Source organism: Perca fluviatilis, chromosome 5, assembly GCF_010015445.1.
Source record: "Perca fluviatilis chromosome 5, GENO_Pfluv_1.0, whole genome shotgun sequence".
Lineage (NCBI taxonomy): Eukaryota > Metazoa > Chordata > Actinopteri > Perciformes > Percidae > Perca > Perca fluviatilis.
The window spans coordinates 29,972,667-30,102,666 of NC_053116.1; the positions used below are offsets into that span (position 1 = coordinate 29,972,667).

General features: G+C 41.3%; 1 protein-coding gene and 1 long non-coding RNA gene across 7 annotated transcripts; one reads left to right on the top strand and one right to left on the bottom strand.

Annotated features, from left to right (window-relative positions):
- Positions 1-19,460: 19,460 nt before the first annotated feature.
- Positions 19,461-21,743, top strand: LOC120558370. The gene is made up of 3 exons (XR_005639097.1): positions 19,461-19,495; positions 19,882-20,018; positions 21,225-21,743. It is a non-coding gene; the product is annotated as an uncharacterized LOC120558370 (long non-coding RNA).
- Positions 21,744-35,575: 13,832 nt separating this feature from the next.
- On the bottom strand, positions 35,576-93,275 carry tafa5l (TAFA chemokine like family member 5, like). 6 transcript variants are annotated; one of them, XR_005639345.1, is made up of 6 exons: positions 92,038-93,275; positions 77,006-77,155; positions 56,595-56,722; positions 54,395-54,469; positions 38,958-39,000; positions 35,576-37,408 (listed from the first exon to the last, which is right to left on the bottom strand). XR_005639345.1 is itself a non-coding variant. In XM_039801583.1 (5 exons), the coding sequence occupies exons 1-4, from the start codon at positions 92,132-92,134 to the stop codon at positions 38,977-38,979; spliced, it is 399 nt and encodes a 132-aa protein (XP_039657517.1). In that variant the 5' UTR covers positions 92,135-93,274; the 3' UTR covers positions 35,576-37,408; positions 38,958-38,976. The 6 variants fall into 6 exon arrangements, 2 of the variants coding, with proteins under 2 accessions (XP_039657517.1, XP_039657516.1); XR_005639344.1 differs by having other exon boundaries at positions 38,954-39,000; XR_005639347.1 differs by having other exon boundaries at positions 54,395-54,466; positions 92,038-93,274.
- Between the last annotated feature and the right edge of the window lie 36,725 nt (positions 93,276-130,000).

A 130,000-nucleotide genomic window follows, 5' to 3' on the forward strand; every position in this document is an offset into this window, starting at 1 on the left:
TGTGTTCGAGAGCATATGTCACAGTGTGTTAGCGTCCAGGCTAAACGTGTTACTTACGCCTGTCATGGCCGCCCTGGCTGCCCATCAGACCAGCCATGACTGAGGTGACAGTGATGCGTCTTGTCGGTCCGGTTCATCGGCCCAGAAGACCTGTCACTTGTCAACACACACAAAAACACACACACACACACACACACACACACACACACACACACACACACACACACACACACACACACACACACACACACACACACACACACACACACACACGTTATTATGTAGATTGACAGCTCATGTTTTCACCGGCTCTATTTTTCTGCCCATTGCCTCCTTCTAGCTGCACTTGTTCATATTAATGATATGCCAGCAGATATAAACACAATCTCCTGCCCTTAAAATTACCAGTCAAAGCTAATGCTGAAGTCTGATGTAAAAGTAAAAGTATGTGCTGATTCCTGCAAAAAAAAAAAAGGCAGGATACTATCACCTATGAGAAATTGCAACCCTTTGTCGACTGTTAAAGGCAGGATTGGTAATGTTGAAAAGCTAGCAATGTAGTATATAGGGCCGCGCACTGATACACTTAAGGTTAAGCACCCGTGCGCAGGGATACGGGGCCTTAGAACAGTCAGGGTGAATACGATGTCAGACGTGGCTACGCTTGTTGGTCGTATGGTTTGTGTTCCATGTGGTTATAAATGTAAAATAAACTTCTACTGAGGAACCTACATCTGCCCACTATCATGGATATTACTACGAAACACTACATGGTGTCAGAAGTCGGTCCGATTCGTCATCTTGCCTGAAGAAATAAACACCGGAGTTTCCTGTGCTGCTGGAGCTGCAGCTAACAGGTACGGAACGGGTGGATTAGCTAGCTGCAAAGGACATGCTAACTGACCGAAGATGGAACAGTTTAAGCTACCGTCACCACTGGTGTTAACAGGCAATTTGGGAGAAAATTGGAGACGATGGGAACAGCGCTTCCAAATATACATGACCGCGAGTGGTGCAGAGGAAAAGGATGAGAAGGTCCGCGTAGCCATTTTGCTGCACGCAATAGGGGAAGAAGCACTGGAGGTGTACAACACACTTAAAGTTGATCTGGATGATGACGATAACCTCTCGGTGAGTGGAATCTTGGATGCCTTCAAGGCATACTGTTTGCCGAAGAAAAATACAGTGTTTGAGAGACATCAATTTTGGGCGCATCCTATGGCAGAAAACATCTCAATTGAGAAGTACGTAACAGAACTGAGGCAGAAAAGTAAGGACTGTGAGTTTGGCGCCTCAGAAAATGATATGATTAGAGACAAGATTGTGTTTAGTTTGAACGACCAACGCTTGAAAGAGAGGCTCTTGAGAGAGCCTAATCTCACATTGGAGAGAGCGATAGACACGTGTCGTGCCGCAGAAACGGCAAAGGCTCAGATACAGGCAATGGCCGCAGCTCCACAGGAGAAAGCTGTGCATGTACTCCACAAGCGCAAACCAAAGGACATGCAACCACACAATAAAATGAAGCAACAGCCAACACAATGGACACAAAGCAAAGCACAAAGCAACACATGTCAAAAATGTGGGAAGTCACACCAGCCACGCCACTGCCCAGCATATGGGGGACCTGCAACAAATGTGGTAAGCAGAACCATTGTGCAAGGATGTGTGTGACAGGACAAATACAGCCGAGAAAGTCTGTACATGAAATAGATACAGAAATTGATACCCTGTTTATTGGAACAGTGGATACAGACCAACTAGATGCTAAAACAGACAAGTCCTGGTATGCAAGTATAACTGTTGGAAACAAGCCTGTCCGATTCAAGATGGACACCGGAGCAGACGCCAATGTCCTGCCACTGCAGGTGTTCAAATCCTTGGTGAGGAGGGCCAGACGTGAGAGGAGATCAAAGCTCAGCCTGAAATCCACTAAGACAGTGCTGACGGCATACGGTGGGGCGAGGCTGAAGCCAGAAGGCACCCTCACACTCACATGTTCCACCGCAAGGGACCAAGCTGATCTTACATTCTATGTATCAAGGCACTCCCCTGTACCCATCTTAGGCGGGGAGGCATGTGAACAGCTGGGTCTGGTCAAAAGGGTGGATGTGGACACGTTGAAGGTGAAACGCCTAGCGACGAAGGACGACTTGCTAACCCTGCACCCAACAGTCTTTGAAGGTCTTGGTGAGTTTGATGGTGAATATCACATCCGCACGGATCCTAACATCACACCAGTGATACATGGGTGCAGAAAAATACCACTAGCAATAATGGACAAACTTAAAGACACACTTGACCGCCTATTGCAGGCTGATGTGATTACTCGAGTGACTGAACCCACATCATGGGTGAATAGCCTGGTGGTCAATGAAAAAAAAGACAAGAATAAACTACGGGTCTGTTTGGATCCCAGTGATTTGAATAAGGCAATCCTGAGACAGCATTACTCCATTCCCACAACAGAGGAGGTACTGAGCAAGCTTGCTGGGAAGAAAATATTCTCTGTGCTTGATGAGAAAGATGGCTACTGGCAGGTGAAGCTGGATAAAGCATCATCGCTGCTTTGCACTTTCAACACCCCATGGGGAAGATACAGATTCAAACGCCTACCTTTTGGAATCAAATCTGCAAGCGAAGTCTTCCAGCAACGCAACTGTGAAACCTTCGGAGACATTGAAGGAGTTCATATCATTGCTGATGATATAATTATTGCGGCTTCTACAGAGACGGAACACGACGAGATACTACAGAAAGTGTTGGCCAGGGCAAAAGAAGCAAACGTGAAATTCAATAAAGACAAAATACAGTTTAAAGTGGACAAAGTTAAATACATGGGACATGTTGTCACTGCAGAAGGCGTGAAGGCAGACGAAGCGAAAATCAAGGCCATCACAGAGATGCCGCCGCCTACTGATAAAGCAGGACTACAACGTATGCTGGGTATGATAAAACACCTCGCACAATACATTCCAGGTGAGGCCACCCTCACAGCACCTCTGAGACAGCTGCTGCGTAAAGACATGATGTGGCAGTGGCAACACGACCATGATGAAGCCATCAAGAAGCTCAAATTGGCACTTACAAATGCACCAGTGCTCAAGTTCTTTGACCCAAAGAAACAGCTGGTCATACAGGCTGATGCATCTAAGGACGGTCTAGGAGCATGTCTGCTACAGGAGGGACACCCAATAGCCTATGCATCAAGAGCGCTGACTGAGCCTGAGAGGAATTATGCGCAAATAGAGAAGGAGCTACTGGCCATTGTGTTTGCTGTCAGGAAGTTTCATCAATATGCTTACGGCGTGAAAGTTGAGGTTCATTCAGACCATAAACCTCTGGAGAACATCCTAAGAAAGCCCTTGGGCACAGCTCCGTCCAGATTGCAGAGAATGTTACTCCAGCTACAGAGATATGACCTAAAAGTCTCCTACAAGCCAGGTAAAGAGCTGCTGATTGCAGACACACTGTCCCGAGCTGTCATACAAGAACAAGACGCAATGGAGGAAGGGGCCTGGCTGAAGAGAAGGTGATCTACACTTTGGAGCCCACGGAGGCTCTCAAGCGCGGCTCTACAAAAGCTCAAGGGCGAACACAGAAAGATGAAACCCTGCAGCTCCTACAAAACAGGCACAGACATGGCTGGCCACATCACAAGAAACAGGTGGACAGTCGGTGTGGCACCATATTGGCCTATCAGACACACTGTGTCAATGAGAGACGGCATATTGTTTGCTGGGGACAGAATAATCATTCCAAGTGTCTGTAGACAAGAAATGCTACATAAGCTACATGTGGCGCATCAAGGAATACAAAGAACAAAGGCACTGGCCAGAAAACACTTTTACTGGCCAGGAATGACAAAAGACATTGAACAAATGATTGAAGCCTGCAGCACATGTCAACAGTTCCAGTCGAGAAACCAGAGAGAGCCGATGATCTCACATGACATACCTGAGCCCCGCGGGCTCAAGTTGGGAGCAGACATCTTTGAAATTCATGGTCAGTCATATCTCTTGATAGTGGACTATTTCTCAAAGTACCCAGAGGTACTGAACATTAGGGACAAGTCATCACATACAGTCATCAGGAGGATGAAATCAGTGTTTTGCAGACTAGGAGTTCCAAAAGAGATTGTGTGTGACCACGTTCCATTTTCAAGTTATGAAATGCATGACTTTGCATCATCATGGGGCATAGAACTCACTCACTCTAGCCCACGCTATCCTCAGTCTAATGGCTTAGCAGAGAGAATGGTGAAAACTGTGAAGCAGGTGATTAAGAAGGCACAACAAACAGGAACAGATCCTCTCCTTGCACTTCTCACCCTGAGGAACACACCAGTCACAGGTATGGAATATTCTCCTGCTCAGCTGCTTATGGGCAGGGTACTGAGGAGCACTCTACCAAGCTCCAGTTCCATTCTCCAGCCCGCAGTACCCCAGAATGCACACTCTGCTCTCCAAGACCTACAGAAAAGACAGCAGCGGTACTACAACAGAGGTACGAAGCGGCTTCCTAACCTGTTTCCCGGCGACACTGTGCACATGGAGACTGCACAGGGTTGGCGTCCAGCTGTGGTGACTGAGGAGAGAAGCGAACATCGTTCCTACAATATTGTATCCTCATCTGGCCAGCACTACAGACGCAAAGCCATCTGAGAAAACGCCAGTCTGCACTCAGGCGACCTCTGATGCAGACTTGGTGGATGTGGACCTGCCAGGCTCAACGGGTACGAGTGAAGCAGAGATTGCAGACTCTCAGTCTTTATCCACACAGGCTCCAACTCACACCAGGAGCGGGCGAGTCATTAGACCACCTGAGAGGTTTAAAGACTTTCAGATGGGTCGACACTGACAGTTCGAGCAGGTGATGTCGAGCTTTGCTATCACATCTCGTCAGGCTTCAAAACAAAATGAATAAATAAATAAATGACAGTAAAAAAAAATAAAAAAATAAACAAAGATGTGAAATGTTAGGTTATCCGTTCCAATATTATGATGACTGTTTGGTAACATATCTTCGCGAGAAGTGAAATATGTGAAGTTTGAAATATTGTTCTCTTAATATATGCTATCTTGTGCTGAAAAGTTGCCTATTCCACATGCCTTTTACTTAAGATAAATGTTGTTCAGTCAGTGTCTTGGGTGTGTTGACAAATTAGAAGAACATTACCAAACAAATGTCTGCTAGTACATCACATGATATTCAGTACGGATTAGGTGGGCAATTCAAGTGTTGAAGGTTGATCATCATGTTAAGAAAAGGGGATGTAGTATATAGGGGCCGCACTGATACACTTAAGGTTAAGCACCCGTGCGCAGGGATACGGGGCCTTAGAACAGTCAGGGTGAATACGATGTCAGACGTGGCTACGCTTGTTGGTCGTATGGTTTGTGTTCCATGTGGTTATAAATGTAAAATAAACTTCTACTGAGGAACCTACATCTGCCCACTATCATGGATATTACTACGAAACACTACAAGCAAGATTTGAAAGTAGCATTCTCCGTCTAACCCCTCCCCCTGCCCTCGGGGCTGCGACCCACACACAGACGGGCACGAGCACCGCAGCAAGCAGAGAAAGGGCCGAAATTTTACTTCATGTCTCATTCACCTGTAAGCAAACCTAATATTATTAATTAATTAATAATATAATTATTATTATTAAAATATAAACACCTAATATTACCAAAACCAAATGTTTAAAACAAACATAACTACTGTTAGCATTGCGGCGATAAATCACATTGAGCTCAGGCTCATACACCTGAGGGGTAGAGTACGTGCAGCGGAGAAGGAGGCCTTTCATTGGTTCTTTCCAAGCAGACCGGGCGTTTTTACAGGATTACAGATGAAGGATCTTTTTCACTCCTTTTTCATCACTCCTTTTTCAGAGCCCATAAGTTATTTATTGCTGTCGGGGTGTAAAGGCTATTTCAAAAAATATATAAAAAAGTGTGTATTGGAAATAGTTACCAACCCTGTATTTATAATCCAATAGAAAAACTGACTAAGTGCATTGAACAAATTAACGACTGGATGTGCCAGAACTTTCTTGTTAAATTAAATGAAGAAAAAACTGAGGTGGTTGTTTTTGGAGCAAAAGAGGAACGATTAAAAGTCAGCGCTCAGCTTCATAAGACAATGTTAAAAACAACAGACAAAGCCAGAAATCTGGGTGTAGTCATGTGAAGAGCGGCGTGACAGTTACTGAGGCGTCGTATCGCTCTCTCGTCGAGAGCCAACTCCCTTTATGCCTTCCCCTCAGTAACCCCCACGTCTGCTATGCCCTCTTCTGCCGTACGGCAACACCAGTTACCGTCAGCGGAGCGGATGTTTTGGTCTATTTAAAAGGAGTTACTTAGATACTTCCCTGATTGCTAGTTTTTTAGAGAGACACACATGCCCTTACTAAAAGGGCCCTCGTCCGGAACAGGGAACCCAAAGGCGAAGCAAGAGTTCGGCTTACTTTTTTACCCTAGACGTCCCCAACTCACGGGCTCTTGTGCCCCTGTGTATGAAAAGCACTGCCCGAGGTGATCTTTACAACCACTGATTTTTCTTAAGTACTCACGGTCTCGGCCGCTCCTCCCAGGGTCACCGGAGGTCCCTTCCTTCTTAATGACGCCCACTGGCCTTCCTCAGTCACCAATCTGGCCGTGGGGGTAAGGAGCCTTTTCTAAAGAACCCCAAAGAAACATGAGACTCGTGAAGTTTTGGTCTCCTAGCTCAGCACGAGCTCAGGTAGTTTTATTTATATAAAGAAAAGAAAAGGCAAAATTAAGGCAAAGCGCTAATACACTAGGCTCAGAACTGAGTCGGTTCAATGAGTATCCCTCTGGCTGTTTGAGGTACTAAGTCCTAAGTCCTGATGCCCAAAATCACGAGGTAACCTAGGCTATCTTAAATGCTTTGCTCAGAACCGGGTCGGTTCAATGAGTGTTCCTCTGAATACTGAGGTACTAAATCCTTGCGCATAGAGCACAAAGTAACTAATCTCTGTTTTCTGCTTGCAAAGCTTCTCTTTTTTATGCACAAGTTGGTTCACTCCCCTAGACACAGCAAGGTTTGTTCACCATAACTTTATGTCCTTGTAAGGTAATACGGCAGATGCTTACAGGAAACTCACATGTGTTACACAGGATATGCAGTTAGAAATCTAACGTTCATGGTTGGCCTACTTATGAATTTCTTCTTTTGTTATCGCTCTACACAAACTGTCAGTATCTTTCCACTAGCTAATAAAACAGTCAAATATGGACTTCTCCTTTTGTCGGTATTTTTCAAAGCACGATATCTGTCCTGTTATAAATGCAATACAGATTAATAGATTTTAAGCAGTAATATAGTTTTAGCTATTTTTTTGGGGGGGAGTTTCAACTGAACCTTCGTTCAACACATGGACTCAGATCTGAATTTCAACAGCCACATTAAGACAATTACAAAGTCAGCCTATTATCACCTTAAGAATATCTCAAGGGTTAAAGGACTTATGTTTCAGCAGGATTTGTAAAAACTTGTCCATGCTTTTATCTTCAGTAGACTTGACTACTGTAATGGTGTCTTTACAGGTCTCCCTAAAAAATCAATCAGAAAGCTGCAGCTGATTCAGAACGCTGCTGCTCAAGTCCTCACTAAGACCAAGAGAGTGGATCACATCACTCCAGTACTGAAGTCTTTACACTGGCTTCCAGTGTCTCAAAGAATTAATTTCAAAATACTTTTGCTGGTTTATAAATCTCTAAATGGTTTAGGGCCAAAATACATTTCTGATCTGCTGCTACACTATGACCCACCCAGACCTCTCAGGTTGTCCGGGACAGGTCTGCTTGTTGTCCCCAGAGTCAGAACTAAACAGGGAGAAGCAGCATTCACATTTTATGCTCCACATATCTGGAACAAACTTCCAGAAAACTGCAGGTCCGCCGCAACTCTCAGTTCTTTTCAATCAAGGCTGAAGACTTTTCTTTTTGATGTTGCCTTTCTTTAAATAATTGTTCATTTCTTAATTTCTTATACTGCACTGTAACTGATCGCATGTGTGGGTATAATAAGAAACAACCTTTTACGAATAGAAAAGGGATTTTGCGAAGGTTTTTCCAAGAAAGAAACTAAGACTTATAGTGACGACTATATTTTAGAATAAAAGTACTTTTCCACGCCAAGATGGGTGGATTGTTCATTTCTTAATTTCTTTTACTGCATACATTTATTTTCGTATTCTATCTGTTTTTCATTTTGCGACTAAATTTTTGTCATCATTATTCCAGATTGCATTGTGTGGATTTAAAAAGAAACAACCTTTTAGGGACCGTTTGAATTTATAGAATGGACCACCGGAGGAAAATAGGGGAGGGTTATGTCTTTTTATTCTTTGTTGATGGGAGGGTCATCCAATTTGTTTTAGTCTAGGGGGAGGGTCACCCAACTTTTGTATTCATGAAAACAGCAAAATTTCAAAGTGGCTTGTTTGGTGCATATTTATCCATGTAGCTCCATGTAACTCTCTCAGTCTCGGCCCCTATCGCTAGCAGATGGGTCCCTCCTTGTTTAGTCACCCAGACAATTTGAGCTGTAGCCGTGGGATTTCCCAAACTGAATAAATCCCGCTCGCACATATAAACTATAAAATATAAAACAAAACTGCTCTGCTAGCTCCATCATATTGTAACTAACACATCTGCTGAAAAAATAATTTTATTCATTAGCATGATTGCCATACTGTTTAGTTCAAAAATATCCAAAACACCGTACGAAAACATAGCAGACCAGACGCAAGCTTTTATTTTGAAAAGTCGAAGCTCGCGGACAGCACCAAGCAGGGAGGGCATGAGACGGGAGGTCTCCAGGCTGCTGACATACCCGACTCAAATATCCTTTCGGTCCCGGTGATTAGCGGTAGCGGTAGCAGGCAAGCTCCCAAATTGATGCTCGTCTGAGAAATGGAGTTTTGGATGATGTTCAGCTTCGGCAGCTTTACCCTTGCTAAAATATATAATGACTGAGGAAGCCTAGTGATGAGTCCATAGCAACCAGTGTTGAATTTGTTATTACCCAATGTGCTTTGTTGAATGGTCTCAATGTTTTATTGTTTTATTTCATGTGAATACTAGTTACTAGATGAGTAACTTAGTATTTGAAGTAATGCAGTAATGTAGGAAGTGTGCATTTAGTTTCCATGCATATTGTGTTTCCACAACGTTAGTGAGTAAATTTACTGAAATGGCCACCACACCATAAGAGGGGTGTGATGCATAAGATGAGAAAGCAGAGGTTAAGTTACATATGTCATGGCTGTAAAAAAACAATGGGCATCTGTACATCTTTGCCTAAGTTCTACCAGTACAGAAGGCATCAACAAATTGTTGGGGAGGTTCATCCCTTTTTTCCACATCATTTTGGAGGGTCATCCAAAATTTATTTCTGGTGAATGGAGGGTCAGGTCTATTTTAACTAAAGATCCCAAAACTGAAAACTGAAATAAGACCACTAATTACATAAGTGTGAATTTCAACCGAAAGCGTTTTTGCGATGGTTTTTCCAAGAAAGAAAGTAAGACTTATAGTGACGACTGTATTTTAAAATAAAAGTACTTTTTCCACGCCAAGATGGGTGGCAGAGTAAATCACACGTCCCAGAGGGACCAATAGTGGATATGATAACAATGGGCCGGAATGTCTTGACTGTCTGGGATAAGTCCTTTGGAAGGCCAAGTTTGGAACTGGTTAAGTCCTCTGGGAGGCCCGAGTTGGACTTGGTTAACTTGTTCTTATACTGCACTGTAAATTTTATTCTCGTCTTTTATCTGTTTTTAATTTATTTATTTTTTTAAAGATTATTTTTTGGCCATTATTGACAGGACAGCTGAAGACATGAAAGGGGAGAGAGAGGGGGAATGACATGCAGCAAAGGGCTGCAGGTCAGAGTCGAACCCAGGCCCACTGCATCGAGGAGTAACCTATATATATATATATATATATATATATATATATATATATGTATATATATATATATAGATGGGTGCCTGCTCTACCAACTAAGCTATCCGGGCGCCCTGTTTTCAATTTCTTTTTTAATCGTTTTTAACTGCTCTTTAATGTTTTTATTTTTGTATTGTTTTTAACTGCTCTTTAATGTTTTATGTAAAGCACTTTGAATTACCCTGTTGCTAAAATGTGCTATACAAATAAAGCTGCCTTGCCTTACCTTGCCTAAAGGGTTTTAATTGTTAAGTTCACCAACAAGCCAATCGCCTATAACCTTTGCTTGCATTGCTTCCTTGTATTCCTTTACTGTACAAATTGTATCCCCCATTTTACAATATTCTTATTTTAATCCTTTTCAGCTTCACTATGACTATCTGAAACAACCTTGTGTCCACATGGGAATGTTGAGGTTTCATCTCATCTTATCACTCCCTTTCTTCTCTATCTAAACCCTCCTCTCTTCTGTCCTTATGGATGGCCCTGGCCCGTCCAGACCTCTGACCTTAACCCTGCGGCACATCATCCCAGCTACACTCATTCTTTCTGTTTAACAGCTCCCTCTTCTTTCTCCTCCTCTTCCATCCTCTCTCTCCTGTCCAGTGGCCCTTATCTAAGTGTGTATTTGTGTCTCTCTCTGAGGCCCAGTGTGTTAGTGCCAGATGACCTGAAGCCACCCATGACCAGTGGTCCACGGCTAAAACGATAAGGCAGGAGACTCCTCGACTTGCCGTTCCTCCTTTACTTTCCTCTCATCACCTTTGATTTTGTTGTTTTTCTCTTCCTTTCCTGTCCTTTGCTTGCTTAGGTCTATTGGATATTTCAAGCCAAAAGTGGTGCACTGTGACTCACAAGGACTTTCACAGGCCTCTATGCCTGATCTAAAAACATCGATCCTCAATAAAAAAAAACTCTTAAACATTGATCTACTTTTGGAAAGATGACTTAACAGCTTGGTATTTCCCTGGTAATAGCCATGTGAGTCAATGGGAAATCTATTTATTTAGTCACCAAATTGAAATCATGCAACTTAACAGAACGGTTTGCAAAGGATTTTGGTAGAAATGGCCCATGTCTCCATTGACTTTGACTGCAGCTATGCAGCCCTGTGTTGGCTTCCAGAAACCCCAGAGAGTTTTGATTAACCACATCTGGTCCCGCTCTTTATTGGGATTCATCACTGCAAACTCTTTGATAATTAGAAAGACTGTCCTTCATGTCAAATCGAAAACATGACTGATGGCCATTTGTAATCTTATGAGTGCATGTGTGTGTGTTGGTAGTATGCAATAGAAATATCTGATTAATGATGCTCATCTTGGCCTCCCTTGGCTGTCCAAATGTAAACAGAGGTCTCAACTGTTTGCTTGCAGTGTAATTAGTCAGCGGTGACAGGTCTTTTCTCTCTCTCTTTCTCTCTCTCTCTGTCTCCCTGCTCGTCTTGTCAACAGGACAGATACGCACCATGCTGTCAACAAGCCTGATAGCCAGCACTGGTAGAAAGGTTAAGATTTACATAAAATACAGCAATCTGCTTATACACACACATCAGACAGATTTCCCCATTATTATGTTTTTTCTTATTCTTTTCTTTCTGTGTCTCTACCTCTATTACTTCTCTCTTTTAATGCAGACTGTCGCTATAAATGACTCACATACAGAGGCAACAACGCATGCATGATTGAGTGTGCACACACACATACACACAAACACTCATAAACATTCCTCTTTGTTGAGCAGAACGACGGTCATCTGTCACAGTGAAGGTAACGTCGTTCTTGTACATGCTATCCCACATAAAACCGTATACAATATACTGTATATGCACCCTATTGTTTTAGTGTGCAAACACTGCCGTCATTAAGTTATCCTCGTCAACAGAAAGAAAGAAAGCGCTCCTTGAAGGACAGCGATGGATTGAACAATTCAGAAGTTCATTTTCTAAAGCCTGAGAATCTAAGGTGCTATATTTCCTGGAAAAGTAGAAGAACAATGTACAGAGAGGATGCATGTAATATGGACTACAAATTGTTAGTATCCACAGAATGTTTACTGTAATGGATAAAAGCAGTAAATGCATCAAAAATAACTAAATAAAAAAACATTTGTTAAAAATAGTGAGAGGGATTCATAAATGTGAATGCACCCTGGTTCTGGTAGAAGAGTGAAAGGTCCATGCGTGCACACATCTTGTTCATTTTCACATAAGGGCAAACTTGCCCTTGACATTTTGCGATATGCTGAGTATCCCCTTTAATAGGTGCACCTCATCATTTAGAGTAACGCCCTGCTCCAGACAGTGCGTCACATATGAATAAAGCATTAGTGTGAAGCATGCAGGAGGGGTGAGAGGTTCAATAACTGTTTCTCTGAATTAGAATGAGCAGCGTGCATGTAACTTTTAACATATGCTTCAATTTGTACTGCTAGGTCCTCTGTATCCTTTAATTAGGGGCTTCAGGCAATCCAGCCCGGTCTTCCAGATGCATCAGAAAAGGTACATTAAGTCAACATTCGTTATTTGCATTTCATTTGACTCCTTTATTGGTATTATGGCAAATCATTCTCTTAGACCTTGGGGATGTTGTGGGAATGACGTGGAATGCTAACATGTCAGTTATAAATAATAATAATAATAATAATAATAATAATAATACTACTACTACTACTACTACTACTAATAATAATATAATAATAATAATAATAATAATAATAATAAATAGTGTTCAAGGAAAAATACAGGTTGACCTGACACCTCTATGGTGTGATTGCTGGTGTTGGACACTTCAGTCCAATCTCTGAAATAATTCGGTCTCAGAGAGGATTTGGCAATAGCAGTAACAATAACACAAAGGCTGTATGGAAAATGTTATTTTGTCATGTGGTGACAAATTGTGTCACCAACAATCACTAATAATGTTTAGACTGCCAGTCATGTCCACTTTGGAAGCAGTGTTCAAAAACGTTATCAGGTGTCAGCAGTGGGGGAAGAACTTTTAACTGAACCAAGAGAGCCCCTTCACAATACCACAATGTAAAAAATACTCTTAGTAAAAGTCTTGCATTCAAAGTTTTACTTAAAGCTGCACTAATCAATGTTTTTTATTTTATTTTTATTTTAGAATTTGATCAAATGCCTTTGTGTAATGATCTTGTAGAGACAAATCAATCTCATTTTCTGTGGTGGAAAATAACTAACTAGTACTTTACTTAAGTACAATTTTGAGGGTACCTCAACATTTTACTTAAGTACTCCACTTCTCCTCCACTATATTTAAAAGGAAAATATTGTACTTTTTACTCCACTACAATTATTTGACAGATATAATTACTATATGTGGCTCTGCACACCCACACCGGTGTTTTTTTTATTACCCTGATTGATTAGCCCTCTAGTCAGGTGTAAATTGGGTGGAGCAGGGAATTTCACCAACTGTGAATACACCTGTGTGAGTGGACAACTGGTGTGCCGTGCGTCTAAGATTATATGATACCTCAATAAAATATGATGCATCACTATTAAATTAAAGAATAAATTACCAGACGGTATAATAAGTAGGTTAGTTAGCATTAGCGCCATCTCGAACATCTACATTAAAATGCTGCTTACAAATAAATGCATCAGTAGTAACATATTCATATTATATAATAATATAACACTTCCACTCTGCATAATGAGTACTTTTACTTTTGATACTTTAATTAACCATTTAAATATTATTCTGATAATACTTACAATTACTACTAGGCCTAATATTCTTCTTGCATCACAGAAGGAAAAAAATTCTGACTTATTCTGACAAAGTATCATCATCATATCATTATTAATGACTTACTCCTTTATATTTTTAAGGCAAATATTGTATGTTTACTTCGCAGATTAAGATTTTATATTTAAAGTCTATGATGATCTTATATAATACAATGCATTAATGCAGTCATGCATCTGTAATAACGTTATGCCATTAAGTGGCATAACCTGGTAGTACTCAACTTGAGTAGAAGTACATAAAAACTTAAAATATAGTATGTGAGTAAATGTACTAAGTTACATTCCACCACTGCATACATTTTCCTGTACACCTTGCAACTTAAACTAATCACAGGCGAGGTCTGACTTTCATGCCATCTTTGAGGCCTTTATCCTGAAACCCTCACAGCCCCTTCCCCTGCCCACCGCCTCTTTAGAAAATACCCAGACATCCGGCTGGCACTGAGAAAAAAAAAAAAAAAAAAAAAAAAAAAAAAAAAAAAAAAAAAAGAGAGAAAAGAAAGAGAGAGAAAGAAAGAGAGAGAGAGAGAGAGAGAGAGAGAGAGAGAGAGAGAGAGAGAGAGAGAGAGAGAGAGAGAGAGCTGGCATTAGTCAACATTCTCACTGAGATTTCTCCCCACTGATGTGCCACCCACTGCTCTGAATGCCAAACAGTTCCTTTATTATCTCTGCATTTACATGATTTTTGGGAGCAGCTTAAGTTTTATTCCTCTACTCTCGCTCTCATCCACCTCCCTTTTCTCCTCCCTTTCCTTCCCCCCTCTTTCTGCCATCCTCCTTCTGTTTTATCAAAGTGCTGTATCATTACGCTTGGGATAATCCTGATCCCCTCGCCCCTCCCTCCTCCTTCAATTCTTGAGCTTCACCCTTCAAATTCTTCTGTTTTACAGGGTGTTTAGAGTGGGGGGGGGAGGAGGTGGAGGCGGGGGGAGGTTGGGATGTCTTTTTTTTGTGCTACTGCAAAATGATGATGAAACCATATGGAGACTAGCTGTGGTGGGGTTTTGCAGGGAGGGAAATAGGGAGATGGGGGAACAGGAGGGGAAGCTACACAGCGGCGTAAATGACTTCTTAGCAGTGCAGCGAGATGTGAAGGACAGACTGACGTGAGACGGTGTGGTGAGCAAACTAATGAGCTACACATTTCACGCCGAGAAAGAAAAAGAAAAAAGAGAGAGGGAGGGGGGGGACGAAGAGAGGGAGCAGTGATGGAGCAGGAGGCAGAAGAAGAAGGGAGAGGAGAACAGGAGGAATGATGGAGGGAAATGAGAGATGGTGAAGCCTTACATTTGTAAAGTTGGGGAAAGGAAGAGGAAGACAGGAGTGAGAGAGACAGACAAGTAGGAAAAGAGGGGGCAGAAAGAGTGACATGAAAAATGACCTTTCCTTGCCAGCTTTTCTCATTCATCCTTGCCACGACAATGAACAATAAAGTTAGCTTCGATGAGATACTGCATGAGTACACAATCTCACAGGCTGCTCATACCTCTCATCTTTTTTTAATAGGAACTTTCAAAGATTTCTATTCATTTGACTGCAAAGGAAATATGTATTTGATGCATATAGGTTCAGATGGGATGTACAGTATTAGTGTGGAGGTGATATATGGCTCCCAGACAGAAGAATGAAACATCAGAAATCTGCCAGTCAGTGTAGTCCACATCTGATACCATAAAGTTGGTTTGATTATTTTGATTATTTGATTATTCATATTCGTGGAATTAATCAATACACCACTTGTTGCCTATGGAAAGCCCTGAGCCTACTGCCACAGAGGTGTTTCCTCGCTGACAAGATAATGCTGTCACTGAACATACATTTTTTTGTATGAGGATGTCCAACACAGAATTCACATTGGTTAGACTGCAGTTTCTATAATGAACAAGCTACTTTTCAACTATATTGTTTTTTAAAATCAGATTATTCATGAGAAAACAGCAATTACAAGATGAATGTGCTGTACCAGCATTCTAATCATTAATACCATCACATATTTTTTAATAAACACCAATCCGCACACTCCATCACCTGCAACTTCACAGTTTTTAGAGCGGCAGAAGTAGCAGCATGCTGCAGTACATTTTGTTATTTTTAGGCCTCACACCCAGGACGGAACTTCCAGCTCTCATCCCTCCTCCTTGGCTTCCTGCAGCGTGAGCCTTTCTGTACCTGGTGTGATGGCTGTTGGAGGACGCCTGTGGTTCTCGGTTACTGAATGCAGGCTGCCATCCAGCTCGTCTTGAGTCACTTCCAGTGTTTGTTCTGGTCCAACCCGCCCACCACTCCACAGTCGCTCAATGCATCAAAATTTAAAGCACAAGATAAAACATGGTTAAAATACGGGGCTTTGCCTGAGAGAGTTAAGCCTTTGCTTGGTGTGAGCTAACAGTAGCCCATATCTTTGTCCTGAAAAATATGGGGCTATTGTATTTCTTAGACCCAAACATGTCTGTATCCCATGTAACCATCTAACAACAAGTTAGAGGGGTGCACCACTACAATTTAGAATGAATATCTTAACAGGTATCAATGGATTTACCACACAGACATTCATGATCCATGAATCAAGGTTATCCCATGACTTTTCCTATCTTCCACCATGAGGTGACATTTGTGGTTTTAATTGTCTCAACAACTATTGGATGGATCGCTGTGAAATTGGGACACACATGGGTGTCCTCTACAGAAGGAATTGTAATAACTTTAATGCCACATCTGTAGCATTGTTGTGTGATAAAACCACACATTTTAGAGTTTATTGTGACCAGGCCAAGGCACACCTGTGTGATAATCATGTAATCATCTAATCAGCATCTTGATTTGCTGCACCTGTCCATGGATGGATCTTGGCAAAGAAGTGCTCACCAACACGGATTTGAACAAATTTGTGACCAACATTTGAGAGAAATAAGCCTTTTGTGGGCATAGAAAAAGTCTTAAATCTTTGAAAAATGGGAGCGAAAACAAAAGTGTTGCATGTATACCTTTGTTCAGTGGCAATGGTAAACATGATCTGCTAAACGTCACCATGTTAGCATTGTCAATGTGAGCATATTAGTATGCTGATGTTTTCATTTTGCTCAAAGCACAGCTGTCGCAGGGTTATGGTTAGGATTAGGAGCTATGGATGTGGATTCTAAGTCTTGTTGTAGTTTTGGCCATCATTGCTATCTGTTAAACTCCCCATTGTACTCACCAAGTTATTTGAACTGAACTGTAAAACTATTTAAACAGAAGTTGTTATAAATTCAAATCTTCCTTTAAAGTTAAACATTGCATTCAAATGTAAAACCAGAAGCATTAATAATACATTGGGAAAGGTGACAGAACACCCAGGGGAGTCCTGGAGGTTGTCCAGTACATTTTTTGGATTCAGCAGTTGGGGACTTGTTAAAATTTTCTGTGGTTTGAATAAAATCTGACTCACATTTATCATCAGTGGAGCAGCTCTTGATTTTTAATTGTGATGACATCACAGGTTGATGCCCAGGTTCTCTGATTTGTGGAGCTTGTTCATGTTTCCGATTAAAATGCCTCATATAATAATGAGTTTGACTTCTTAAATCCATACCTTTCTTTTTTAATTGTCAATGTAATAAAGAAATGTAATTTAGACATATTTGATTTTCCAGGTTTCTGCAGAAGCTGTGTTACCATAGGTGTTTATGCAGTGTAATTGGTTCATCCTAACCAGAGGTTAAAAAGGGCTAACGTGTGAATAATCAGCCTTTCCTCTCTATTTATCTCTCTCTCCCCCCTCTGCGCCATGCTGATATATTATGCTATTTAAGTCTCCCTCTTTTCCTCTTTTAGTTGAGATAAGAGTTCATTTCCCCTGCCTCTTCTGCTTCTCTCATTATTGCAAAAGTCCTTTTCATGCCAAGGAACCTGGCAATGAAGCAAATTGCTTGTCCTACTAATACTTTATTAGAGGCTACTGGTGGCACGTACTCCTTCAAACTCAGTCGGACTCACTCATTCTCTCAATCAATCACACGCACTGCCCTCAGCTCGCCCTATCTCGTGACCACTTGTGCTAAAAACAGACCATATGTACACACACACACACACACACACACACACACACACACACACACACACACACACACACACACACACACACACACACACACACACACACACACACACACACACACACACACACACACACACACACACACACACTTAAATGCTTTTATTTGAATCTGAAAGGCATCGCTAGAAAACATACAAGATCCAAATACTCTGGGAAGAGTCATTGACAAGGTGACAGGTCTACATGGCTCACATACTTTTACAGGTCTTTCCATTTATAATACTCAACACATTAAGGATAAACAAAGCATCTCCGTCTCCATATGTAAATGATTTGATCCACTGCATGGTGATTGGTATAAAGCAACACCATAAAACACTGCATTGCATATTAACTGTTACTATCTGTATCACCTCATCACTCAGGCTAGTTCAGGTATCTCCTTCCCCGAGCAGCTCCCTGAGGTTTCGGAGGCACAGTCGCTGCTGAATTCTGGCAGCTGCATTCAGGGGGCCGTGACCTTCGCGTCTTGTTAAGTTCGAGAGAGATGGGTCACTTTGCGAGCTGTGTTTACAAGCCACACACTGCAGAAATCCACTCAGTAAGCATTTAAAACAAGTAATACATGCCAGTTTATAAGATTATTCAGACTGTGTTAAATGCAGAGACAAGGGTGTGAAGGAGACCACAATTAAACAGAATATGTTGGTAGTATTGACAAAATGTGACTTTCAAGGACATTTTTGAATAGGTGGATGCACATTCAGTTTATCTGACCACAGGTTAGACATTAACTCAATTCCAGACACAATAATATAAGACAGATTTGTTTTAGCATTTGCTGAAAAATGTAAAGACATCAATGTTAGGAATAAAACACCTTACCTGAACAAAGTGTTAGTACAGAGTAATCTATGGGATTACGCTTTGAAATTCAGGAGAAGGAATAGGCATTTGGCGAGAAAGCTCAGTGAAGTGGCTGTGAACTGCTCTTTATTCATTTTTTCAGGTAACTTTCCAACACTGATAGACAAACAGTACGCACAGACTTGAATCTTAAATCACACACGAAAAACTAAACTTTATTTTTAATTCGTCAGATAGACTGAGTACAATGTAGAATTTAATTACTGCATTTAACCCATCCTAAGTAGTAGGAGCAGTGGATCGCTATACATACAACATCCGAGGAGCATGTGGCTGGAGAGGCCAGAGGAGGTTGGCCATTCTACCTCCGAGCCACAAGCCCACACACACCTTATATAACCGTATGTAGACACAAACACAAAGCAATAGGAAGCTTGTCTGAGTCTGGAGGAATATAAACCTGCCATGGGGGGGTGGGGGGGGGGGCCGGGCGGGGGGGGAAAAGAAGGGGGGGGCGGGCGCCCTTGGGGCCAAGACGCCGGCCGCGGGGGGGGGCTGCTGCTGTGGCCTCCAACACGCAGCATTGATTTGCTGGAGAACATTGTCTGTCTCTTACTTACCCTTTCTTCATCCGTCTGTCCTCTATTCCTCTTGCTTCATTTCCTTTCTCTGTCTTTCATCCAGTGCCCCTCCTCCTTTTCTCCTTTCACTCTGCTAATCACTCCTTCTTTTTCATCTCCCTTGCTATCGTTCTTTCTTTCTTCCTTATCAACATATTTTACTACGAGGGATCTGAGCCAAGCCTTTAAGACAGATGGATGATGATGAATGGTGAGACAAACCAGATCTCTCTCTGTCTTTCTTTTTCTCTCTTTCTTCCTTTCTTACACATACTGTTGACATTGTTTTCTTTGATACACTTTTGAAGATAATGAGAATACACCTTTGGGAGGTAGATGATGTGCTTTCAAATGATTTTGGCCAAAAGCTGATTTCTTGGCCATCGAACATCAATAGAACAAAGCCAGTTGGATGCAAACCATTTTGAGACTGAAAAGAAAGAGAAAAAAACATTCTACTCAGAAGTCGGTTATGAACCCTCTTGTGGAGAATCAATGAGAGACTGTTGCCAACTTGTTAGAGCTTCCACCCCTCAAGTCTTCTTAACTTCCCTATGATAATGATGTGATCCTGCTTGTATCTCAATTGGATTCAAGGGATGAGGAGGATAAAGATCTGTGAGCAGAGTGACATGTAGCTTTTGCTTTGAAGAAACACAGATGACGCCTTTTGGGAAATTCCCCCAGGACCCAAGATGGACTCCCTTTGGTCTCAATTATACCAGCCTTTGCTTGTAAGTACATCGTTCTCTCTCTACAGTCTCTATCTCTCTCTGCATGACTTCAGCACTTCTCTTGTAGCACCGCAGGACAGTTCTGTCCTTCACCTTTTGATCCATGCCAGATCAAACACCAGCTGCTCTTTGATGATAGCAGATATGGTGGTCGTGCTAAGGACCCCAGGGCATCAGATCCCCTTCGGTTTATCTCTGGAAAACCCTAACAACCTGTAGCAGCAGGCCTGCAGTTATACTGTTGACAACTCCCAGCAGGAGGCAACATAAGTAATGGCAGTCTTGTTGTGGTGATGCAAGATTTGAGTGTAGATTTTGCCAGCTGCTATGCTTCCAGGGGTGTTTGAGGAGCTGCTCTGCTGGGGAACACTGGGATGTAGGTGGTGGAGTCAAGCAGTTTATGATTCATAATAAGTGACAGAGGTTTGGGCTAACCCACGAAAGCTCCTACAGTGAAGATCAGGTTAATGCAGCACTTCCGAAACGTCCTGTCTTTAATTCTGGGAAACAATAGCTTAGTAGCTAGCACAACCAGCAGGTTAAGATACAGTAAGAGGTCTTGAGTTAATCGTCTCAACAACTATTGGATGGAAACTGTCAACCCCATAGGTAGTTTGTACAAGCAGCTTATTGCAACCAATATTTACATATATTGTTAGGCAGCAACCTTTAGTGGCTGCAGTAATTAGGACATGAGCAAAGGAGAAAGTCAGGTGACGTAGTATAAAGAGTAAAAACATCTGCATAGGGAGGTGGTTGGGTTGGATGGATGTTCTGTCCCATGTGAAACCAAACATTGCCATTGATTGTTAACATTGACTTATTTTAATTTACGTATGTAAGTTAACTTGTAAGTTAAGTTACGTAAGTAACTACATTAGGCTACATCATGTACGTAACTATTGTGGTCTCTTACACACTCTTTAACTAACTCTTTAACTATTCTCTGCTAAGAGAATCTTAGCAGGATGTATGTACACAGTGTACGTTATCCATAGCCGAACAATATTAAATCTTGTAACTAGAAGTGATATTTTTATGCCTATATCACCTTTAAACTAACAATTAATCCTCCAAATTATGATATATTAAAGCAATGGACAAATTGAGGAAAATATTAAAATGAGCAGTGAGGCTTTCTAACACAACATATTGGGAAATGTATGACTATTATCACCATCTATTCAGACCTTTTCATCATCGCAGGTGCTTACCTTCTGAAGTCCTGACTAATACAGCTCTGGACGGTGATATGAAATGATTACGACTGATATGGACACTTATGGTGCCCACATTTATACACAGAAGAGACACAGCTACCTGAAGGTCAAGTGGAAGAGGGGGAGGGGGCTGTCAATTTCAAAGGACCTTTTGTCAAGTCCTTATTGAAATTCATCAATGGGCCGCCCTAAGCCTTTTCAGAAATAAAATTGTCATGCTAATTCATTTTGATTGCCACATTGGAATGGCTAAACAAAATGAATGGTGGGGGCCAGATGCGTCCGCCGAAGCGTAACTCTGGATATTTCATAGTGAATTACCCTTGATCGACTTGCCCCATGGATCTTGGTGCAAATTCTGATCAAATGCCCACATGTGTGGAATTCCAATCACTGCTTTGCTAACTCATTGATTTGCATGCCAAAGAGGTACACACTAAAACCCCAATGAAAAGCAGCACTGCTGACTGGGACTTTGTTTTGTAAATCGAAGAACAGAGATTATTTAAATTTCATCCCAAGCATGCACTTGAAAAATGAAAAAGAAAAGAAAAGCAAAAAAAAATATTCAGCCATTTGTGAACCAAACGATGACTATTCACCGTTATCATTTGCAGTGACTTGCAAACACTTGCAGAGAGTACTATGTTTCATTAAGGTTTTATTAGGGCGGATGTTTGTGCTCAAACATAAAATGTCACTTATCAACACACCAAAGTTCCTTAGTTGCTATTCTTGTTGATCAAAATGAACTGAAAAAGTTGAATCAAAGTGTATTCAGAAAAGCATGTCTGTCTTTTAAAAAGCCTCAAGCTATGTGTTTCAATATATGACCAAGATGAGAATGATAAGTATATACAGTATGATGAATTTCCATGATAAATGTAAATAATGCCTTTATTCTGAAAACAAGTTAAAGTATGAGGCTGGAATTATTATTTATATTTTCTATTGTCAACAAATCCCATGAAATGACAAAAAAAACATGTTAGTCTGTCTCTCAATAGTTTCTAATCTCCCTATGCTGTCTGCGAAGACATGAATCTTAAAAAGTAAATAGTGGATTTGTTGAGGACTATTTTCAGCCGCAAGTTACACAATACATATGGTGCTCCAGTGAGTGTATGCTGATATGAATCAAAATAATGGTAAAGAAGGAACATATCATCTAGCACAACAGTGTGGATCATTGATGTGATGTGTTGTCGATTAATGGAGCTCTGTGGCACAGAGAAATAAACTATATCGCGCTTTGGCAACACAAATAACACTTGTTACTGTAATATGATTATTACATTGTTGGCTTTAGTCTTTTCATGGGACTTGTTGACAAAATGAAAAATATAGAATATGGCCAGCCTTATCCTCTAAGGTTGTTTTACTCCTCGCTTCTTCAATGAATAACAAAATTACACAATCAACGTGCTGCAGCTCCAGTGCTGTTTATTTCCTCATAATACTGTAATACCTTGTGTGTTTCATTTCATGAAGAGTAGCCTATTCTGTGTTTCTGCGGACATTTAATGAGGCTTTGCACTTGACTTTGAGCCTGTTACGTCTCTCTCTGTTGTTGCCCTAATAAAATGTACATTTGTCCTTTTCCTTACACAAGTACTCTGCGTCCTCTGTGACATCTGGATGTTCTCTTCGTGTTGTAACTGTAAGTCCAAAGGCAATAAGCGTTCAAATAAACAGTCCTCAGCAGTAGGCCTGTTAATCGTCTGCATGCAGGGCTGGGAATCAGTGAGACAGATGTGGCAGGAAGCAATCATGTGATGAATTGACCCCAGTGTTAAATAGTGCCACTAAACCTTTTAAAATTCGATAAACAAGTCAGTAGGGCTGCGCAGAGATCCATACCCTCATCACAATGAATTTCCTGCTGCGTAAATGGGTCAATGGCAAAGTGTGACTTTGTGTTTTCAGAACGGTCCAAGCGGCATTTAAAGACAATTCACCATTAGCTTCACTAACACCAATTCTTTTTCGAGTAAGAAATTAATAAATTAGCAATGTAGATTATTGAAAACTATATCCTAACCAGTGGCGTAAGGTATTTACGACAGGCCCTACTGCGTGAAGAGATGTATGAGATTTTGCGCATAAACTAACTACTGTGTATATCATATCGTCTCAACACATGATCAAATACAGACTTGGCGTTAGACAACATCAAAATACATATTACCCAGCAATCATCATTGCATATTTGTATATGACAAAAATACCATAGAAAATAAGAAATGATTCATTTAATTCAATAGTTTTTTTTTTGTTTATTTATAGTTTTCATAGTTTATGTGGAATAAGCATATGATTTTGTTATAGATTGCTGCTATTTTACAAAACCATGACGAGATGGTTTGTCTTTTCAGCAAATTATTAAACTATTTATTTAACATTATTTTTTTTAGCACAGGGCGTATTTTCAAGGTGGCAATCTGAATCACTGGCAAGGGCCCACTCTCCGCCCAACACATTGTTGCAGGTCCCACTCTCTCTACAGGCCCTTGACTACACTACACTGTCTATATTTATGCCCCTGTCCTAATACCCTATTGCTGTTATGCTAGTCATTATTCTTTAATATTCCTCTATCTTGTTGGGATGAGGGACTAAATAAAAGACACAGCAACTGATACAGTTTCAGAGCAAAATGCATCAAAAACACGACTGGTCCTGTAGATTATAGACCACAGACCATACTGTATGGAGGAACAGTGAGGAATAACAAGCCCTTTGTGTTGCATGAGAGACATGATTCTTGTGGATGAGGGGGGATGATACTTTCCAATGAGCCATCTGGACATGGGCCCCTAGGGGACACAGAGCAAAACATGCTTGCTATGTCTGCCTCGCTCCCTAGATCTATCTATCTATCTATCTATCTATCTATCTATCTATCTATCTATCTATCTATCTATCTATCTATCTATCTATCTATCTATTTATCTGACTTTGTTTTTCTCTTACTTTTACACTAAGTCAACATGGCAGACTGGAAACTGTTGCCTATTAACACATTCAGCAGCATTTTTTGAGTCGTGTTTCTGTCAACATGGGAATGCAAGTCCAATATTCACTCTCTGTTAGTTCTGTTTTTGGTCTCTGTCAACCCCTGAGGGAAATATCTATTTACTGTAGCTTCTAAATGCTCCACTATGTTTACCAGCTAGTTGCTAACTGATACCTAAAATTGACTTTCAACTGGAAAAATCTCCGGTGTAATCTACGATCACAGTGTTGTGTCCAGATAAAATGGGCTGATGAGCATTTTAATAAAAGTTGTACATGGGTTGCATTCTGCAGGATCTGATTATGAGGCAAAACTCTCATTCATACAGTCAGGGTGGAATTTACAATGTGGTGGCATATAGTTCTTGTTATTCTGTTATCATACATCAGACAGGCTGATCAGTTATGTGATTCACAGGACATAAATGTGACCGTAGTTTTGGACTCAGTGCCCTATCCATGACTTTACAAAACATTTCTCCATCACACTCTCTTTGTCTCCCCCTCTCACCCTTTCTCAGTCACCCTTTGGTGTGTCTGTCTCTCTCTGTGTCGTTCAGTTGCAGGGAGTGGAGGCCCTCAGGGTATTGATTGGGCTCAGCTTAATGCTGTCAGACTGATGGGAGACATGTGATTCACAGACGAGATCACACACTCAGCCTCCAACCAACCAACCACGCACGCACACACACTCACACAAACACGCACGCATGCACAAACGCACAAACGCACACACACACACACACACACACACACACACACACACACACACACACACACACACACACACACACACACACACACACACACACACACACACACACACACACACACACACTTACATTATGTGGGCAGCAAGCATATACACATAAATGAACACATATTGGGTCATGCACTAATGTACAAAAGCAAATGCATGTACACACAATTAAACGGGTACCACACACATGCACGAGTGGGCACACTCCCACAAAAACACACAGCCTTGGGAGTCCCTCATGACACCCTCAATCTGTCACAGCTAAAACCCAGAGGACCTTGTCTTTGAGTCAGGAGGGCTGAGGCAGTACACTGAGCTCAGCAGAGTTTGAACTAATCCAGACTGGCAATAACAGACTGCCTGCAATGACAGACATTTTTTTCCACTTTTACATATTTCACAGTTGAGGATATCTCATTTCTTTGGTTGGAGGCATGGAAAAGGGAGTTTGTCCTGATGGGCAAATATGGATTGTGCTTAATCACCCGTCATGGGACTGAGGCACAAGTCTGAATGGATAGACAGCTTCAGGTTGTTCAGTTATATTTACTGACAATAATTACATGAACAATGACGATTTTTATTATTACTGTAGCTGCATTATATCTGGTTCACAGAAAACATTTTTTTTTATCACAGCAGGTCAACACTGTGAACTATACTGTATAGTTATTATGTAAATGGTAAAAAAAGGGTAAATTATGGGCTTTATTGACTGATATAAGGTTCACAAGGTTAAAGAACAGCAGGATGAAGGCCAATCAAAGTATATTCAGAAAAGCATGTCTGTCTTTTAAAAAGCCTCAAGATATATGTTTCAATATATGACCAAGATGAGAATGATAGGTATATACAGTGTAGTGTATTTGGTAACGATGCTGTAATGCTATGTGGAGAGGAATCCGCCGACACTGTTTCTTGATTATTCAATTTCAATTCAATTTTATTTATAGTATCAAATCATAACAGAGTTATCTCAAGACACTTTACAGATAGAGTAGGTCTAGACCACACTCTATAATTTACAAAGCCCCAACAATTCCAGTAATTCCCTCAAGAGCAAACATTAGCAGTGGCTATTGCGACAGTGGCAAGGAAAAACTCCCTTTTAGGAAGAAACCTCGGCAGACCCAGACTCTTGGTAGGCGGTGTCTGACGGGGCCGGTTGGGGGTGTGATGGCGATAATAGTCACATTAAAGATAATGGAACAGTCACTTTGAAGGTAGTCGTTGTAGTTCATGTCACAGCAGGACGTTGCGGGATGAAACGTGGCACTGCAGAGCATGGGTGGATGCGGCGGACGCAGCAGAACGCGGCCGGGCGTTGCAGGGAATCGCAGAGCGTAGCCCTGCGAAGAAGAAACATAAGGACTCCGGGGAGTAAACTCCCCAGAGCTAGGTTAGTAACAAGCAGTTCTGGGACAGGATGCATACAAAAGGAAACAAATGAAAACATTGATGAGAGGCTGTACTGGCCTGCCTCCCTCTACTCTCACTATATTATTGATTATATGATCAATAAATCTGATGACTACGAAGAGAAGCAGGTGGGCTGGGTTAGGCGGACGCTGCAACTCCTCACTCCCTAACTATAAGCTTTATCAAAGAGGAGAGTTTTCAGTTTACTCTTAAATGAGGTGATGGTGTCTGCCCCCCTAACCCAGACTGGGAGCTGGTTCCACAGGAAAGGAGCCTGGTAGCTGAAGGTTCTTGCTCCCAGTCTACTTTTAGAGACTCTAGGAACCACAAGTAACTCTGCATTCTGGGAGCGCAGTGCTCTAGTGGGACAATAAGGTACTAAGAGCTGTTCTAGATAGGATGGTGCTTGACCATTTAGGGCTTTGTAGGTCAGGAGAAGGACTTTAAAGTCAATCCTGAATTTTACAGGAAGCCAATGCAGAGTAGCTAAAACAGGAGAAATATGATCTCTTTTCTTAGTTCTCGTCAGAACACGTGCTGCAGCATTCTGGATCAACTGGAGAGTCTTAAGGGACTTATTTGAGCAACCTGACAGTAGGGAATTACAATAGTCCAGCCTGGAAGTAACGAATGCATGGACTAGTTTTTCAGCATCGTTTTGAGACAGGATATTCCTAATTTTGGCAATGTTACGAAGATGAAAAAAGGCTGTTCTCGATGTTTGTTTTAGATGGACGTTAAAGGATATATACTGATCAAAAATAACTCCTAGATTTCTGACAGTAGTGCTGGAGGCCAGGACAACACCATCCAGAGTAGCTATATTGTTAGATAATGAAGTTTGGAGGTGTTTAGGGCCCAGCACAATAACTTCAGTTTTGTTACAGTTTAACATCAGAAAATTATAGGTCATCCAGGATTTTATATCTTTAATACATGCTTGAAGTTTAGCTAACTGACTGGTTTCGTCTGGTTTGATTGATAAGTATAATTGGGTGTCGTCCGCATAGCAGTGATAGTTAATTGAGTGTTTCCTAATGATATTACCAAGAGGAAGCATATATAAGGAGAATAAAATTGGTCCAAGCACTGAGCCTTGTGGAACGCCATGTTTAACTTTCGCGTACTTAGAGGATTTATCATTAACATTAACAAATTGAGATCGATCAGAGAAATAAGACTTAAACCAGCTTAGTGCAATTCCTTTAATTCCGACTAAGTGTTCTAATCTCTGTAACAGGATTGTATGATCAATAGTGTCAAAAGCAGCACTAAGATCTAATAAAACAAGTATGGAGACAAGTCCTTTGTCTGCAGCAGTTAGAACGTCGTTAGTAATTTTCACCAGTGCCGTCTCTGTGCTATGATTCTTTCTAAATCCTGATTGAAAGTCTTCAAATAAACTGTTGCTATGGAGAAAATCACATAACTGATTAGCAACTACTTTCTCAAGGATCTTGGAGAGAAAGGGAAGGTTAGATATAGGTCTATAGTTTGCTAAGACCTCAGGATCGAGGGTGGGTTTTTTCAGAAGAGGTTTTATCACAGCTACTTTAAATGACTGCGGTACATAACCTGTTAATAGAGACATATTGATCATATCTAGTAGAGAGGTGTTAACCACGGGTAATGCTTCTTTGAGTAGCCTCGTTGGGATGGGGTCTAAGAGACAGGTAGATGGCTTAGCTGAAGATACCTTTACCATTAGTTGTTGAAGGTCTATAGGATAAAAGCAGTCTAAGTATATGTCAGGTCTAGTTGTTCTTTCTAGCAGTCCTGCGTTGAAAGGTGAACCATTAGAAGTTGAGGGCAAAAGGTGATGAATTTTATCTCTAATTGTTATAATTTTATCATTAAAGAAGCTCATGAAGTCATCACTACTCAGAGCTAGAGGAATAGATGGCTCAGTAGAGCTGTGACTATCTGTCAGCCTGGCTACAGTGCTGAAAAGAAACCTTGGGTTGTTCTTGTTTTCTTCTATTAATGATGAGTAATAGTCTGATCTGGCATGTCTGAGGGCCGTCCTATAGGTTTTCAGACTGTCTTGCCAGTCCAAACGAGACTCTTCCATTTTGGTGGAGCGCCATTTACTTTCAAGTTTTCGCGAGTTTTGCTTTAATTTACGAGTTTGGGAGTTATACCAAGGTGCTAGTTTCCTTTGCTTCATCTTCTTCTTTTTGAGTGGAGCAACAGAGTCTAAAGTAGTCCGTAGGCAGGCCGTAACACCATCTACACAATTGTCGATTTGAGAGGGACTAAAGTTTACATAAAGGTCCTCTGTTGTATTAAAACAAGGTAATGACTTTAGTGCTGTTGGAATGTCTTCCTTAAATTTAGCTATAGCACTGTCAGATAGGCATCTAGTATAGAAGCTTTTATCTAATTTCTTATAATCGGGTATTAAGAATTCGAAAGTAATTAAGAAGTGGTCTGATAATAAAGGATTTTGCGGGAATACTAATACATCTTCAATTTTGATACCATATGCCAGCACGAGGTCGAGGTCGAGCTCGATTATAAAGGTTTATTTACATCGAAGAATTCAGCATCAATTTACAAGCTCTGAAGAGCCCGGAGAGCGACCAGTTTCCCAATTCTCCAATAGTCACTCTGAGGTTCTTTGTTAACACATGGTATATCTATTCTTCATAACTTAGGGTGGGATCAATAATTAACCAATGGCTAAAAGCCAACTGGCCTTCTTTTCAACATCTTGAGGGGCCCCATTGATAACACTTTCCAGATGTTTCCAGAGAGGTGTCCTCTGAAAGTAGAGTAAAGTTCATCTGGATCATCATGCATATAGATAGTTCAGATGTAACTTAAATACAAGTTATATAGAATCTCCCTATGCTGTCTGCGAAGACATAAATCTTAAAAAGTAAATAGTGGATTTTTTGAGGACTATTTTCAGCCACAAGTTACACAATACATATGGTGCTCCAGTGAGTGTATGCTGATATGAGTCAAAATAATGGTAAAGAAGGAACATATCATCTAGCACAACAGTGTGGCTCATTGATGTGATGTGTTGTCGATTAATGGAGCTCTATGGCACAGAGAAATAAACTATATCGCGCTTTGGCAACACAAATAACACTTGTTACTGTAATATGATTATTACATTGTTGGCTTTAGTCTTTTCATGGGACTTGTTGACAAAATGAAAAATATAGAATATGGCCAGCCTTATCCTCTAAGGTTGTTTTACTCTTTGCTTCTTCAATGAATAACAAAATTACACAATCAACGTGCTGCAGCTCCAGTGCTGTTTATTTCCTCATAATACTGTAATACCTTGTGTGTTTCATTTCATGAAGAGTAGTCTATTCTGTGTTTCTGCGGACATTTAATGAGGCTTTGCACTTGACTTTGAGCCTGTTACGTCTCTCTCTGTTGTTGCCCTAATAAAATGTACATTTGTCCTTTTCCTTACACAAGTACTCTGCGTCCTCTGTGACATCTGGATGTTCTCTTCGTGTTGTAACTGTAAGTCCAAAGGCAATAAGCGTTCAAATAAACAGTCCTCAGCAGTAGGCCTGTTAATCGTCTGCATGCAGGGCTGGGAATCAGTGAGACAGATGTAGCAGGAAACAATCACGTTCCTAATCCAGTGGCGTGAGGTATTTACGACAGGCCCTAGTGCGCGAAGAGATGCATGAGATTTTGCACCTAAACTACTGTGTATATCATATTGTCTCCGGCGTGTGTTTCCCGGCGTTTTTGTTTCCCCCGTCCTTTCCCCGTTGTTTTTCTCCTAAACCCAACCTCCGCGATTCCGTTATTGTCGCGCTTCACCCGCGGCCGTTTCCCCCCCGCTTGCTGGAGTCGCTTTATAGAGTCGTTTTTTTCTTTCCTCCCGCGTGTCACAGAACCGTTCACCCACCCACGACCCTTTCCTAAACCCAACCGTCCGACCAAGCGCGTCAAAAGGGTCCGGCAATAGTGGCGACCAAGCATGTTTACATGAGACGCTAAAGGAGACTTTTAACGTCAATAAGAACGAGAAAGGCTCCTGACCGAACGTCCTTATTTTACGAGTTGGGTGTGAGAATGCAAATACAGACTTGGTGTTAGACAACATCAAAATACATATTACCCAGCAATCATCATTGCATATTTGTATATGACAAAAATACCATAGAAAATAAGAAATGATTCATTTAATTCAATAGTTTTTTTAGTTTATTTATAGTTTTCATAGTTTTTGTGGAATAAGCATATGATTTTGTTATAGCTTGCTACTGACTATTTTACAAAACCATGACGAGATGGGTTTGCCTTTTCGAGGGCATCTATAGCAAATGGCACTAATATTTAACATTATTTATTTATTTTTAGCACAGGGCGTATTTTCAAGGTGGCAATCTGAATCACTGGCAAGGGCCCATTCTCCACCCAACACATTGTTGCAGGTCCCACTCTCTCTACAGGCCCTTGACTACACTACACTGTCTATATTTATGCCCCTGTCCTAATACCATATTGCTGTTATGCTAGTCATTATTCTTTAACATAACAATTGTCAATGCTCTGCTTAGCAAAAATCCATATACTGTACATCGTAACTAATCCAGTGGGATGTCTTCTTCCTTTTGTGTTGAAAATCTTAAACGAAATGAAAAACTGCAGAGAAGTTTACATTTTAGTTTAATTAACATTATGCTCACAACCTACCCAGTAAAGCTACAGCCATGCTATTAGCTTTGTGAGGCTGTATTTAAAAACAGCTGGGCTTTGACTTTAATGCTAACATCAACATGCTAACATGCTTATAATGACTATGCTAACATGCTGATTTCTTTACCATGTTCACTATCTTAGTTTACCATTTTAACATGCTAACATAAGCTAATTAGCACTGAGCACAAAGTACAGCTGAGGCTGATAAAAAAGTCATTAGTTTTGCAGGTATTTGGTCATAAATCAAAGTTAAAAAAGGCAACATCATGGTGGCACTAGAAAAAAAGTATCTATCCAGTAGTTGTTGAGATATTTCAATCTGGACCAAAGTGGTGGAGCAATCGACTGAGAGACATTGCCACCCATAGAGCATTGCTAAAAACAACAAATTGGAACGATACTGTGACATATTTTGCATAATTCTGATACAGTATACAGTATAATGCTAGCCATAGTATCACTGAAATATTACTTCTTCTGAGTAATTAGTACTATTATCTAGCATGCACAATCTGACAGTACAACATGGATCTTCAGAAAATATGTGAATGACTCTTTTCCAATACCTTCAATATTTCACCTCACTGTGTCCTATTAGTGTTAGAAAATGATGACTCCATTGGTTAAATTTGGCTCCGGCCCCTCTCTCCTTGACTCACTAAATGAGCCGAGTGAAGGATGTTGTGCTCTTCTGCATAAACGCTCGCAGCAAAATAGAGTTTATTAAGACCCATAAAAAACAACATTAAAATTCACAACCAAGGGAGCGTCACCTGACCCCTGGAGAATGATAAATTAGCTTGTGTTGCTCTAGCAAAACGACCATTTTATACCTTCATCTTCCCCCCTGGAACTGACTCCCCTTCAGTGTGGTAGCACCACAAAGGGCCTGGACTGAGAGGCTTTGGCAGTGAGGAAATTTCAGATACTGCTGATATCATTCTGCCTGCTTCCATTCTCATAGGAAATCCCTAATGACATTTAATTCAGCGGCATGTCGGCTCTTCACATTCATTGGTATCAAGTTGGTATGGAGTTGTGCCACACTGCACATACCTTTACCTAAGCTGGTCTGAATTTGACATTGAAGTAATAATAGAGAGCAAGGGCCAAGAAAATAAAAGTCAGAAATCTCTCCCGAAATCTCTGTGGTCGATAAAAGCTGCTGCTTAGGGCTCAGTCCATTGATACCTTTGATTGTATTCTACTTTTCACTTACCATGGATTAAGTGTTTTCTGCAGCCAGTGCTGCTCTGCTTATCTGGTACAAGTGGTAATTGTTGAGTGCAGCCACCTCCTCATTGTTAGTTTGAGGGATGGTAAAACAGATTTCATGTGACAGCGGCACTTCCATTTCCCACTAGGCAAACATGCAGTTGTCTGGGCAGCATTTGAGAAGAGATGAAAGAAAATGTAAAAACTCATCAGTGACACTCATTTCACTTAATACTAAGTTCTAGTATTCTCCAGCTCAGGTCATGTTCTCCTTACATGTATGACGCTGTTGCCCTGTAAGTGTCTACCTTTAATGACGATTCGCTTGCTAACCAAAGTCCCTTGCGAGTCATCACGGGCAACTCATTAGCACTATGCTAAGCTAATGGATCAGTAAATGGATTTTTATGTGGGCATAAATGCTAATTCGCTACACTGCAGCGCTGTTCGACAACGCTGTGTTTAGCAAGCCAGTCTGAGCCTCTGGGGTGTGTTTGTATCTTATTAGGCTCGGCCAGGGATCTATTGTGGATGTGGAGGACTTAGTGGCAAAACAAAAATACAATGACGAAGGCCTACAGTGCTTAAACGCTTGTTCGTCCTGCACCTGATGGTTTTATTGAAGAGGGATAAGATATCCCACAAGTGCAGACTCACAAATTACTTTTTTTTTAAAACAGAAAATCAGCCTGCAAGACTGGAACTGATTGAGTGTCAGGTGTTATTATGTTGCATGATGGTTGTTGCTATCTGGGATTGACACTGACATCAACTGAAGCTACTTAATAAAACTTGAGAAGGTGTGTAGCTCAGAAATAAAGCTCTCATACAGACGTGGTGACTTTTTGCCCCTCTTCTGCTCACACACTATCATTTACTGTATGTTTATTCATCCACAACTCACATCCACACAATCTTTTATTGTTTAATTATTGGACACATTCCCAATTGCAAATGTTAATTGGTGATCATTATCATATTTTTTCCCATTAGTACTCTGGGCATAATCTGTGTAAGGAGTCCTTCTTTTGAAAAACCAAATTTACATGAAGCCCATTTACAATGTCTGAGCTATATACACTAACACATTATAACTTGTATCATAAGACTTTCTACAAGCCTTTATAACCTATAATGCTTTCTACAAAGGTAATAAGGCATTACAAGACTGATCATAATTAGGTATTAGGTATCACAACTGCTCATGCTAAATCACCTAATTTGCATTAGAGATAATAAGGTCTGACGAACATGATGGTTCTTCCAGCAAAGTGTAGTTATAGCTCGCCATAATAGCTTCATGACAGCTCAGCTTTTTCAGCTCATACCACCTTCGTACCATTTGTTGATCCTGACAGCAGCCACCACTTAAAACTCTGAGACAGCAAGACAGACATTCAAAATGGAAGAGAGCAGCAGCAGGGCCTTGTTGAAAGAACATCTCTAACTGAGTGGGAGCTGAGTGGGAATACTGGCTTGGCAGCAAACACAGAAACCACACGTCTGAGTTTCTAAAGCCAACTGGAGCACATAATATTCTTGATGATGCTGCATGTTGGTGTATAACATTTTCACCTTTGTTACAGCAAATATTTGCCTACCTGTTTGTAGTATGTCCTACAGACATTGTGGCAAGCAGAAGAACACTCTCCGTCGATAATGGTTATAGAAAGCATGGCAACACTTTATTTTTTGGGTCCATTATTTCCTAGTCTCGCCTTGCCAGACCTTCCTCCACAGCGCTGCGGAGGAGGGTCTGGCTAGTCCACACAGCATTCCGGGATGGGAGAAAAACGTGCTGTGGTTTATTGGCATTTCCTTAAACCAATCACAATCGTCTTGGGTGGCGCTAAGCACCAGGCACAGCCACGGTGCCACTGCAAAATAGCCTCAGGAAGGAACTTGTTTTCGTGAAATGTGTGTACGTTCAAAAGTTGTTATAGTCGTGCACAAAAAACTCTGAAAAACAGATTGGACAGATAGTCTAGCTAGCTGTCTTGATTTACCCTGCAGAGATCTGAGGAGCAGTTAACCGTAGTCCTCATAAATCGACCGGAGTTTAAAATTCCAACACAAAGAAAGCGTAAGGTAACGGACATTCGGCAAAAAAGAGTGAAATCCGGTGGAATTTCCAGCGGCAACAGAGCAATCCCGGAAGTGGAACTTCGTTGATATAGACTAATTATTTTCTAATGATTTCTTTAAGGTCTGACATAGCACCGTCATAACCTTTCTAAATGACTTATAGATGGAAGGCTCAGTGGTTACTACACACTGGCTTCTACTTGTTGGAGTAGTAAAATAACATTAACTCCACTTTATTCCATAGATATCCAAGATTGTGGCGATACAAGTTTTCGACTAAAACATATTTTCAGTCAGAATACATATTTACTGTATTCCTGGAAAGCGCGGCCAATGAAGAAGTGATGCATGATGATCATGATGCATCATTCAGAAAAAGAACGCACTCCACACTGTGCGTTGTATTTCCATACCTGCACTTTATGTTATTCTTTAATCTTGCACACCTTATTGTAGATTATCCCTCACATGAAGGTATGGGGCAACTCTTGCAATGTAATATCCTGCTGTTATAATGCATTATGCAGTAGTTTACATTATAATGCATCATACACATGGGCATCATAGAAAGTGTTACCCAGTTTCATTTGAGTCTACCACAAGAAAACTTTGTTCTTTTATAGTTGTTCCAGTTTTTCTTAGATACCCTTGCTGTGTCCCTGTTAGAAAAATAATTGGCTTGTAGTATTGCAGTTTTCAAATAAAGCCTCTTTCAAAACAAGGACAGTGTGACATAAAAGTATAAAATATTAATATATACACATTTGAGGACCACAAAAGGCATTTACAGTCCTTACAATTTGAGGACATTCCCTCAGCTTGGGGCTCTAGATAGTCCCTCCACCACCGTGCATCAAAGTTTGGGAGTCAGCGGCTCAGTGCTAGAAGTTGCAGAAACGCTCACCCACTGTCAGATGTTGACAATTTTAGACCAGTAGAGGTCCAGATATTTGTTGTTTATGTTCCTATAAGATTTTACTAAAATACAGATCTATGTACTCTGCCACTGCCCTGAAGCAGAAGTTCCTGCATTGGCAGTGGCTCAAATCAAAGGGGCAATGTATTTACGGTAAGTGCAAACAAAAAAGTGATAAATAAAGGTAGCATGGAATCAGACACAGACTACTGTTGACCTGGAAAACACTCACACACACACCAAATACACACTCCGCAGCTCGGGGGAGCGGACACTCTCTTTATATACTCAAATGCATACATTAAGATGGAGATGTACAGATTTTTTTAGTACAAAGAAATGAAAAAAACAGGGTGTAGACATATTAACAGGAACACCTGTACAATATTATGCAATCTATTGTAATTGCCCTACAACAAACACTACCTCTGTGAAGGTTATTTTTTTAGACTTAAGGATGTTCATTCATCTTGCAGACCATAGCTTATTAGGTTGTGGTATTTGGATAGTGTTTTATCCTATTCTGTGTTTTTGAAATATCTGGTATTATAGTAACTGGTATTCATGTTATTGTGTCCACCTCTTGTACTTCTTTCAGAAGAATGCCTCTTGTGCTCCTCCTTTTCTTTACTTCCTCTTGGAATGAGACCCACAGAACATAAAATACATTAATTGAATATATATACACAATTTCAAATATATCAAGCATCTGAAATCAGCAAATAGCATGTCCAGCTGACCAAAACATTTCATATCAAAATATAGTCAATTTAGACAAGGATTCTGAATACATTTAATTACGCATGAATTGATTTTAATTACAGAATTTAACTTATGTGACATACTGCAGATCTGTCCCCAGTTTTAATAATATTTCCCCCAATATAAATATATCTATGTACTAAATAAAAGACATGAAAGAAAAGAAAAGGCAAAGCCAGGATTCATCCGTGAAGATTTAAATGAGATCCAACATCTGTAAAACCACAAATGCTTCTCTTGCCAGATGGTAAGCTCTGGTCTGGGTGTGTCCCAAAAATATACAAGAGTATGAATAATGCATTGAATATGACTTATTTCACAGTGTATATCTGGATGTGCACGCTCACTCACACACAGGCACACAAGCATGTATACACATATTCACACATGGACAGATGCAAGCACGCACACACATGCATGCACGCACGCACCTACAAAGTGTAGACCATTAAAATGAGCCAGGGGTCCACATATGCTTAATGCTCCCAGTGATGTGTACAAGATGCGTGAGGTTCATTGACAAAATCTACTCTTCTAGTCTACTGTATGTTGGCACCACATAAAAAAACATAAGTTATAAGCTAAGTCGTCCAAAATGTCCACATTTGACCATCATGACCTTCAGTCATTGAGTAAAGACAGTCAACTCATCTCTGTCGTCTCTTCTGTGGCATTCCAATAGAGTTTCATGCTTTTTCACAATGTTCCGTCCTTTGTGTGTGTGTATGCAGAGATTTTGACCCGGCCAAATGAGATAAAGAATCCAATGGACAATACAGCCTTTCTCAACCTCTGTAAAGTCATGACTCTTTAGCAGCGAGTTGTCATTAAAGAAACTTGTCTGCAATATAACCCTGGACAGCTTCATAGTGGGGATAGTAAACAAGACGAAGGGGCCGACTTCTGAAAAACCTTCTGACAAGTCTAAATCTTCAAGGAGCCGTCCCCTGCAGACCTGGTGTTGGATTACAAGGACAAAAAAAAGGTAATGTACTTCAATGAATATTCCACCGCCCTGTTGATAAATGTTCCCCACAGGGATTTTGTTCTATGATGTGTCCACAAATTTGGCTGCAGTGAAGATTTAATGCCGATGGTGTACCATGCTCTTCACATGAGACTTCTCAGAGTTCTCAGAAGTGTCTGTCGAGAGTCTTTCACTGTGGTGATTAGAAAAGCTTTGGATTATTTTAATTTTTTTTTTTACTGAAGGTCAAACCTGGTGTAAAGTTTGGGAGTCTCGTTGGTATATGGATACAATATTGTGGTGTAGTGACTGGCCTCAGTTCCTTTTGTAGCATGGATGTCAATGAATCTGGAATAGAGAAAAAAGGAAAGGAAAAGATGTAAAATCACAAGACAGGTGTTTCATAAACCTTTTTCAGACATGCACCTTCTTACGTACATATCTAACCTTTAACATTAAAGTCACAATGGTAATCTTACCAGGTCAAATGTAGTTATAATTTCCATAACATTTGACCTAAGACAACTCCGAATTGAATACCACCACATTGACATAAAGCCTACTGCAACACAAACTAAGGTTAAATATGCACAGAGATTACTGTAAATGTATGTTCGGCCTTCATTTGAGAAAGCTAATACATTTATTATATCACTTACGTATCATTTCTTTTACATAAAGAAAATAAAATCCCCTAGAATAAAGGCTTTTTATTTGTTGTACATTTGTGGCCTTCACCTCCTGTGAAATTCTGTAACCAATGACTTAATTTAGCCAATCACTTGATCAAGAAACCCATTTAAATGATAATAGAACTTTGCAATGAATATGTTATATGGATAAATCCATAAATGTTAATACATAAATGATTCACAGTGACAATGGACAAATGTGACACCCTGGACTGCCCATATAAATCATTCAGACACTTAAATATGAGTTGGCAAATCCACACAGAATTGCACAAATTCCCAGGGCTAGCAAATAAATATTTATGACGCCCTCAATTCCCCCTTTCTCCCTGTCCTTGGTAATTGTGCGTGATTCATTTTGTTTTCTCGGTGGAAGAGGGAAAATCAATCTTAGAATATTGGCCAGGGGACATAAAGCATGCAGATTCCAAATGCTTGTGGTTTTGCAGACTGTAAAAGCTTCACAGATACTCAGTCAATGTTCTTGGGAGGGGAATTTAGTTTAATCTTTAGACTTCCTTGTTTTTCAGGGAAAAGAAATGTTTGTGGAAGTAAAGTTAACCTGCCAGCAGAGTTAGGCTAGCCTGCTCCTTAGTTGGGTTTACCTGCCCAACTTTCAATATTAACTTTGGCAGCCAGCTACATTTAAGGAATCTGGTACCATGGCATTTAGAAAGGGATATTCTTTGTCAAGAACATCCTCCCATTCATATCAGTTTTCTACCTTTGTCCTAAAAGAAAGCCTGGACACTTAGCCTCTCCCTTTGATGTAACCACAGTAAGGCTTTTTAGTTTCCATCCTTAAGCATTTCGAAACTTCCAAAACCCCTTTTGATTTCCCTTTTTTTGCATCATCAAAGTGACTGCATCCTGAGAAATGGGGGATCTCATTGTGTCTTCTCCAGGTCCTGGATCATGTTTATTTAAGCTCAGTGGTGAGAGCAGTACTGAAAAATAAATGGTGAATACACACCCTGTATTACTGAGTTGGTTCAGGTCTAAACTTCACACCCTTTTAACAAAATGTAAATTTGCCTTTTTTTAAAAAAAATTTCCTTAAAAATAATTTTTTTTTGTTTTTATTTTCAAGATGCAACAATGAAAATGTCTTTAGTTGCTTTAACTGTATGTTGAAGTAAACTGAAGCATGGTTATACACTTAGTATGCAAATTAAAATAAAATATATTATGAAAGACTTACATACTTGCTGTTTTCTATGCAACCTATGATGGCTCCTTGGGCAAAGGCTGGAAAAGAAAAGTAGAAGGTCAGTATTGGAGGAACAGAGGGCCAGCCTTCACTAATGTTTTACTTTCCCTCTTACTCTCTTACTTTCCCTCAGCATATTGGAGGCATAGCAGCATATGTCCATTTAAAAGCACAGATGGCATGTCTTCCAATTATATCTAAGGCGAGGCGATGGAAGCTGAAGGTTATTTTGTTCTCTCCCAGTTTTTATGACCTCTGAGGACGCCGCTTCTCTCCTCGACCACAAAATACGAGCAAGTAATGGCCACCTCATCATCTGTGTTAACGATTAAGAGACCTTTCCTTTCTTCCATCAATGGCATCACACAGATACAAAGTGTTATCACATTACCTGTAGGGCAGGGTGATAAACAGTGTTTCACTTTGTTTCTCTGTGAACAACAACTTCTTGCCTCCTACATTCATCTTAAGAGAACACATGAAAACATTGTTTTTCCCTTGACCGAAGGAAGAAAACAGCTCCCTTGCCTTCTTAATATTGGTGAATGAGCCCCTTTTGTGTAGATAATGACTTGGCTAATCATAATCAGGAAGCTAATGGTCTGTTTAGCCAATCAGAGGAACCAAGGCGAAACGGCTGTCTGGGTAGCGCATTGGCATTCCCAGCAGCCACTGCTCTCCTCTCTGCTGTGCAAGGCTTTCTGCAGCAGCGAGGTGGACTTGGTATTCTGCTGCCCGCCCAGCCTGTCGTCCTGCGATCTGTCGCTCTGTCTGCCTGACCGGCCGACCAGCCCTGCTGCTGTCGAAGAAAATCAGTCCTCTGAAGAGGCGCTGATCATCACACCTCTCCAGCAGCATGTCATCTAAATGCTAAGTACTTCCACTGCATCTTTAAATCAAAACAAGAAAAGAAATGAGCATGGGGGGCGAGCGGTTGGATGGAATAAAAGCTTATAAGGACACAATAGAATCTGCCGAGCAAACCCTTAGCTTTTTGATAACATTAAGTTTCGAGGGAGAGGAAATGTGAGAGAGGAGAAGAGAAACTGGGCGAGAAGGAATGTGCACGAGGAACCCAGAGATCTTGTTATCCCTTTAAATGTCCAAGGAAGAAAGAGAAAGAATAGATATTGATACACCCAAAAGTTTCCTTCAAAGAAAATAGTATGTTGTTTGATTTCTCTCCACAAACCATCATGAATGTGCCTGAACTGCTTTTCTTCTCTCCCTCGACTCCCTGTCTCAGTCGGACTCCTTGCTATCGATTGGAGAGATTCTTGAAGTCGGTGCTGAGGTGGCAGAAGCGGCCGGCACTATTAACTGCGCCTACTAATTAAAAGGGTAACAAGGTGAGTTTGGCCCCACGGGACGAACTGTGCAGGAGAGGGAGCCGGCTGTTTGCCTGCCATGCACACCAGTAAATAGTGCTCACCGCCTATGGTGTTTATAAGACAGGAATCCAAGGACATTGAACACATATTCATCTCCCGCTGGCACGAGGGATCAGGGAGATTCACAGATAAGGAGAGAGAATGTAGCGGGAGCGCACTAATCAGCGCTTTGCTAATTGCTTATGCTGTGGTGAAATTGAAACATTTGGACCTTGTCTCTGAGCTTGGGGTGCCCCTTGTTTCATCGCCACTTGTGAACATTGAGCACTGTGCATAAATGATAAAGTTTCAAAGTTCAAATAAGGTGCACAGCCTGGATCTTTGAGAGAGTGCCAGCAGAGATTGGCAAAAATATTAAGAGATTCAATTAACTTCCTTCCTTATCAGCAACACAGCATATTTTAGGATCAAAGTATTTTTTAAGATACAGTATGCCTCGCATTACACAAATAAAATCCTCAGCCAAGGTAGCATTACAACTTCCAGAAATGTTTGTAGCCGGAAGGGAAAGCCAATGCAGGTAGAGCAGACAGCATGTTTGCTCAGTGCTCATGGGAAAACAAAGCAGAGACTGCATATTCAGTGGCACTTCAAGGCGCAAAATTCTCACTAGCAGCCCACCCAGCCATTATGGAGACAGGCGCTGTGCCTTCACTGCAGTAACAAAAAAATATTTTCCAGAGTCTCTCCTAATAAGTGGACTCCTGTACAGGGCTTAGTTGGTTTCATCAACTGGAGACTCATAGTGGTCCCAGTTATTACCAGACACTAGAACTGCTGTTGTTATTAGGCTAACAAGCACAGCTATAGCCTACTGAAGACCCTGAGTGCATGCTTCATGTCCAGAGTATGAACCTGATGCACAAAAGCATCAGAGCATCAGATTCAGAGTTATCTCAGAGGAACAAAACCAACATGACAGTAGTTTCAAAGCATTGGGTTGTATTTGATGCTTTATTTCTACAGGGGAACAACTACAGAAAAACCAACATTGATTGTCCAAAATTCAAATCCTTTACTGAAATAAAATTATAATAGCATATTGTTAAATAGTATAAAATAATGTAAAAATAGTCCATTACAAGAAATAAAATACTGCCTGAAAAATTATACCTTGCAGAGTTTTTGAAAGTTGAAGCATTGAAGCTGCATTCATTTTTTTTTTTTACACTTGGGGGCAGCTGTAAACACTGACATATTATAAGCTATTAAAGTTCTCATGGTATTGCTTATTCACACATAAAACAGTAGTGACACAGAACAACATTAGCATTCATTTGGTGTCATGTGTCTGGCAACCTGGTGATTGTTAAAGGAGAACTCCGGGCAATTTTTACGTTAATCTTGATCGCTATATGTATATGAGTACTGCCGATAGCAAAAAAACGAGCCAAATCGGTGCTAGCAACACGGAGCTGCTGCAGCTAATGCCGAGAGCTCCCACTCAGCTAAAACGGCAGTTATGGGGGCATAAGATAAAGAGTGTCTTTGTGCCTCTTAACAGACACAAAATGCAATTAAAATGTCTGTGCAACATGACCATGGCCCTTACATGACAACAAGATGCGTTCAGCAACTTAGCCATTGTTTAAATTCACCTACCCTCTTAGCTGCTAGCTGCCGTCTGGGATGAGTGAGTGTGCTCAGCCAGGCTCCGGTAATAATCATCACGCAGCAGTTCCATTTATATTTGTAGCATATACAGTATATCCATTTTGTGTGCTGTCGTTGGTGAATATGAGTCTCTGCAGTGGCGAATTGCGTGGTAGTTTCCTTAGCCAGGCTAGCAGCCCCGACCGGGCATCCTTCTACTTCCTCCCCGCCTCCCTCGCCTGCCGCTGCCGACAACAATCCACAGGCGCCCGCTGGTCTGGTGGATGTCCTCCAGAGGACAGTTCATGCTTTCACGGCGAAATTTTGAAGTTTATTCCCCCCTCATAAATAGGTAATTGAGCACTGAAGTGATCCTATAAGTGACTATGTAACTACATGGAAACAGAACAAATGATGCCTGTTTCTTGTAATACTATTACGAATAGCGTTACTGAAGATTAGCTCTAGCTCCATAGTTACGTTACTCCCATCTTCTTCCCTTGTGAACACCTCCGTTCTTCACTCTTCACACACTACGCTCCGTTGTTTACCTTTTCCTGCTACAACTGAATTCCCACGGGGCTTCAGCGCAAGGCTACAGCCTTCTGTAATGCTAGTTACTTTACAAGAAACAGGCATCATTTGGTCTGTTTCCATGTAGTTACATAGTCTCTGATATGATCATAACCACTACAGTGCTCAATTACCTATTTTTGAGGGGGAATAAACTTCAAAATTTCGCCGTGCAAGACATGACGCTCTGGAGGACATCCACCAGACCAGCGGGCGCCTTGGATTGTTGTCGGCAGCGGCAGGCGAGGGAGGCGGAGAATAAGTAAGTGCCCGGTCGGGACTGCTAGCCTGGCTAAGGAAACTACCACACAATTCGCCACTGCAGAGACTCATATTCACCAACGACAGCACACAAAATGGATATATATGCTACAAATACACATGGAACTGCTGCGTGATGATTATTACCGGAGCCTGGCTGAACACACTCACTCATCCCAGACGGCAGCTAGCAGCTAAGAGGGTAGGTGAATTTAAACAATGGCTAAGTTGCTAAACGCATCTTGTTGTCATGTAAGGGCCCTGTTCATGTTGCACAGACATTTTAATTGCATTTTGTGTCTGTTAAGAGGCACAAAGACACTCTTTATCTTATGCCCCCATAACTGCCGTTTTAGCTGAGTGGGAGCTCTCGGCATTAGCTGCAGCAGCTCCATGTTGCTAGCACCGATTCGGCTCGTTTTTTTTGCTATCGACAGTACTCATATACATATAGCGATCAAGATTAACGTAAAAATTGCCCGGAGTTCTCCTTTAAGTCCAATATTAACTCTCTTCTTAGCTCTGTTTTGGTCTCCACCAAGTAGCGTTGCGTAATTAGTCTACGTTAAAGTTAAAGGAGGGGGGTTCAACTACGAAAATGTGTAGGGGGCGCTAGCGAGCCACTTTTGCACACCTATTTACGAAACCCTTAAAATAAAAAAAATTTCACGAGTCCTGATGCATGTGCAAATTTTGGTGACTTTTTGAAGCAGTGCGCATAATCATAATTCCTTCAGTTTCAATACAGCCTTCGCTGACTGCCAGTAGTCAGTGCTCAGGCCTTAATGTTTACTGAGCATTTTTGGATGCCGACATTGTTTTACACTCATTTCTGTACAATATGAAAATGAATACACAGGCTCTTGAAACTGGCTTGAGGTGTGTAATCATTACATTGAACATCAAGTCTACATTTTTCTTGTAAATGTTACATTACTGCTGCATGATAATGTAGTTTAGGTACAGATTCATTTGAAAAGCATGCATGTAAAGTGTATGTGATTTGTGGTAAACTGGCTAAAACTTACAAAACCACTGGTATTGGCATTAAAGTAAAAGTATGATCAGCAAAATGTACCTAAGTATCCAAAGTAAAAATACTGCAGGATGGCACTTTTCACAGAATATTATATAATTACATATATTATTTTATTGTTACTCCTGATGAATTAAGATGTGAACTGATTTTAATATTGTAGCTGGTCAAAGTGAAGGTTATTTCAAATATGTATACACTGATGAGGGGTTTAATCTAACAATGCATCATATTTTATAAATTGATGTTTCGTTTGTATTTTTAACCTGCAAAGTAACAGGTAATTATAGCTGTCAAATAATTATTGTGGGGTTAAGAGAGCATAATGTCATATAAAATGTGATGTAGTGTGATTATACAGTAGCATAAAAATCAACAAAAATCTAGCAAAAATCTAACAATTATATTTTGCTTTATATCTCTGTAAACGGGTTATGTTTTTAGGTTGACAACAGCAACATAAATGGAACAAAAATGAAAGACTGTGGCTGGCTGCATCATAGGCAGCAGCACTAAACAATGATAAGTTAAGTATGCTTGAATATGTCCAGTCCATTGACAGGCTTTCTACATAACACAGGGTACAAAAACCCTGTGTTGAAATGTGGCCTATGGCTCTGACAATTTCACACCAGGCGAAGCTCGGGACACAAGCATTGTGCATGGTAAAACTCGCATGGCAGTTCAAAACCTGGCAATAACAGAGCTTCAAATAGTGGAGCAAGGTAAAGTGTGCTGAAGTGAAGGCAGAAGGGACCACATTCATTGGGTCCCAGACAAAAAGGAAAAGGGGGCAACACACGCCAAGTGAACGCAAGCTGAAAAAATAAACTTAAAGATGATGGCAGTACAAGAGGAAATAAAAAAACGTGTTGCCTGTTTATGCTCTGTGAAACATTAGATACTGTAAATGTAATCATGACACTTCCTGGAGTATGTACGTTCCATAACACAACATCTATGATAACACAAATGAAAGAGGGGAATGGAAAGGTGGGTTTTCTCTGTTTTCTGAACATCTCTATCAATCCAACCTATTTCAATATATTTTCTGCATCGGTCCACCAGCTATCTCCTCAAGACTGATGATCATGCCACAGAATCCGACAAACAGATGAGCTGAAACCAAAGGAGTGCATTTTTATTTTCCGCTTGATAAATAGAAGATCTGTAAATGAAACCAAAATAAAGTAGAGTATATTTGCTTATCGAGCGTAACCTCTGTGTACTCCGGGCACATATGTTGTTTCAACGTCAGTCATTTTATGAATGTACATCCAAAGGCAAAGCGGCCAGGCTACAATATGTTATCCCCGAGGATCCAGAGAGAGGCTGTCTGAGACAATATGACAGGAGTGCCATCAGTTCACAAAACAGTATTATTAGTGAAAGCCTGGAGGTGAGCCAGTAAAACATAAGAGCTAGACTTGTGCTCTTTTGTCTGATGTATGTATCAAAGAAAGAGTGGTGGTGTATTTAAGATTAAGAATGGATGAAAAATAGTAGTCTTAGTTAATTGCAGATGTGCATGTCTTTCAGCAGATAGTGCTGCAAAAAAACTAAACTCTGCTTCTTTCAACCCAACACTCCTCAAATAGATCTATTAGTTGTGCACGATTGTTAGAATTTACTTGCTGGAGAACAGAATTTAATAATTTCAACTACAAATGGAACTGAAAGCCAGCAGAGCATTGAAGGACATGGTGCACAGCATGCATATCTAATATTTGAAAATGCTCTGGCCTCATTTTTCAATGCAATTTGAAGATGCAAACATTTCTCTAATGACCTCCAGTTGTGATTTCCTCACTAATATTTCCCCACTGCGTTAGAAAGAAGACCATTAATAACACATCCTTTAAATCAGGGCACATTTTTACTGTATTTATCCTTCAGAGCCTTCGGCACAAGGAGTTAACTATTCAAGAAACAACCTATTTACTTCTCTCATTATGCATTTTATTTAGTCTTAATGAATGCTGCTGGCGCCAGGGCTACAGCACCTAAAGAAAGGAATTTCACTAACATAGACCACCTTTATCTAAAGATGGCATCCCACTGAGAATACAGATATGTTTGCGAGAGGTTTAGAAGGCAGCTCTGTGACAAATACAAGAGCTGTAAAAGAACAAAGGCCAGCAATTTACATAACCTGACAAAATACACTCAAATCATATAAAAGATAAGAGCAAAGTCACACCAGGCTAATGCAACTGCAAATTAGGCTGAAAACCAAAAGGGCACTGAAGGACCTCTTGAAAAACATTGTCATTATACATTATTCATCAGTGGTATGAGCTGTTTAGATAAAGGTAGATTTGGTTGAATCAAAAGTCTGTAAAAATGAAATCACATTCACAGATAAAAGATTGGATGTGACCTGCAGTAACCACTGCAGGGGGGACTTACCATCTCTCAAAGGGACTTACCATCTCCTATGGAAAATACTGTTCATAAACTGCTCCAAACAGCTCTACTGTAGTCCAGCCTTTACTTCCATGACAAACTCTCGTCAGTTTGTAACACACGTTATAATGCTCGCCTATCTGATATCGTGGCATGCCCACATTCTCTGCAACTGACAAGCTAGCACTGCTTACCTAGTTATGTGCATGTGCGACTCCCAACAAAGACTGAACAGAAATGAGATGCCTCACTCTGTAGCTAAAACAGAGAGCTCAACACACAGGGTGAAAAGAGGAGCTGCAACAATGTGCAGTACATAAAAAATATAGTGTTTTTTTGAAAATAAAACCACATAAACCTATTCTGGTACAACCTCCAAATACAGTTATGAACCAGAAAATGAGCATAATATGAGCACTTTAAACTGCTATGCAAAATGCTATTCTGTGGCACAAATGTGAAGCATATATGAATCACTACATGCAGATTAGTGGTTTAAATATAACATACAGATATTTTTTTTCAGAAACAGAACAGCTCTTAAGATAATTAATCAGTAGAGAAAACTCTATTTCTGGTTGACTAATGTTGTATTTGGTAAACTGGTTGTGTTGCATCAGCAGTAAGCAATATGTATGAGGACTGCGTGAGTGTCTGCATCTGTTTCATTTTAGTAACATATTGAAAAAGCAGGAATTCAAGTATGTAGCCTCAGTAAAAAGACCAAAAGATTTTTTTTTTTTTTTTAGATATAGCATTTCTTCTGAAATTGGCTTAACTATAGACCAAAACCATCAATGGGTATGTCTGTCTCTTAATACTTTCTCTCAAGCCTCTCAAACCTCAAGCCCATTGGTTCCTACTGAAGATGTAAATCTTTAAAAACAGCCAACAAATATAAAGTTTAATTTAAAAAAAGGCTTTCCTAAAGCAGCTGGGCTCTGTAGTTTTTTTGCAAACATTACTCAAACAGAAAAAAAAAAAAATATATATATATATATATGTGTATATGTATATATATACATATACATATATATATGTATATATATATATACATATTATTAAAGCTGCACTTTCATATGGCTCTTTGTAGTTTTGCTTATTTAAAGCTAATGTACTTGCACTTACTTGTTGTCTGGAGTTTGCACCTTCAAGGTTGAAAGCACTTCATTGGAAATTGCTTTGGATAAAAGTGTCAGCTAAATGACATGTAATGTAATGTAATGTAAAAACAGGAGTAAATAGTGCATGTGGGGACTATTTTCAGTGGCAGATTAATAGACATTTAGTCATCTAGTGAGAATTGATGGCTGCAGGATGGATTACGTGGGATTGACTGAAAATAAACTACAGTATGTGTGTATCTATGGTAATGAAGGGACATGTCACCCAGTGCAACTGTTTTAATGTGCAACTGTTTATGGACAACAATGGAGTCAAAATGAGGACTATACTTATTTTTTTGTTGTTGTTTAAATTCATTGATGGTAGTCTTTTCATGGGATTTTTCCAGTAGGGTTGAGATAATTCCACCTGCTTCTCATACAGTTTGAACTATCTCAGTGGTATAAGGACATTTTCATCAAGGATATTGTAGAAAAAAAGTTGAATCGCAGTTGGAGGAAAAGTGAGATGACATCACCACATTGTTAGAGTTAGATTGATGACACGTTCAGGCATTTTCACCAGCAACTCACTTTTCTGCAAATCTTATTGCTTTCTGTTTATTCTTACTTGGACACCACATCCTTTTCCATCCTTTACACTAAAGGTACTAAGCCGACCAGAAATCTGTCATCTGTGCTCTCTAACCTCCCCAACTAATCAACAATTCATTTCAGGAAGCTGCACACAAACAGTTGTGTTGCTGGCAGAGCTGCGGGTATGTTGCGTTGCCTTTGAGAAGCGAGCTCATTAGAAGTCTCTCTCTGGTCAGATGGGTTGCCAGCACAGCAGTGACCATGGTGAACCATGACTTGGCTGCCTGGTTGTTTGTCGTTGACATGGAAGCTTTTATAGCTGAGGTGCGAGCAAGTGTTATATAACGACACTGTGGAACTGCATCATCTGTCTGTGTAATTTTATCACCTCTTTCATAAGAGGTGATCATTTCATAACTCTTTCATAACTGGACAGGAACATTTGTATTGATGTGGGGTCATAAATGCAATTTTTCTTGGTTTTCCCACCACATTTGTAATATTTTCTATTCAAGCAGATGCTTCCCTATTTCTCTATGTTGGGAACCGAGCAGTATGGTTAAACACTATCTTTTAAACAAAGATCTCAGAGCATGTGACCTCTGAGACAAAGGAAACCTCATGTCCCACATGTGGCCTGAGCGCCCTTTTCAAACAAAGAGAATGTGGCCTCCGTGCAACTGTAAAAGCCTAAAAGTCACACCTCCATGAGAAAAGATGGCCAGAGGTCTAAAAACTACAAATGTTGTAGTTCACACCTACACGTCACCTCCAAGAACTCTGATTCCCTATTGGCCGGGGTCTCTAAAATCAGCAGGGGTCCGTGCCCAGGTGATTGGGGATATAAATACTCTGGTCACCCACTTCTCATTGTAATCCACTGCACGTGAAAGCTGCAAAAGGGTGCTCTCCTCTGTGCTTTTCAATTGCAACCATCATCGTTGCTGAATGAAGGCATGCAGTCAAACGTTTGTACTCTAATTAATAACTTCATTTTCCGGACGAGTGGACTATTTTTGGTGTTATGGGAACACCCTGGATCCTGTGGAAACACGCATCAGTGTTTCATCTCTGCAGAAGAGAAAACGTTAAGAAATCGGACAACAGGGACAGCGCTTTTGTTGTTGAGTCGACTGAACTGATTCTTCGCTGCCTTTGGAGAAAAACGTTTCCGTGAATCACTGACAAGTGAGACGGATCCGTTTTGTTTACCGTGGAGCATCTATGGGACCAAACAAATGGGAACACACACAGTAAGGAGGCTAAAGTTTCTGGGCAGAGAAATATAGGTGTGTGTTATTAATGTCAGTAACCAGTATTGCTGCAGCTTGTTACGACATTGAATGTGATTAATTAATAAGTGCTACTGTTGCACGTCTTACTATTAATATGATTGTGACCACCAAGTCCAATTTATTGCAGTGAAAGTACTGGATCACGGTACTTGTTGATATATGTTGTGTTTGATACTGTAGCTTATTGAAACTGTAATGCTACACTGCTATCTCCCGCCGCGAAGAAGTTGGTTACTGTACAAGCGCGCTAATAAGCCTTCCGTTCGTCACTCAAACCACGGCACCGCAACATAACGAGACCGTTACCTCGTGGACCTGTGTAGACAGAAGGATCGGTTATTATTGCCACGCGAAGTCAGCTGTTGGCCCACAAGAGGCTGTATAATAATCATTCCCCTCGTTAGATAACTTCTCAGACCCCTGCCATGTCGTCAAGTTAGGTTAAAGTCCTGAGTGAACGAGAGGATTGGTTATTATCACTTCCTCGAAAATCTCTAAAGTGTGCTTTGCTTTCCTCTTTACACACTAACCTAAGACACACGCATACACATACACAGATCAGCTGACGGCCACCCCATAGTCACGTGGTATTGCGAGCAAGTTTCACAACCCGCCATCTTGGGGTTAAATAGCCCATTTGTGTATTTTCCTCGAGTAGCCATTTTGTGCCTTGTGCTAATCCTGCTAAAAACTACAAAGGGGCCCCACACCTCACAGTGTTTCATCTGCCATCTTGATTTCACGTGGCTTAGCTATCCACGTGATCTCGTCACCTCCCCCTCTTTCTAACACACACACACACACACACACACACACACACACACACACACACACACACACACACACACACACACACACACACACACACACACACACACACACACACACACACCACATTTTGTTTGATTGTTTTTGCCTTTGTTGTGGTTGTAACAAGTAAATAGGTTTTTTGATTGAATAACTATTGATTAACAATTAATAATTTGGAAGTTAAATAAATTATATTATACTTTAAAGAGCACTTGTGATTATTTGTGTATATGTGGTAGTAAGAGCTGGTTGAACAGGTCAGTGCTCGAATTTCACCCTTCCTGTTCACTTTATAAATATGAGATAAATTAATCAAATTATTTAAGATCTGTATTTTCAAAGAGAACACCACCTATGAGACAGTTTTCACAGTTCAGTTATTGGTCCCTGATTCCAGGGTGGTGCCCCTTTTTTTGTCAATTTGATGAAGTTATTAATACACATATTCACATATTCTTTGTTAATATTGATAAAACATCTTTGATAAATTGCCAATAATTGAATCTGTACCTTCCTAATCCCCAACATCTATTTCTCATTAAGGTACACATATTAATTCATTTTTCCTTTACAAATCAAGATTTTCTGTCATATGGCATCCTTTCAAAAGGACTGCAGAGCTTCTAATTTTTTCTTTTTTTTTAAGAATATTTTTTGGGGCATTTTAGGCCTTTATTTTTATAGGACAACTTAGACTTTAAAAGGGAAAGAGAGGGGGAATGACATGCAGCAAAGGGCCGCAAGTCGGAGTCCAACCCGCAGCCGCTGCATCGAGGAGTGAACCTCTATATATGGGCAGGTGCTCTACCAGGTGAGCTACCCAGGCGCCCAAAAGGACTGCAGAGCTAACTGGTTATGATGTCTTCATGTTTACAGCAGCACTGGCAGGACTACACACACTCCACTACCTTTTTTTACTCTGACGCTGGAAAAAAAGAGTACATAGCTGGTGGAGGACCACCAGAGCAGAAAAAAAGAGAAAATGCTAAAGAACATGATGCAAGCCTTTCTGTCCCACTGGGTCGTGCTGTGTGTGTATGTCTGTGTGTGTGCTGTCTATTTTGCAACTCTCCTCGTTTGGCAAAAACGCCCAACAGCAACTGTTCTGGGTCTCTACAGGCCACACACTAGCTGAGCAGTGGCATTTGTTGTGTGGGTGTTAACCCAGCTACTGTCGTATATTGTCTGAGGGATGAAGTACACATCAAACCGCAGTCTGAATATGATCAAATAAGGGTTTTAAGTACTTAATAGTCATAATTTAAGCTCGCTCTAGACTGTGAAGGAACATTTGAAGCCCACAACATAATATTTGTGGGAATAGTCTCTTCTTACCCTGCTCTGAAGAAGCATTTCTATGCGCAGTTTTAATTTCAGCCCATCACTTGATTAGCAAAGGCTGATAATAGAGCTCAGTAGTGCGCTCAACAGAGCTCTCACCAAGCAGGGAGCAAGTGATGCAATCTCACAACCCTCTTGTTTGCCGGAAAGGAGAAAAAACATTTTACTGTCCTGAATTCAGTCTGTCTTGTCAATTTTCCACCTGATAGCCATTTCCACCCTTCATACATTCACACACTAACACACACAAAATACACAACTGTGCTCTTGTATAACTTAACAATTGAACCCCCCACCCCCTTTCCCCTGTCAAGTGTATGAAACCAACCACATAACACCCCACCCCGCCCCTTCCGAATTGCGCCTTTCACCTCAGAGAATATCGTATGTAGACCTTTCAGCGGCTCACTAGTGAAGACAAATTGCCAGCTTGTTTGGGGGGGCCTCCAGAGAGTGATTCATATTAATGGCTAGCTGGCAGTGGAGAGCAGGCTGCATATGCAAACACCATTAGCAGGTTAGGCTGGAGTTTGTGACCTGGCTGTGCCACCGTGAGCTGCACACACATGAGGACGGGCTGCGGAGAGGAGGCTGCGTTTAGAAAGAGTTGCAGGTGCAGGGGAATGTGTCTATGGTATGTGTGTGTGTGTGTGTGTGTGTGTGTGTGTGTGTGTGTGTGTGTGTGTGTGTGTGTGTGTGTGTGTGTGTGTGTGTGTGTGTGTGTGTGTTATTTAATAACAATTTAACACAATTAACCTAAATTTAAACAATGGACTTTATATTTGAATTATTATCAGAACCTTTCACAGATTTGAAGTTTTCAAGGATTTAATAAATAATTTGACAGCCAAGAGTGCTTTGAAGGTAGTGACTGGTGAGACACCATTTTTGTAAAGGTTTCAGTTTTACCCTCTGCCATACATTGTATTTGGATTAAGTTTTATGACAGGGAGTTCTTGACCACAATGAGTGGAAAAATTAATGAAAAATGAAGGTCTAATCCATTGACACATTCATTCATGATTTTTTTCTTTGTACTAGCAGCCTTTGAAAGTTATACAAAGTGCTAATGTCCAGTGGGTGGAGCAGTGGGCGATTAAAGGTTAAATGTCATAAATAACGACAAACTGCATCTGCAATTAGCAGCTGATCAAGACCCATCGAGCAACAAGTGTTGGACGAACTTAACTAGCTATTCTTACAGTAAGTTGGCCAAGAATGGGCACTCGAGGAAACGCCATGGGGTTGTTTAAATCTGAGGGTTTTATCCCACTGAACGCATGACTGTCATGGAAAATCATGGAAATTTGAATGCATGATTTCTGGTGCAAAGTTTTTGGTTTTGGCCTGAGGGCAGCTCATAGCGTGTCCAAAATGCAAAGAGTTCCTCCTCTGAGGAGAATAAATGCGCTCAGTAAATCTCATGGCAGAACACTGCCTTTAAGATTTTAATATTTCTTGTCTACATTTTAGACTGATAGCGGCACAAGAGGAAAGGTCAGAATTCATCCTAAAAGGACAATGAATATTCACAGCAAATTTCATGGACACTCAGTCTGTTTTCATTATGATGTATGGACAGTGTTAAAGTGTAAGTCAAAGAGACCTTTTAGCCTCACAGTGGTGATAGAGAAAAGATTAGTTGGTCACTAAAATTAGGAGTCATCCTCTGGGGGCTGTTGGTGTCACAAACAAAGTTACATGGTAATCTCAGCAGGTCATTTCAGCAGCACTCAATATAGGAACAGCGTACCCTTGTTGACCGACTCCAAACTACAGTAGCAGTAAAGAAACTGATGCAAAAACATGATACAACAAAAGCAGGCTACATCTGAAAAATAACTGATGACAGCAGAGATGGTTCCCTCGAGGAAAATACATATGTATGTTTTTAGTTACACAAAACAGCTGCTCGATTATGGAATGCTGTTGTGAAATGCACAAGCAAATATTTTTATCGCCTTTCCTATCTTAAATAACCTTTTATAAATATTTTCAAATTTGATCAAACTAGTCAGCTGCTGTTGGCTTGCTGTGTACTCCGTCAGTTTCCCAACAAACTTTTGATCATAAATCATTTCAATGATTTAAACATATGAACCTCATAGATCTGAATTCGCTTGTGAAAAAGAAGAGAATTTTTTCAATGTGTCAAATTCATTTAATCAACATTTCATATCCTCTGCTGCTTATCTCATGGTTAGGTTGTAGCTACAGGTTGTGAGCAATAATTAGGCTGCCGCTCAAAACTGAAGTGTTTCTCTTAGTCCACAAAATACAGATCTTAATTGAATAATTTTTAACTTTAGTTACCTTAAAATTGTTGAAAGCTTAACTAGATTTGATAGGTGAGTTCAATACTGGATTCAGATGTTATAAAAATGCTATAGAATCCCAACCCTATCTTTAACCGATATAAGCAGTATATTATGTGTTTTAGCAGATGCATGATCTGCCTCCATCAGGTACATTTGTCACTTTATTTCAGTGGCTAACTTCACCTATGTCAAGCCTACGCACCACAGCATGAATAATGAGTGCAGCCATTACCAGCTTTCAGAAACCCACATTGTCACACTGAGTGCTCCTATGTAATGTGATTATGAACATGTGAAGACAGATGCTCTCACAATTAAAACTCCCTCTCTACACTCAGATACTTGCACACAGATGTGGACGGATCTCCTTCCCTCTCTCTCTCTCTCTCTCTCTCTCCTCTCCCTCGCCCCATCTACTCTCCATGCTCCAGCCTGATCAATCCTCTTTATAGATTTCTCATTTTCATTTATCTTCCAGAATGTGCTATCCTCCCACTTCAGGTCTTACAACAAATACCTCTGGATACCTCCTCTCTTCTGCTGCCAAATCCTTCCTATCCTTGCCCCCTCAAACAAAAAACAGAAGCATCCCTTGTGATTAACTTCTACAATAAAACTCTCCTCAGCAACAGCTAATAAAGAATATGCAGTGGAACACATAATCTGCATTTTTTTTTGTAAATGTATGTACAAAAGCAAAACACTAACCTAAGTGTGCTGTCAGGGTAGATTAGAGCACGATGGGAATGCGTGCATGAAATCTGCCGCAGCTGCCCAGGGCTGCTGGACGGAGGAGGCGGAGGAGCAGCGAGAGGGGAGAGAGAGAGATAAAGAGACAACAAGTGAGGGAGATAAAAGAAAGAGAGAGTGAGTGAAAATCAAGAGATCCAGTCACAGGTTGACCTTTGAGCTTGTGTACCTGACGATGAGGATAGCAGTCTCTCCTGCTCTGTCCGTCCTATCATCTCATGCTGACATCAACATGCTGTACTGTGCTATTTCACTCGCTCTGTCTCGGTAAGTTACATCCCTCAACAGAGAAAATTTAAACCTTAAATTGAAAAAAAAAAAGCTGGACTCGTGCAGTGCCAACCACTGAACACAAACACAGTATACAGATGCTTGTGCAGCCAGAGTTAGAGTCTAACTATAATTGTGCTTAATGGACATTTCAGCACAGACTAGCTAATTGGTGAAGCAAGACAGTCACCTGGTGGGAAAACTAGCCTGTGTTTTATAGAGAGAACCCCTCCATTTCCATTGAGCATAAAGTTGCATGGTGTGAAATTGAGACCTGTATCCATGGCGACTCAGCCGTTGACCAGGCAAGCAGTAGCGCTCGGAGAGTGGCTTTCTGTCTGTAGGCGCCTTTACAGTTTGTTTGTTTTTCCACTCATGGCTTCCAAACATTCATAATGAATATTTATAATTCTTCCTTTATAATGACACCAACATCTAAAAGCTCAAACCCTCACTGATAAGACATGCTGGCTTTGTGTTCCCTGTGTATTGTGAATCAAATACAGTAAAAGTTAATCACAGAGCAGAGCCTCAATCAGCACTGCAGCATTGGAAGCTCTGAGTCATTGGATGCATGTTGCACTGTGAGAGGAGCCTACAGACGACCAGATGACACCATATTGAAGGCTTTAAAAATGTAACATGTTTTGTATTCATTTAAATCTCTCACAAAGTCAGGGAGAGGTCATGGACCGTTGTCAGCTATTATTATTTTTCTCAGCATGACACCGAAACCTCAAACCTCTGATCTCTTGTTAGAGTAAATTAATCTAATCAGCTGCTCCTGTTTCACATCTGAATCCACATTTTGTCAGTATCAGTTTCACAGTAGATGTTCAAGGTAAAACCTCTGATATTTGGCCTGGGTTTGACAGGTTTGTTTGATTGTTAGGTGAATCAAAATGGAATCAAAGTGGGCAGAAAGCTGCTGCTGAACTGCTCTCTATTGTACGGTCTATTAGTTGAAATTTTCAAGCATGTTGCACTTGGGGCTCAAAAGATGTCACAGCAGATGATTTCATTTCAGCCCTTTACGGGTTGCTAGTCTTCTTGGGGTCCATAATCAGACACGTGGAATGTAAACTACAGCAAAAATTGGTTCATGACCATTACAAAGTTATATTACATAGTTATATTACAACTGACCATATAGTAGTAAATACAGTTCAAGTTGGTAACAGACTCTAATCTGAAGAGGTTCTGTACAGGTTGGTTTCAAATGACGTATCTGAGTTTTGGGAGGAGATACTGTAGTTGAGCCTTCTTAGCATTCCTAAGATGCTGGTGTATTTAAGCTGGTCCAAGAAGAATTCAGGTTTATCTGGTGAAAAACTTTACCTAAAAAACAAAATACTAAGTTGAAGTTTGGTAGCCAGAACAGTTAGGTGTGCCTTTTGTCAAAGCTAATGTGATACTAACAGAGTGCAGAGCTAATCTAGCAGCTTTTTATAAATCCTCCTTAGCTGCAGGGCAAAAAATAGAGCAATATTTGAGGTGGGTTAGAACCAATAATGATATGACCATGTTCATAACATTAAGTACTGTTTATGCTGCTTCTGACTTTCTTTACAATATTATCAATGTCTAGAGTGCAAGAGAGATGACGTAAAATGAAGAAGTGATACCCAGAAGTTTGGTTTATTTGATTTGTTTCAATAGGATGTCCCACAATTAAATTGTGGATTGTAATTCCAACCCACAGGGAGCAGTTCACCATGAGTTTCCTACACTTTGACATTCAGTATTGATATACCTGTGTGCTGCCTCTAGCCCTGGGCTCTCGCTTCACATAACACTTATCAGCTTGCAGGTTTTACCCATTCTAAAATGTTGGCGTGATGCTGTTAAGTGCATATGGCGTATATTAATGTCATGTCTTGTAAATTACCGTGACGGTCTTGATGCGACCACTGCCCTTGGTGCAGGTCCAGCCAGATCGGTTGAACAGGAGGCTGCAGACCTCCCCCTCCAGGCAGGGAGCCATCTCACACCACTGACGACTCCGCACGATTCGCGCTGAGAGGGCGAAAAACAAGAGGGCAAAGAGGCAAATTAGACAGATTCACCGACCCAGACAGAGACTTCAAAATGTCAAAATTTTCTGGAACAAAAAACAAAACTGTCCATTTTATGCTCACTAGACAGGAAAGCATCTTCATGTGCTGATGTGTCTACAAGCCTGTAGTATTTTAATTAGGTTCTTGTTGAACTACCAGGTCTGAATTGCCTGTGGTAGTAACCTTTACAGGCCAGCTGGTGTTCTATAAATTACTCTTCTTCTAATGCTTGCTTTTACTGCAGCTACACAGGAAGATTCTTTTTTTGTTGTTGTTATTTTGCCTTTTTTTGTGGTAATTCTAGGTAAAAGGTTCTAGGTTGAAAGTAATGTGTACCATTATACAACATAATATTATTGGAATTCTTTTACTGAAGCTACATTGTACAATTTGCTCTCAAACTTGCACTCAGTGGACAATACGCCAAATAGTTTACCTGTGAGCTCTTCAAATGGTTTTATGTTACCTGTCGCTTTACCGTCAAGGCCAGACATATTGTGCAGTATACTGCAATAATCTTGGGCATCTCTTTATGCACCAGGAGTGAATAGAGCTACATAGCAGGAATAGCAAGAGCATGAGTTAATTGTTGGTTTGCAACAATGGCTGAAAAATCCCTATAGCTACTAGGGATGTACAAATCCCACTTTTGTCAGTCCTGATACCAATACCTAGGGTTTGGGTATAGATTGATTCTGAGTTCCAATCTGATAACAAAATTTAATTAATAAACTGTATGTCTCACTGTGTGGAAGTGACTGGGATCATTATTTTTTGTTTCACCAGGCTTGACTTTGCTTTCCTCACTTTGTAAAACAAAATGTAACAAATAAAAACACAGATTAACAATTCACAATTCAAGTGTAAACCTTTTCAATGCAGCAACAAATTGGTCAAAACTTAAACAGAGATTACAATTCCAGTGTATTTGAGTCAGTATCAGATCAATGGATACTAGCCACCTTATCCAAGTTCATAAGATGTCATCTACAAGTAAAAATGGAAATGATAAACATTTGCAAAAGAAGAGCAGTACTGTAATTGGGAGTGCACTGCATTTGTGGAGATATAATGATGGCACGAAATGGTAAATTTTTTGCTAAAATCTAATGATCATGCTTTTATATTGTCATTCCTATTTGCATTCTAAATTTAAAAAGTAGCCTTTTTGTATTCTGTTAAAAAAATAATGTGATTAAAGTTTCCTGTGAGGATGCTTTTTGGAAATACTTAAATTAAATGTAATGCTATAAGGTGTACATTTTAAGAAGAACATCTCAAGCTCTCTGCAGGGAGACATTTACTTATTTTTTGGGGCATTTTTGTACCTTTTTTATTATAAATTAGCATCAGTGAAGAGATGACAGGAAACAAGGGAAGGAAATGCAACAAAGGTCCCTGATCACATGCAAAATGGGGACAAGGCAATTCAAGCTCCATCGATGCAGATTCATTAATTAATTAATATTTCAATTTAAGGTAAGACATGGACCTGTACAAAGCCCAGCAGGTGTCAATTTCTCTGCACAAATGAGTAAAATTAGCATCAAGTCACTGGATCAGTATGAACTTAAAGGGGTGATAGAATGCAAAACCGATTTTACCCTGTCATAGTTGAATAACGACAGTTCGGTGGGTAAATAGGACATACATAGAAGCTCAAAGTCCCACTGACACCCCTTTACTATGAAAATTTCATATTTTGAAACTGCCGCTGAAAATGGGCGAATCCCAACAAAGCTGGAAGTTGACGTCAACCTCCCAAAAACCGGAACCTTTGTCAGCCCATGGGTGTATTAAGAGAACGGTCACGCCCCAACATTTACATAGGCTACACAACTGACCTGAGATCAGTTAGTCTTCTGAATCTAGCTAGGTCACGCAGATCTCTGTTATTCCATTACAAAATTCACTTCTGAAACTTTTTTATGCAAGAAATCAACTATGTAAGGCTCAAATATGGGCCATTTTACGAAAATGGATGGCTAATTGCAAATTTTGTCCAACTGTGTGTCGGAATTCAGCTGCCGGTGCTGCCTGTGTTGCTGCCTCGCCGCCCGACCTGCCTTCCTTCACACACCCCGGCCTGCTCTGATGTACTTGGAGCTCCGTCACGACTGGCAGCCCACAGCACTCCATACCCTGGTCTCTGGGGAACGCCAGACAACAACTGACGGTTGTTAAGGCAGAGGCGGAGTGGCAATCGGGAAAATCTGGACGGACTAACCTGCCGCCTGCCGGACGGACTAACCTGCCGGCGTCCGTCCGCGGGCAGCCAGCGAACGGACGCTGCCTGCCCGCGGACGGACGCTGCCTGCCCGCGAACGGACGATGGCTGCCTGCCCGCGGACCGGACACTGGCTGCCGGCTGGCTGCCCGCGGACGGACGCTGGCTGCCCGTGAATGGACGCTGGATGCCGGCTGCCTGCCCGCGGCGGACGCTGGCTGCCGGCTGGCTGCCCGGCGGGACGGCTGGCCACCCGCGAACGGACGCTGGCCACCCGCGAACGGACGCTGGCTGCCCGCGCAATGGACGCGCTGGATGCCGGCTGGCTGCCCGGGGACGGACGCTGGCTGCCCGCGGAAGGACGCTGGATGCCGGTGGCTGCCCGCGCGACGGACGCTGGCTGCCCGCGAATGGACGCTGGATGCTGGCTGGCTGCCGGCTGGCTGCCCGCGGACGGACGCTGGCTGCCTGCGAATGGACGCTGGATGCCGGCTGGCTGCCGGCTGGCTGCCCGCGGACGGACGCTGCCTGCCCGCGAACGGACGCTGGCTGCCGGCTGGCTGCCCGCGGACGGACTTTGGCTGCCCGCGGACGGACTTTGGCTGCCCGCAAACGGACGCTGGCTGCCTGCCCGCGGACAGACGCTACCTGCCCGCGGACAGACGCTACCTGCCCGCGGACGGACACTGCCTGCCGGCCGGTGGTCTACATAATTTCCCGGTAGATGTTTTGGTTCCACTCCGCCGCTGGGTTAAGGAAAGGATAACGGGGAAATCAAACGTAATTTGCGGGAAACGAGCCCATGTCTCTGGGGGACGCCAACAATGGACGGTTGGGTTAAGAAAAACAACAACGGGAAAAGCAAACTTCACACGCGGGAAAAGATCTCCGGTCAGCTTGAAAGTCCTGCGTTTTCCCCTAACACCAATTGCCAGAGTGATAGAGAAATGGCTCTGCCAATTGCTATTTGGCAAGTGGGCGGAGTCAAACGTTTAGCTCCACCCACATTGAGCCACTCCTCGATCTGCGTACTGCTCCCCTCTTCCTGCTAGCTAAATGCCCGGTGTGTGTGAGTGAGAGCACGGTCAGCGAGCTTGTTACGCCAGCAATCTGTTACCACAGGTTCCAGTTAATCTTTTAATGTGTGTAATTATAATGTGTTGAGTTATTTAAACAAACTATTGGGGAAATAAACGCCGCTTGTCCGCGAGTCTCATTGATAGAGCCTGCGGCTGGATGTAGCTCTATCAATGAGAGCTAGCTAGCCTCCTCTTAGAATTCCTCTGGAATTCACAAATATTCATTAACTTGAAATCGGACACCGTTGTTAGCTTTATAAAACCTTTAGGGAGATGTTGTATAAGTGGCGTGACGAAATTCAAACTGTAAATATACTCAAATTAAGGCGAAAAGGAAGCTAACTATCCGTGATTTGTAGCTAGGATTGAAGGGACAGTCACAGCTAACTAAACAAGCGGGTATAAGTTAGCAGCAGGTTTGATATTCGCAGGATATTGGTTTTCGACCTACCCCCATTCACTGTCTTCAATACAATCCCACTACATTACTAGCGTAGTATGTTGAGGACAGTTTAGGACACTGTATAAAAAAAAATCATAATGGTATTTGTTGTTGCTACCGATTTACGAGCAAAAACAGCACTTCAATCTACGTTCCGGCTGTTGGCTGAGTTAGGGACCGTCTACAAATTACATTACTCAGGCTGGTGACATAGACTACTGGGATTCTTTCAGGAAAGAAATCACCAAAAATCTATAAAAATACATTTTGTCATTATGATTGCTGTAGTAGTTGCCAATGGTGGACTGCTAGTTACAGGTCACATTTTTGTCATATGTCACATTATAGTGAAACAGGATGGAATTAAAAGATTAAAATATTCACCATAAATCAACAAAAGTACATTTTCTCATTCTGATTGCTGTAGTACTTGCCAATGGCAGGCTACTACTTACTACACGTCATATTTTTGTCATAGGTCTCATTATAGTGAAACGTGATGGAATTAAAAGATTAAAATATTCACCAAAAATCAACAAAAGTAAACTTTCTCATTCTGATTGCTGTAGTAGTTGCCAATGGTGGACTGATAGTTACTACAGGTCATATTTTTGTCATATGTCACATTATAGTGAAACGGGATGGAATTAAAAGTTTAAAATATTCACCAACAATCAACCAAAAGACATTTTCTCATTCTGATTGCTGTAGTACTTGCCAATGGCAGGCTACTACTTACTACAGGTCATATTTTTGTCATATGTCTCATTATAGTGAAACGTGATGGAATTAAAAGTTTAAAATATTCACCAAAAATCTACAAAAGTAAACTTTCTCATTCTGATTGCTGTAGTAGTTGCCAATGGTGGACTGATAGTTACTACAGGTCATATTTTTGTCATATGTCACATTATAGTGAAACGGGATGGAATTAAAAGTTTAAAGTATTCACCAAAAATCAATAAAATACTAGAAATGCAATGCCAAGGAATTGAAATAGTGGATGGAAGGTTGCTAGCTGGATGTTGGGGAAATTCATGAAAAAGCATTGAATCATTTCATCTTTCAATCCATACTTTTACTCATACCAAATTTAAAGCATGTGTGTCAAGTTGTTCTTGAGATATCGCACTCAAATGGTTTTGACCTTGAAATTTGACCTTTGACCTCCCACATCAAATCACTTGATCTTTGAGTCCATGCAAACATTAATACCAAATTTGAAATATGTGCATCTAGCCGTCCTTGAGATATCACACTCAAGGTATTCATGGACTTGACCTTTGACCTACAACATATAATCACTAATGATATTTTCATGAGAAATAGTTTAGGAGCTAAATGTGGAGAACTTACAGTATCACTAGACATTGAACATCTTTTTTAAATAGGATACGAGTTAAAAAACATGTTCCTTAATTGCAGCGCTCCCTAAAGGTCAAAGATGACCAGTTGTTTTGGGTCCCCTCAGGATGATATCATGAGTCTATCTACCCAGTTTGGTTATGATTGGTCAATGTGTTTCTGAGGAATGAGGATTACTTCCCGTTTCGCAGCTTCACCGTCAAGTTTGAATGGCCAAACTGTTTTGAATTTTAAGACAAAGCAGCCTGGTCTGAAGATCATCTGTGCCAAGTATCAAGATGATTGGACAACATTTGAGAGAAGAGATGCCTTTGGAAGGTTTTAGATAAAATCCAACATGGTGGAAAATGACGTAGTCACTACTACATCAAACAGAATGTGAAAATGTCTTTTCATTTAATTTTATTGTATTGCATACTACTTCACTATAATGTGACGTATGAAAAAAATGTGACGTGTAGTAACTAGCAGTCCACCATTGGCAAGTACTACAGCAATCAGAATGAGAAAATGCACTTTTGTTAATTTTTGGTGAAAATTTTAAACTTTTAATTCCTTCCCGTTTCACTATAATGTGACATATGAGAAAAATATGACGTGTAGTAAGTAAAGGCTTACCATTGGCAGCTACTACAGCAATCAGAATGAGAAAATGTACTTTTGTTGATTTTTGGTGAATATTTTAGACTTTTAATTCCATCCTGTTTCACTATAATGAGACATATGACAAAAATATGACCTGTAGTAAGTAGTAGCCTTCCATTGGCAAGTACTATCAGAATGAGAAAATGTACTTTTGTTGATTTTTGGTGAATATTTTAATCTTTTAATTCCATCACGTTTCACTATAATGAGACATATGACAAAAATATGACCTGTAGTAAGTAGTAGCCTGCCATTGGCAAGTACTACAGCAATCAGAATGAGAAAATGTACTTTTGTTGATTTTTGGTGAATATTTTAATCTTTTAATTCCATCACGTTTCACTATAATGAGACATATGACAAAAATATGACCTGTAGTAAGTAGTAGCCTGCCATTGGCAAGTACTACAGCAATCAGAATGAGAAAATGTACTTTTGTTGATTTTTGGTGAATATTTTAAACTTTTAATTCCATCCTGTTTCACTATAATGTGACATATGACAAAAATGTGACCTGTAGTAACTAGCAGTCCACCATTGGCAACTACTACAGCAATCATAATGACAAAATGTATTTTTATAGATTTTTGGTGATTTCTTTCCTGTAAGAATCCCAGTAGTCTATGTCACCAGCCTGAGTAATGTAATTTGTAGACGGTCCCTAACTCAGCCAACAGCCGGAACAGCGTTGAGTGAAGTGCTGTTTTGCTCTAATATCGGCTAGGACAACAAATACCATTATGATTTTTTTTTATACAGTGTCCTAAACTGTCCTCAACATACTACACTAGTAATGTAGTGACATTTTATTGAGGAAACTGAATGGGGGTAGGTCGAAAACGAATATCCTGCGAATATCAAACCTGCTGCTAATTTATACCCGCTAACGAAACACCTAGTCTTCACAAATATTCATTAACTTGAAATCGGACACCGTTGTTAGCTTTATAAGACATATAGTTAGATTTTGTGTAAGTGGCGTGACGAAATTCAAACTGTAAATATAATCGAATTAAGGCGAAAGGAAGCTAACTATCCGGTGGTTTGTAGCGCCACATAGCTAGGATTGAAGGGACAGTCGCAGCTAACGAAACACTTTGTCTTCACAAATATTCATTAACTTGAAATCGGACACCGTTGTTAGCTTTATAAGACATATAGTTAGATTTTGTGTAAGTGGCGTGACGAAATTCAAACTGTAAATATAATTGAATTAAGGCAAAAAGGAAGCTAACTATCCGTGGTTTGTAGCTACACATAGCTAGGATTGAAGGGACAGTCGCAGCTAACGAAACACCTAGTTTTCACAAATATTCATTAAATTGAAATCGGACACCGTTGTTAGGTTTATAAGACATATAGTTAGATGTTGTGTAAGTGGCGTGACGAAATTCAAACTGTAAATATAATCGAATTAAGGCGAAAAGGAAGCTAACTATCCGTGGTTTGTAGCTACACATAGCTAGGATTGAAGGGACAGTCGCAGCTAACGAAACACTTTGTCTTCACAAATATTCATTAACTTGAAATCGGACACCGTTGTTAGCTTTATAAGACCTTTAATTAGATTTTGTATAAGTGGCGTGACATGTGTGTAACATGTGGTAACAGATTGCTGGTGTAACAAGCTCGCTGACGGCGCTCTCACTCTCACACAACGGGCCATTTAGCTAGCAGGAAGAGGGGAGTTGAAGGCCCTGGAGCTCTGTCAGGGCAGCGGTGTTGGTAGTCCCTGCTGTGGGCTGCAGCCGTGACCGAGCTCCAAGTACCTCATAGCAGGCCGGGGTCTGTGAAGGAAGGCAGGCCGGGCGGCGAGGCAGCACCGGCGGCTGAACTCCGACACACAGTCTTACCAAATTTGCAATTAGCCATCAATTTTCGTAAAACGGCCCATATTTGAGCTTTATATAGTTGATTTCTCGCTTAAAAAAGTATCAGAAGTGAATTTAATATCGAAATAGCCCGATAAACAATGTATAACTTTGCAGTGTCTGAAATATGAGAGTCTCCCATGTGCTATGTAGTTTGCTCAAACCAATCAGCGCGTAGCTCATTCTGAATATTCATGAGCATACCATATTTGGAAGAAAAGCTCTTGTTCCAAATAGAGCCATATTCACAGGGTAGTTAAGGGCCTAATAAAATATCATTCGGGCAATTTTCAGCCCAACCAATGTTACATACCCCATTAGGAGACCTTAAGGAACAGTGTAAAATACCCTATATAATCATTCTATCACCCCTTTAAGTTACAGGTTGTATCAATATTGTGAAATGAGTTTTGTTTGGATTTTGAAAAGAGGTACTGTGGGTGAATGTTATATATGACATCCCTTAAACATGTTATCAATGTTGTTTAATCTCATGTTCTAATTCATGCACACAAATTATTAATACTATGGGAATCAGTAATATTTCAATACGTAGATTAGAGGGGATGGGATACAGTATAGAAACAAACTTCAGTCTTCTTAAAGGTATTTGTCTGCTGGAGACAACAGGCCGTCAGAATGATCCCTCTGCAGTCTGTCTGCATGACATTGAATTAGCATTCGCCTGTAGTCGATGCTGATAAGCTCTTATTGTTCTTTACACAGCGTGCTAAAGCAACACTGAAAGGTTATCAGCTCTCTGCGGACCTGGCTGAGGCCGCTGCTCTTGCCTACCCACGATCCCCTGGGGGCAGCACATTGTGGAACGAGGTAACATGGTCGCCAAATTGAAAGAGAGGAACTACAATTCGTTGAATGTCCACTGGAGAGCTGAGGGCGAAACAGAGAAGGAGCGGAGAGAGGGAGAGTAAGGAGGTGTGGAAAGGGAGGCCTTGTGACATTTTGCTGTGAGGTATTCCTGGTGCAGGCCTTGTTAACAGTCTGAAATTGGTCTTTGGAGTGTCATACCCCGACTGCTACTCTAATATAGATCTGTCATCTTGTGCTATTTATCAAGCACCCCTCATGTATGTAACCACACATACACACACACTCAGACACAATTACCGCTCTGTAGATATAAAGCCATTCTCTCAGCAAATAATAGATATTGTTGACACATCGAGACAGGAGCCGTGCTTTTTCCAGCCTGCACTCACGGTGTAGTCAGGCAGCTTGGAGACGAAGCAGTGGAAGAAAAAAAATCTAGAAACCTGTCATCTCATTGAACCGAACAAGCATAAGAAAATATTAAAACTGAGACAAAATGGTCATTTTGGCTTCCCCGTGAACAGAGGTTCCTCAGTGTGCAGGAGAAAATCTAAAGTGACCTTCCTCTTGACACAGCAACATGCCGTGGTGAGTTTTCATTTTCACAGCCATCAGTCAGGCGCAACAAAGTGTAGATTTATCAGTCAGTTGCAGATGTACTTTTGAGTATATTACAGCACAACTCAATTTCCAGGGTTCGGAATATAAGCTGAGCCCGCAAAGTGGCGGGAATGCTGACTAACCGTGGAGTGCATCAGCCCAGCCAGCCCAGAGTCGCGGAGGTTGGCTAAAATAAATGCCTTTTTCAGCTGCTGCCACAGTATCCAGGCACTCAATAGCTTGCCCTTGTTACTTTTCCAATGCCGCCCATGACAGTGTGACTTGATCTATGATGACTTGATGAATTACATGGTGCCGTAAGCCGTGGATCGGTCGCACAGCACTGGTTGGGATTAGAGCGTCGCCATGATAACTTCATCCACAACGACATCATGAATAACACGAGCAGCTACAAAACAGCAACGGCTGCAGTTTGGCTTCAGCCTGTCTCCATCCATCAAACCTATCTGTCCAATATGCTGGCACGAGCAATTGTGAACACATTAAAAAGCTTATATGGTACAACCACCCACACACACATCACCTGTATGCTGAACAGACTTTAAGCCTCTGAGCTGAAGCTGTCTGAAAATATCTGTCTGCTGTTATATTTCATCTTAGAGTATCGATTACATGCTGCTATTATGCAAATGGCTGAGGATTATTGTGCTTTTATTATGATATCTGTTTTGTGTTTAAACATGATTTCAGGCCTGTTGTATAATGTTTTCCTGTTTGTGATGTTGGCAGTGTGCAGCAGCGACAGCAGCAGCAGCAGCAGCAGCAGCAGAGGTGAAACAGCTGGCTGTGGTGGTTGGAAGAGACAGAGAGAGTCTGTCTGTCTGGTTGACACCTGGGTGGCCCATACTGTTGCCGGCGCTGTCGGAGTCCCACACAGGGACCGTGGCCGTTAGGCCAGGCTTGTAAGCTGCCAGAGACCCTGCTGGGGCATGGTTCTGGACCTCCAACTACTTTACACGTAAGACCATCTGTCCCCCCCGTGCACAGTGCCAAGCTCTGTCCTGCACAACATAGCACTGCCAGACGAGACTCAGAGCAGGGCAGGAGGCACAACAGCGAGTCCTAAACCAGACGCACTGTTAGTCTGACGAAATTCTTCCTCGGCAGAAGTAAAAAAATACCATCACATTTTTACTAAAGCCACAGGCAGCTCATGTAAAATGCATTAAGATGAGGTACAACAAACTAAAAGACACAATTTCAGAGAGACAGGAACGAGTATGTTAAACATAAAGTGAAGCATGAATCACCTAAACAATATATTGTGTGCCTCTACTGGTAATTTAATAATGATCCTAATAATGATGCTTTTTGATAAATATCCAACAAGATTAGCTAACTAGCTTTGCTGGGCACCAGAAACACTTTTACAGGTTTTTACAGGCTTTCTGGCTGGATAATAATTTGTAGTGTCCAGATTTTCAGCCCTCTGTCCTCTACACAGCACAACCTGCTGCCAGATGCCTGATGGTCTTTCACTTCTAATTATGACAACAGAAAAATCCAACATTAAACACATTTTAAAAGCGGCCAGCAGCCGAACTCCAAATTACTCTGTACTTTTGTTGAGCAAGCTGTTGAATTACTGAGATTGTTTTTTGTTGCATTTTCTTTTGGGGGCTTTTATTTCAAAATGGCATTGTATTTCTGGCTGGTTCATCAAGATGTCATCAAACCAGAAAGTTTGCCAGATATAATAAACCCATCTGGCAGCATCTTGATACTGTATTACCAACCTAAATCTAGAGCTGATTCTCTAACTTGAGATCTATCTCTAGATCTGTGGGTGCGATGCTGTCATAAGTGAGGTTTGCTATTAATGATGAAACTAACAAGATATTTCATTTTCCTTTTCCTGCTGATTTACAAATGCTGCTTTGTGGAAAAGAAAGTATTGATTTGCAGCATTTTAGGGCTGGAAAACACTGCCACTTTTATCAGAAATATAGAATTGCATGGTTTTGCTGTTGTTGACATGGATGGAAAAATTAGGGTGCGTTGTTTAGAAATTGAGAAGCCATTCTGTGGTTTTGTGTACGCCAGTATTCAATTAATGGATCTTCATTAATAATTTCCAAAAGCTTTTCATTCCCAAACTTTTGTAATTGCTGTTCAGCTACTGTCAGTAAAACTCAACTCTGCATATACATCTGGGCAGGAAGTGCTGTCATTAACTGTAACTTATAGATTGTTGAATTGTAGACTTGTTGATAAGTGAATAAAAACAATATTTTAGTTTGAGAAGAGAAACAGACCAGTGAGTATGATTTGACAGTGTTGTTGTACATAATTTGTGCTTTGATTTGATGAATTTATCAAGACAACAGGTAAACATGAAGAAGTGTTGACTTGCATTACCAGCAAACAACATCAACAACAAATTGAAATTAGAGTAGTAAAATATTTATTTATTTTCTGTGTCAAACATAAGCTTCTTTGAAATCAAGGTCTGCTTCTCTCTGGAGCTGATGTAAATTAAGAATACAACAAATCTTCTCAACTGTGTGTCTGCATTATACATTTGAAGAAAGTCTTCCTTTTGCTCACTTTTTGGCTCATTTAGTGTCAATAATCATTGTGTAGGAGTGTGAAAGCAGAAGCTTACAGCCAGTATATAAACTCCCTGCAGCCCGCAGACTCTTATCATCGTGGCCATCAAGCTACATACGATTACAGTGTGATGTGATGGCATGGCAACAACGGGCCAAGCAGAGAAGGGGAGGGAGCCGCAAAGAGTCAGGGAGCAGATTAGAGTGAGAGCAGGGAGACAAGCAAGGAAAAGCACATAATCCTCCTGTGTACAGTGTGCAGACTAAACCTGCACAACAGTGTCACACAGCAGTACAAAAACAAGGCAAACAAACCTTGAAATATGGCTTTAAAAAGACTTACAAAAGAAGTTATTTTGTGAAGAAATAAACTGCACTTGTCGCATAGTGAGAAATTGTTAAGTACGAATAATCAAAAAGGAATAACAGAGTAACATGTAACATTACATGCTGCTAGAAAAACGCAGCTGCTATCTTGGTAAATCAACCGATCAAATCCTAGGTAAATCACATATAACAAACTTTATTCGCTGCAGGGCTTAGGCATGTTGGTATGTCATTATAGAAGTGTGAATACTAGCAAGATGGCAAGGGAGATCAAAATATTTGTCCAATTGTCACCTTTAGGCCACAAGCTGCAGACTGTTGTCCCAAAGGCTGCATTATATGTACTGTAAGCCTTGGATTTTGGTTTCTATTCATTACAGGAAACAGCAAAGAGAATCAAATCCATGAGCTTTTGCTGGTGAGTATAATTGTGCAGATGAGATTCCCCAAATATTAACTCGTAGGGCCCTATTTTAACGATCTAAGCGCACGGCGTGAAGCCGTCCGCATGGCGTGAAGCCGTCCGCATGGCGTGAAGCCGTCCGCATGGCGTGAAGCCGTCCGCATGGCGCAGGTACGTTTAGGGCGTGTCCCAATCTACTTTGGCTAGTTTGACGGCAGAAAAAAGGGTCTGTGCGCCGGGCGCATGGTTCAAAAGGGTTGTAGTTAGTGTCTTCATTAATTCATAGGTGTGTTTTGGGCGTAACATGCAATAAACCAATCAGAGTGTCATCTCCCATTCCCTTTAAAAGCCAGGCGCGTTTGTACCTTGGCGCATTGCTATTATGATGGCAGATTTTCACCGTAATATTTTTATTTGTAATCTTTTGCATGTTTGTGCGCTTCCCTGTGTATGTGTAACAAGCATAGTGTGTGCGCGCTGTGCATAAGCCTAATCCTACTATGACATGTCAACATGTCACGGCAGACATGTTGACATGTCATAGTAGGAAAAGCACAGGTGTATTCAAAACCATTAATGATGGCTGCATTCCACTTAGGAGAGGCCCTGGTATTGTACATGCTGACTCACTGAAATAACTTACTGGGACACTTGATGGAATTGAGCCATTGTTAAGGTTATCAATTTCAGCAGTGCTTTTCCTACTATGACAAGTCAAAATGTCTGCTGTGAAAAACGTCCATTGACAAACATCAGTGTAGCTGTGTACTGTGTGAAAAGTAGCACTAGCACCATTCTTATCACTGAAAACAAAGATTATGTGCACTAGCCTCTATTCCTTGCTACTTGGGTACAAAATGGTGCAAAATCCATTATGATATACAGTAAACTGATGGTCTTTGTAATTTTGTAATGCAAGAATCGCTGTGCACTAAATTCCACATCAGTAAAACCTGCAGGGTGAGAGAGGATGTTTATTAAAGTTTTAGTTTGACTTGTAATCCATCCACCCCAACATGCCAATCATCATAACTGGAAGTGAAAAGGCTTAAAAACCATGTTAAGAGGTGTAATATCTGTGAATTTCATTAAAAGTCCCGGCTGTGGCTGCTGAAACACCGCACTTGACGAATGTATAAGGAAATCATAGACGTGTGCTGAATGACATCAATCAAACTGTGACTTCGGCACATTAGTGCCAATGTAAAATATGAAAAACCTAACAAGTAAAATGTTTGTTCAACCATTTAAAGCAAGACAGTAATTTTTGAAAGAAGACTCTCTTACAGAAGAAAAGTTAAATCAGTTACTTTTTCTGGTATGACCAGTAGCTTATGGTGGCTGAATATAGCTAAACAAACAAGCTAGATATCACTGTGCAACTGACATAACTGAATCAGTTTGCTGACTTTATGACTATTCCCCACTTGTGCTACAGTTACACTACATGTTAGCATTTGTCATTATCCTGTACTTGCCACTTGTGGCCACAATGGCCACTGCTAAGCAGAGTATGCCAAGCTCGGTTTATCCTTTTTACATTGTAATTTTTGTCTTTGTACATACATTGTGGAAAAAGAGTATCAACTCTACACTCAAAAGTCTAACAATTGTGTCGCTTCTCTAGCATGAACCCACTTTACACTTGAACCCAGTTAGAGTATGGAACTGGGAAACATTTAGGGCCCTATCTTGCACTCAGCGCAATTGCCTTTGTACACCGACGCATGTATCATTCCTATTTTGCACCCGACGCACAGCAGACTTTTCCCTCCACAGACGCACGTCGGTAAATTAGGGAATGTATTTGCGCTCCTGGGGGCGGTTCAGCAAAAAGAGGAGGCGTGTTCCGGCGCAAACGTTACGTAGTCCTATTTTGCAGTTTCAGAAAACAATTCCGCCACTGACCAGGAAAAACCTGGTCTAAAGTCAGTGGCGCTAGTCTAAAGTCAGTAGCGCGTTATTCAGATGCTATTTTAGGGGCGCATGCTTGGCCTTAATGAATCGTGTGCACAACTCGCATACACTTCTCTCATCTACAGCAGTTCCCATTTTTGAAAACCATACATAATTACAAAGAAAAATATTACTGAAAATGCGCTTCAGGTGTTTGGATTGGTCAGGAGGCATTTTACAGTACAGTTTTACACAACATTTCCATGAATCATGGATGTGTTGATGACATAAATGAGGAAATATTAGAGGACTTAAGGAGACGTGATGTTGAACTACGGTGGGATTGGACACTCCGGCGGAATCTGGTCCGGGAGTAATGCGCGATGCGCTCCTGATGGAGCGGGTGGACGGAGATAGAGTGGGGGGAGGAGGAAGGGGCACAACAGGTGCAGGTGGTGCGTTTGGAGGCCCATGCTCCATGGCTGCAGCAATCCTCTCCAGACTTGAGGAGATGCGCCCGAGAGGCCGCAGCAACATCGCCACCCGGCCAAGACGGGCATTTGTTACTTTGCCGCATCCCGGACAGCTCCCGCTGGCGTGCGCCAGGCAAATCCGCCGTCATAATAGCAATCCGCCACGGAACAATACGCCTGCTCTTAAAGGGAATGTGAGATGACGCTCTGATTGGTTATTTTCACGTTACGCCCAAACCACACCTAGCTACTTCAGACCAACCCATTTAAGATTTGCGTCGGGCGCAAGAGTCATTTATCCCGCCGGTATAATAGCAACAGCGCCAGAGATCCGCCCACAAAGCTACTTGCGTTTGGCGTTTCACACTTGCGTTTCAGATCGTTAAAATAGGGCCCATAGTCTCCAAGAAAATAAATTACTTTAAATAAATCTGTATTGACTGCTGTCCATGGTGCTGATTCTGGAGCTGTCTTGGGTGTTCTTCAACATTTGTGCTGGCAGGCCACAATCCCACTAGTGGGGAGTGATGGCCAAGGTTGGCTTATCTGATCAGCATTCGCATATTGCCTCACCCGTTAATCTCACTATATACAGTATATCTTATTGATCAGGATCCTGGTTGCTGAGACTTGGAGATGCCATGCCAAACGGCCAAAGGAAAATGTTTTAGTCATTATAAGTTTGGTGCCTAATATAAGTTTAGTTATTTATTTATTCACACTCCAACAGATGCCACTTGTTAGTGTGTTTGCTTCTACTTCTCTGCACTTTGGTCCTATTTAGCAATGTTACAGTTACAGTATCTCTCACATTTCTCACACAAAAAAGATCTGCCGTCATTATCGCACTACTGCAAACAAAGTGGACTGTGCAGAACAGATTGGGAAGATGTTATTGTCTCTGGCATTGCTTCACCTGTGAATCACAACTTTAGAAAAACACTTCATTATTATTAGCAAAAAGACACAAGTGTTCCTCCAACAGGAAGATTAGTTTATTGTCTTTAGGTGTTTCCATGCAAAGGCAGACTCTTAAAAACCTTATCAGGCTTTCAACCACACATTCTCACTTGGCTCACAGCTCTGACGGATCGTTGCTCCAACAACTCTTTATCTCATCTGTTTTTTAGATTATCTTGTCTTTATTAGATGGTGACAATGTAAATACAACCAGGTCACAAGGGGAGTGAGAGAGGGCCACAACATGCAAAAAAGATCCCCCATTGGAACTGAACAGGGGATGCTGCAGTTATATGTATAGTTCTTTCTACCTCTTTTCAAATTATTCAAAACTAGAATTCTATGAATAATGGATTACAGAAATGTTGTGTAATACCTGCATTTCTGCTGTCTCTGGTAGTCAGATACTGCTGAGAGTTCATTTCTCTTTTTATGTGTCTTGACAGGAGGGCATTGCCCACATCAGAGTGAATGTACATTACTTTGTAAGTTCGCGGTGTGGAGTAAAAGGCAACAACAATTTTTCAGGACAGAAATACTTAATATTCTCTGGGAAAAAGGAAAAGCACTGAAATGGCAGAGAACACTATAAACCTGGACTCTAATAGGTTTATAGTATAATTAAGTGACTGTACATATGACTCACAAACTCAATTCATATCAAGTTAATAAAAAGCAAACCAGGTTTTGCGTTCACTTAAAGCGAGGAATAATCATATGACAAAAAGTTCACAAGTTCTCACATCTAGAAGAGGCAGTGATTCCCTCCTGCTGCTGCTGTAAATTAGTTATGTTAAATTGACCAAGAGGCCAGTGAGCCCTTGCTTTGTTAATAACAGCTCAGTGAAAAAACTGGAGTATGCCAAAGCCTCAGTGAGAGACACAAATGAAACATGTCTAAAAGTCAGTAAATTGGTTTATGTGCTTAGAAGGGCAAAGGCATTTATGGGAATTCACATCAAAAGCAAGTGTAACTGAATATACCCTGAACTAAAGGTCAGAGAGGATATCTGAACAGTTGCAGCATTAGACCCATCGTGGTCTCGATATGCAGAAATTCCACCTTGTGATTATGGACAAATTTTTTAGCTGACAGCAGAAAGCCTTTAAACGAGCCTGTGAGCAACAGGTTGTTTCTTTAATGCACTGGCTATTAATGGAGTGTAGGGTGTGGTGCAGTGGGAAGCCCGTAATAATCAATTTCCTGCTGCTGTAATCATAGCTCTCTGTAAGTAAATTAGCATCTGCTGAGTGTTACTGAGAGGCGTCGGCAGAGAGGGAGTGGTGGTTAAAAGCAGTGTAGGGAGCGTGACACAAACTGTGGGACTGCGGTCTCATGTCAGGGCTATTAGATTAAAGCTAACATGAGTCATTGCGAGATGGAACTAATAGATGCATGTGATTGTAATATTGTGAGATCCAATCAGCATCACAGATGGACTGTGTCTCATCTGACTTATCACCCTCCTCTAGATATCGTCCAATAACACAGAGGGGGCTCTTAAGTATAAAATCTTATCTTACAGAGTGGATGAACATCACACAGTCTGTATTACAAGGGATCTTTATTCAGCTGGAGTATATTAAAAAAAAAAAACAGCGGAAGAGGAAAATTCAACATGAAGACAACAAAAGAGGCACAAAGCGATTGATAATTTGTTAATGTCACGCTGGCTGACTGGAGGAGTCTAATGTAGACAACCAATCACATAGTTGGGAGTCAAACAGTCTAAAGGGAGACACGCAAAGTGTTTATCGATTGGCTGGTTAAACAACCAAATTACATCGGCAGTTGCTTTTAATGGAGAAAGCAGTCTATATATTTTGTTCTATCAGAGACATTTTTTACTGCCATTAGCATGTAGCTACATGCAACAATGTTAACACAGCAGTAGCACACAAAAAAAAATCATCATTCATAAAAGGCCAGAGAAGGCTGGCTAAGTGTTGCGTAACACTCAGCCGAGAGTAGAAAAAACTGTTGAAACTGAAGCGTTCAGAACAGTTTACAGCCACGTTTAACATTAGAATCCAACATTTTAACATTTAGATATGACAGAAAATACGGAAAAGCATAATATGTAAACTTTAATATGTGACAGCAGGAAAAGCACATGTGTCATTAATGAAGCCTGTTGGCTGATTGGCACCTGCTGTTTGCAGTATGATTGGCTTATTTACAGCTGTGTAGCAAGTACCATCCAATCATATTCATGCAGGTGTACAGCGCGGACATTATAACGTGACACTAATATCTGTTACTGTGATGATCATGTCAATGATGTTGTCTGCTGCTGCAGCCCCATTCGCCACTCCACCCTCCTTTTTATGTGGTATTTCATGTTGTCGATTTAATGTTCATGTATGTGTTTATTGAAGATCCCATATTGAAAGAAATGAGAAATGTCTTTTTTAATTAAAGCAGGTTGAGGTGCTATAAAAATACAGTGAAAGTGTCAAAACGCTCAATCCAAAGAGAAATGCACACAGCCTTTAAACGAGCCGTCCGTCTGTCCGTACGGTTGTGATGTCACAATTATACTATATTTATAGACAGAAAATGCCCATACAGTGCTGTTACAGTCATTCCCGGCTGCAATGACGCTGCAGCAACTTCAAGAGCCCAGATGTAAAAATGCTAACCAATCAGAGAAGATTGGCTTAAAGAGACAGGGAGTGTTTCAGACAGAGAGTGAATACAGGTATATATTCAGACAGACAGTATAAGAAAAATAATGTGTTTTGAACATTAAAACATGAAACATGTTCTAGGAGAAACCTAAAATTAGGGTTGGGTACCAAAACCGGGTGCTAATACGGCACCGGTGCCTAAACGACCGGTATCTACCAGACCGAACTGCAACACGGATTTCGGTGCCTCATTTCGGTGCCACTTAAATGCCTTCTGCACTGCTCTCTGATGCTCTGAAACAGACGTTAGAGGCAACAGGAGTATCGCTGTACGTTCCGCTAGTTAACACTTCACTTGACAGCAGGTAATGTTAGCCTACCGTTAGCTAGCAGCTGGATTAAACATGGTTCAAATGCTGACAGCTAAACGGTGTAAAGGGTGTCTGTATTTCACTGTAGAGGATTCCAACAGCGGGACGTTAAGCAAAGTGCAGCTGCCGTTGTCGGAAAAACAACACAGACGTGGTGTGTTCACTTGAAATTAGTAAGCCTCGTGGTGCATTCAAAGTTATTGTAAAATACCCTATTCCCGGTTCAGGCACCGGCACCGTTTTAAAAGTATCGTTTTAGCACTGGAATCGGAAAAACCCCAAAAGATACCCAACCCTACATAAAACACAAGTATGAACTGACAATGACTATGGGAAATTTAAGAGCGATTGGCCGACTATAATTGATCATTTCCTAACGCAAGTGTCTTTGACTGATATAACATTAATAACTACATTGCATGCAGGTGCACCAGATGTAGGGCCCTGGTATTGTACATGCTGGTTCACTGGAATGGGGCACATAATGGAATGGATCTATCAATAATGTTAATAGTTACACCTGTGATTTTCCTGTTATGATTTTTCATAATGTTCCTGTTATGTCAAAATGTCTGCTATGAAAAAGGTCTACGGATTCTGTTGTAGCAGAGTTAATGATTCCACATGCCATTACTTGTCATTATCGCTATTTATTTCATGTGGTTTTAGTCACTGCTGTAATTTACTCTAATGTTATTTACTGCTTTATTTATGTCTTGTTTATAATATTAGATTCCCACTGGGACAGTTTTTTTGTTAAGGAGCCTTCCGTGCCAACTAGTTTCCAATGTTTATGGCCAAGATAACTGGCTAAACACGGCAGCTTTAGATTAACCGTAGAGATATGACAGTAGTATCGATCTTCTTATCGAACACTTGGTAAGAAAACAAACAAAGTGTATTTCCCAAAATGTTAAACTATTCTTTTAACTAACCTAAATATTTATAATATCCTTTTAAAGTACATCATCAACTTTATATTCACTACTGTGTCAAAAAAAAGCCACAACTCAATAATTCATCCAGTGTTCACTTAGTGCACATTAAAGTCAAATCTTACTTCAAACAAAAAAAATACTCAGTAAATAATTCTAGTTTAATCACAACAATACTGTATAAGTAATAAAGTGATCTAAGGCAGAGAGTCATGCCATGGACCCCATTTAGACACAAACATTAGAGGGTCACTTCCAGAATGTTGTTGTTCATTATAGTTATACATTACATGGTTACTAATGTTTCTAATGTTCCTAAGGACCAACTGAGGAACCTTTTTTAAATGTATTCAACATGGATTTATCCACAGAGTGTTGCTCCTTTCCAGAGCACCCTGCTTGACATTCACACACTATCACTCGCTGTTGCTGTGCCTTGCTCAAGGGGACTACAATGAGAGAGAGTTGGAACTATTTCCATTAACAGTACACATTTTTTCACTAGGTTTTCTAACCATTGGGACTCTTGTTTTCACTCAATCCAACTAAAATCAGTAATTTTTGCCCTCTATGGGACAATTTCCCTCGCCAGGGCTAGAAAGGTCATTCAACTCACCGTCTACACATGCTGGCCTCGCCCTGGTGGTCCCAGCAATCTGGCCTCTCCGGCAGGCGCAGCGGGCCGTCTGCCTAGCGATGGTCCGTCTGGGAACGCTGCTGTCTCTGTTGAGCATCACTATCTCGCAGGTTCCTACCGCCAACTGGCCTGCCGAACAGAGCAGCAAGGAACAAAGTACATCACATTAGCATAATGAGACTGTAATGAACATATTATAGAGGAGCAACTGGTCTTCGAAGGTACAATCAACAGGCAGCCTGGAGACAGGGCCCTTTTTTTTGGTATGTGTAGCACTGAACAGTTTAATACTCTCATTTCAGTCTCAAATTGAAAAATTTAAAAATGGATTTCAAAACTTTCAATGCAGCAGGCTAGAGTGCTTCTTCAGTTTTAATACAGTATGGCTGACTGGTCTGTTGATAAAAGTGTCTTCTAGTGAGCATGTGGAAACAAAGATCCTTCCAAGAATCTGTAAAAAAGGACATTTTCTATTTTGTTAGTCCTAACTAGAAGTTAACAAGCCTACAAGTCAAAAGCTGCAAGATATTAAAGTGCTAATACTGACTGTGTTAGGAATAAAATAGACTCAGCAAAATGTATCAGACCATTACATTATGAGATATTGAGACTGTCCTTGAAAGAAAAACAATATTGGGCATTTTTTCAAATACCTTAAACAACCTCTGTTGTGATGTGAATGAGGGCAAATTACAGAAATTATTCACTAGACAGACATAGCACTATGGTGTGTAGTTTGGCATATAGGTTGGAGTACTTGTTATCCTGTATGCACAGGTGATAGTTTGCTCTCAGTGTGGTGTGAGAGAGAAGTTCATGGGGTGTATAAAGTGGAAAAGATGCCATAATCTGGGAGGCATCAATATTTTGTTGTGTCCAAGTTGAACATTTTGGCCTGATGGTGGTGCTAGCAGGGAGGTCAGGTGGTCCCCAAAACGTTAGACATCGTCCTCTTAATACAATGAATATTCACAGCCAGTTGTCTGGATATCCTGATGTTGGACAGTGTTTCCCATACAGACGGATGGCTGAATGCACTCAATTTCACTATCCTTAGACCTCATCGCCAGCAAGGCCAAACATTTTTAGCATTTCTAGCGGTTTGATTGAAATTTGTCAATCGTTAAAGTTTTTGTGAACCCCTGACCTTTCATCTAGCACCATCAGCAGGTCTAAATTTCAGTTCTAGTTTCAGTAGGCTATCCAATCCTTTGGTGTACAACCAATGTTCGCAAAACTAATGACATTCCTATCAGCCATGACTGTAGTTTGTGTTTAGTGTTGATTAGCAAATGTTAGCATGCTAACACACTAAACTAAAAAGGTGAACATGGTAAACATTATACTTGTGCATCAGCATGAGCATTTTTTGAAAGCATAATTGATGATATCTGAACAATCTTATATTATATATTATATTTCTATATTATAGATCTATATTCATTATATCTTATGTAATTTGTATTTAGTCAAAGCAAATACCTTACATCTTACTAGTTAATACCCTAACAGCCACACAAATGAATATTAAAATATTTTGTTGTTTGAAAATGTTATGTTTTGGTATTTTTTGTAATTTAACAATTGAACTAGTTTATGGACCGCTGGCTATAATAATGTGAGACTCGGTTGACATGACAGTTGCTGCTGGGCACTGTGTTCCTACAACAGACCGATTTACAAGGCAAGTTAAGCTCTACTGATATGGCAAATTGACAGAATGTTTTAAAGTGATGATTACCTTGCTCAGGAATTTCTGCGGTGTGTATGTGCAATTCTTACACTTCTATCCAAGCAAAGAGAATTACTTTAGAGTTCTCCTGGCATTACAAATTGATGGATGACTCCCTGGCCAAGGACTAGTGGCTATGTAGGTTTTTTGAGTTTCAACTTTGTCAGAATGTGATCTCAGAATTAATTACACAAACTGGACTACTTGGGAGGGGGGAAATAATTAATAACTGTTTTTCATTATCTTGACTTTTTCATGTCATGAAAGTTAAAAGAGTTTTTAATCGTTCTCTTTTTACATGGCATGAAATGAACGGGACAAAAGGAACACAATTCTAGATTGAAACATTTTAATTTTAAATGATTTTTTAGATGATTTGTTTGCCAAAAGATACTTTGAGCTGCTCGGCATTTCAACATACAGTACACCTGTGTCAAACTATTGCTGTGGCTCATTCATGGCCCTGATGAACGTTTCTGATCAGTCACATTGAAAACTTTTCAACAGCCATGGGCAAATACAAGAAGAGGTGTAACAATGTTTTCAATGTTGAGATTTATTAAATGAACCCTCTGTGTGACCTTTCGTAGCTGACAGTCTCATTGAACACTAATGTTGAGGCAGCAGTTTTGTGTGGTGTACAGTTTTTGGAAACCCGAGGGAACATATTTAATTGTCTTTTATTGAGGCCTTCCTGGTGCGTTTGAGGGAATTATGAACTGTTAATAGTCTTGTGTTTATAGATAAACAAGCTTTAATCACAGGAAATTGCTTGAGGGTGTCTGCTGCTTTCAAAAACACATTTGGAAGAACAAATTCAATATATGTATATGACACATTTTCAGTAGCATCTTTTTCATTTAAAATCAAAGGGAGGTTTGTTGCAGCCTCAAATGAGAACTAAAAAATGAATCAATAACCTGCTGAACAATATTAATGTGTGAGTACATCAAATCTGACTCTGCTTAAACTCAGACAGTTTCTTGATAAGTGCAAAATAAATGCATGTGAACTTAAAGAACTACATCAATTTCTCTAGGTTTAACAGTGCAACACAGAGAAAGTTGGTGAAACTTACTTCACCTTTGTAATGATCTGGACAAAGTTACATAGTTTCTTTTTTTCCTTTCTTTATTGAATGGAAAGCTGCCAGTGAAAGCCATTCAGGCTGACACTGAAATAAAATCAGTTCAGCGAAGGTAGATTAGAGAAGAGTCTGTGCTGCAGTTCTTGTAAGGTCAATCCCTGGCATTCACCAACCATCACTCCTTTACACTGCTGTTTCTAGTTCCTTCCCAGCACCCTCAAAGGCTCATTAAGTGAGACGTTTAACTGCTAAATAGCATGAAATGACTGTAATAATGGCAAAGGTTGAAAGGGTTGTTGATCAACATAAATGACTCATAAAATTGCCTCAGCGGGTGCTGAGATGTTTCAGAAGCTACTTACTTTCAGAGGAAGACATGTTGGAAATATTCCAGATGATGATTGTGGTTTGGTTTTATTATAGTGACCATGTGGGATTAATCCACTATAGGGCAATAATTAACTTTGGGCCCCAATGACCACCCAACCAATTATTCCAACTATGTGCACTGACAATGTAACATTACTTTAGACATGAATCAATCATGAATCAGAAATCAAGTGACACCCTTTTGGGCCCTTGACCTAAGTTTAACACAGTCAGGTTACTGTAAGAACTCAAATCAGAAGATCAGATTGCCATGAAATGGCAGCTTCATGTTCCCCCTAAGATGAACCCTTTTCATTTTCAACACTCCATGGGCTTTCTTCCAGCTCCACCTCAACATTGCAACCTCTAGGGCCTGCAAACCAAGCTGAAGACTTTTGTATTAATAATTTGTCCCTGTCAGTAACCACACTCAACCCCAAACGTTTCCAGACTAATATGCATCTAAATGAATGGATTGGTGGGTGGGTTGTTGGTCTCAGTGGCAGCTACCTTTGTGATTTAGGCTGATAAGAATATTTTGTGTGTAGTGTATTTTTGACATAAAATTATTATCTAGACCAGTCTTGAGAGTCATAAAACACAATCACCTCTATGAAGAACTGCTATGCACATTTCATAGCATCAGCCATACTGCCCACCCTCCCCCACCCACTACCCACCCTCCGCTTCCCACCACTCAGCCCACCCTCTACTCTCTTCTGCTAAGGCGAGTCCCTGTTTCCTTGGTGGGTGCTTGGAGGACAGAGGTGCCATCAGATATCAGTGCTCGCTGCCATGTTTCAACACTGAACAGATGAATGGGCTTCATGCAATAGGCCTGAAGGAGGAGAGTAGCAAGGCGGAGAGTGTGTGTGTTGGGGGGAAGGGGGGTGGGGGTGGGGGGGGGGCTTTGTAAAGTCCCCTCAGCCACGGCCAGTGCTCCATCATACGTACGGGAGTTAATTCATATGACAGTGGGTTTCTGTCACTCAGCAGTGTGAAGACACTTGGCCTCATCTCTATTTCACATGATAAAATTGGCATATGGCTGCTGCGGTGGCGAGGAGCTTGCCAAGTGCAGGATGTCGCTACATTGCTGTCCAGGCTATGGATCATGTCAGACATCTAGAGGGCTACAGGAAGCCGATACAGAGCAGAGAGACTGGCTCTCAGCACTGACTGGCAGCCTGATGACCTTCACTGATCACTGAATCACAACACTATACAAGCGCCAGCGCAGACGCACAAGGGTTCAAACAAACACAGCTTAGAGCAAAGACGTGAGTCTGTGCTCTACATATCGGCACTTTGATCAGACACACTGCAGATCACCAAAGTACAGGAGCACACATATCTTAGTATCTCTGCCTGAAATAGGCTGCCAGGAGTCCACACTTGCTTTCACAATTTTCCCAAATCAATGTATGTCATTGTAAGACTGAGAACTGCTGGGCATGATGAGGTTATTAAACTACATTACACTGGCTGACTCTGACCACATAGAGTGAAAATACAAAACTACTAATTATCTTTCCTGTTAACATTGCAATCGGTTCCTTATTTAGACATGTACTTATCAATAAAACATTCACTTTGTTCTTGCTTATCTTTCTTTTCTTGTTGGTCTCTTTAATTAAGACTGTGCAGATACATCAGTAGTCCTAACTGATAAAATACCTTTATCAGATTTAACAGACAAACACATCAGACACAGCCATGCACTGCTCCCATTCAACTGAAACCAGATTGGGTGCTATGAGAACTGCTCTGCTTCTTCTCAGGGAATCTGCCATAAAAAAATAATAATAATATGACAGGCTGCACTGAATGAACTATGACAAGGATTCCATTTCCATATTAAAACAATCTTCCTTTATAGATTGTAATTACTCGCGGGCAGCTAAAGATGGAAGTGAGGTTTTACAGTGTTTTATTGCAGAGATCGTCTCTGCAAACTACTCTTTCAAACCATGTTTATTAAAAATTCCACTTCTTGTAAAGCTAGTTCAGTTAATTATTCATGACAATATGTATTGTATTCGGTATTATTCCTCGTAAAGACAGCTATAGCACGGAGCCATTATGTGCTGGCTCGGCTCAAACGTCCTGGCATTGAATCTAACCAGTTTTCCCTGAGAGAGTCAATCAGACTCTAATCACTACACTGGCATACAATAATAAGTCTCAGTGATTATCTTCCTTCCATTGTATGTTCCTTTCTTGATAGAAGTGCCATTCGCAAGGATGAAAATGGGGCTGCCAACAAAGCACCAATTTAGAGAGCATGACAATCATATTAACGTGCATCAAATTAGATATGAATTTAAAGGCTCTTTTATGGAAGATTTAAAACATTGTGTGATGCGTTATAATATTAATGCTACAGGTAATCAGCCAAAATATATATATTTTTTGTGGTGGCTGCAGTTATCAAGTTTTGAAATGTAAAGAGCACTGACTAAACCTCCATACCACCACGAATCTTAAATCCATAAGCCTACCTCACACTGCTTGGATTTATTTTCTCTTGAAAGTCTTGTGTTCATGGCTGCAAATAATTATTATCATTATTGATTATGGATTAATTTAACTATTCAAATGGACTTTTTTGTTAGTGCTCTTGAACCTGAGCAGGACAAAGTGCTTTACAAAGCCTCTCGTTCAAACACACACAAACACACTCAAACCGATGGTGGTGGAGATGCCATTCGAGGCGCCATTTGGGGTTCAGTGTCCTGCTCAAAGACACTTCCAAATGTGGACAGGAGGAGCCAAAATCGGAACAGAAACCCTATAATTTGCTTGCAACATGCTTGCCAATTTGCTAAGAGTGAGTTAAATGTTAGAAACGTGCACCTACTAATGAACAGGTGGTATTCATTAAGTTAAAATGAGCAATCTAAGACACTAAGGGCTAGATTTACTAACACTAGCGCAGTTTGCGCTGCGTCCGTTTATGCGAGTTCGGTAATAGCGCACGCTATGCTTCCACAGTTTGCGTAGTATTTATCAACCCTGACACCCATCATGCAATCAGCGTCTTTCTCCGCCCACTATACCGTAAATTGCGCTGTAGCAAAGCGGTACTGGTGCTATGATATGGCTGAGTGCAGACTGCGATATTCCCACTGCTGATGCTATGACTGTTTGAAATGATCCTGATGCCAATATTTGTAATGTAGCGAGGAGATTAACAACTGCTGGAATGGGATGTGAACGCTGAGTGGGAGATTCAATTTCATCTTTGATTTCTTCCAGTAACTCTAATATTGCATGTCTGCTTGATCTGTAATGCTAAATGATGTTGTGTTCACTGACAAAGTGTGATTCTTCTGTTAAAAATATTTTCAGCCTCGCCTATGTCTTCGTCTTGCTCAAATTGCTGTTGCCATTTCACCAGCGGCATTAAGGTCTACGAGGAAACTCGATTGCGGCTGGTTTAAAGGTAGAGGCGGAGAGAATTTCCCCGAAGAATGAAGGCTCTTACTGACAGTCTTTGTAAATACCACGGAATATATAATTAGGTGCACTTTGCGCTTATCCTCCCACCTTTTTGGGTGGAACTCCCACTTTCCCCACGACCCTCCCACGAACGCATATTGAAAGCGCAACTTGTTTCTTCTCGCTCATGTGGCAGACAATCTGCGATTTTACCCAAGTGCGCCCTGTTTGTAAATAGCCCGCATCGGTTACGTCCGTCTTTGCGACCAATTAGCGCCTGGAAACAGGCGCAAACGGCTTGATAAATCTAGCCCTAAGACTTGTTTCGTCCCACCAACACTCCAAACCCCCCAGATATTCAGTTTACTGGCACATATGACAAAGGAAAGCAGCAAATATTTAAAATGTAGACACTGCAAGTACAGTAGGGACTGTTTGGCATATTTGCTTGAAAAATTACTTCAACAATGAATTATCAAAATAGTTGACCATTAATTTTTCTGTCAACCCCCATACAAAAGTGTTCTTCCATTAGGCCCATTATTTGGATTTTTTACTTAATGGTTAACGGTTAATTGATTTTCAAAATGATTCACCATTCATTTTCTGACAATCACATAATCAATTAAATGAATACGTTTTTCAGTCCCACTTATGACATACATTAGTGCACCAAGGTTAATCACCACTAACTTGGACATAATACTGTTATTCACAGTGTAGTCTCACATTGCTGGATCTATCTCCACAGCGCTGTTGAGTAAGGTTTTACTACACCACACATACATTCTAGGATAGGAGAAAAAAAAATCTGGGTGGTTTGCATTTCTTTAAACTAGTGATGCACCGAAATGCAAATTCCGGGCCAAAACCGAAAATTCAGGACGCACTGGGTCAGAAACCGAAACAGAAAATGACTTATTTTTTTAAACCCATTTTAATTATATTTATATATACCAGGGATATATAATATATATTTTTTGTATATTTGTAATAATATTATACTTTTTAATCGATTTCATGGATTTAATGAATCTGAATTGAAAAACTACAAACCAATAAAATGTGATAATATATATAAAACACAATATTAAATACATTAATCTTCATGCAGTTCTGTAACAATCAGATGTCAGAGATGTTGATCCATCCATCCATCCATCCATCGTCAACCACTTATCCCGCGCACAGGGTCGTGGGGGGGCTGGAGCCAATCCCAGCGAAAGGGCGAAAGGCGGGGTACACCCAGGACAGGTCGCCAGTCCATCGCAGGGCCACACATAGACGAACAACCACTCACTCACACATGCACACCTACGGACAATTTAGGGACACCAATAAACCTAGCCCGCATGTCTTTGGTCGGCGGGAGGAAGCCGGAGTACCCGGAGAGAACCCACACAGACACGGGGAGAACATGCAAACTCCACACAGAAAGGCCGGGCCAACCGGGGTACGAACCCACAACCTTCTTGCTGTGAGGCGACAGTGCTAACCACCGCACCACCGTGTCCCCAGAGATGTTGATGTACTCTGCATATTGAATTGGATGCCGTGTTTTCAGGTGCTGTATCAAACCTGAAGTGGAAATGGCATATATTTTCGGCTCATATTTTCGGCCATTTTTCTCTTTCGGCCAAAAACCGAAAATGCTATTTTTGGCCAAAATTTTGGCGCTAAGTTCTGGACGCAGTGACGGTGGCTCTGAAAAATAGTCTTGGAAAGGAACTTGTTTTGGTGGAACATTTGCACCCTGCAAAACAATGCCACATAAAATACTAAATGAAGTTAACTGTTCACACAATACAGTAACATGAGCTATTTAAATTAGCTGGATACATGGTTAAAACTAATTTGCTCTTACCAGTGTGTCGCCGTGTGTCCTTTTTAGACAGCAATCCCCGGTTACAAACATCCCAGTTAGATAGAAAATACCATAAACATATTCCTTGTAAATCTTTACAATCATTCCCCAAAAGAACCAAGCAGGCCTGCCTTATTGCACAATCAAAATGTTGCAGACTTTGCATTCTTTAAGACTGGTTTGGAAGGAGTGTATTTGTGGACTGGGCCAGAGTGATTCATTTTACATGAGAGTAGAGCGCAGACAGTTCTGTTGTCTAACGTCATCCTATTCTCTGTAACAATCTTTCGTACCATGCTAAACACCCTTTCTGAACTTGCATTGCTATGGGGAATGCATAGTAAAGCCTTCATAAGTTTTGGCAGCGCACCGTCTCTGTCGTAGCGTCCATCATCCGTCTCTGTTTTTTTTTCTTTTTTTTCCCCGCGTTGTCACTCATCATCTGACCTCACACACTAACCTCGCGACAACTGCCACCTACAGTACCTGTAGTAGGCTACTGCAGGTGGCAATTATCGCGAAGCTAGTGACAGAGCTCAGATTGGGATTGTTTTTGTTTTTTTTACTCCGCTCGGGCCCAGGGTATTATTATTTTTTAATAACGCAGGTTAAAATATGGGAGATTTACGGGAAAATACTAATACGGGAGGATGGCGGGAAAGAAGGGTAAAATACGGGACTTTCACAGCCAAAACAGGATACTTGACAGGTATGGCTTGCTAGCTCAAAGTTTGTTGTTTCCCGTAGCAAAGGGATTTTGAGAACGACAACACAAAGACGATGTCAGGCTTTATCCTGGAAATGTACTTTGGTTGATCCAGACTATTCACTATGTTACATTAGCTAATAAGGAGGCTGATTAACATAAAAAGTAATCTAAATTACTGGATAAATATCTGGATTTATCCTCCACTCCTGCTCTGATTTCAATCAATCTAACCTAATCGTCCCTTTGTGCACGTTATGATCTCACAACTCTGTTATTACCAACTCAGGACGACATCGAACAGCAATCCCTTGTGACTAAGCATATGCTAGTCAAGGCAGCCACAGCCAAGTGCATCTCATTTCCTTAACACTGTTTGACGCCAACAGCGTAGTAGGTATCATGTAATAGGACAATAGGTGAGAGAGGTAGATGTTTGACTGACCCCATGCTATATGCTTTCTGACACCGCTGTGAGATTCTGCTGCTAAACAAGTACGGCAGCAGAGCAGTGGAGCGAAATACCCGCTTTTTATTAATGTACTTGGTTTATAGGGAATACAACCGCTTGATTTCAAATGTTATTTGAATACTCTACAGCGGTCAGAGCAATATCTATGCAAGTGTACAACTCTCTGCAATCAGGAACTATAGCAAAGGGAAGTGTGGGAGCACCCAGGGTGACTTCTGGAGATGAGGGGTGTGTTATGCTATTACATGATGAAGCTCATTTATCTGCGAGTGGTAAAGTAGGCAGTGTGTTGGCACGCAGTCAGTTCACCATTTATTGTTCTGAGGAGCAGTTCCAGCTCTCACATCCTGATGGCAATACAGGTTGGAGTTTTCTGCTCTGAAAAGCTCTTCATATTCGCAAATGCTTACCTACATTGCATTAAAATGTGGGTATACTTAAAGGTACAACAAGCATGATTTTCTATGCAGTCATGAGCACCCAGTGGGGCTGCAGAAAAAGATAGAAATGCACTGCACCCCCACCAACTGAGAAGCCGGAGATGTGCTCTATTTGCCCAAATTTAATTCTCGAGTCAGGTGTGTACACTACTCCACCCACGGGGAATGACAAATTGAAACTCTTGTAGCAGCAGTAGGATGGTGCTCCCTCTGGAGAAAGTCAAACTCAACAGTGTTAGGTTGTTTCCTTTTTCACTGGAAAGCAGCAGTTTGATGTTTAGTTCGCTAACGTAACTTTACTGGACTTCCAGGTCTTTGCAGTTCAATTTTTTTTTAAAACACCAACCCACTCTCTAAAATTCAGCGCTGCCATTGTGTGACATTGCCAAGGGCTGCTTTAAAATAGAAAATATTCCCCTTACAGAGCTAGGACTGACACTGTAATTTAGGTCTGTCTTGTACAGTACACATGATGGAGGTGGCGTCTGATACATTTCTGTTGCAGTGATGCAGCACAGTCTGGGCTGCAGAGATATTACAATGTAGCGTACACTCAGACAATTGGTTGTGGATGAATACAGGCTTGAGGCATAAAGAGTGAATGTACAATATGCCTTGCAAAAGCAAACAGTTGCTCAGTTGAATGCAATGCAGAGAGGACTGTAAAGCCACAGTGACTCACTTCAAATTCCATAGCCCTCTAGGATGCCCTCCTTCTTTGATGCAAACCCAGAGAAAATGGTGAGCATCAGAAGGCTATTGTGACCCCATAAGCACTGTACAGTAATGCTTGATTATGTGAACTGCAGCTTTAATATTCAAGCACAGCGCTCTCAGGAAATATGGCATCAGGCAGAAAATAGAGCAGGACACAAGACTGAAGGAACATAACTCAAATCATTTATACTACTCTGCCAATGATGGAGCAGTTTCAAGCCCAGAGCTTTCTGCAGAGAAAATAACAAAGCAGAAATACACTGAGCGGTGCACTACACTCAACCACAAGGGAGGTCAAAGCTGAAGGCTAGATGGAATTCATATTCAGGGAGATGAAATATGAGCTTTGTGTGCTGCCAAATTGATTTAGCTGTAAAAAAAATCTTTTCATTTTGTTCCATAAAGATGCTCATACTTTTACAGCTCTGCCACCTATAGGAGCATGCCTCGATGATTTGCTAAGAATTTACAGCCAAGGTCATAATCAAAGCGGGTCTCCTTTTGCATGCTTAATGTAGCCTTGAAGAAGAGTGGAATGAAAATCATCCTTTTCACTTCAAAAAGTCGGTAATTCTCTGCTACTCTGATTAGTTTAAGGCTCTGATAGACAGACGATGCTCCCTGAGTTAAAAGAGAATACCAACCAAAGATGTTGAAATTCATCACTCTAGTGCCCCATGAAGACTTGCTGTCTCCCACACAGGAGCTGATTTGTTAAAAAAAAGCAACCGAGATAGAATCTGGAATAATTTACCAGGATAAAATCCGTCTGGTTTGTGAATGACATTTGGACAGGAGGCATCAGAGACACATGGCAGAGTCCACAACGCAAAGAGTGGACTGACTGTGTGAGTCGTTCATCAATGGAGCTCTGTAATGATTGTGAAGCCACAGGGACTCACTTTAAAATGTAGTGACACAGCCTGTATACGTATCTCAGAAAATGTGTGCTGTCATTCCCATCGACAGTTTACTGCAGAGCAAGAAGACTGGATAGATTGTTGTCTCTGCTTCTCAGCTTCGGGGCACTGTTATTTGTGTTCAGGAGCACTGATTGAATTATTCAAACAAATCAAAGTGACACGTTAATCATGACATGTGACATGTGCAGTAAAAAGCAGCATTGCTGTCTGTTACACTTATATGACACCAAGTTTAAGATCTACAGTGTAGCTCTGTAGATGTCTCTGTAGATTCAAATCATTTGAATCATCCAATGAATCTTCTTATATTAATGAGATTCATTATTCCTCACATTGTGAATTGTGATGTCAATATTTTTTAGGTTATTTGGAAAAAGCATAGAATGGGCTATGCGTAAGAAGTAATAGCTGAGCAGACAAACAAAAGAACGCCAACCACCAAAAAAAATTAAATTAAAGCTACACTAATTGATTTAGGCCACTTGAGACAGCAGAACATGCTGAAAACACAACAGCTTACATTTCCATTTAGAAAGCTGTTGTAACACACATATTTGCTAACAATTGCAAACATTCAGCAGACATGGCACAACATTAGCATTCATTTTGAGTCTTTTTTCTTGCTATGAATGTCCAATATTCACTCCCCTCTAAGCTTTTATTTTTGTCTCCAACAACTCCTGAGCAAAGTAGCTGACTCTTTAGCTTCAAGATGTTAAACTTTCTTCAACAGCTAGTTGCTGACTTTGTTGGTCTGCCATTTGGTGTAGGTCAGGTAGCGTAGTGGTTTTCTCAGAGCTTGTTTTGCTTAAAACAGCTGCCTGTTGCTGCTTGAAATGAGATCCATGAGAGAAAAGTTAGTGGCCCTGAAAAGCAAAACAACGAGCCAAAAGAGGCTAAAAAGCTCTGTTGAAATGAGGGTACGTGCAGAGGGTGATAGTTCTCTGTTGCTTCATCACTACAAACATTTCACATGTTTCACGTTGTGTGATTCAGTGTTAATAAAAGAAATATTTCTTAGTGGAGCTTTGCACTTCTTCAACAGGAAATCCGAAAAACAAAGATGTTATACTTTGTTTGATTGACAGTTGATCTTTGGAAAGTGCAGTGCAGAAACAGCAATGACTGCTTACCTTAGCATCAAAGATGCTCACAGATCTTGAGGATTTGTACTTCTAAAATGCAAAATAGCCTCATTTGATCACAGTATTTTAGAAGGAGGAATTTTTATGTTCCCACTTGAAGTTGAAATGTATTCTTGGCATTAGAATTCTTTGAGCTGCGTTAGAGCAAAGGCTAAATGTCCATCCACCTCCAACTTACAAATGTGAATAACAATGCTCCATCCCCTCCTCCTCTTCACACACACACACACACACACACACACACACACACACACACACACACACACACACACACAATCCAAAGCAATGTGGTTGACAAAGTAAGGAGGAGTTGCCACCGCTCTCTAACTGCACCACTGAACCAGAATGTGGTCCAGTGAGGAAATCCAGACATTTTCAAATTTATCGTTGAATAAACTGGCAACGTTGAGAGCGGCTGACAGGCCATTCATCGTGGCGGGCGCTGGCCCAATGACGTGCGCAGACAGGGCTGCTGTGCTTTGATTTCCTGTCCTGGCCACCTTGACAGATGAGCTTCGGAGAGAGGGTGGAGGCGACGCAGCCTGTCACCACCACAAGGCTTCACCTCTCTGCCCACCAGTTCAACCACACTCGTCGCTGCTTCAGGGGCCTTTCCGGGGCCAGGGAGGTGGAAGTGCTAGAGAGCTGGTCAAGGAAAGTGATGAGTGCTTTGACTCCATCAATTGTGAGCAGTCATAAACACACAAAAAATATATACTGTCAACTAGCTGAGGAAATGATAAAAAAGCAATGGTGGTTTGACAGCGCTGACTGGTCACAGCTGCCAGTTTCAGAGGAGGATTTTAGTGGGATTTGAAGATTACAAGTGCGGATAAATAATATACTACATGTTTCATTCTGAAAATTCAGCTGGAAGGAGGTGAGCGACAAACAGAGAATGTCAAAGCTCAAATCATATCCAGAGGTATTAACTAGGCCAAATCCAGCAGAATTTATTTACTCTAAGAATATCAAGGGTATTAAAGTTCACAAGAGATTGATTGAACAATTTTGTACAATAACACTCTAATGAGATCATTTTCAGATGAAATTGAGTCAATAATAAATGGCTGAGGGGAAGAGGAGAGCTGCTGTAACTCCTCAGATAATATGCAGATGCTTGAAAGAAGGTTCAGGGGCTGCAATAAGAGGCTGGTGAAAGCAGCATTTTAGGAGAAAACACTGCAAATTAGAGGCAAACGGAGCACATTTCAGTGCACAGGCAGTTCATTTTTCACATCAGTGTCTACTTTTGTTCCTGGCGAGCTGCCAAAGACATTGATGTAGGCACTATCCCTCCTCCACAGCAGTAATTATGCTGCTGGCCAATGCTTGATTAAAAGATCTAATCTACAAACTTAGTGTTCAACATCTCCCAACAAGTTCCAATGCTTTAAGCCCGTTCTCTGTGTCTTTGACAGCACTGGAATCCAAAATGTTTTGTCATGGACGGCAGCCAATGAAGTGCAGGGAAACATACTTTTGCTTTCTATTCTGTGTCAGGGTGAAGGTGTAATTGCACCAGCGGATGTATTATTCAAGAGGAAAGCATGGCATGGATGGATATAGCCTTAACCTGAGTGAAATTATAAAAGCTTTGAAAGCCGGCCTTCTCCTGTCTGCACGAGGAATTAAAACAAACAAACTGTGTTGCTTTTTCACCTAAGCTCAATTACGGCTTCACTAAATTGTCATTCCGCAAGGTATAGCAAAGAGCCTGCATCAGAATAAGGAACACCATGAGGTTAGTTTAACAATAAGGTTATATATTACAGTATTGTGAGAATATGGTCACTACAGGCTCCTAGATAATGTTATAAAATGGTGTAAGGTCCAATAATGTCACTATACACTGTCTGTTCAGTAACATACACTCACTGCAGGAATGTTATTATAAAGATACCAAATCAAATTCAAGTCAATCAATAATCAAAAATGCCATAAGGTACAACAAGGTCACCATACATTGACTGGTGATGGGACACAAATTGGACATTATGGGGAATGTTCCTAAGGATCAACAGACCTGACCACACCATGTGCAGCTGCATCCCAATAAGAAGCCCTCAGAGACAATGGGGCTGCTGACAAAGTAATAAACAGAAGTGTCCTTACCCTCTCTGAGCAGATGGGAGTAGATGAGCCAGAGGAGCAGCAGGCAGCAGAGTGACGCACCTCCACCTGCGGAGAGCGTCTTCACTCCAGACTGCATCCTACACCTTCAGCCTTTTAGATTATCCAAACTTTGAACGCTTGCGCCTCTCAGATGTCAAGCAGATCAGCGGAAGAGTGGCAAATCCAGTGGCGTCTCCACAGCCTGTCGTCGGCATCCATTTTGAGGTTATAATAGAAGAGAGGAGCTGATAGTAATTCCCTCTTGCTTTTCAAATTCCCTCGGTGAGCCGCATATCCATCCAGGCTGCTCAGCACACACACACACACACACACGCACACGCACACACACGCACACACACACACACACACACACACACACACAAACACACAGGGTACAATGTCACCAGATCTGGCCAAGTTTACGCAGCTGTGGTTTCAGGAGCTGGGATTCACTGGCAGGCTTCTGCAAAAAACTGTTAGTATATGAAGATGAAGAGGAGTGAGCAGCAGCAGTCCCTCGCAGTTTTGATCCTCACACGGATATATGCTGATAATGCTGCAAGTAAATTCAGCCGCTCAACATCCCCTGAACGCCGCTGTCACCTCTATTTTCCTCCTCTGCGCTCCGCACTGTCTCTATTATTATTCCCAACCAACTTCTGCACCGAGAGCGGCTCTGTGTGACTCTACAGAGAAACGCGCAAGTTAACCCAGGCGGACATGACGAACATACCAATCAGCACAAAAACTTGTCCGGAAACGCAACACTCCATGCGTCCAAAACAGCTGAAGGCGCAAATGCGTCATATGTGGCCACATATGCGCTGCAGCTCAAGCGAAATGTCACGTCAAAACAAGAGCGGCGGGTCTCACGCAGCGCACTGCCGCTGGACGAAACGCACTCTGAAGCGCGTCAATGCAGGCGGTGCAGTGAAGTTGGACACACTTGTCACCTGTATGAGCCTTTGTGGATGCTCTGGGAAATTGTCAGGGATGATGCCTTGCATCTCGGGCTCGAAAAGCTCCCATTGCCGCAAAGCCAAGTGCTGTTTTTCAGACGAGTGTGTTAAGCCTTATTCTGTCCCGTTCTGCATTTGCATGCAGGCGACGACGAAGAAGAGGATTTCCTCCCTTCAATCCATAGAAGGAAACGCTGCTTCTGTTGCTGCTGCACCCTGAGTTGCCTTGAGTTACACTGTTTCCATCTGCTCTCTCTCCCTCGCTTTCTCTCTGGCTCTCTCCCACACACATACACACAGTGCCCCAATTCCTTTCGCAAAGTGAGAAAAAAAAAACTTTGAGCTCCCAGGCTATAAATCCTAAACTGTAGATGATGATGATGATGCTGATGCTTATTTGTACACAGTAATATGTCCCATCTCAGCCCACAGGGAGAATCAAAGCAGCACCAGCCTCCCCCACATTCTGACATGAAACTTTTCTTCATGTTTTTATGCCCTCATTCATACTGTAGGTGGAAAACGCCCTTGAGGGCTGCATGGTCTGAGGACTACACTGGCACTCTGGGAAAATGTGAAAGGTCTGTTCCTGGACTGGTGGCAGGGACATGTGGAGTGCCCCAGAGCTCTTTAAAGTTACATTGTATATACTGTCTAATATCACAATCACAATATCACAATATCACAATATCTGTGTGTGTGTGTGTGTGTGTGTGTGTGTGTGTGTGTGTGTGTGTGTGTGTGTGTGTGTGTGTGTGTGTGTGTGTGTGTGTGTGTGTGTGTGTGTGTGTGTGTGTGTGTGGTAAAGCTTACAGGTGCCAGTCTATCTTCTGAAAGAGCACCATTTAAGACTCCCTTGCCACTTCGAGGACCATTACTATAACTCACCCTCTCTCTCAATCTCACACACACACACCAAATGCTATGACCAGTGAATGTGCACTTTATTAGCAGATGGAGAAGTTCCCCCCTGTACTGTGCTATAAGCCGGCTTTTATGATGACATATTGGCCCAGGCCAAGGCCTGTCACATCAACAGTGTAGTATATGAAAAATGACCGGACCTCATACTGCACAGACTATTTGTGAACTATTAAAGGTATAGTTTGCCGATTTTCCACCTTATGTCCTACAATCTGCTTGTTTTATCTCCATTACTGTAACCAACTGCAGCAGCTTACTTTACTTGGACAACGGTAGAAGAACTACAGGGAGAGTTCAGATGCTGAGAGGAGATTTGTTTTCTTCTCTCGTCTATAACTCGGCTCAGCCAGATATCAGAATCGAGAACCACGTTTCAGTCTGTCAGAGTGACGGCCCAGCAGGGATTGCAGTGCAATTAATCACAATCCATCACGGTGACTGACAGGGTTGTGAAAGTTCTGCCAGTTTATTTTTTACCCATCATATTTATTCTTATGTTTACCAATAATATATAGACTTATTTCATTTGCATTTGGGTATGTGTGGATTGTGCTCAACAAAAAAAATCTGAAAAAGATTAAAAACACTGATTTATTCATGCTTGATGTTTGTGCACATGCTTGTATCTACATTGGCACTGTGTTATTTGGCTGCCAACTTTGATCACTGTTTGTGTATATGTTTGTGCCGGTGGTGGAAAGTAAATTCACAAGTACATTTGCTCAAGTACTAGTTAATTACAATCTTAAGACCTACTTAACTTGAGTATTACCATCATATGCTACTTTATACTTCTACTTTACTACATTTATCTGACCGTTTTACTAAATACAATAACAACTTTTTACATACAAATCTTATGATCAGCTTGTAAAATTGCATGGTTATAGATTAAACGGCGCAACATGATAAAGTATTTGACTATATATAGTCTTTAACAGGCTCATTCTGCTGTATGAATACTTTTTTTTTTGATACTTCAGTAGCATACTTTTTGCTGTCCTTCTACCTAATATTGCTATAATTAAAATTGTATTGTTAACATCGGATCATGTGATGAACCCACAGAGAAAAATCACAGGATAGAGCTTGTTAGCATATTTCGTACTTGATCTAACTGTCCAGCATTTAACAGGGAAAAAACAGATATTCTTCTGAGGTATTGGTACAGACCACAACAGAGCCAAAAGGACAGTGAATATTGGAACTTTGGAAGTGGGGTTGTATGAGGTAGATGACGTTCGGCACATCCCCAGTTTGGAGAAACAGACCAGAGTACTGACAAGGAAGCAAAGCCATGTGGTGCTGTGGACGGGGCAGCAGCGAAAAAAACTTATTTTAGCCAACTTAAAAAAGGCCCACCTAAAAAAAACATCAGTTTATGTGTATGCTATATTTAGAATATTTTCACTACTTTACCTTGCAGTCGGACAGCCTTTTCCTTTGGCACCACATTTTTTCAACCATAGAACTTTTGATTCTACGCAGAAGTGACTGTGCCTCGCACTTTATAGGCTGTTTCGGTCAGACTTTTGGTGGTTTATGAAAATTTTTAAATTAAAATTTGTGATTATTATAAACCACAAAATGCTGTTCACTGTGGAGACAATAGGATACGTGCACTTCTATTTCGTATAGGCTTCGCCCTCTAAGAGCTGTTGCTAATTGAGTTTATCCCTTGGGCATGCGCAGTAGTGAAGTTTTCTTTCGCGCCATAGTGCCCTGCACGGGCCTCTCTTATGTCCGCAGTTACTGTATATTACAGCTGCGAGACCAGAGATCTGCTCCCTATTTTTCTTCAGCGACAAGCAGTTTGAAGACTTCGAAGAACAGCGGTGTCCACCGGTGTACCGACTGACAGACCCGACACCTGAGCTGCGAGGCGTGCTTCGGCCCCGTTCGCCGGGCTGGCACCCCGCCGGCCGCCAGCAGTTCTGCACCCGCTTACCGACGGAGGAACCGAATCGGCAGACGGCCGGACAGTCGGGTAAGGTAAGGATACCACCAGCGGCGACACCCAGACATCCCGGAAGGGGACCTCTTTGGCGGTGTTATGACTGCAGTCATATTTTTTCTTTAGCCTGCTGTGTGTGCGTGTGTGCCCTGTGTTTTTTCTCGTTTTCAATTTCACATACAAATAGATGTGTGCCATAGCCGGGAGATAATTGGTGGAAAGCTTTCATGCCCAAACCCGTGATTGGCTGCAGCTGGGGAAACCACCTGATATATAAGGAGCCAAGATGGCAGTGTCTGTGGGCAGCAGGCATTCCTCATCCTCCTCGTCTCCCAACCGGTCACACTTCTGCTTTGTTCAACCTTGTTTTAGATTGGGTACCTTAGGTTTCTTTTGAGTAGTAAGGGTCAACTGCCAGGTGTGTTAATCCTGTTTTCTCCTGTTTAATTGGTTAGGGAGGTAAGTCTTTTGTCATTCTTTTTGCCATTTTGTTTGTTAGGTCAATTTCTTATCTCCTAGACAGGATTGTTTGTTTGTTGGTTATTTTGGTGGTAGGCCACCCTGAAGCCTTGTATAATTTACCTATATCTATATGTTTATCTATATATTTTTGTTTTAATGTAAAATAAATAAGTTTTTCTGACATTCAAACAAATACTTGTTTGTGGCTACTTGGGAGACGGGGAAGATGGGGCCTTTTCATGTTGTGTCCTAGGCACCCCTAGACTGGGGCGTAACAGCGGGCACGAGTCCGCTGACTCAATCCCCCCCAAGACGGTTCTGTTGCCAGCTCTCCCTCCTCCATGTTGGGAGAACTGGAGCTCGAAACAGCAGAGGATTACGGAGCCCCGCTACTCAGCTGTCTTCGATCCAGAAGGGGAGCACCGCACCAGCGGCTTTTCTCCTCCGCAGCGGGCGGGCTCCCTGCCCACCGCTAAGGGTTTTGTTCTCGACCTGTGTGAATGCTGAGTAGCATTCCCTGAACCCGGGAGACGGGCGGCTCCGATGTCTTGCTACGCACCATTCACCAGGGAGCTCAATACCAGTACAATCGGCTGCCATTCTGCTACTCTCTAGCCTCCCCCCGCACGTTCTCCAAATGCATGGAGACAGCCTTACAGCCGTTACGCAGGAAAGGGATCAAAGTCCTGTTTTACTTGGGCGACTTAACCATTATGGCACCTTCCCAGGGGAGTGCTGCACTCCACACAGTGGAGGTTGTGCAGCACCTACAGACGCTGGGTTTTGCCAAAAACTGGCAAAAGAGCTCGCTGGTCCCTTCACAGGCAATAGTTTTTCTAGGCGTGGACATAAACTTGGCCACTATGAGAGTCAAACTGTCAGCGCCAAGGCTGGACACACTAAGCTCTCTGGTGTCGTGCGTCACACCTCACAAAACGGTGTCAGCACTGTCAGTGATGCATCTACTGGGCATGATGTCCGCGAGTCACGAGGTGGTTCCTCTGGGACTCCTCCACATGAGGAAAATTCAGAGATGGTTCGGGCCGCCTGCACCGCGATCCAATATGGCACAAGAGGCGCATGCTAACCTTCTCTGCAGTCGGACCTGGCCAACTGGAAAAAAAACCCGGACCCTGTCGGCAGGGTTTTCCCTTGGGGAGAGTGACGTCACACATAACAGTGTACACAGACGCTTCTCTCATCGGCTGGGGAGGTGGCCAGATTCTCCACCTCCTCACATAAATTTTCTGGAGCTGTCCACAATACTGAAAGTGTTGAAACACTGTGTTTTTTTCGCTATGAAGGCGCGAGGCTGGTCTCGTTTTTTCCACCTGTGCCCCTGACTCCTTGTCTCCTGGCTCGCATTCAGGAAGAGAGTGGCCATTCTAGTGGCATTAGAACACACGAGCGCACCGTGGTCTCCGACAGAGGAGTGTGCTTTGCATTAATTAATGATGATTTTAATCTTAATTACAGAGCATCTTCAGAATCCATGCGGCAGGGCCTCAACGTTAAGCAGACCAGTCATGGGGATAGCCTATCAGGTTTTAAACAAGCAAACAATGTAATTTGTTTTACATAATAAAACCTGTACAGTGTGAAAAGGAAAAAGAGCTAGTCTATGCTATCTGCTTGTGGATTTTGGTGTCACAGGTGGCATTGACTACATCAGCTTCGCCCTTAACCCAATAGCAACAGCTCTTAGAGGGCGAAGCCTATACAAAATACATATTGTAACTCCAGATTCTATGAGTATAGGCATAGCCCTCTAAGATCCGGGCCACCTGCTTCACTAACATTGGCTGAAGAAAAATGCTGATGCGGACATTAGAGAGGCCCATGCAGGGCACTAGGGCACAAAAGAAATCTTCACGACTGCGCATGCGCGAGGGATAAACCCAATAGCAACAGCTCTTAGGGGGCTATGCCTATACTCATAGAATCTAGAGTTACAACACTTAACTATCGTTCTCCACTACACAGCCTTTTCAGCTGCTGAGTACAGAACATGAAATGCCTATTGTGTTTCCACATTTAACAGGTAAGCAGAAATGTGCTGTTGTAGGCGGAGCTGATATGTGTATGTGTGTGTTTGTAGCTCAAGTTTACATATGTGGATTCTCCAGAGGGACGCCAGAGGTCCGGGTCAACTACAAAATATCTGCCATAGATCTGGTGGAATTTAGTGTCTTGCTCAAGGGTACTTTAGCAGAGTGATTTGAACCCAAGACTGAGAACTTAGAAATCAAACTCAAAGTACAAATATTGTTCATATTTTTACTGTCCACTAGCTACCTTTGCATATAGTAGCTGATTTGCTGTTTTGTTAATTATGCCTGTTCACAAGTTTTCACATAAACATGGTTTTACTGGAACAGGTGGAGAGTTTGATACAGGTAATTTGCAACATTTGTCAAATCATTGGGGGAAATAAAAGGAAATTAGGACACCCCAAATGTATGAGCATTAGGATATGCAGGCATTTCTGGAATGTAATTTGTTAGCTTATATCAAACCAAGACAGGTCGCAGTCATGTGGACCCACAACTTCAATCCCCATTTTCCAGCCACAGGCTGCTCACAGGCTTTGCTTACATGCAGTAGAGGAGCATATGGTGCCTCAATACATCTGTTCAAATGGACCATTTGAATGGACCAAAATATTGAAACAGTGGGAGGATACTGCCACTACTAGACCTACTGTGTAGTTATCGCTTTAAAGTTTGATTTTGGAAACTTTAAAGATAGATTTTCTGTGGAGTACTACTTCTCAATTGTGTTTATATATGCTCACTACTGATATTTTTGCCAAAGTTGACTAAATACACAGCAACAAATTTGTTATAGATTTGTTTCTAGCATGATCAGCTATTTCCTTGTCATTCTCAACCAAGCAAAGGTGGTTGCATGCGACAAACATAGAATGGAATCCACTGTAGCTGTTGTCATCCTCCAATAGGCCTGTCTTACCTAGATTCACCACGTTTTTGGCCCAGAAGGTGGGGTCACAGAAGAAGCGCACAACTCCATTGGCCTGGGGGGCTGGCTCCAGTCTAGCCTTGAAGAGCTGGCGAAGCTGGAACAGGATCCGCATACGCCGCGACGACACGACACGCACGCACACGCACACGCACACGCACACACACACACACACACACACACACACACACACACACACACACACACCTTTCAGTTACTGAGCCTGGCTTTATCTGAGGAACAAACAGCCCATTTGTAAACATGCCCTTTGGGAGCATTACTCTGAACCAAAAATAAAGTAATTAAAATGATCTAATTTGCTGACTGTCTTGTGGTCAGTATTTAAATCCACGTGGCAAAAGCCTCCATGTTTGAGCCAAAAAATAAAAATAAAAAGGTGGTTCTGAAACTTAGAAACCTAGAAAAAGCTGATCCAGAAGTATATTCCAAACAAAAGGTCATGTTCTTAAACCATGTTTCAACACAAGGTTCTGGGGGCTTTTAAGTCTCCAGAACTATTTTTAAGGAACTAGAAGGTTCCTTGAGCCAATTGTCTGCATTTAGATCTGGAAAGATTATGCAAATGAGTACATTACACATGTACACATTACATAATTTGCATGAACACAATAAGATTCAGCAACAGCATGTTTGCTTACAAAACTTGCTGATGAAACTCGGCAAAGCTATGCTAAATTTTGCAGTAGACAGTACTTTCTCTCCAGATTTATAAGCCTAAGCACGAATATGACTAAAGAAAATCAGGATACTGACTAAAATCAGTGTCATGTCTGTCATCTTTTGCAGTGCTCATGGTGTGGCATCTGCATACAGATAAAGAGCTTCCAACTGTGTTTGCATGTCTCAAAATGATCAAAATTTCCAAAAATGGTGAGCCCCCAGAACCCCAGCAGTATTTTACAGACTTGAACGCAGCATGTCAGCTTTTGAAATAATGCTCCATGTTCCACACGGGTGTCTGCTTGGGTTTTACAAGCATAACTTCCTTCTCGCTCCCTTCCATCCAGAGAATGTGAGTGACATGCCAGTCAGACGGGACATGGACTGGTCCCTCTTTTTCTGCTCCAATGGACAGAGAGTCATGTTGACAAGCCGCTGCAGAAAGGCAAAGGAGCGTCTGTCCTTTTGAAGCGCAGCAGACCTTGAAAGAACAACACAAACAAATTTGAGCGCAACAGCAAGGTCCCTCACGCAATTACTGAAGATGCAACGTGCTCCTCATAATGATTCAGACTGATGAGTTTTCCTTCTTTATAGCTTCTTTCTATGAATCATCACTGGTTGACTTCAAGAAAACACCAATCTGCAGTCTGTACATACCTAATGAGTCAGTCACAAGATAAATTAACAATGGCGTTTTCACATAAATATATGCCAATAATTCAGCGGAGCCAGTTTGTAAGGGCTTTTACATTTCCTGTTCCAAACACCTAAGGCCAATAATCTTCTCAGCACACCATAACAACTTAATAGGCCTCCATAGATTTGCATATAATAACATTTGCATGCACTAAAATATTTATTGTAGCATGAGTAATGTGAGAATAAGAATAATGAACACTGGATCATCAATTATTATCAATTATACATGCTCATGTGATCAATCAATCATATATGATGGTTAACAACATAAAGTTATGCAACAGCTGACTGACAACTGTATGTAGAAACTCAGCTCAATAAACATTGATGTCTCGCATTGTAGAGTTATTTTATGAAGGAAATGGACAAATTACATACCTGAGGGCCAATTCGGGGTCTGTTTTGAATCATTTACAATCTCGTAATGTTCTCCCATCTGTTGTCTGTCTACTGCCGTTTTGTGACTTCGCGGGAAAAATCGGACCCAGGCAAAGGCTTTACTAAAATCTTTATTAAAAAAGTGTTCTTTTCACTGTTAGTCTTATTTGCTGTTACAGGTCATTTATGATCATCAGATGAAAAATTACACAGTTTCAGAAACATTCAAAAGTTACATCTAATCACTTTAAATATATTAAAATAACAACAATTAGGGCTTGAGCATACATAATTACTTTCACAGGTTCCATTTCTTACACATATCAGTCTACAGGGCTTAAGCAGAGGCAATGTAGGGTGTGGTTTGTCAACTAATAATATTGACCTACCAACTTCAAATGAGTTGTGGTGATGCTGAAGTCAAATCAATAGTGCCAAGTCAATATAAGGGCAGTGGTTTCCAACACCACACTATAGCCACTATTAGTGATTTATTGACCTGTTTGCATGTGGAATAAAGCCTCTGAGAACGTTTCAATTACAAAGTGTTTTTTCTTGTCTGTCCCCTCTCAGTTGTTTGGATTTAAACGCTAACTTGGGCAATATGGTGCCATGCCCCAAGAAATTCAGCCTATTTTCTGGCCTGTCAAATTCTGAACTGTTGGCGCTGAGAGTCCAATAACAAAACAAAGATCAACCCTGTGGACGATGATAGATACAAAGCCCTTTTTTTTATTATTATTATTTTCTTTTTTTTTTAAGTTTCCAACAAACATGCTTCCATTGTTGCTGCATCTTATTGTTCTGCAGGAACTGTGGCTTTGGAGTGTTTGTTTTTGATTAGGAATGTTTAATGGCCTCTACACATTCAATTATCAGCAGCCTACTCCGCCAGTCGATAGTCATCCTCTCATTAATGGCCCAGAACTGATTACCAAGGACAGAGAGAGAAATGGGTGAAATGTTATTCATTCAAAGCGCTAATTAAATCCTCCTAGGTGGGACTTTCAATCCCACTTGAAACGTTGCCAGCATTTTACTATGTACCATTTAAAGTGATAGTATGCCTAAAAATAACTGATCATGAAAAAACATTAGGGGTAGGAATCACCAGAGGCCTCACGATACGATATCATCACGATACTTATGTCACGATACAATATTATTGCGATTTTAAACATATCGCAATATTCTGTGATATATTGCAATTTATTACCTTTTTTCCAACTTCAAATATTTCCCAGTTTCAAATGATGTCCCCAAAGGACAATTTTGTCAACATTTGTTTTATCTAAAAAGATACATTTCTCTGTTTGTTCATCTCACTTCATTTGTATTGCTGCAAAATGGGGATTGTCAAGCAGACAGACTGACCAACACATATATAATAAAAGATCGATACTTGGCGTCTGTGTATCGATACAGTATTACCACGAAAAATATCGCGATACTATGCTGTATCGATTTTTTCCCCCACCCCTAAAAAACATGCGTCTGGATTTCTCTGTAGCCTAGTCGGAATATTAAAGGAGTTTGTGATGCTGCTCGTGATTGAGCTGGAAAGTCATGTTCTGGTCTCAGTTTTCTGTATATCATTTAGGCATACACTTCTAAACTACTTTACATATATGTTCTATCCAGGAAAGTGGCACAAATTGTAGCCTTGTAGCAAAACAGTCTGATGGATATCAATGCCATGCCAAAATATTTTCTGCCACTTTTGTTTTTTGCAGGCATGGGTGTGTAGCCCCATTATATTTCTCTTCATGCTAAGTGGAATTAATGAACTCGCTGCCAAACAAACAAACTCAAGGACCTCCTTTTGATTGAACACTTTCCTCTATAGTCTGGATCAAATGCCTTCACAACCTCAAACAGCATATCGTCAATGCTGAGAGGAACCATTTAGTTCAAGACTTTCAAAGGCATGTGCCAAGCATCTATAGTTCCTGTACTGGGACTCTTGGTTTAAGCTCTTCCACCAGCACAGGGAGGAGAGGATTCACACAGGTATTGTAGGTGTGAAAAGTGTTTGAGTCTGAATTAATTCTTCCGGAAATGTCAGCGATAAACAGGGATTTTTCTTTTGCACCTAGCGGCTCCCAAGGTCAATTTGCCTTGCTGCTTTGATACACCAGCAGCATCAACTATGGCAAGCAATACAAATAATCATACATCCAATGCCAAATCTTTTCAAAATTCTTGCTTTTTGCAATATCTGCACATTACAACCACAGTAAAAGTACAGTATAGGTTAGTAAAAGATTGTTGTTGTGGAAAGTACAGTATGATTAAGGTACGGTTATAGGTAGGCAACTTAAACAGTCTATCAAATGTTAATTTGAGTTCTGTGACAGGAGGCAAAGTTGGACTATGCTCGCTCATCCATCACCTTTGCTTCTATACCCTTACCGAGGAAGTAATGTGCCCTATATGGAGTGACTCACCTCATATAAAACTGAACACTGGCATTAGACATAAATTGTGAGGTGTGGAATTATCCAATTTGGACGTAATTTCCTGGTGATACTGGGCTGACCTAGCTGAAGCACACATCAAAGTACGTATATGAGTTCATAATGGGGACATTGGAACCTACTGTATGTCTGGACTTAACAGTCATGATCTATATGGAGGGCTGTTCGGCAAGTCGGGCCAAGTCAGCAAGCCCCAAATGAACTGCCCACTGACATCTAAAGAGTCCCCTTTTGGTGGAGATTTCACACGACTTTCGCTCATAGCAATATGGATGTGATGAAGAAGAAGAAAGCCATAAATTGGTTTAATCCAACTAAGAAAAACTGTTGAATATTCATTGTCCAACAGGGAATATACTGTATTAATATTAGCAGTGTTCATGCTTACTTATGTACAGGGAAAGTTTTAATGTGCACATCAACCATTATCTATCTCTGTTGTAAAGCAGCAGACCCTGAGCTTATCTTTCATTAATTGCTTTCATTAATTGCTAACACATTAAAGAACCTTTCAGAAAAATTCTTCAGCTAGGTTAGATGGTCAAGAACTTACTGGAAACGAGTAAGTTTAAAAATGTTGTCCCATATAACACTAACACCAGACCCAGTAAATCTGTAGCAGTGTATTGAATCAAACAAGGGTGTTTTTTTTTTTTTTTTTAACGCTTATGAGTTCAACTTCATTGTTTTATCTTTCAAATGTTCAACGCATTCTCATAAACGGGTTCGTAGGATATTGTATAGAAAATTACACACAACAATTGGTATGATATATTACTAAAATTACAGCCCCCAGGCAGATGACTGTTAAGTTTGGCCATGAAAGTGAGTAAAATGCAACGACGACAGCTACATTTAGTAGTACTCTGGGGACACGGAAATGCAAATGTAGGAAACAGCAGGTTTGTTTGTGCTCTGAAATTTCCACGGACTGAACAAACTCAACCAACAAAGTTTCCATAAATTACACACATTAACGCCTCATCCTACCAACTAAAGTCTTGTTCTGCTGTTTGGTGTGGAGGAGCTGTTGTGACAGTCAGCAGTAGTCGGTACTGTATATGCCCCGTGCCACTATCACTGACGGTTAACGCTAGTACATTTACTGCCTCATGTCTACAAGGAGGCCATGAATGCATCCTCTGCCTGTCTCTTCCCCATAGTGACATGCCACTTTGGATTTCCATCAAGGCTGCTTTAAATGGGTGCTGTTGTAATCACCGTCTGTAGGCCTAACAGGAGTCTCTGCTTTAATCTTGGTTCCAAACTCTCCAGGCCCCAGGCTCTCTTATGTGTCAGCCCTGATTCCATCACATGAGGAAAATTCAACATGGAGGAATACCTTAGAACCAATGAAATATGTATAGGTGTACCCTGAAACCGACAAAAATGTGCAGTTTATGCTGGTTGAGTTAAGTGACTTGGGTGCCTTGGATTTCAACATGGTGCAACAACACCTACACACTGGGATCCACTTTGGTCTTCACCTCCAACAGAGGAGGAAAGAGATGTGTGTCAGGGCTCACTGTCACCGCCGAAAAAAGCACAGGGACAATAAAGAGTGCAACAATACAGTAACAAAGCATCTCAGGCTTGTTTTCCCCCCCTCTCTCGGTTTCTGTCTATCTTTCAGCTCCTTTGATGCGTTTCCATGAGAACAGTGAGACAGAGCAGGTAGGTGTTGTTGCCCCTGGTGTAGGAACAACCAAACTGAGCAGAGAGGATTTTTGTTAGGTCTCTCCAGCCCAAGCACTCCAAGGCTTTATTTGTGCCCACATGTGACCTTACAAACAGATAATACAGCACACAACTTTACCATCACACATAAGCAAAACATAATGCATTTTAAGGTTGAGTTCCGATGTAGATTATTTGCACAGGCCCAGACTTATTTGCCATATCCTTCTCTAACTGATTTGAAACGTAAGTGAACTGAGCCTGGTGTGTTACATACAAACGTGGCTTGAAAATGCCTGTATTCTAAGCGAGCAACAGTACCCGCAAGAGATTTGAAATCCCATGGGATTATTTGTATCCGACAACTTTATAGATTCAGGCTGTTCCGTACATGCAAGGTTACCCAGAGCTGCAGAGATCCCATTTGTGAGAGCCTGAGAGTCTCTCAATGCCATGTAGAGCCTTTTTGGACACCATGACAAAGTGGAGTGGTGCAGCACTATTCATCTTCCAGCTGTGGCCAGGAGCCTCTGACATCCCAGTAGACAGAGGGAAATGAAAAGAGGGTGCAGCAGCCAATGGCGCCGTACTTTATCTGCCGAGAGACTTGGCTTATCCTCCAGCTGTGTGGGCACTGGCTTTGAATGCAAACAATATGGCTGCAGAATGTAGGGCAGGCAAGAAAAGCGGCTTGCATGGTTAAGTTGAGGCTGCAAAAGCTATCAACGAACTTTCACTGCAGAGGATTTAGAAGTTGTGACGTCTTTAAATGAATGGTATTTGCATCACTGTGAACTTATTGTTAAGTGTCAGAATGTTAGAGGATAACTCCGGTTTATTACAGCTTGGGTCTTATTTCTGTAGCTTCGGCCTTCATTCCTATCGGTTATTGTGCAGACATTGTCCTCACCAAAGTAATTGCTGAGATCTGGGAACATGGTGAAATCGCTTTTAAGCTAAAGTTAAATGGGGCAAGAAACACAAGCAGTCACACTATCAGACAGGTTGTAAACAAGCAGATTATCTAATCACATTATAATTATTATCATTATCATCATCATCATCATTATCATTATCATTATCGTTATCGTTATCATTATTAATAATAATAGTGAGTGCATGCTTATGTTACTCTGCCCTTACCGACAGAAGTTCCCCGGATCTTGTTGTCTCTATAGTTAGACATTTTTGTTGGCGTCTTGGTGTAAATGACCCTTTTTCTTCACCCTCGGTGACCCTTGGTTTGTTTTCTTGTTACTGTGACTACTATTTCCAAGGTCAAGAATTAACTTTTACTCTCAAGAGCCAGTGTGTAATAAAACAGAATTATCCTTTAAGACGGCTGTATTGAGCAAAAATCACAATGCTTGTGTCATCACTGTTCCACAAGTCACTCAGTATGCTAAAGTCGCCTCTGTCACACAGAAATGCAGTTTTAATATCCATCAGCCAAAGACCAGATCATATTTCCTCCACAGTGGGAGTAGCCAGCAGGTAAGCTCTCACTCCTTCAGACTTCTCGTAACAAGCAAAATTTATTGGCTACACTGAATCATTTCCCCAGTAAAAGTGTGAATTACAGGGAACGCTTTTGATGATCTTTCTGATTTTCTACAGCAATTTAAAAGCTATCTGTCTATGTAAGAGCTGTTGAAATGACAGGCAGTAATTTAATCTGAGCTCCTGAAACTGCGCTTTGAGAGAGACAGCAGGAGAGGGAAGAAGGGAGGAAGTATAGAGCGAGATGCCTCATGGGTCATCTTTGTGGTTTACCATGAGTTAAATCAAAGCTGCCAACTCCACAACTCTAGTTTGTTGTAGTAAAAAATTGAGGACTGCTTTGATTTAATAAATTCAACAATATAATAATACTATTTTCAAAAATGTGCTGTTCTTGATTGCTCATCTAAAGTGTTATTATGCCATTTTAGTCACATGCCAATGCACATTGGTTTGTGTTACTTTGTTAAACATACCAGACCTATAGGTTGTATCCCACTATAGTTATGAACATGCCAGCAGTGTTTATTCATGGACAAACTGAAACCTACACTGTACATTAACTACCTACACCTGAACACCTGTCTGAGCGCATCCACCGCCACACTCTCTACTCGTATGTATGTGTATCGTACATGCATCAAACTGTGTCAACTCCCTACAAATATAGGACTGAAACACCACGTTAGAAACCCATATACAGGGATATATATAAATGTATACAGAAAAGAAATGTGGCACCAAAAATTGCAATATTTTAGAGCTCCTATTCATTTCTCAAATGAGGCTGTCTGGGTCGAGTGTTGCAGGGAGAGTAACAAATGTGTAACAACGACCCCGTATGAATTGAGGAAGTGGATCAAATCATTGAACGCAGAGGCAAAGATGTTACCAGCGGAAACACTGTTGCACCTGTCCATTTTGAAACTCCAACTTGACTAACCAGTGGTGTAACTTCACCACTCACTCAGTCAGTCACTCAGTCGACTCAGTGACAGACTTTCACGTTTACAGGGCCATTCTTCCAGGTTTTGAGATATATGTCTCTGAGGTTTCTTCCACCACCCCACTACTATGGGAGTGAATGGAATTGTATAATTGATGTAGCTTACAGAACTGAAAAATGAATTACAGCGTTAGGGATCTCCCTGACAGGCCTCCCTGTGAGCAGTTTAGGAACTAATTAGTTCCAGTAGTTCAGATAAAAACTGTTAGTAGAAAAGAAACAAACTAAAGACTTGTGAAGCCAACCTTCCTCCAAAATATTCAAGACATTCTTAAATATTCATGAAAACAACTTCCAGTTCATTAGTTTTTGAAAACTGCATACAAGGTTCCCTTGAATATCTGTATTAAAGTGGTTTTGTTGCAGAGAAAAAAGATTTTTTACCAACTCTGTTCAATAATTAAAGGGGCACAGCTCAGTGCCAAGAAACATTATGTCATTTTCAGTTATCAATTTCCTACTGAAACAATGGCTACCCATTGTAAAAAAGTTTTTTTTTCCAATGAAAACTTGCTCAAATTGCTCAGCCCACAGCCAGTGTGGTCTGTAAAAGAAAATTCTAATCATACCCAGCAGTAAACATGCTTGCTAGTGGTAATGCTAGTTTGGTCCTTTGCGTGATAATAATTCAACAGCACAAATTACTCATTTGTGTGCACAAATAATATTCATTTAAGAAAGTCTCCTGTCGCGTGCCAGGCTCTAGAATAAGGACACATTGCTGTTGAATATTTAGCCACACTATCAGCGTGGCTATAGGGATGGCAATGTTGTTCTGGTTTGGATGAGCAAACACATTTAAAAGTGGGTTTTTTACACACAGTAGATATGTGAAGGTTACGATACTAAAACAAAGTGCACGTCTAGCTCACTGTACCTACTGTAAGTACCATGGAGTTAAACTGTAGTGCAGCCACAGGAGGAGGTTTGTGTTTGCTTGTCAAGCAGTTCGAGGCAAAGTAACTCCACAGTCCTGTAACAGCAGTCCTGTCTCTGCAGCTTCCACTCATGTTGTCTTGCTTTCAGCAGTGCACATTAACAGTTTATGAAGGAGCAGGCAATGCGTTTACCAAAAGAAAAAAAGAATTTAATCTGAATTTTGCCATCCTGACATTTGCCATTCATGTTCATTTCACCTCCCTCAGGAGCCCCTGATCTACTGTTGCCGATATCACAACGCTGTCCACTTAAATGTTGAATGGCTGCTTCCTTTACTTTGCATAGTGATTATAATCCTCTTACAGAAGAGCTAATCTTAGCATCCATTAGGCAAAGAAGTGTTCCACCAATATGACGGTGAGTATAAGTGACCCCTATTTCTTTTCATGGAAACGACTGCTTCCTGCTTGGATCAGAGAATGGCCAGTGGGCACATAATTCAAATACTGTCCAGAAAAGTGCTGTGCCTGCATATTACAAAGAGGGCCTTGAACTGCATGAAATATTAAAGCATTAAGACCAGATGAGGAAGTAAGCCACAAGATCTCACCAGTGTCTAGACACAGATGAGAGGAGAATTTCGAGTTGATGACATAGCGAGAAATGTCTGGCTTTCATCCCCCATCTGAGGCGATGAAAAACTCCAGAAAGTGGGCAACCCATTCAGAGGTTGGGTGAATGATGGAAGCAAGATGCTACACAGCAGAAATGTAGGCAGGAAAGGAAAGAAAAGACATAGTATACAGTACAGGCCAAAAGTTTGGACACACCTTCTCATTCAATGCGTTTTCTTTATTTTCATGACTATTTACATTGTAGATTCTCACTGAAGGCATCAAAACTATGAATGAACACATATGGAATTATGTACTTAACAAAAAAATGTGAAATAACTGAAAACTGAGATTCCTCAAAGTAGCCACCCTTTGCTTTTTTGATAGCGCTGCAAACCCTTGGTGTTCTCTCAATGAGCTTCATGAGGTAGTCACCTAAAATGGTTTTCACTTCACAGGTGTGCCTTGTCAGGGTTAATTAGTGGAATGTTTTCCCTTATTAATGGGGTTGGGACCATCAGTTGTGTTGTGCAGAAATCAGGTTGATACACAGCCGACAGCCCTATTGGACAACTGTTAGAATTCATATTATGGCAAGACCCAATCAACTAAGTAAAGAGAAACGAGTGGCCATCATTACTTTAACAAATGAAGGTCCGGAAAATTGCGAAAACTTTGAATGTGTCCCCAAGTGCAGCCGCAAAAACCATCAAGCGCTACAACCAAACTGGCTCACATGAGGACCGCCCCAGGAAAGGAAGACCAAGAGTCACCTCTGCTGCTAAGGATAAGTTCATCCGAGTCACCAGCCTCAGAAATCACAAGTTAACAGCAGCTCAGATTAGAGACCAGATGAATGCCACACAGAGTTCTAGCAGCAGACACATCTCTAGAACAACTGTTAAGAGGAGACTGCGCAAATCAGGCCTTCATGGTCAAATAGCTGCTAGGAAACCACTGCTAAGGAGAGGCAACAAGCAGAAGAGATTTGTTTGGGCCAAGAAACACAAGGAATGGACATTAGACCAGTGGAAATCTGTGCTTTTGTCTGATGAGTCCAAATTTGAGATCTTTGGTTCCAACCGCCGTGTCTTTGTGCGATGCAGAAAAGGTGAACGGATGGATTCTACCTGCCTGGTTCCCACCGTGAAGCATGGAGGAGGAGGTGTGATGGTGTGGGGGTGCTTTGCTGGTGACACTGTTGGGGATTTATTCAAAATTGAAGGCATACTGAACCAGCATGGCTACCACAGCATCCTGCAGCGACATGCCATCCCATCCGGTTTGCGTTTAGTTGGACCGTCATTTATTTTTCAACAGGACAATGACCCCAAACACACCTCCAGGCTGTGTAAGGGCTATTTGACCAAGAAGGAGAATGATGGAGTGCTGCGCCAGATGACCTGGCCTCCACAGTCACCCAGTCCCTCCAGAAAAACGTGATTATGCGATCGCATAATTCAATGCATAATCAGCCAAAGTCCGCATATTCATGCGGGGGCCGCATTTTTTCAAATATGCCGCACTTCCGCTGCATAAATTGCCGATTTCCGCGCAAAATATGCGGTGCTTGCATGATTTCATAATCCCCGCATTTTCGTTGCAAAAAAGTCACATATATCTTAGCAGAAAGTTGAAAAAATGTTGTGTTTACTTCACACGAGAGCAGCCATTTTCCCCTGTTGCCATGGGAACGTTATGAAGTGACGTAATTACGCGACGTGAACATCATCGAAAAGCAGGTATTGGAGGTTGAATTTGACTTGTACTTTGAGTCTCTTATAGTTAGTTGGTATCAAATAAGAAACCTATCTTAACATCTGATGTCTACTCAAATTTCTTTGTTTAAGTGCTCCTGCTGTCTATATTATTAACGATTTTTGAAAGTCTGTCTCTTTTGTATCTTTTATTTCCCTCTGTTTAGACTATTACTTTTATTTTTACTTTAATATTATATTATTTTTATTTATTTTTGTATCTTATTTGTTTACTTATTGCAATGACTGAATATCTGCAAACTATTTTTGGAAATTAAGTTTAAAAAAAAGCAGGGTGTTGGGGGAATCACTTTTTCATCAAACTGCAGTTTTTGCAAGTTCCCGCAATTTTTGCAAGTTCCCACATTTTTTGCAAGTTCCCGCAATTTCATCGCATAAAATTGCATAAATATCCTGCATATTCCATTGCATTTTTTAAGAAAACGTGCCGCATAATCAAGGATTTTTGCCCACAACAATCACAAAAAAACTCTTTTTTCTGGAAGGAGATGGTTTGGGGTGAGCTGGACCACAGAGTGAAGGCAAAAGGGCCAACAAGTGCTAAGCATCTCTGGGAACTCCTTCAAGACTGTTGGAAAACCATTTCAGGTGACTACCTCTTGAAGCTCATCAAGAGAATGCCAAGAGTTTGCAAAGCAGTAATCAGAGCAAAGGGTGGCTACTTTGAAGAAACTAGAATATAAGACATGTTATTTCACACTTTTTTGTTAAGTACATAATTCCACGTGTTCATTCATAGTTTTGATGCCTTCAGTGAGAATCTACAATGTAAATAGTCATGAAAATAAAGGAAACACATTGAATGAGAAGGTGTGTCCAAACTTTTGGCCTGTACTGTACTTATTTAAAAAATTGAGGGTTGACATGCATTTAATAATAATACATTTTATTTATAAGCGCCTTTTAAGTCACTAAAGGATGCTTTCGAAACCTAGATAAAGAATAGTTGCATTCTTAGTGAGAGTGATCAATGTAATTCTACTGACAGACCCTTTTAAATAATTATATTTTTTAAGAGAAATGCATAAAAAACAAATAAAAGTAGATAGAAAATGAGAGAGGCTGAAAAAAAGGACACAAATGCACATAGAAAGAGAATGAGCAAGAGCAGAAGAGAAAGAGAGAAAGAAGTAAAACAGATAAAATGAAAGGAGGCACAAAGAGCAGCAATGAAAAAGGGAGAGTGAAAACTCAGATTAGGGATAATCAAGCATGAAGCAGTTGTGCAAAATTTACAGCCGTAATTTGGAATCCCACAGCCCTGGCATCTGGATGAAGAGGGAGACACAACAGATTCTCATTTGCCAGAAACAGTCCATGCTTGGTGGGCGTTTCTGTCACTGCTTCCCTCTACCTCCTCCTTTTTCTCTCTCTCTATAGTGCTTATCCATCCTGCTCGGAGCACAAATTAAACCTGCGTCACAAGACAGGCAGCATATCTCCACTATACCTGAGCAGCCAGCCTTGAAGACGCAACGCTGTGAGGGATCATTTCAATTGTGGAGGGCAAAATGGGAAAATGTGAATTGATAGACTCAGCAGACAAAGAGAAGGACGCTTTACTTTTAGGGCAATGTTAAGCTTCTAAACTGCTGTGCCATTTTAGATTTTTTTTAAAGTAACCATTTGTGACATCTTTATATCCACCTCACATGCAAATATTCTCCAGGGGATATTTTTACCCATTTCCACGGGCTCTACATGTGGATGGGGTTGCCAGGGATTATAGATACGCACTATTTCAGGGCCCCAAGAGAGCAGTTTCCATTGGGCCCAGACTTACTAGCAGCATCCCTGTAGAGAGAGACCACAGTCATAATTTATTCTTCTATTTAATTTCCCAGAAGGGCACTCCAAGAACCAAAAGGGATAAAGTCCATCTACTCTACATGTATTTACAAATTTAACTGGCTAATGAACTCTCTTAGCCGATGACATTTACCTGCACTCCATCAAAATGATCCATTCATACATTTTCCGCCGCTTACACGGGTCTTGTCTTGGGTCAGTTGGTCCTCAGGAGACATCCTGAAGGGGTTCTAGGTCAGATGGGACGTATGGATTCATCCAGTGAGTTCTCCTTGCACCTGGGCTCTCGTCCCAGGTCGACATTCCCAGAATACTTACTATGGAGCCACATTCAGATAAATGAACCGCCTCAACTACTTTCAACATGAAGTAGCAGCCATTCTGCATGAGATCCCGCTTGCTATCTGGCTTATCTCTACGCGTTCAGACCAACTTTAGCCCTGTGTGAAAAAAATGCAGTCCCCCTCATTCATTTCAACGAGGCTAGTCCGGTAAGACAGTGAGAATGAGACGCAGAGTGCTATGGCAAAGAACATAAACCAGGATCAACATTTGTTGGACCGCAATTAGACATGGTCCGGCAGAGTGTTGCGGTGGCCGATCAAATACAAAGAAGCGCGCATTCCTGTACTTTGTAATGTAAAGCTATATTTTACGTCGCAATTGTTACAAAAAAAGATATTTGCTGCCATGATAACTTTCCAGAGCAGCATAATCCTTGGAGTCGGTATTATTATAAACTGCTGTGCAGCGTGTTTTGTACATAATTGCTACTGCATAGGCCATTCCTCCCACTTCAGCTTCAGGTCACACCAACTCCTGTAAAGCATGAGTGAAAAGCAAATTGTTACGTGCCAGGTGTAGACAAGTTTTTCTTCAAATTTGGACGAGACAAACTATTGAAAATTGCAGCTGAAACACAGCCTTTATAGACGTTGTAAGACGTTGAGTTACTTAACATCCATCACCTGATGCAAGAATGAGACACTGACCAGGTCACGAGTTGAAGAGGCCAGGAGAACTCCTTCTTCAGCAAAAAACAATGAAACGTCCTCTTTAAAAAACTATTTGGATGGATTTGGATGCATAATATTCACATATCTAAAAATACAGTGCAAGGGAATATTATGTTTTTTGATTGATCGAGCTGAAATACACAACAAAAACATCTATCTTTGACAATCATTTGCATTTGAAATGCAACACCAACCAACCGTTGTTTTAGGTCAGATTGACTTGGCAGTCACATTGTTGCTACAAAAAAGAAAACAGCTCTGTTGTTTTCTTTTGGGGGGGGCTCAAATGAAATTAAAAAGGGCTGCACTACACCATGCGCCAAGAAAGTCTCTTGCACCCTACAACAACACCATTTCTCATCGAGCATATTTTTGTATTGGACAATACCCCAATCATCAAATGCTTTCAGTTCTAATCTGGTTAAACGTTTGATCACGGCCCATTACTCCAATGACATTTCTCTCTTGTACTTCATGAATTTAACAGCAAGGTAATTTGTAAAGTACAACAACAATATGCACCGGGACAAAATCTGCTGCCGATAATGTCGTAAAAAAAAATAAAAAGCTAAACTAGGGGCACGTCTCAGCACCACTCAGTGATATTCATTTGAATTAATGGCCAAGTGGTGCATATTCACTTCACAGCTTTCAAACTCTGGTTACCCAGAAGAACAGTCTGCAGTTTAATTAGAAAGCTCTTGGCTCCATTGTGAGGCGGGTAAGGAAAGGGGGGAAGGAGGAGGAGGAGGAGGAGGAGGAGGAGTTGAAGGTGTTGGTAGTCACTGATTGAGCACTTTGTCTTCAAACCCATTTAGTAGACTAGAACAGGAAGAAACCTTATGGAGGAGGAATAGGGAAGAAAGGCAGAGGAGGGTGAGAAAGTAGGAGATGGTGTGATTGTATCAGAATCCCAACAAGGAAGAAGATGAAAACACTTCCTATAAAGCATGAGTCTGCAGGTCTTCATTCAACCAGGGGTTTCCACTGCGTACCTGCTAAAGGTGAGGGAGGAGATCGTCAGTTGGCATCTTCAGGTGGAATGAAAACCTAGAGCTCTGCACCAGTCTTTTGTGATTTCCTGTGCAGCCAGGCCTGCCAGCACTTTGTCACAGCTTGGCCTGCAGCTATCTAAACAAGCTAAATATGTTGGCTGTACACTACGCAGCTGTGTTGCCCTGTGGATAACAAGCCCACCGATGGCACCATTGCCACCACTGGCCTTACTGGAATAGCGGCAATATCGAGTAAATGCCATAATGCTCCCATGATGTCTTCCTATGGAGGGAGCGGGCCACCGCTGCCTGCTTGCCTGTGGTTTCGCTGTGTAATGAAATATGTCTCCCTTGATGTATGGCTGCAGGAGAAGCCCAAATCGAAAATTGAATCACACTAACTTAATTTGTGGTCGGGGCAATCAAATTACTTGTTTTGGCTGCAGTGCTGACGATGAATTCATCTTTGTGACAAAGCTGTCACGGCAGCGTAAAGGGGGTGGAGGAGACGGAGTGAGTGTGTGAGTGTGTGTGTGTGTGTGTGTGTGTTGGGTAATAGTGAAAAGAAGTTAGCAGAGGAATTTTCCGTCAGTGCTTTTGCATGCAGTATTGTGCCGGAGTGGCGACCACCTTTGGCTGTGTATTTGCTGTCAATAAAAAGCATGAAGTTCTCAGGAGTTTCATAATACCAACAATAAAGGGTTTTTTACAGCAGCCGATGAACAGCTACACATGTAAGCAGCTTACACAGGTTCGGGTTGCCCTGTGGAGCAGTTTGGAGGAAAAGTGTCAGGAAGTGTCGGCATCTACAGTATGTGTTCACTCCTACTGCAGCTGAACAGCTTGACATCAGCGCCTCAAGACCCAAAGCTTAATAAGGCTGAGCTGAATCGCTCCTTGAAGGGTCAGTTCATTCAAATGGCAAAAGAAACATACCCCTTACCCCCTTTTTATCTATTCTGATGGTTCACTCAGGTTTTGAGACATCTGCCTATGTAATTTCTGCCTTCATCCTAAAATGCATTTTAGGTGTAAGGGAATTTGTGGTAACACTTTACTTGAAGGTGTCTACATAAGAGTGACATGACACTGTCATGAACACATGACACAGTCAGGACACATGAACCCTAACTCTAACCATAACTTGTCATGACAAAAACCGAATGATACTTACTAAAAGAAGCGTTATGTCATAATCGTTTATGACTTGTTTATAATGTTTATGACACGTTCATGACAGTGTCATGCCACTCTTATGTAGATACCTTCAAGTAAAGTGTTACCGAATTTGTTTGTGTTGCTCAAACAAAGCCCCTTAGTCTCATTTAAACAAGACTAAGGCCATGTTCAGACTGACTTCAGCTGTGGATGAAAAACGTACTAGAGTTCAGAAACCTGACGTGAACCCAACGGGTTGGCTCGGTTTTTGGCCCATGCAGAACTCTAGCCTGTACTAAGGCACAGCGGTGCTTTGAGCTAAATGCTGAAGTCAGAATGCATGTTCATGCTGGGGATGTTAACATGGTGATGTTTAGCAGTTGAACATGTTTACCATGATCACATCATATTTAGCGTTACCATGCCAATTCCCATTAGCTGTAGCTAATGGGAATCTAAGGAGCGTGTCATCCAGCAAAGTACTGGACAAATTATACCTACTGAAAAGTAAGGATATCACCAAAGTTATTACAAATTAATCATTTGCCGAAGATGAATGAATCTGATGTTTCTGTTGACTATTTCTTTTGCAAAAAGTAGTTACAGTGAAACCATTTGACAGTAATCTGCTCACTAATCTCTTCAGATAAGCAGAAATGGAATATAATATCCATGACTGTTTTTTATTAGTGTAAAATCACCTGAAATTAAGAATAGTTGTGTTTTCCTTAGTTTAGAATGAGCCTTTCACATAGGGAGCAGCATTTTGCACCGCCACGTTTCTACAGTAACCCTGAACAGACAAATGACACACCGGCCCTCGAGAGGGCCTTTTGCATTTTTAACCTCAAGTGAAGGCCACCGATTGTTCTACTACACACTTGAAAAGGTAGGCGTGAGCGAAGGGGTATTTAGTTGGTTGTTATCTGCAACCTTGCCTCTAGATTCCACATACGGCTCCTTTAAATTTTCCGTTTGGACACCTAAAGCCATCTTTAAACCTGAACACATGTGATGTCAAAACAAACCTAAAGAAAATGAAACAATAACACTGCAAACCTCCATATTCCCACAAAGAGGTCACTGTAATAATGATGAACTGTACCTTTAGCAGGTCATGCCATGGGCTTCTTTGGGAGAGGAAGTGTGGCAGGGTTAAACTCAGCAGTGGACTCCAGGAAGTGAGACTGATAGGAGGAGACAGAGAAGGTGGGGGCAGCGTTTGTGTTTCAGTCCTTCCTCTCCTTCACTTCACACGTTGTGAAGACCAACGCCGCGGGCGTAGAGAAGTTACGCGCCAAATAAATCCCATAAAAGCAGAAATAACTGAGTTTTTATTCACTGAAGTGAACATGCCAAGCAGAATTAACAACTTGCAAGATTTGTTCCCTGTTCAGCCAATTTCTCCAATTGGGAATATGTGTGTGATGTTCCATCACAAATAAAGCCTGTCCATGCATACACACATACTTCACATCCAAAGACGTTTCACAATAATTGATGCAACACACATAAAGCACATTTAAAAGGGCGGATAACACTTCTTTTTTTTTTTTTACTTTAGGGAGCAAATGGCAGCCAAGCAGAAAATGTTAAAAAAATGACTCACTGGAGAAAACTCAGTGAGAGATGGATAAACACCCTTGTATCCAAACAATTCAGCACAATTCAGTGGGCAAAACTAATGGTTGTGGGTCCGAAAGACACTGTTTGAATGGTGTTCCTGGTACGCTATTGTGGGTTTGATCTGAATTCTTTCATATAACAAGGATACACTACACTCAGTAATTTGTTGCTGTTTTTCTGACCTTATGACATTATTTATAGGGCAAAATATATGTCATTTCAAATTACTTATGAGGAAGAAAAGGTCAATGAAAAAAGGGAGGAATGCTTTAAGGGGCTGTATCCGATATTCAGAACATTATTATGGCAGCCAACAAATATTTGCTTTGTAAAGATACAGCGGAGTAATGTCGTCCTGAGCAGAGAGTGAAGTCACACTCCCTCGGTGTGTGTTGTAATCCAAACATCGCTGTTCTTTGTTTTGATAGCGGGTCCGGCCATGCGTGCATGTTAGTACATGTGACTGTGAAATAAGCTAGGTATCTCACGTATTGGCGAATGGTATGTGAGAGCCGTGTGCCTTAAGATTATTTCTTTGTGGCTTTTTGCGAAATTTACTTGAGAGGACACCTGAAGACAGGAAAAGGGGGAGAGAGAGAGGGGGAATGGCATGAAGCAAAGGGGTCTGCCTCTGCGGTAAGCACCGAGCCTGGTAGCTCAACCAGGTGAGCTACATTTCAGTATTTTGAGCTTATAACCTCTTAAAGAACAATGCCAGTGTGTTTTAAAGTTTTAAAATGTTGTCTGTTTCAAATACATTCTCATTTTGATGATGGCTAGCTCATGCTTGAATGCACTTATTGTAAGTCACTTTGAACAAAAGGCCAAATGAATGGCATGTGATATAATGCTCTTCACTTGTAGATTTATGCTCCATTTTTTCTATAGTTCTCAGCAGCCATGATGAAAGATTGTTTTTGTTAAAGCTGCAGTGGGTAGGATTTGAACTCTTTCTGCAGCTCTTCCTCTCAGACCACTTCAATTACAATATCCTGAAAGATTATTATGAAATGTTTTCCCAACAACACCAAAACAAAGGGCTTACCACAGTTTTAAGTAGACGTCTGGTATGGTCCTTCGTGCAAATTATTAAAGTCTGTGACTGGACGCCACACTTCACCCTCCTTCTTAGGTGGAGCTACATTGCTGGCTGTAACAAACCTGACAAATACATGATGAAAACTGGCTCCCAGCAGCACACACTTCCATCCATCCCAGGTCTCAATAACAACCCCAGCATAACAAATCTGGTCCTCAGATATCTTGATTTTACAGTCGCACACAGAAACCACTTTCTTGCTTTTGGCCTCTTAAGGACAGGCAACAGCATCCTAAAAATAGTCCTTGTTTATCCTCCTGTGTTTTGTTGGGCCTGTGTCCTGCTGTGACTCTGTGAGCCATCTCACGGTTTTTGCATTGCCAGTGTCACCTTTGATCGCCTTAAGAAGAGAGACGGCAGATGAGTTGTTGCCGGAGAGGAAAAGGTGGACACGAAACAGATATGGGTGATATTCAAAGATAGAAAGATGTAAAAGAGGGAAGACCAGAGGGAGGGGGAGGAGGCTGCTGCAGAGTCAAAGATGAAAGGAGAGACATTTGGAGGGGTGAGGGCAGGACTTTGGAGCTTTAGAAAGAGACAGCTTTTAAGAAAGTGAGGAGGGAGAGGTTGAGAGGGAAAAAAGCTCCAGGGAGAGGACAAAGATGGAGTTTTAAAAAAGACAGAAAGGAAGAGAGCAGGCCAACTGAATGAAAACAGCTGGAGAGAGAGAAGGGAGTAAAGACACAGAGGGGGAAAAAAAAAAGTGTGTCAAAGAAAGTGACTGCTCTTTTGAGAGCTCTCTTCATGTCCTAGCGGGGCACCACTCTGCTGTCAGGTCCACCTTCCCTGGACAAGGACTGCTTGTCACGTTAATGGCCTGGAAGGAAGACCATGTCACTTTATCACCTTGCCGTGACGCCAACATGGCCGTGGCTTTTGTCTCCTCAGCTCCCCCTCCACTCCACGGCTCCCTGGAAGTGACTAATTGATCCTGGGAGACCGGCTTTTTTGTGTCTTGGGGGCTGATGAACAATGTGAGAAAAAGCCGCTGATAAAGGGAAAAAAAGAGAGAGCAGGATGTGCGCCCGGCTCGGGATAATGTAGCCTACTGTCTGCTGCAGTGCTATCTCATTTCCCCACACAAAAGTAACATCGCCACTTTGTAAATGAAAGTCAGTCAGGCGAAAGATGCCCCTCACGCTCTGGCAGCCCCTTCTTGAGATAATGGGCGCATGCACATTATTTCTGTAGACACAAGATCGACTCAAAAAAAAAGCAGTGTGTGGGTAGTAAGTGAAATTCATTCAAGTGTATGTATGTGTGGCTCCTGTATCTAATGCTCCAAGCATTCTTAAGTATTCTCACAGGAACGTGGAGAATGATTGGTGGGCTTATATACTGCAACATGCATCCAATTGCTTCGCACTACTGCTCCATATCTCGACTCATCTCTACTGGATCCAATCCCTTCTTGTCTGAAGCTACTGGAGGAGTTTGCCTGATGTGTGTACCTAGCCGATTTATTTTTCCACATAGTTACTCATCTACCTGTTGATACTAAATGCCCCGGGATGCAAATGCAAAGGGCTAAAGTGAAACGGTTGAGCAAACAATATGGAAAAATAAATCAGCTACATTTCAAGGAGGAGAAGAAAGAGTAGGTTTAGGCCACAGAGTGCCGGTGGAAATAAGCCAAGAGAACAGAAGGGTGGAAAGCTAGCTGAAGGAGGCGAGAATCCCCCACCCCTCCTTCAATAGCTCTGGCCTTGTCAGATATGGTTATGCTTATTGGAGACACAGGCGAGGGGGTTACTGCACCAGCATGCCTCAAAACATCATCGCGCCTGGGCTATGATAAGAATAGTGCACTGAATCATAGCTTACAGTGCAGTTATGTGTATGGATGATGCATGGTGAATGAATTGAAGATAAGGCCAGGAAACTGGATGGGCTGGACACAGCTACACTTTTCCTCGACGCAGGGTGTGTGCGTGTGCGTGTGTGTGTGTGTGTGTGTGTGCATGCGTGCGTGCATGCATGCGTGCACAGCCCATTCAGCTTGTGAATCACAGTTCTCAAGGTTCAAGAACCCTTGGAAATCTGAATTACACATAAGAGAGGTTTAGGTTTCCTCTCCTCATTTCTCCTGTTCAAGACTTCTGCAGGAAGATGGTGGACAATCAAAAGTGTTTCCAAAGCTCTCTGGTTAAATGTGACTGGACAGGGCCGACAGAGGCAAAAATTAACTATTAATGCTACATATAAGTGCATTGTTTAGTCTATAATATGTCAGAAAATAGTGAAAAATGCCAATTATCAGTTCCCAGAGCCCAATGTGACTGTGACTGTAAAAATGCTAATGTCCAACCAAGCAGAAAACCCTAACACTTGAGTAGCTTGAACCAGCAAATGTTTGTCAATTTTTGCTGCCCAAATAATTTTAAAGGATATGGCTGACATTTTTCTATAATAGTGTTCAAATTCTTTTATTTACTGTTGTGCTATTAAAGGTCCCACAATGCAATGAAGAAAGTAGTGCCCATGTTAAAGGAACACGCCGACTTATTGGGACTTTAGCTTATTCACCGTAACCCCCAGAGTAAGACAAGTCGATATATACCCTTCTCATCTCTGTGTGCTGTAACGCTGTCGGACGGCTCCAGCATTAGCTTAGCCTAGCACAGATCCTTCAGGTAACTGGTTCCAACTAGCCTACTGCTCCGAATAAGTGACAAAAGTGACAAAATAACGCCAACATGTTCCTATTTACATGTTGTGATTTGTAGAGTCACAGCGTGTACAAAAAACAACGTAACATGAGACACAGCCATCTTCTATCTGTAAACAAACCGGGAACTATATTCTCAGACAGGCTTGCTGTGAGCATATCACTCCGCCCAAGTACTATATTCTTCCGCCTGAGAATATAGTTCCCAGTTTGTTTACAGATAGAAGATGGCTGTGTCTCATGTTACGTTATGTTTTGTACACGCTGTGACTCTACAAATCACAACATGTAAATAGGAACATGTTGGCGTTATTTTGTCACTTATTCGGAGCAGTAGGATTACTGGAACCATTCACCTGCATGTTCTGTATGGGCTGATGCCGTCAGACAGCTTTACAGCACGCACAGAGATGAGAAGGGTATGTATCGACTTGTCTAACTCTGGGGGTTATGGTGAATAAGCTAAAGTCCCAATAAGTCGGCGTGTTCCTTTAAGTGTCAGAAATGTCAATGTAATGCTCACTATAGAAGGAATTGTAATGTGTGTGATTACAGACACAGCCCAAACCAACCATGTGTCTTAATATTTTCAGACTTCCATACCCTGCCTGTGTCTCTCAGCCCAAGTCCAGGTCCATTCAGCTACAAGTCCTGCTAAAGATATAAATGTTTAAAACAGGTCACAAATACATAATTTTATAAAAAAAAAAAAAAAAAGAAGAAGAAAAAAAAAAGCTTAGTTATTTCATAAAACAGCTGGGCACTGTAGTTTTTAGGAAGCTGCAGATGAATACACATTTGTTGCGCTAGTATAGTTTATACATTGGAGCTCTATGACAGAGGACAACACTTGGTTTTGGTCTTTTAATAGGACTTGTTTACAGTAAGAAAAATATAGAATATCACCGACCTGATCCTTTGAATGCCTAACAACTATCAAAGTTAGCACTTATTTTTCTGAAAATCAACAAGCACTTTATAAAAGTAATATTTCTTGTAGGTTGCTGCTCTGAAGGCCAGGACAGACTGTTGTTACATTCTGACCTGTCAAAGCAGAAAAAGCACAGGTGTAACAGGGTATTTCAGTAAGTCATGCCAGTGATCCAGCACACTCAATAAAAGGACCTTGGAAATGGAACAGGAATGAAGCTTTTATTAAGGTTGTTGATTACACCTGTGCTTTTCCTGCTCGGACGTAAACATGTCTGCTGTGAAAAAGGTCTAGTCATTGACTTCGATCTTGGGAATTGAATTTTTTTGTTCACATTTCAAGCTGAGCACCAAAGTCCTGCTTTTGAAACACGCCGATTGATAGGCTGCAGAAACCCCACCCCAAAGCAAGTCCACCATGATTTAAGATTTCAGAAAAACAAGCAAAGGGCAGATCAACAGTTATTATCCCACTTGATAACATTAGCTTTTCCTCCATTTTCTCACAGTACCCCATCCTATCTCATCCAGATTCCTCCCAGCTCCTCTCCTCCCATCCCCACCCACCCCCACTCCCTCTTTCACACCCTAATCGTTGAGACTTACAGAAAAATCAATTTCCACTACCCAGTGGAGAGGCCCAATGTTTCACCACTGTGTCTGATTGATGACGTGCAGACGCCATCTCACACCCTGCTGCTTTTTATAGCACCTCTGAGTTGGTCGCCATTCAGCGCATTTTTATGGCAAATAATAACAGGAGATGTAATAGCTATTCCCCCTGGTGAGTAAATCTGAGCAGGAAGACAAGAGGATGGCCCGCCCAAACAGCTGGAGGACAGTCCCATGTCAACAAGTTACTTAGGCTGAATGATTGGGTACATGGCTTTGGAGGGCTCAGGCAATTCAACAATCAGACATGAAGGCTGTTTCTGAGATCCCTGGCATCTAATCTGAGCTTTCAGTTCTTAAGGTGACAACAATGTCCACCACTTTAATACTGCAGTGGCCAGTTACTAATCTACGCCCAGGGGCCACTTTATCAGGTAAACATCAGCACTCCAAGCTGCCTCCACACAGCCAATCACGTGACAGTAAAGCATACAGGGCTTTCCAAGTTGCAATTTGACCACACATGGACAAGACACGTGAACGAAGTGTGTACACGTGGGCTGGTATTGCTGTTGAGACCGTCACCCTTTTCGGATTTTCACACTCAGAAAATGCTGTGAACAAAAAAAGCATGCATACACTGACAGCTCTGCATAACACATCAGAGGATGATCCGAGACAAGCCAAAAAGGAAGGCCATACCTTCTCAAAAACCACCTCAGTGCAATACTGGCATGCAGAGGGATATCTGTGAATAATAAACCAGTCACACCTTTACTACTGGGAAAAGGCAAAAGGCAGAAGAAGAACAATCAGCACAAACAAAGTACAAGAAGATGAGGCTTCAGTGATGAACAGGGTGCTGATCTGAAGGTTAGGGCTTGGTTACACCAGCCTTAAACCAGTTTTTTCAAAGTAAACCCTAGGATCACATATCTTTTCAGAAAAACTGACAAACTAAATGCTCAATGAAAGGTTACATTTGGTTACAGAGGCTAATGAATCAGAGGTTAGCCTGGATGGGACACCAAGACTCCGGCTCTCTATTGAGCTCCACTCCTCTTCATGTCCATTTTGCATTGTCACTATGTCAGCAAGCTTCCAACACCAGCTATTTTGTAACAATGCACTAAATTATTGAAGGGTGCCACTTTCCAGATGCTGCCTGTTTAATCCCCTTAGAGGCCTGTGCTCAAGGCACTAAATCCACAGCTGCCCCATTGCCGATCAGTGGGGGGAAAGAAGTCTCAGTTGCTCTCAGTGAGTCTACTTTGGTTAATAGAATTTTTCTTTTGATGGGGTGCAACCACTTTTGTCCAACAGGTTTTTTTGTGAAGTAGATATTTCCAGAAAACCAGGAAGCTTTTTTTGGACTTAAGACATGTTAAAGGTCCCATGACATGGTGCTATTTGGATGCTTTTATATAGACCTTAGTGGTCCCCTAATACTGTATCTGAAGTCTCTTTCCTGAAATTCAGCCTTGGTGCAGAATTACAGCCACTAGAGCCAGTCCCACAATGAGCTTTCCTTAGTATGTGCCATTTCTGTGTCTGAGGAGGAGAGAGGGGGGGCAAGGTGGAGGGTGGGGGTGTGACCTTGACCAACTGCCACTTTGCTCGTTTGAAAGCCATGATGTCTCTCTCTCATGGGTGGGCCAAATTCTCTGGGTGGGCAAAGCAGAGAAAGGGAAGGTAACCTTGCTCCTTATGACCTCATAAGGAGCAAGATTCCAGAACGGCCCATCTGAGCTTTCATTTTCTCAAAGGCAGAGCAGGATACCCAGGGCTCGGTTTACACCTATCACCATTTCTAGCCATTGGGGGACCATAGGCAAGCTGGGGGAACTCATATTGTTAAAAAACCTCATAAAGTGAAATTTTCATGCCATGGGACCTTTAAGACCTCCCAAGACTTCATGTCGTACCTTAAATAAAGGAGTTAACTGTTCCTGAGACATACAGCATTTATGTTCAGCTTTGAATGTCTTTCAAGGTCTAAGTATTTTACAAGGAACTCAATTGCACTGAATTGCAGCTCATGAAGTAGCTCCGTCTTTGCTTGATGATTCTGTTCATTGTACCTGAAAATGAAGAAAAATAACACCCATCCACTCACAGGCCACTTTAGTAGGTACACCTGTTTAACTCATTAACGCAAGTATCTAATCTAAGCTAAGCTAATCAAGTGTTATTAAGTCAACATTCTAGTTAAAGTCAATAATCAGGTAAGCTCGAGTCTTAGCTGCTGATGTCTACTTTTAGACTGTGTGAAAATGTGTTCGAAAAGTGTCAGCTGAGGCATCTGTCTCCTATCTCTCTCTGCAATCCAATAAAGCCGAAATGCAATAGAAATGTCAAATTGAATAGAGTCAGTCGCTGTGACTGGTGGTGCAACTGCATCTACAGAAAGTACTGAGACAAACAACGTTTTAACAATCTTTATTTATCCAGGGAAGGATTTTGCTGAGAGTGCAGCCTCTCTGAGCACATTCATACAGTCGCATACACTCACACCTGGGAGCTGTCACACACAACTGCAGACAGCCACTCGCACTGTAGCCGACTGCAACCCGCCGAGCAGCTCAGCTGAAGCAAATACAATGTTAAGGTCACTTTTGGTCGGACAGTCAAATAACTGCATCAGGTTCTGGAATAATATTATCAGCCCCATAGCGCTGTCCTTTGTAACATTGTGTTACTACAGTGCTGAATACATGGATGACTCAACTGTCCAGGCTCACGGCTATTGGAGACCTTTACCTCCCCATGACATGCCTCACACAGCACTGGGGCACATGGACAGTGGTAACCCATGCTGGTGGGAGGAATGCTGGCCATCACAGAGATGATGCCACCAAAACAAAGAACCAATTATTAGTTTTTGAATGCTTGCATTGGTGTGTGTGTGTGTGTGTGTGTGTGTGTGTGTGTGTGTGTGTGTGTGTGTGTGTGTGTGTATACCTAAAAAAGGAATAATGGCAACAACTACAAAGTTAGCCCAAGAATGTTTCTTCAAGATGCACTGCCACTAATTGCCGCTGGATGCTGGATCCAAAAATGATCTCTGGTTTCATTAAACCCATTCAAAAAGTACCCGTTTTATTTCTTCTAATGCACTTGCTTGCGAACGAGGACACGCACGCATGCACGTGAGCAACAATATTCACATACCTGCTGCCACATACTTAAAATACAATACCTCAAAGACCACTGTCATTCACAAACTAGTAGAAATACTTATAGACACCATGTCTCCATTACGTTGTTGGTCTTCAAAACTACTAAATATGATCAAATAACACCCGTTCTGGCCTCTCTTTACTGGCTCCCAGTGCAAGCTAGAGCTGATGTTAAGGTTGTTCTTTTAACATACAAGGCCATTGAGGGTCATTGCCCTAGTAAACAAAAAATCTGTTGGTTATAGAGCATTCTCCTACCGTGCCCCTCTTCTTTGGAAAGGCCTCCCACATACAGAAGCTCCCACCCACCTCTACTCATTATATTATAGCAAACCATAACACACCATCCTTTCTGCATCCTTCATAAACAAACCTTTTCACTTATTGTCTTATGTCGATGGTTTTGCATTGTTTATTATTACGGTTTTAATTCTGTTCAATTGTTTTGTTGCGGTCTGTTGTTCCTTTAATTGTAAAGTGCATTGAGACCATGTCTAATGGTGATTTTACACTTTAAATACATTTGATTGATTACCATGATTGTAGTTTATTCTTCTCTTCAGTGGTGTGCATTATATTTTTTTATGCTACCATAAGGAGTCTCCCAAATCTGACATTTTCAAATTCTACACATGGAGGTTTTAATCACATTACAGAATTTGGCAACAGTGAGGTTTGTGGATTATCCAGCGTACAAGTTAGTACATTGTTCCTGGTAAGAGATGCTCCCTTTAAGTTTTTCAAAAAAAAAATTTGCCCAATGTATTGAGAAAGAGGCAGAATTCTGAAATATCTCAAAATCTTGGGTAAATCAGAGAAAACGGTATCTAAGTATCTACATACTGGAGGTATATGACAAAATATGGTTAACCTTTTTCTAGTGTCCTCATTACATCGTAATAACACATTGTAGCTACAATAAATACATGTATTTCATAGCAAGAAAATTGCAAAAACAATGGTTTTAAGCTGAACTACCTATGGTATTGTTGCATAAATACACAACGTAAGGCGGTAGTGAGAATGTCCCCTCCTCTGAACATTTCAGAGATTCAGCATACTATTAAGTCAATTTAAATTACATGGTCAGGTATGTTCAGCTGGAAATAGTAAACTAAAACAGAAAGCTGTACCAGTTAGATTTGCTTCTGGACTCCTTTGTGTTTTTGGTAGAAAACATCACAGACCGACAGAGTTGGTCAACACAAACATGAACATACTGTGCACCATTTGCTGATGTCACTGGGTATTAAAGTTCTAATTTTTCAAACCCTTAACTACTTAATGGTGCCATTTGGAGCTGCCAACATGCAAGATGCCCACTGCAGCTTTCAGTTCGAATTGGCCCAGTTTTTCATCTTGTCTCTCCTTGGCCTGCTTCTATTTGTGTTTACAGCACGGTTACAGTAACTAAAAACACCTTTCTGTATTTTGTGCTGGAGTTTCAAGTCAACGTGTTACTTAAATTGTCCCACTATTTGCTGCTGGCACTTGACAAACAGATGATTACATAAACAGAAAATCTTCTAAGTACATTTCTGACGTTCCAGCTCCAGGGAACACAAACTAGCAGGATAAACAAGGCTAAAGCTGGTGGGAGAATGTGTTTGAAGCGTCCTTAGAGAGCAGCAGATCTCAGGCGGGCTAAACTGCTGTCAAGTTCATCGATAGCGGCTTTACACCACAGTGCACAAAGACAGCCCAAGTCCTGGCTGCAGGCTCCTGCTTTAAACTCCAGAGCCTGCTATCGAACTCCTCTGGTTGGCCGTCAATATCGCCTGTGTCTCTGTCTCTCTCTTCACAGCTGTTAGCCATGCCAGAGAGAAAGACTTGGAGGGGGGTTGTGTAGTTTGAGAGACTAAGTGTTCTTATAACAATAGGGAAGCAGAGGACTATTTCGTCTAAGATTAAAAAAAAAAATAAACTCTGTACATGTTCTACACTTGTGCTGGACTCTTTCTTAACTGGACTTAAATAAGGCAAGTTCCTCCTCCAGCTCTACTCCTTAACACCTATCTATGCACAGTTACCAGAGCTATACATTTTCCTGAAATCTTGATTAGATTCAAGTGCTTTGAGCGTCTATGATAAAATGCTATATAAATGTAATGAATTATTATTATTATTAGATCCAGCTTGCAACCATCGGGCTGATGCAAAGACCTGCGCTCAATCCCACATTGCCTGTGATCCCTGAAGATAAAATTGTGTCCCCTTATTCAGTGGTCGTCTTCGCCGTTTGGACTTCTTATCCTTCTGTTACTTTGAATTTCCTCAAACCCTCGGCCTAATAAGGGAACTGTAGTGATTTTACGAATCAAGATAGGATTGCAAGATCACCTGTTGGACCTTGGTGGGTGAGAAACACTGGTGTAGGCTACCTTTCTCTTGTAGAAACTGTGGCTGTACAACATGGTTGTAAAGTTGTACATAAAGCAAACTGATGGACTCACAATGTTCTTTATTTGTGAATAATGGTTGACTATTATTGATGAGATATTTAAGGTAGTTAGATGCTTTTACAAGAATAAAAAAAAAAAAGAATCTTCTCTATGCTTAGTGTGCTTTGGCTACACTCCAGACCTGATGAGTGCTGGATAGTGCACTTATGGAATCCCTAAAGGTTATGAGAAGCTTAAGACAACATGACGGGAGCTCTTGTAGAGGAATACAAGCTCAAGGATAGAGGAAACACCAACAGGAAAACAAAACAGGCCTGGGTCCCAGCGGGTGAGCGCATACTTGTGAATGTGTTGCTGTATCCCATAATTCCTCATGTCTTGGCTCAAGGTGTCAGGCTTGGACGGCCTCATGTGACAACCTTAAAGGCTGATGGAGCATGGCCTGCTGCATCCTCAGCCGCTGCCGCTAAGCCCTTCACCTTCCCCCATTTAGGGGCATTGTCTCCCAATGAGTATCATTTGTCACCATTGACTTGCTCCATGCAGACACCCGTGCTGTTTTTCTGTGGCCCAGGCCCATTTCCACAGTTGGTAAACAGCTAAATCCCTCTCCCAATCAATGCAGCCTATTTAACTTGAGCTATTGACTTGCCAGCCTCTCAACAGACTTGAGAAGCTGAAAAAAATACAAACAAATTAGAAGAGTGAGAAAGAACAACAGAAATGGTGGCGCAGACTATGAAGTCCCATTTTCAATAATGAGCTTTTGGCGGCAGGAGGGAAGAATGTGATAGAGTGAAGGGAAAGGAAGAGAGAGAGGGGGGAAAAGCAAGGAAAAACAGAGGAGGAATCGATCGATATGAACAGATAATCACCAGGCCTCTGTCCCAATGTGTAAAGAGTGTGACATTGCAGAGTCGGGTACGGCAGGGAAGAGATCAATGGGCTGCTTTTTGTTGATCTGTAATCCTTAACTATCTATAAGTAATTAACCTTCAGAGGAGAATGCAGGGAAGAAATAAATGGAGAAATGAGAGGGGGAATAGCAATGAGCACAAGTATAACAGAAGCTACCTTTCATTGACCAGATAACAGCCCAGGGAAACTAAATTAATAGTTGTCTCCACTGCTGCCTCTGCAATTTGCTACATCTGATTCTGTTTTCTTTCTGTCAGGGATTGCATTTGAATCGAAAATCCAGATTATTATTTTTTTTTTGTTCTGGTTTTAGATGAGAATCTAGTCTGATCTCATCATCTCTGGCCTGATGAGTGCATCCTTTCTCAAAGTATTTCCTGAAAAGATGGAGAAGTATCATATTAGGAGTCAGAGTGCCCTCTGTGGGCACTCAAAGAAAAACATGGGGAGCACTACACCCCTTGTTTTTTAATGGAGAAGATGGGCAAAAGATGAAAATGTCTAGTATGTGTCTAATGTAACTAAAATAGGTGTGTCCTGTCAAATGAACACAGTGCAGTCACAGTGGTATCTGTACAGGG

Excerpts from the sequence above, each read along its gene's own strand:
- tafa5l (XM_039801583.1), bottom strand. The coding sequence starts at position 92,134 with ATGCAGTCTGGAGTGAAGACGCTCTCCGCAGGTGGAGGTGCGTCACTC. Across the intron at positions 56,723-77,005 it reads GAGGCCAGCATGTGTAGACG|CGCGAATCGTGCGGAGTCGT; the intron begins GTGAGTTGAATG and ends TCGCCCTCTCAG. Across the intron at positions 39,001-56,594 it reads GTCGCATCAAGACCGTCACG|CCTTTGCCCAAGGAGCCATC; the intron begins GTAATTTACAAG and ends TTTCTTTTCCAG.